Source organism: Hypomesus nipponensis, chromosome 13, assembly GCF_054491055.1.
Source record: "Hypomesus nipponensis isolate SF chromosome 13, ASM5449105v1, whole genome shotgun sequence".
Taxonomy (NCBI): domain Eukaryota; kingdom Metazoa; phylum Chordata; class Actinopteri; order Osmeriformes; family Osmeridae; genus Hypomesus; species Hypomesus nipponensis.
Genome location: NC_140373.1, coordinates 19,110,039 through 19,223,366, shown reverse-complemented (window position 1 = coordinate 19,223,366; position 113,328 = coordinate 19,110,039). Strand labels below are relative to the sequence as shown.

The 113,328-nt window shown below is 41.8% G+C and overlaps 2 protein-coding genes and 1 long non-coding RNA gene across 9 annotated transcripts; 2 read left to right on the top strand and 1 right to left on the bottom strand.

Annotated features, from left to right (window-relative positions):
• Positions 1-5,226: 5,226 nt before the first annotated feature.
• On the bottom strand, positions 5,227-14,047 carry acbd4 (acyl-CoA binding domain containing 4). 6 transcript variants are annotated; one of them, XM_084670339.1, is made up of 11 exons: positions 13,674-14,047; positions 13,356-13,553; positions 10,565-10,685; positions 10,010-10,094; positions 9,793-9,913; positions 9,550-9,693; positions 9,310-9,392; positions 7,584-7,791; positions 7,165-7,385; positions 6,961-7,023; positions 5,227-6,866 (listed from the first exon to the last, which is right to left on the bottom strand). In XM_084670339.1, the coding sequence occupies exons 2-11, from the start codon at positions 13,426-13,428 to the stop codon at positions 6,813-6,815; spliced, it is 1,173 nt and encodes a 390-aa protein (XP_084526465.1). In that variant the 5' UTR covers positions 13,429-13,553; positions 13,674-14,047; the 3' UTR covers positions 5,227-6,812. The 6 variants fall into 6 exon arrangements, with proteins under 6 accessions (XP_084526465.1, XP_084526462.1, XP_084526464.1 ...); XM_084670336.1 differs by having other exon boundaries at positions 5,227-6,855; positions 13,674-14,041; XM_084670338.1 differs by having other exon boundaries at positions 5,227-6,855; positions 9,550-9,654; positions 13,674-14,041.
• Positions 14,048-37,562: 23,515 nt separating this feature from the next.
• On the top strand, positions 37,563-47,397 carry LOC146260552 (uncharacterized). 2 transcript variants are annotated; one of them, XR_014729535.1, is made up of 3 exons: positions 37,563-42,479; positions 43,506-43,633; positions 46,413-47,397. It is a non-coding gene; the product is annotated as an uncharacterized LOC146260552 (long non-coding RNA). The 2 variants fall into 2 exon arrangements; XR_014729536.1 differs by lacking the exon at positions 37,563-42,479 and adding an exon at positions 42,674-43,384.
• Positions 47,398-48,345: 948 nt separating this feature from the next.
• Positions 48,346-107,054, top strand: LOC146260551 (1-phosphatidylinositol 4,5-bisphosphate phosphodiesterase delta-3-A-like). Its single transcript, XM_084669373.1, has 15 exons — positions 48,346-48,569; positions 56,506-56,673; positions 62,902-63,130; positions 63,785-63,914; positions 64,481-64,706; positions 64,859-65,060; positions 65,167-65,311; positions 71,125-71,277; positions 80,053-80,199; positions 80,390-80,537; positions 83,624-83,740; positions 88,261-88,439; positions 89,116-89,251; positions 103,003-103,152; positions 103,630-107,054. Exons 1-15 carry the CDS (start codon positions 48,503-48,505, stop codon positions 103,794-103,796), a joined length of 2,364 nt encoding a protein of 787 aa, XP_084525499.1. The 5' UTR covers positions 48,346-48,502; the 3' UTR covers positions 103,797-107,054.
• The last annotated feature ends 6,274 nt before the right edge of the window (positions 107,055-113,328 follow it).

Here is a 113,328-nt window from a genome sequence, read left to right as displayed (position 1 = left end):
CCCCCTTCCGACAATCCTAAATTATGTCCCGACAATCCTAAGTAATGTCCCGATTATTGACAGATTATTTGATCAGATTTTCCCTTTGTGTGAGGTTTGTTAAGAGTGACCGAATTTGTTTGGAAGAACGTCGGAGCCGCCCCAAGTGCGAATCGTAAATATTCAATATTTATGATCAGAAATCCTGATGTGTGGGGGAAACTCCAAGGACAAACATCACACACTATAGGAGCAAAACGGTTTTATCTAGGATTTTTTTGTCCTCATGTTGGTGGTCTTTCACATTTTGAAAATCTTAAAAGTTAAAAAAAATATTCAGTGTACCCAGTAGGGGTGCAATAATTCAACAAGCGCACGGTTTCGGTTCGGTTTGTTTAGCAAATTAGGGGGAAGAAAAAAACATTACCATTTCAGTGTTCTCTCTGTGTTTTCTGTGTATTTTCTGTATATCCGGCGAAGTGGGAGGTCCCGGAGCGCAGAATTGGGGGGTGGATCCGGCAACTCAAAACAGAGGTTGGAGGAAACCGAAAAACAGAACACAAAAAAAATACACTGCCTAAACAGTCAAGGTATCTCTACTGACCCGTCCAAGGTGGAGGCAGTCACTAGTGTAACCAGAGCAGATCTTATGATAGCTGATGGGTTGACTCCTGATGCAAAAAAGAAACAGTCATTTTTAGGGCTAGTTATGTGGTATCTGCGCTTCATTTAAAATTGCTCCACCTTAGCTAAGCCACTTTTCAACCTTGTTGCTGGTCCCTTTTCAACCTTGTCCCTGTGTCAAGACAACTGACACCTGCTGACTGGACACCCGACTGTGAACAGGCCTTGCAGAAACTTAAAAGTGCCCTGTGCCTATGAGTTTGATGTGAAGTACGTCCCTGGATCAAAAAACGTAGTGGCTGATGGCCTGAGTCGGACCCCTTTTGTTGTCAGTAAAGTGAGTCATCGCCCTATTCACAAGCCTTACTCTGCCCTTCTGTCCGCCTCAGAACATCTGCCTGGCCCAGAACTGCAGGACCTATTCCGCCAGCCCACTGCTTGTCAGGCCAACATGCCAGTTGGTCCAAGGGGCCAGAAGATCAGCTGTCTGCCAGTATGTCAGCGCATGAAGTTGCTGCAGCCATCAGTCGACACACTGAATGGGATACGGCCACTAGAGTGAGAGCTGTTCCCCTGGCCTGTCATCTCCAGAGTCTAGCTGACATAGGCCTGAGTACTTTGCCTTCTTTTTCGGCCCGTGAGCTCCAGGACAGACAGCTTGATGATGCTGACCTTGCCCGTGTCATTTTTTATGTTGGGCGGAAACGACGGCCTTCCAGGCATGAGCGGGCGCAGGAGAACTGGAGCACACTGAAACTTTTAAAGCAGTGGGAGAAGTTGTCTTTAAGAGGAGAAATCTTATTCAGGGTGTCTAAAGATCTGGCTACTGGGAAGAAGAGATTTCAGTATGTTGCGCCTCAGTCTCTACTGTCAGATGTCTTGCGAGGCTGCCATGAGGATGCTGGTCACCAAGGTCAGCTTCGAACAATACACCTGGTCAAACAGAGGTTTTACTGGGCAAGCATGGAGCGTGATGTGGCCCACCACATGAAGTGCTGCACCAGATGTGTGATGAGCAAAACACCAGAGCCTGACGGCCGAGCTCCTCTAGAGAGCGTGAAAACAACTGCGCCCCTAGAACTGGTTTGCATCGATTTTTGGACTGCGGAGGATGCAAAGGGCAGGGCAATCGACGTCTTGGTGGTGACCGACCACTACACAAAGCTGTCCCACGCGTTCTAAACATGTTGCTCGGAAGTTATGGGACAATTTTTTTTGCTTCTATGGCTTTCCTGAGCGCATTCACTCTGACCAGGGTGCGAACTTTGAGAGTGATTTGATTGCCGCCCTCCTCCAGATCTCGGGTGTGAGGAAGTCCAACACAACTGCCTACCACCCTATGGGCAATGGTCTTGTCGAGCGGTTTAACTGTACCCTTGGTAACATGATCAGAGTGCTCCCGCCCAGATGTTGCACACTTTGACCTTTATGTACAACAGCACTATTCACGAAACAACCGGCTTTGCCCCATTCTACCTCATGTTTGGCCGCATCCCACGGCTTCCTGTAGATGTGATGTTCAAGTCTGTGCTGAAGGAAGATGGTGATGCTCCTTACCCGAAGTTTGTTGACTCTCTCCAGAAGGATCTTTGTGAGGCAATGCTGCTAGTTGAGAAGAATACAAGCAGAGAGCAGAGACACCAAGCTCGAGTCTACAACCGGCGAGTGAAGGGTGGCCAGATTGTGTGCGGTGACAGAGTGCTGCTTGCTAACAAGGGCGAGAGAGGCCGGAAGAGGTTTGCAGACAAATGGGAGAACGTCATTTATACTGTAACGGACTGTGACCCAAAGACTCAACCCAAGGACAGGACAGAGCAAAGTGGTCCACCGTAACATGCTCCTGTGTGTCAATTTTCTCCCTGTCATACCCGATGCTGAGGATGGGAGTGTCTCTTTGGTCTGTACCTGCAGTGTTGAACGTGATGATGACACTGATGAGTGCGTCGACAGGACTGTCCGCACTAGTGAATGGGTGTCCCAGATCTCCGTCGGGGAGCCGGATCGCTCCCTTGAAGGCCCTGACGATGATGCCCACTTGCAGGATGACGAGATGTCTGAGCTGACAGCCGACCATGAGTCTGTGCCCTACAGGGATGTAGTTACCGGTCCTGAGCAGGATCGGGATACCTGTGCTACTGCCCATGATGTTGACAGTCTGAGCCCTGGTGTACCACACGTACACACTGAGCCTTCAGGTCCTCTTGATCCTGTACAGGCCCAGCACCTTTCTAACACTTCTATATGTAGGTCCAGGGTAGGTCGTATCATCAGGCCTGTTAATAGGCTTATTTACAACATGTCAGCCCAGACCAATTCAAAAGCACAAAGGCTCAGGAAATGGGCCAGTTTGGTTCTTAGTGTCAGAACTATTGGTTAGGGTAGACTCTTCCTACTTCCTGTCCTTTGTTTTGTTTTTGTTTTCTTATATTGTGGCCTGTTATTTTGGTGGTTTTGATATGGTGCACTCTATGTGCATGTTGGTGAATTGGATGTGCGAAGTGTAAATGGCACTTTATAGGTCTTCATTGTAGAGTTTGTGAATAGCGCGACTCTAGTGAGTTCTTAAATGAACAGCCTTTTGGTTGACAGAGGTATGCAGGGGGATGCCTATTTCAATTCATGAATGTGTTGTATATGATGTGATGGCCTGAAGAGGTGGTGTTATGGGATGTGTTAATCCTACTGTTGGTACCTGCACTTGTTTTTCGTGTTACAAGCTTTGTTGTTATTGGGGATTGTCCTATGCAGGGGTGTGGATGATTTATTTTACTAATTTGTTATGTGCAAGTGGAATTAAGAGGGGGAGAATGTAACAGTAAAGATTTGGTTTTGTTCCACTTGCAAACTTTTTGTGCTATTAAACCACACTGAGCATGCACATGAGCCATAATGTATGTTGAACGGAGTGGCTCTCCTCAGAGTTCAGAGGATGAGTCACGGTGAATTGTGTGCAAAGAGAGCTCCTACACTATTGTTTTAAGATGCAAGTATTGAACGTCCTAAATTCATACTGATTATGAAAAGGTGTTCCACATTCTGTTCTTGTATAAATAGTGTTTGTTTTAGTAATTATGCACATCGTAATGTATAAATCATTGAAGTTCAACCTATCACGTGTGGATAGCTAACATTTAATCTCCCTCTTACATTAGCATAGAATGTTGTGATCCACGCTGCTGCGCTACGAAGTCCCAACATGTTGTAATTTGTGCCAAGCACATGTTTTGTATTGTCTTTCAACATTTCTGTTATATATTGTAATTTCTATTGATATTGTATTTTGTAATTCAACTTGAATTGACGCTCAGAGTTCAGAGGATGAGTCACGCATATAATGTTGTGATCCATGCTGCTGCGCTACGAAGTCTCAACATGTTGTAATTTGTGCCAGGTGAATAACATTGGCGAACTGGACGCACATCTCCTGACTTATTGAGAAAGAACCATACACAACGCAGACGAAATACAGTGGGTTACACCTACATAGCTTTTCTGACAAAAAAACTGATTGTACATCAGGGTAATGTATAATTTTATTTCCTTTTTGAGTACTTTCAACTCAAGGACTCAACCCTTGGTCACATAAAACAATTTATTTCCCGCTACTGTTGGTTTGACTAGGTACGATAAAACATAATTGTCTAAATTTGGTTCTCAGTTCCGAATAGCAGTACTTTGAATTAACAGGTGTCTGCTTAACTTTTTTTATGTTGAGGTGCACCTGACGATTACGTCTGCCTCCTCTTACCGGTGTATGATTCTCTCTCCCGATCTGTCGGTCGGGCCGGAACCCTCTGGACTCCCTCTTTTCAGCGTCCGGTTCACCATTTGATAGACTTAAATTTGTTGTCTATTCCAATATGTAATTATAGTATTCAATTACACAAATCTGTGTTCTAGAAAGAGTGGTCTGGGGTCGCTGAGGTCCGATAATATCAGGTTTAATACAGCAGTTGAAAATCAACAAGTACAGAGCTCTGGGGCTGTCTACGTTTCCCTACCTGGAACAGAGTTTGGGTTGGTTCACGAAGTCAAACTGACTATTTGTCCCTGCCCCAGCATATATTATACAGTGAAGTAAAACAATAAACACAAGAAGAGGGTTGAGCTTGTCCTGTATCAGGGAGTTGTTCTTGCCGGCGCATCCCACCTGCTCGGGTGCCGTCTCAGCCCGATGTCAAGGTTTCTTCTGAAATGGAGATTATTACACACAGTACAGCCTGTTCCCCACACCTTGTGTGAGACACAATGTTTAAGCTTAGGCAAACTTCTAAGTTCATAAAACATAACTTTAATAAGCACAATATATCATTTTAATAGACAATATATTCTTTAAGACATGCATCCTTTATAATGTTGTACGAAGATTGTTCCTGTCGCTATATCCACTAGTACACAGTGCCCATGATAAATTTGGTGATTAAGATGCCACAAATATTGATACTAGCCTATAGATAATGATAGCCCTTGATAGAATTGGTGGCACACAGATGTCTGGAATTATAGAAAGTGGCGTGCCCGTGATGCAGCTGGTGATGACAGTTCATGTATTGTACTGTAATGTATTATACATCCTTTAATAACTGAGTGAATGACTTTAGAAATAAATGGACATTTACCAGATTTATATCAGCAGTATCTTTTAATTGGAGGTCCAAAGTAATTTAACAAAGACTATTGTTATTTCAACATAAATATTGTAATTCCAAAGGAAAAAAACAGAAAACCAGCATGTGCATTAATATTGGCACACCCTTTGGCAGCGATGACAGCCTCCAAACGTTTCTTATATCCATCTATAAGCTTCTTGCATTTCTCAAGTGGTATTTTCTCCCACACTTCCTTTGCAATATGCTTAAGCTCTTTAACATTTGCAGGGTTCCTTTCTCCAATGGCAGATTTCAGCTCCCCCCAAAGATTTTAAATTGGATTGAGATCAGGACTCATTGCTGGCCATTTTAAAACAGTCAATCTTTTCCCTTTCAACCATTCCTGCGTGCTTTTGGAGGTGTGCTTTGGGTCTTAATCTTGCTGGAGGACCCATGATCTTCGCCTTAAACCAAGTTTCCTTACACTGGGAAAGACATTTCCCTCTAGAATTGCTTGATAATCTTCTGATTTCATGATGCCTGTGATACGGTCAAGGCCTCCAGTACCAGATGCAGCAAAGCAGCCCCACAGCATCATGGATCCTCCACCGTGCTTGACTGTTGGTATGGTGTTCTTTTCCTTAAAGGCTTCATTGTGCTGTGCTGTAAACATACTGTTTGTGTGCATTACCAAAAAGCTCCACTTTTGTTTCATCTGTCCATAAAACATTGTCCAAGAAGACTTGAGGTTTGTCTAGGTTGTCTTTCACGAAGATCAATCGTTCCTTGTTATGTCTTTTCTTCAGTAGACATTCCACAATATGTACATGAACTTCATGGGTGCCAATAATGGTGAGCAGGACTGTATAACACCATTGAACACTACACAAACAGTAATTAATTTTTTTCATTTCGGCAAACCATTTTCCATAGTGACAAAGGTGCCATATCCAATAAAAAAAGGTTCTGGAATAGCCCTGGTTAGCATACTTTACAAGTGCCTAGCTTTGTATAATTTGCCTCTCCAGCAGTGTCGCCAACTCCTCAGTAAGGAAAGTAGCAGTGCTGCGCGAGGCTATAGTGAGACTGAGCGCCTGTGAGTGATTTGGGACGGCGGAGGAGCACACGGCAGCACCCGCTGCTCGTTGAGGACAGTACTGCGATCCGTCCTTTCATGTCAGAGTCTCTAAAACACCAGCAAGTCTCCAACAACATAAGTTGCCAGGAGGGTTTGGAAAGATCGCCAGATAAAGCGAGAAAGTCGCTAAGTTGGCAACACTGCTCTGTGGGTGTTCGGTTGTGTTTGAATTTATTTATTTTTTTCTCACTAAGATCAAAATAACGCGGCTTACATGTGAAAACCGAACCGTGGGTAGTGTGTTGAACGGTTTGGTTTTTTTCGATTAGGTTTTGCACCCCTAGTACCCAGCATTAGACTAGTGCATCTGATGAGTTGATAATGTCAACATAACATGAAATGTGTAATGATGTCCAAACAAACAATGCATGCATTTATACAACTCTGAAGCTTCTGTCACATCGGGATGTGGAGTTTTCTTTGCCCTTTCCTCAGGAGAAACACCAAGCCCTGAGCCACGACGGGCCACAGCAACAATAGGATTAGCGTTCGACCTGACACGTCAAATGGCCACCAATTCTCACCCTGAGGAAAAACTAAATTATTTGTTTGGCAAAAAAAGGACCATCTATGAATTTATCATTATTTACAGACACATGTTTTAGTTAGGGGCCTGACTGTTTTAGTTACCTCTGACTCGGAGTTGGGGGCTGCTTTGTGCTGTATGCATGGTCTCCAATCAGTATTCTCAACCTGTTTTAGAGAACATTGATACAAAGACAAACATAACCAAATGGTTAAGAAACGCGTAAATGATCTGCAATGTTAACCATAGCTGTCCTGTAGCAATGTTGTGGGCTACTTTATAGACCTTGGGGGGAGTAATGAACATACATGTGCTGCAGCCAGTCTCTCCACCACCTCCAGTCTGTCCATGATGCTCCTCATATCCTCCCTGAGCCTCTGCAGGGCTTGCACAATCTGCTGCTGCAGTAGAACGTTCTGCAGCCTCTCAGCTCCTCCTTCTGACCCGTCTCCTCCCCCTCTGCCAGCTCCGCCCCCAAACTCTGCCCCCCCTCTACCTACCTGCCTTGAGCCTCCTGGGGTAACACCACCTAGAAAGACAGGGCAGGTATGTGAGTCCACATGTAGCATCCATGCACATTGTACCTGTACACAAACCTGTATGAAAATAATGATGGTCTCTTATAAGTCGTAGACATGTTAGATGTAGGTCCTCAGGTGCACATAAAAAAGACAAACTTGCTAACAAAATAAAAACAGTACTATATAACCATGTCCTTTAAATTTACGTTCAATCCATTCATGTTGCATTCCATTCCTTCCAGCATCACGACTTCTCCTGTTGGGCGGAGCCTTTCTATCGTCCGCTCCTTCTCCACCTTGCCCCGCCCCCATCCGAGTGGCCTGAGGAACAGCCGGCTCCTGATGTTCTCCGACTGAGAATGGCCCTGAAGAGGGATGGCCACTGTAAAGACCATTTGATTTGGGGATGTCAACCTGTTTATAAAAATGCACACACAATAAACACAAGACCTCAAACAAAGTATGTACCTGTTACGGTACCTTAACGTTAACCCTGTTACCGGTCTACATGTTTTGCTCGAGAAAGCAATATGGTTGTGGAATTGTTTAAAATTAGAAATGAAGATAGTTGTGAATTATGAGGAGTGACGGTAGTGTACAGCCGTGGCCAAAAGTATTGGGAGCGACATACATTGTGTTTGCAAAGCTTGCTGGGCCTTGGCATAAAATTACTGCTAACATAATTTCAGTAAGTCATATCATCAACACAAGGCAAAGTGTGAACTAGTTCTCGCCAGGTGAAATCACTATCATTCTGATTTGATTTTAAGAGCAGATTGACTGCTGTAAAAGAGGGGACTATTTACATATAAAAAATGTTCACCCCAAAAAAGCTTTAAAATTATTAAATGTGCCTTATTGTATTCCAGTATTCTATAGAAACATGTGAAAACATTTTCCTCAAATACTGAACTAGCAAACTTTGCAAAACGGGGTCAGCCCTATGTTCCCACAGTCCTATGTTCCCAAAGCCCTATGTTCCTAGATTTATTTAGGGTTAGGGTCAAGAGAGTTTGGAAGCTGGAGAACCCTTAATTTTGAAAAAGCTCTTAGAAATGTGGGAACATAGGGCTGTAGGAACATAAGTACGCTCCCTGCAAAACACAAGATTTGTCATTGCCAAAACTTATGGTCACGACTGTACTAGTAGGGATATTAGCTAGTGCTGTCAAACGATTAAAATATTTAATCGCGATTAATCGCATTAATGTCATAGTTAACTTTCGATTAATCACAATTAATCGCACATTTTTATCTATTCTAAATGTCCCTGAATTCTTTTTGTCCCAATCTTTTTTCAAATTTTAATGCTCTTATCAACATAGAAAAGTGGTTCGGATTGCTTTGTGCAAATATTTTTTTATTGAAAACAACATTGCAATCGCCTGGCTTTGACGAGGGGGCAGAGAATTCGCATCAGCTGTGTGCTTGGCCATCAAGTGGTATTTCAGACTGGACGTGCTGCGATGATAGCTCAGTTTACAACGACAAAACACACAGATCACTGGTCTTGTCAATAGAACCATTTGGCAACTTTTTAAAAGCAAACTTTCCATTCAGAATCTTATTGGCATCCATTTCGGCATCTCGCGCTCGTCATCCACTCAAAACGTAACGTTAGCCTACTACCAGAGAATGTCTAATATCCGTAAACGGGCTCTGCTACTACTCTTTAGCCAGCTCGCAAGCCAAACGAGTGTTTGGCGTGCCTGTTGTTTTGTTTCCGGTCTAGCTAGATCCGGTGTGGTGTTGTAGTTTTTCTAACGTCGGTAGTTGTTGCAACAGCATGTGAAAAAAACTACAAAGTTTGCTAGGCCAAAAAGAGCGTTAATCGCGCGATAAAATAATTGACGCCGTTAATTTGGGTTTGCGTTAACGCCGTTAATAACGCGTTAAACTGACAGCACTAATATTAGCACAATTCACCTTTACCTTGTCAAGCAGCTCCACAGAGTCGCAGAAGATCTCACTCTCCGAGTCACTGGTCAACACCATCCCCTCATACTGCAATGTATCTAGAAGGACAAAACAACAAACCGAAAAGGAATATCACAATTTTGTTTCTATCTACTGTTTGCAAATTAGCTTCAGGAGTTCACATGAACATGCTTTATCCATTTGTTGTATTATACTGTAGATGCCAGATTGACAGGTAGGTGCAGTGTCACCCACCCTGGGGCTGACAGGTGGAGGTGACCTCTGGTGTCTGACAGGTCACCTGGTCCACATCTGGACCCTGGAAGCTGAGGTCCTCTTTAGAGCCCTTGCCATCCCCAGCTTCTGTTTTAATAGCTGACTGATAAGTGTCCTTGATGTCTAAACAATTACATTTACTTATAGACAAAAATTTAGACACATGTCCTTGTTTAAATGTGATCTTATGATATACTCACACTAGTCTCACAGCTCACTGACCTTCAATCATACACAGCAGTGACACTGGTGGTCTGGGCATGTCATGGATAACAACGTATAGAGGCTCAAAATGGTGAAACAGCGATGCCGTCTTTTCATTCATAGGGATGGTATCAATAACCTAAGGAGGGGAGATATAGGACTGTGTGCCTGCAGTTGATACACAGGTCGTACGCATACATACATCATTAGTATCGATGACCAAGGCATATTTTACCTCTTGAGCTACTTTCTTCATCTCTTCCACATACTCAGCCATGGCCTTTTCACTCTTCATCTCTCCTAACCGGTTCCAAGCATCCCTGTGGAAGTAGTGTCAGCCAACATGTTTTCATCAACAAATATGCAGTGGTCCATGCACCAAATACACATTCAAACCCTAACTCACTGTGGCAGTTGTGGAAGAAATGGGATATCCTTTGTGGTTATGTTAACCACAATTAGTATACCAACTATTACCTTATCTGTTCATATGTTATGTCTTATCATTCATGTGTTCCTATGTTCTATTATGTAGAATCCGCATGCCTATAATAACAAACAGCTTTTGGCTGCATGTTATTATTTCTCCCTATTTACTACACCATTATCTGGCCTTTATAGCAGAGGGAGACAAGACTGAAACCTAAGTCTGTTATGTTGGGGTTTTTTTGTCAGACGTCTGGTTATCTCTTCCAATCTGCAGATAAATAATACTTTATAAATCCAGAACTAAAATTAATAACTTTTTTCTTAATTACAGTGCCTTTCAGAAACACATATGCAAACGCACCATTTGTAGCGCCCCACAGGGTCCCAGAAGCCTGGCCGGGGTATGTTACAGGGGCCACACATGGCCTGCTTGTAGAAGCTGTAGAAATTAAGCATCACCTTATAGGAGGGCCGATAGGAACCTGTGAGAGTTAGTAACACAGTTTTAATAACACTCACTGACTAACTGAGCCCATTTATACTTTACTTTGCAATGTAATAGTTGTAATGTACCCATTTAGCAAATGCTTTTATCCAAAGCGACATACAATACAGCAGGGTTCTACAATGTTGGTCCTTGAGGGCCGCTGTCCTGCATGTTTTAGACGTTTCCCTGCTCCAGCACACCTGATTCAAATGAATGGTCATTACCTGGCTTTCACAAAGCTTGATAACAACCCATTCATTTGAAACAGGTGTGCTGGAGCAGGGAAATATCTAAAGTGGCCCTCGAGGACCAGGATTGGGGAACCTTGCAATACAGGGTGAGATTTGAACCTGCAACCTCTTGATGCTTTATCACTGAGCTACATACATCCACCCTCTACTTCCATGTAAATTGCATTTTAATGATTAATTATTGACTCTGTTTCAGTTTTTGTATTTATGCAAATAAAACTAGTCAAATCAGAGAAGATGGCTTCTACTAGCAATTTTAGACTATCAATTAGGGATGGGACGTATGGCACTGACGCATCGATGCTTGTGTCGCAAAACCAATACGCACAGTTTCGAAAAAGTGGTTTGGAGCTTGTGTCAAATGACGATGTCACGTGATTCATGACGTTCAATGCTTCAGACGTCACAAACTGGTTCAAAGTTGTGGCGCACTTCTAAACCTTCTAAACCTGATTCACAATACATATCACAAATGTAAGGAATGAGACAGCTATATAAGCAGAGTGGTTGTGTAGGCTACCATTCTGTATCAGCAGTCATTTAATACTTCCATACACTTAAGCATTCTACCGCCCTTATACTGTTTGCAGAACATTACAAAGTGTGGTGTAGACCAGTACGTCACAGTAAAACATATTTATTGTATGAAAATTACAAAGTTCTCAAATACACATGTATGGTTTTAATACTTGAACACGAAAATTAGACCATCACATAGCCTTACAAAAATGAACGACATTGAACAATCACTGCCACCACCGCTACATCGCTCTGCTATTATGTGGATAACTAGGTCGATAAGGCACCTGATTATAACAATCTAGCCTCACCATTATGCCATGCATTACCATTTAGTGAGACGAGACCTGAAGTGAAGCCAGACCATTCCAGACATTACCCATACCTTTGGATTTACAGTAGGCTACTGCTTCAAATTGAAGTCAAGTTTCTTAACGCTTTGTTATTATTGGAAATTTAAAGTTGCAACTAACCAAGACGTGTCAAGACCAAGACCCATTCAACACGGTACACAATAACCAAACCCAGATATTAGGTACAGGTTTATGGAATTATTCAATATTAAATCAAACCACTACCACTGGACTCGTTTTAATGACCATTCAGTGACAAAACGGGTTTGGCTGTTCACATGTGCCAATACAGCACAACACTACTAGCTCTACAGTAGCTAGCTCTAGCTGAAATGGCCACACTGATGTCGTCCTTTTATTATTTTGTCAGCTAGCTAGCCGGATAGCCAGCCACTTGGCCTACAGTTGCCGACTTCGAGACCGGTGATAGCCAACATACCACCTAGGAAGACATAGTGTTGGCAGTGATTGTTAGCTTTGCAGACGAGTTCCACGTCACACGAGCGAAAGCCATGTTTATAAAGGTAACTTCAGCGCAACCTCATAGCTATCAAAGATCAAGTCCCCACACGTAGGTTACTAAGTCACCGCCATCACTCCCATACAAAGGCAGAGATGACACAGACATTATGGGCAAAGCTTGTCTACATTGTATGCTTTTCGGCAGTGCGATGCCACTGTCACCCCCATACAGGTAGCATAGCTATCTGCTGCGTTGGTCTGACGATAACCACGCCCCTCTCATTTGCATGTGAGATGTGAAATAAATACAGCACTGAAATAAATGTGGAGTGGAAATAAATGTGGTGTGGAAATACATGTGGAAAAAAATGTGGTGCCGTAAAAGTCTCAAAAAATAAATAAATGTGGCATTAGGAAATAAAAGTCCCATGAATTAAATACATGTTGTCTTTACAAAAACGTCATTTTTAAATAAATAAATGTATTTATTTATTGATGTTGGTAAATGGATTCAGCTATATAATTATATAATGTTATATTTATATATTTATTACCATCTTTTTTTATTTCAGAGTTTATTTCAGAGTTTATTTCATAGCCGTATTTATTTATGTATGTATTTATCTATTCATTTACCTATTTATTTATTTAATTTTGACTAACTCGGCGTTCCATACTAAGGTACCCTTTATAAACCTTGTATTAAGACAATTTCTTTAATTTAATTAGCCTAAGTGTATAGTTCATTATTCCAATGGCAAATTTTAAGTAACTTTAACAAAATTATATATATTTTCCAATTGATATAAACAACTAACTTGAATGACTCAATTTTAAATAATGAATACTACTTAAACCAGACTGACTTCTCTGTAATCCCTGTAACGACTGATTTGCGGTAGATGCAGTGCAGGGGCCAATGAACGCACATATGGAAAATCTATTTTTTCATTATCATCTGACAGAATGCACAATGAAAGTAAAAAACGTATATAGCCTAGGGACAATAACAGTACAGTTATTGTTCACAAAAGTAGCCGTGTTTACAAACAACCCGACTCTCCTACTTACCCTACTTACCATCTTTCGGCAAATTATGAATAACGTCGACAGCGGTCTGAAAGCGCTTTTGGTGGTCGAAAGCTTCTGACATTATAAACGGGACCAATATGGCAGTTTATGTAGGCCTATCTCAACTGAAAAGTTCTGTGCCATCAAACTGTCAATGGGACAGCAACTTGATTGCAATGTCAAAGTGGCAAATCATGTCACCGTAGACTGGAACGAAAAGAAACAGACAAACGACATGGACTATGTTAGGCTATTTGGTTGCGATACAGCCGTTCATCGTCACGTCAACAATGGCCAAACAACATGGAAGAGTTATGAAACGGTTACCTCACTTGTTCGCCCTTCTCTTGTCATGGCTGATAAGAAGCACACTTATTCGATAATCAAACTCGTTATTTCTGGTTGAGAAGATTGCAAGTTGAAAAATAACACTATTTAGGGAGAGCATTCATCCATTCTTGGATTTAATGTAGGCCTATCAGTTTGTTGGTTAAAAAACATGTGAGTTACTTGGTCAGACTTCCGCTAGTCTTCTTCTGGATTGCAACCAACGTAAAGTAGGTGCGTTACCGCTCCCTGCAGGATGAGTACTTTTAATTTTGCTTCTATTAATTTCTGTTTGTAATTAGATTTTAGTGATGTATTACTGCTTCTCACAAAACAGATTATTACGTCCACAGATGTCTCGGCGCAAATCCCAATGCTTTCCCTAAACCAAAACAGTGCGTTTACACTGCAGCGACGCGAATCGCTTGCCTTCCCACAGTTCACCACGTTCGGGGGTGTATCAAACAGATGTAGAATTGTAGTTCTCTAAAGTCACTGTTGTAGTTGTCATGGCCAAGTGTGCAGACTTGGGTTTACGTACTCGCAACATCGATCAAAATACTACTTCTATACAAAATACAAAACTATTTAATAGACATACACGTTGATATGTGCAAAAACGTTTTATGATATTACTCAAAGTCTCTGCTAATCTGTCGATACGACCAGGGAGTTTCAGCCGGGCCAGTACTGTAACTAGTAGTTATGTGTCGTTCTTGAACGATTCGTTCATCCTTACAAGGACTCGGGAGTAACGAGTCCTCTCAAATAATAGGTGAGTTCGACTTCATGCAGCGCCGGCGGCGCCCTTCAGCCGGGTGCAGTCGGCTGCCTTGAAACTGAGAATGGCATTGGCTGCTTAAAGTCAGCCGGGCTGCAGGCGACGCCGGCGCTGCATGAAGTCGCACACACCTAGTGATTCGTTCATTTTCTTGTGGCTGCGCATCGGGACTCTTGCATAGGCTCGTCCAAGTAAACAGAAATTATTCGTTCATTTACGAGTCTTTGGATCATTTTTCACGTGACCTGCATAGGCTCTGTACTGGTAGCTTGAGGAAACGAACGAATCGTTCATTTCCCGACTCGGTCTTTCTACGAGTCTTCGGATCATTTTTCACGTGACCTGCATAGGCTCTGTAGCTAGAGGAAACGAACAGTTCGTTCATTTTCCCAACTCGGTCTTTCTAAAAGTCTTTGGATTCTTTTTTCACGTGACCCGCATTGTATTTTTTAGAAGAGGAAACAGTTTCCGTTTCGCGTGGCCGCTGTTTTAGTAGGACGTGAATGATATTCGCTCAAGTCATCATACTGACTGGTTTTATTATTTTCACTTTACATTTACACTTACAGCTTAGTGCAGTGTAATTGTTTGCCGTGATAATTAAATGGTAGTGTGATAATAAATGACCAAATCATACAAACTGTCATGATACATTATTTGAATGCAGGAATGTCTTTTGAAATGAAGTTTATGTTGTAATGTGAACAGTTAAATGAAAAAATCCAGTTTGGTCACCCTATCAGAATTTTGCTGCCTCTGTTGTGAGGAAAATGCTATGTAGCTAGCTCTGGGATTGGTGGTCCAGCTAGGAATTTTACAGAGGGCCACTTGATAGAAATTCAATGAAAGACTTATTTCCAGACAGTCAAATTGACCAATCATATCTTAGCTCTAAATGGGTGGGCCTTGTTTTCGCTAACTTTATGACAAGTTCCGCCCGCTGTGGGAAACGCGATCACAAGCCTAACTAGAGAGGGTACAATTTCTGGGGAAATTGTAGGGTGTGCTGGCTTGCTTCAGTTGCAGGTGGGTCAGTTTTCCCTTCAAGTGATATTTTCAAGCATTTCGCCTACTCATATTGCATAATTTATTAAGAACACCCTTTGAAACAAGGAACCCCCTTTGAAACAAGCTACTGTAACAACGTTGTCACTGGCAGTATTTCAGATGGAATTGCGATTCAAATAGTGCCGTCTGCTAACTGAAAATAGGCCCCCCAAAACGTAAATAAGTTCCATATTAATTTAGGGGGACATGGCTAATTCAAAAGCAGTTTGCTAGAGGCAAGCTAGCTGCCATTGCTATCCACACTCCACTGATTATTTGAAAGCGCAGGAAATTAGAACGTTTGTTTTGTAAGGTATAATGTATAGTAGACCCGACAGGGCAAACAGCACCCCAACGCGAAGCGTCGCGTCAGGGTTTTGTTTTGCCCTGAAGGGGCTTATTTCCCCGATGCCAGTGGGCGAGCCGAGTCTGTGACTCTGAGGCTAACGTCAAAACAAGACGCGGTCTCACTCAAATTCCAAGTTTTACACAAATAACTAAAATATGCTGTCTTCGCAATTGTCATATCTTTAAAACACTGCTGTCCATTTGGATGTAGAATTGACCCTGGTACGAAATTAAGAAAATACTCACCAGACGCAGATCGACAACAGACGACTGTCAACACTCGTTGACAAACACTGTGGCTGCCGCAATCGTCAATGGAGGCTGACGGGGCTCTCACGTAGCAAACAAATCAAAGTTTTTACAGCAACCTACATTAAAATCTCACCACCTGGCTGTTTTCACAATAGTCATATTGTCATAACATTTCCCTCATTCTGTTTTTTTTGTGTAAAATTGAACTATAAAATTAGATACAAAAATACTACTATGCCGCTTTCTAGCATGACTGCCGCCTAAAATACTTGGCGGTCTCACGGGCGACCTGCACTCGCTCAAATTTCAAAGACTTTCACGACCTAAATAAAAAATCCAAGATCGCAGTTCTTTCTCTACAAAGCCAAATGGTAGTTTTTTTGGGGGGGTGGTATTTTTCACTTGTAATCCAAGCTCCAATTTGCAAGCTAGAAAGTCTCTATCACGTTGTATCCATGCGTCGTTGCTAACGTGTGTTGACGTGGTGACGTAGCTAGCACAGATTACCCTTCGTCGACAAAAGGCACTTTGTCGCCACAAAAACGTTGTAACCTCCTAAACTGTGCAACGGAACGTAAATCCCAATACAAGCAACGCATTCGAGACCAAGACAAACATTTTGACACAGGCGTTGTCTATGTAGTCCAAATATTGACTGATCCTTAGGGGGGCAAAAATAATAAATACAAATATATATGTGAGATAACAATGGTTTGTGCTGGCCGAAGGCTAGCCTGTTCGTTCACTTCACAAGTGAAGATGCAAGTAACGTTCCCGCTATTGAGGAGGACATTGTTTTACATTTGTTATGCGCCGTTTTCTAGGTTGACTTTTAATTGTTGGAGTTAATCGGCAAAGGAAGACCTACACCAGAACTTAATTTTTTGCAGAAAACCAAAGCTTTTAAGAGCTTATTTGTAATAGTGTTGTGCAGAATGACCGGTCAATCTGTAGGCTAACTATATGTACCAACTTAACGTCATTATGCACAATTACCTTATGCACAATTACCGTGAATAGTGCCGCAAGGGCTGGCTCAAATAGTGCTTAATGACACCACAATTTCAAGTAGGCCTTAATGCTGTGCGCGCTGTATCATGTTTTTTCCCGACGAGTAGTTTAGGTCAAACACTGCAAGCAGCCAAAACATGAAGCATACATTGTGAAAAACTAAACAAGTGCCAAAGGGAAGACCCATAAGAGCAAGCAGTTATACAAGTTACAAATTAAATCAACATGAACCCCAAAAAGTGCAAGACTGTACCTGTAGAAGAACAATCAACAGTAAAATATTTCACAGCGAGCACAAGAGTTCAAGAGTTAACTTAATTATAACTAACCTACAAGAGCAACAAGTCTCTCAATAAGAATCATTGTGTTCCTGGAGGAAACTAACATCAGGTCCAATCAAGCAAGCATTCCTAAGTGCCGTTGTACTCCCAGAACAAGTGCGTCTTGCGCCTTTTCTTGAAGGTGGGGAGCTGGTTCCACCATTGGGGGGCTAGGCAAGAGAAGAGTTTGTGTTGGGACCAGGCGGTCTTGAGCGGTGGGACCACCAGGCGGTTGTCTGAAAAAGACCGCAGGTGACGGGTGGGGGTGTAAGGCTGCAGGAGAGACTTGATGTAGTCGGGTGCAGTCCCGTTTACTGCTCGGAAGGTCAGTACCAGGGTCTTGAATCAGATACGGGCGTTGATGGGTAGCCAGTGGAGAGAGATGAGGAGCGGTGTAACATGGGAGCGTCTGGGTAGATTGTAGACCAGGCGGGCCGCTGCATTCTGAATCCTCTGAAGAGGGAATTAAGCGAAGAGGCATTTTTTTACGAGTTTGGTTGAAACACGCCCCATACTCACAGCACAACGGAGCGGTTTCAGACTCATATTCTGAGTAGAATTGAGTATGACAACGTCAGGCTAGCGATTGGCCATCGCTACCGAAAATTGCTCTTCATTTGCATAAAGTTGAGAAAATCTCAACTCGATCACGTTGCGTCGCTACCCACAATGCACCACATAAGCGATTCGCCTGTCTCCATTGAAAATTAATGGAAAACATGTTGACGCTTGCATTGCGTCGCTGCAGTGTAAACGCGCCGTATGCCCTGAACCCTCACACACTCACTTGACGTCACATAGGCTGTTTATCAATCCACGTTTTTTTCCATTCTTGTCTTCTTGCGAACTTGTTTGACGTCATCTTTCATTGCCCAAGTACGGTTCCAATCCAAAGAACAAAAGTCACCAAGAACGCCAAAAATACCCGGAAATGTTCCTGATCCGCCTCTTTTATCGAGGATGCATCGGATGGTGACTTGACCAGCGAGCCTTGCGGACTCTGTACTTGTACAATGTACTTGCGTTCTCAGCGTTCTTCAGATTGATTAACAGCCATAGTGTAGTAAAATGTTACCAGAGCCTGTCTAAAGAGAGCCGGTCCACTCCCTATTAAACCCTACGGTACCGAATTTCGTTGCAGTTTCACCAGAGTTCCACTGGGGGTGATCGCGGCCAAGTGCAAAATGAATGGGAGTCTATGGAGCTATAGACGGCTAAATTAGTCTGCCGTCTGCATCTTTCACCAGATTAGTCACAAATTCACAAACATATTACAAGTCGCATCTCATATTTGCTGCGGCGAATATGAAAGTAAGTGAGCACTACATTACAGCCATTCACGACGCCTGTATGGTCATTGTCACTGATTGTCCTCTTAGTTACTTACACACTGTCACTCTCAGCTGCGGGTGGCACTATCTGTAATTTTGCACTATTGTACTGTACTCCACCTAGGTTAGAATAGGGTATAGGGTTTGAACAGGTTTTATGTAACGTTAGGGTCATTACCACCATCTCTCTGACGCTTTCTTTGTCAGTGGTAGAGTACCGGGCCAGCTAGTTCAAGTCTTTTATTTGTCAGGTACACAGAACAACACAAGGTCAGACTGGGCACTGAAGTTCTTAAGACAAGATAATGCAAGCACCTGGCATAACATATAAATACACAGAACATAATTTACATCTATTCTAAGCTTAAATAAGTGAAACGTCCTAAATATACAGATAGCAATAAATAATCCATCATTCTAACCCTAATACTAAAACTTCCTAAATATATAAATAACAATAAATAATACACTATACTAACCCTAAATGCACATAAACTACACTACCCAGAGGGCACTAGCACTACCTGACTTACCTAAGATCTTGACGAATCACGTAAAGGCAAGCAGTCGGCCCACCCTATAAGAAGTTTGCTTCTTCACGGACGCTTGTTCGAAAAAGCTTTCAGATGCGTAAGTGCGAAGAACTGACCTAAGAACTAAGAACTGAAAAGTGTCGAGTTTCGGAGTTTGTTCGTCGTTATGTTTGTTTCAAAAATGTTTATTGGGAAACAGGTCATATAGCAGTGAAATTGGTAATTGACAGTCACATGATTCCTTTTTATTTCACAAACAAAACAACAAAAAAGACAAATGTAAACAAACATCACACACCATACAGAAAAATTAAAAAATAAACACTTAAAACAAACACCCTTCCACCACAACCCCCCTCCCTTTCCTTACCCACCCACCCCGCCCTAGGAGTGCATCTTACTAGGGTGTCATTTGGATTCTCTTTCAAGATGAGAGCCCAAAGGTTACCAAATATTCTGAGTCCCTCAACTTGTCTTTCAGAATGAATCAAATTCTCTCCAAATGTAGAGTATCTGTCAAGTCAGTCAGCCAATGTTAGAAGGAGGGCACCACTTTCTTTTTCCAGAGAAGTAAGATTAGTTTCTTTGCAGTTATAACACTATTTGCCAGAAGACGCTGTTGTGCTACATTTAGTTCCCTTAGCCCTTCAGATATTCCCAATAATCACAGAAAAAAAACAATATTTCACCCCAATAATCTTGAAGTTTGGGGCAAAGAGTATCACTATGTGATAAGGTAGCCTCCATGGACCCACACTTATCACACTAAGGTGAGACTTCTGGAAAGATTTTATGCAATTTTGTCTTAGAATAATGTAGCTTGTGCAGGATTTTAAATTGAATTAAACAATGTCGGGCATTAATGGAACAGTCATGGATGTACCCCTAACTTTCCTCCCACACATTAGAAAGTATAACGGCCCCAATCTCTTTTTCCCACTCCTCTTTACTTTTGGGAAGGCACATGCTTTGTTGTGTGTCATACAGTTGCGAAATTATGTGACGCAAGTTAGCAAACAGTTTAATAAAACTCTCTAACTTGTCTGCGTCTGCCTTCTCAAAGTTAGGAAGATGTGTTATGACAGTCTCTAATCTGAAGGTATCTAAAGAACTGTTTCTTTGGCAAGTTATACATCTCTTGGAGTTGTTGGACAAAAGCAAAAGTCCCCTCTATGTACAGGTCGCCAACATTACAAATCCCGACTCTCTTCCAGGTATTAAAGGTACCATCCAGAACAGAGGGTGTGAAAGTGGGGTTCGCTGCTATAGGAAGCAAAAAAGACACTGCATTAAGTTTGTTATGTTTTCTTAGTTGTTTCCATATCCTAATGGTATCGTGAATGATAGGGTTGTGTTTAAAACAGGCTCTTTTGACTGGCACAGGTGATAGCATACCTGCTCTAATAGAGAATGGTAGGCAATCCAACCGTTCCATCTCTAGCCCATCAAAGGGTGATGGGGTGTCATCCAACCAGTGTGCAATAGAGCGTATTCCGGTGGCCCAATAGTAGAAAATACAATTTGTCCAGTTTCCTAAAAAAAGATTTTGTAAGGTATACAGGCATGTTTTGTAAAAGATGAAGCAGCTGGGGGAGGAAGATCATCTTAACAGCATTTAATCTACCCAAAACAGTGATAGGGAGTGTTCTCCAGAATTGAATATTGCGCTCTAGCTTGTTTAACAGCCTAGGGAAGTTAGCCTTATAAAGAAGATAACAATTTATGGTAATTACTATCCCGAGGTAGGTTAAATTGTCTGATATCACCCAAAAGGGAAGCTGTTTGTCTTGATCCTCAAATTGTACTGGTAGTAGCTCACTTTTACTACAGTTAATCTTGTACCCAGAAAAAGTACCCAATAAATGAAACATTTTCAGTACTGATGGAATTGTAATCCTTGGTTGAGTCACATACAGCAAAATGTCATCTGCGTACAATTATATTGTATTCTTGGTATACTCTGTCATAGCCATGGATGGCGGGATGAGATCAAATGGCTTCGGCAAGTGGCTCTATGGCTCGCGCAAACAGTAATGGGCTAAGTGGGTAAGGAGTAGAAAGAGTCCGGTTAGTGAGTATCCTGGCGCAGGGGCCATTATAAAACAGCTTAGTCCAGACACAAACTTCTAACCGCAGTTGAATTTCTGCAAGACTTTAAATAAGTATGGCCATTCGACCCGGTCGAATGCCTTTCCAGCATCCAAAGTGAGGACAATAAGGTATTTTTGGGGAGGTCTGGGAGAATGCATGATATTTAGCAGACGTCTAAAGTTGTTGAAGGAGTTTCTATTTGGAATAAACCTAGTTTGGTCAGGGTGAACCAGTTTACCCATAAAGGCATTAAGTCTTCAGGCCAATGTCTTGGCCAGATTTTTTTTATCTGTATTTATTATGATATTGGCCTATATGAGCCCACCTCTTCTAAGTCTTTCCCCTTTTTTGGGGAGAAGAATGATGGTGGCTTCAGTCAGCATCTGGGGCAATACGCCATCATCATATGATTGGGTGTATAGTTTGCATAGGTAGGGAGCCAGTAATCCTCCAAACTTCTTGTATATCTCAATGCTGAACCCATCCGGGCCTGAGCTTTTACCATTTTTCATTGACCCTATGGTTGCTAGTAATTCCTCACATGTAATGTCTGCCGCCAAGGCATCGCGGTCCGTTTGACTCAGTGATGGGAGTTCACATTCGTCAAAAAATGTTTGATGTTTGCTTGTTTCAGGCAGATAACTTGATTCAGATGTATACAATGTTTCATAGAACTGCCTAAATCTGCCATTAATATCCTTGGGGGAGGTAAGGATATCACCTGAACTTGATTTAATTTTGTGGATAGTCTTGTCATTTTCATGTTTTCTTATGAGGGGCCGTCTAGGACATAAGTATTGAGACACTCTCACACTCAATACTGAGACACTCACACATACTAATGAAACACTCTTACATTCACTATTTAAACGCTCTCACTCACTAATGAAACACTCACACATACATACATACTCCATAAACCTATGCACGCTCATATATAAAACATTATACATACTTGTCTGAAACACACACGCATACATATATACCTTTGTGTCATATACACATACATATGAAATGCTACATGCATACAAGTGAAACATTTATACGTAACTATCTGAAACACTCATGCATGCACATATGAAAATGCATATATATATATATATATTGTTGAACACTTACACATTCATAACTGACTCTCTTGCATATAATTACAAAGATATAAAAGTTTAGATACAAAAAAACCCCAGCTGTCTCTCCATCAGGTCCTTCCCCAGAGCGAACCATAGACAGCATAGAATTCAGGGTAATGATGTGGTCCTCAAGCGCTCATCTCCTGGGTCTTGCTGTAGGCATTCAACGCAGCGCAGCACCCCATTGAAAAAATCTACGATGTCATCGCGATTGGCAATTACAAATAAGGCCTGCAGACTGATTAAAATATTTAGACGTTGCGCCTTCATATTCAATCACAAAAATGTAATGTCATGCTCTTACTCGCTGCCACACCACTGACCGTTGGCTAAGTTTGGCGCTTTGCCGCTGTTCAAAACCTGCACTCTTTGCTTCTGCCTTCCGGTGTAACTGAGACCTTGAAATTTCATTCATACATACTACGGAAACGCTCTTACATTCACTATTGAAACGCTTACGGTCACTACTGAAATTACTTGTATGAATACATGTGAAACGCTTGCACATCCTCATGTAAGAGCATACATACATATAACTGAAAATAGTGTACATACACATTTGAAACATTTATACAAATATATGTGAAACACTTGCACATGTATCTTAACTTTTATATCTTTGTAATCATATGCAAGAGATTCAGTTATGAATGTGTAAGTGTTCAACCAATGCTTGAACTGGAGAAAAAAAGGTGCCGGTACTTTCTTGCATTGGCAAATCATAATAAAATTTGAGATTTCTACAGTGAGAAACTAAACTAAAACTTGGATTGCTGGTACAACAACAATTTATTGTTAGCCTATTTATTAACAACATAAATGCATAGCCTCGGGAACATATTTCATCAGGGGGGTGGCTATAATAATGTGGGGCGGCAGGGACAGACTGGGAGTAATAGGCCCTGGACTTTTATCCAGACCAGCCCACCAGAACCCGCCCCCGTATAGCTACCCCACCACAGCTGCCTGCTAATGCATACAAAGTCTGTGTTTGATGTGATGCTAGTTCGGGAGTTCAATACTTTAAGGCCAACTTTTTTGGACTTTATTTGAGCGCAAAATCGTTTTTTGAGCCTTGTGTAAAATAAAAATGGCTGTTTTTTAATTGGTAAAACCTTGTCTAGTGAAAGTGATGTCTTTTTTGCTGTTTATTTTTCAGCCCCACCCTTACGTTTCTTATCCTCGTTTTCCATCGTTATCCTTCTCCCGGTGGTCCCGATGGCCAGTCCGCTACTGCGGGGCTATTCCGCAGTGGTGGATTTTAAAGTATCATTTTTAATTCTCGTGCTGTCAGGGGGTGCTGCAGCACCCCTAGTTCCCGCAGCCATACATATATGTATGTATTTAAACAAGTTTGAAGCTCATGATTCGTAGCCTACCCAATGTTTGGACTTGGACCTCTGTTGACGTGTCTGGCTCTGGCACACGCATAGTGCCTTTTCTGAAGCCAGGCTAACATAATTACTTACAAACGAAAGTCGTTTAGTTTCTAGTTTTGAAAGCAGCAGTGAAAAGTCTGTTTTACTCAGGCATCAGTTGACGGTGTCTAGATAACTTTTTTGAATCTAGCGTACCGGCACGCAAGAAAAGGTGCCGGTACGCAAGAAAAGGTGCCGGTACGCTTAAGAGTAAAATGTAGAGGTGCCGGTACTGCGTACCGGTGAGTACCGGCCCACTTCGAGCACTGCGTTCAACAATATATATATATATATATATATATATATATATATATTAGTGCTGTCAGTTTAACACGTTATTAACGGCGTTAACGCAAACCCAAATTAACGGCGTAATTTTTTTTATCGCACGATTAACGCTCTTTTTTTGGCCTAGCAAACTTTTTAGTTTTTTTCACATGCTGTTGCAACAACTACCGATATTAGAAAAACTACAACACCACACCGGATCTAGCTAGACCAGAAACAAAACAACAGGCACACCACACACTTGTTTGGCTTGCGAGCCGGCTAAAGAGTGGTAGCAGAGCCCTTTTACGGATATTAGACATTCTCTGGTAGTAGGCTAACGTTACGTTGTGAGTGGATGGTGAGCGCAAGATGCCGAAATGGATGCCAATAAGATTCTGAATGGAAAGTTTACTTTTAAAAAGTTGCCAAATGGTTCTATTGACAAGACCATTGATCTGTGTGTTTTGTCGTTGTAAACTGAGCTATCATCGCAGCACGTCCAGTCCGAAATACCACTTGATGGCCAAGCACACAGATGATGCGAATTCCCCGCCCCCTCGTCAAAGCCAGGCGATTGCAATGTTGTTTTCAATAAAAAAATATTTGCACGAAGCAACCCAAACCACTTTTCCATGTTGATAAGAGCATTAACATTTGAAAAAAGAATGGGACAAAAAGAAATCAAGCTACATTTAGAATAGATCAAATGTGCGATTAATTGTGATTAATCGCGATTAAATATTTTTATCGTTTGACAGCACTAATATATATCACGTCAGTTTGGGTGACTTGTGCAGATCCGAAGAGTTTTTTTTAATGGGGGGGTTAGGTACTTCTGGATTGCCTCCACCAAACAAGTAAATAGGAAATAAGCAAATCAGCAGTAGCCTACTCACCACTAGTGTTTCTTCTTGCTGCGCATCTTTTACTGTCTGCGGTGTGTAGGCCTACTCAATAAACGGACTCCGGTCCGGATCCGCACCGCAATACCTAGAGGCAAATCCTTGGTGCGTGATTTTGTGCTATAGCCTATTTTTTTCATACTAGATGTTTATATCTTCCGTGTTCAATATAAAGCTCCAATCATGAACTATAATAACTGTATCACCATGGCAACTCACTCACTCAACGTTGGCCGCAACATCTGTGGGTAACGCAAGTTGTGTGTGTCATTCGCAACAACGCGGGCTAATCGATTTGCTAACGGTAGCTAGCCTACCTGTTTCTTCCTTAGCAAAAATCATGGCGTGACAAAACCCAGCACAAAGTTGAATCCGAAAATCGCAAATTTCAGACAGAATGGACTGACAAGTAGGCCTACGCATTTGTGTTGCCGTTGGGGAGCACAAAACCCATGTGTTTAGTCTGCAATGAGACGGTTGCCCTAGTCAAAAGTGGTAGAGCTAATGTGAAATGTCACTATGACACAAAGCATAGACACTTAGAACAAAATTACCCCCAGAACTCTGGTCTATGGGAGAAAGATACCCAGGAGCACGGGCACGGGCACTGTGCCCACCTAAACCTTCAATTTTGTCCAGTCAATTTTGAATGGGAGTCAATGGGAGAGGTAAGGGACAGAAAAATAAACCCTGGACTGAATGGAAATTTGGTGAGTGTGTAACAGAGTTGAAAAATCAGTTAAACGCTATGATGAGTTTCGCCATAATTATACAGTTGTTAGTGGTGTTGGCGTTTTAGAGCCCCCTTTGGAGCTGTGGTGTACTGCAGGTCTGAAGCTTATGTGTGTGTGTACTGTAGCCGTAGTTAGACAGAAGAAAGTTGCCTGTCAATGGTAGGTCTACTGTGCAAAATGACCCTCATACTTTGATCGATTACCGATTGATACATTTAATGAATGTCGACAACTTTGACATATTACATGTATTTTGTGTGATTAGTATGATTTTGTTGGTTGTAAAGTAGTTTTGTCAATGTGCCAAAAGTATTTTTGTTTACCACAAGGTTCATACGTTGTGATTAGCTAGATAGTTAGTTGGGAATTTCCCATTCCTCACGTTCTGTTAGCTTGCTAACTGTGCTGCCATACTGAACCTGATGTATTTTGTCATTTTATTTATTTGTGCAGATGCTGCGTATACCAATTGTTTTATGGTTGTGCATGAACAGGTATGTTGCTCCAATAGTGTGTTATATGTGTGAAATATGTGCACTGACGTTTAAATTGGTTGTGCACTGTTTTATCTGTAGGCTATATGTGATTAATGTGATGTATGAAGTTAGACAGCAAAAAGTTGCCTGTCAATGATGCTGCGTATACCAATTGTTTTATGGTTGTACATGAACAGGAAATAAAGAAACATCTTCGTCAAGTGTTCGTCGGTCCCCTGTTTGACCACCGTTACAAGTGGACCTTTTGAGTTTCTAATCGAGTACCCCTGTTTTAGGGGAAGCCGAGCTTCCCTTGCAGTCTTAAAGAAATCTCCTACTGTCATGGATTTTATTAGGAAGGTGACCAAGGCAAACACAGCTTGTGGCAAGTAGAACAAACTACCTCTCAAAAGTAAGAACCTACAGGCATTGTCCTCCATTGATCTTGTGGTGAGGGGCCATTCTCAGGCTGTTACTCAGCTGAAGGAGTTGGCTAGGATCATCAACATTTAGTGCCCTTAGAGGTGGCCAGGAAGAAGAGGAAGAAGGAGTAAAACCAGAAGAAGTGATAGATAATTTAATAAGAGATTGTCTCGGAATAAAAAATGAAATTGAATATTACATATTAGTGTCGGTGTATTTTGATCTTCAGAATGTAATTTTACTCTGTGCATATAGGGGTGGGCCAGGGATGTCAGGGGGTTGGTGGCAATGTAAGTATATGGATATTTGCCACGGGTGAGGGCTTCAATTACCTCTCTCTTTTTTGACCATACATGTGTTTGCATCCCTGTGTTCTGTGTGATACAATGTTGGATGAAGATTGTATGTTTTAGTAATTAGGAATTAATTAGATCACAGTTATTAATATAGCAGAAGAGTTATTAATTCAACAGAACTGCTGAAGGCGGACCAAAGTAATGCCCACAACTGTATAGTTGATGATCCATTGTGCAGAAATAAAAACATCTTTGTCCATCCTGAGGGTTGCAGTCCTTGAAGAACAAACACAACGCAGGTTACACATGCACTACAGCAATCTGTCTGGAGGTATCTCAGGAGATACCCCGGAGACCCAGGGAACAGCATGCTGCTGACACACACACCTTGTTTCCTTCCCACTAGATAACATCCCTGTGTTCCAGCATAGCGTCTTTATTAGGGATGAGTATTGATAAGATTTTAACAATTCCGATTCCTTATCAATTCCTGCTTATCGATTCGATTCCTTATCGATTCATTATCAATTCTTATTGGGCAAGTGGGAGAAAAAAGAGCACAAACGTGTTTATTTATGTAACCTTGACCCTACTGGCTCTTCACTAAGAGCCAGCGGTAGCTAGAACTGTGTTTCCCATGATGGTTTGTTCAATTAAATGAATGGGGGAGGAGGCGGCGTACAAAAATAATGCACTTTATTGACAGTACCGTAAAGTGCTCCCTCGAGCCACTGGTACAACAAGCTGCACCAAGGCTGCGATTTCGTTACAATGCCTGTTACAAAATATCAAATCAAAGTAACAATTAAATCAACCCAAAAGAGGGCACTCTCACTGCAAAGAAAGAAAACGACAGAATAAGGCCCGTCCAACAAAATAAGTGACACACAAAACACTTGGAGGTGGTTTCACGTATAAAAAAAGGCACACAATGGCAAACCGCAAGCCCTGAACTGCTGTCCTATAGTATTAGGCTGGGGAACAGTGAATGCTTTAAATAGTTGCTTTTGTAAAAAAGTCTACGGTGGGGAAAAACAGTGGCTACTAATGATCCCTGTACATCTGTGCTGAGGTCAGACTGCAGACGTGAACCATGCATTTCTAGCACAGGACACCGCTTCACATTAATCACCGCCGGCCAGCTCTGATTGAAAAAAAAGACTAATTGTGGCATGCCAGCTACCTGTATTTAATTGAAATTAACCTGGTCACGTGACAGAACCAGTTGAGCCAGATGGCTCCCTGGTTTATCCCCATCCCACCTATCACATTTACATTAATCATCTTTTATATAATTTTCTATGATGCTGCACACCATGTACAGTATTTATACATAGGCTACACATTTACATTTTGTCGTTGCTCTTCTTCTACACTTCTATTTGACCTTAGCTTATAGAATCTTCCATTTTCAGCCATGTCAGTTATAGCTACGCTAGCTTTGCTATAGAATTCTCCATTTTCAGCCAAGGTCAAATCATATAATATGACAGTGTCGCTCAGTTCAATATTGGGTTAACACGACAATGCGAATGTTTGCCGATAACACACGCCCTTAATTAACGTGAAGTGATCAATAATGGGAGACGAATGTCGGAACAAAAATGTATGCTTCAAACAACGCAACAGAAGATAACTTGATTGACTACACACAATATATCAAATTGCTTCACACAGTGACAAGTGGTTGTGATCACTTATGAGGAGTTTAGCTCTACCTTGGATAGTTAGAGATGAAGCGCGAATGTTAGCTGCGCTGCTACATGCATTGAACACATGACGTTCCAGTAACTTCATTCCATGCTGTGTGTTCAAATGCTTCTTCATATTTGTTGCATTTCCTCCCTTCGACAAAATATACTTTTTACACTCGTTACAAGTGGCGTTGTTATCATTTTGTCGTGTGAAATACAACCAAACTTTACGCTTCTGCCTAGTGGCCATGTTTGCTGCAGTCTGAATAAACTATCTAAGTTTGAACATGCACAACGGTACGGAATCCAAGGAATCGGTTCACTGGGAACCGGTTCTAAACAAGAACCGGTTCTCTATACCCATCCCTAGTCTTTATGCTGCCTTTGTGTATATTGTGGGCACAAAGACGATGGGCCGCTAGAGCGTCAGCGCTGCTTTATAGGTAGCATCTGGCCGCCGTTGGATGAGAAGGGTACCGGAGAGGGGATCGGTGTATGGGGCATGGTTGCCTGTAGCGTGCATGCACGGCGCCCTTCCGACCTCCTCACTTATTTCGCGCGTGACCCACGCACTCGGCGCTCGGGGTCTCTCGAATTTTCATAGGCTGCGTGCGCGGAGAACGCACGTTTGGTTCTGAGTTGGTCAGAGGCTCCCTTTCGAGAATCCCTGCACCCAACCAACCACGGTGTTGCGCTGGGCTTTGAATACAACATCAAGAGATCTTTATTACAGAAAATGTTTTTGGCCTTCCATGGCAAACATCACTCTTTGTCAATCACATAATCCTTTGTTATATTTCTCTCCCAGTTAACAGTTCCTTACAGACAAAACGATCAAGAGCTCTCTTCTCGCTCTTATTCCACTCGTTATCTCTAGGACACAACACCGCACCTATTGGTTTTTGAGAGAGAGTGAACCTGAACGGCTGAATACTTCCCGGGGACTCACCACGGTTCCAGGCGTGTGGCGCTTTGCGAATCTCCCGGGTGCAGCGAGGGGCGCACAAGGGAGGACGGAGAACGACTTGTCTTTTACTTTTTAATTTTTTTTATTAGGGTTCCTCCGTAAGGGTTCCTCTGTGCTTCTCTTGAAGCAAAGGTCTAATTAACTTGAGATTTTGTACAGATATGTATCATTGACGTATTAAAAACATTACTTACAGCAATTGAATAAAATACAAAATGGCTGAAAGGGGTGTATTTATATAAATGGCCACATTGCCTCAATATGTTTGTGTCACTAAATCAAATGTCATTTTGAATGAAGGGTTTTCAAACCTAATAGACTTTAATGTGACACGCCCCTGAAATACCATAACAATTTCACCTTGATATGTCAAAATATGACTGAATTACAGCTGTTTGAACTTGGACCAAATCTGACAATGCTCACCATTTTTGTACAGTAACTGAACATGCCAACACTCAACACTGAGAATGGCGCAAAGTATAAGGTTGTAGGTTCGAATCCAGCCACACTGAGTCTGTCTTAAATTTGAATATATATTTAGTTAAACAGGATGACATCGTTCTGAAGTACCATGCGCAATTTCACCTTGATATGTCAAAAGATCATTGAATTACATCTGTTTAAGTTTTGGCCGAATCGAACAAGCCATGCTACAGGATATACAGTTTTTTTTTGTTGTTGACAGAAACTGACCAGAGTTTCTCAGCCTTGTGGGTAGCTCAATGGGTTGAAATGTTGTACTGCAAAGCATAAGGTCACAGGTTCGTATTCAGGCACAGTCTTTTGGCCTGTCATAATTTTGATTACTTGTTTAGTTAAACAGACAGACATCATTCTGAAATACCATGCACAATTTCATGCAATTTAACCTTGAAATGTCAACCGTTTCTTAACCTTTGTCCCAAAGCTGATAAAAAACTAATACTCATACCACGCAGTCGGAGCACTGCTAGATAATCAGCGTCAGATCCCTTGGGTACCCAGCATGCAGTGCGGCATGTCCAAAAATGCAAAGACTTGTGGAAAATAGTTTGGTTACAACAGCCTTGCGAGGGATTTCAGATGTTGTCTTCGTTCAATTAGATGTTTGTAATGTTATTGTTAGTTAGTTTGTTAGTTGTTGTTGTTCTTGTTGGTCACCCTGATTGTGCATGTCGTGTAGTTTAATCGCACCGGAGAGTCGGCTGCTAAACTGTCACAGGCTGTTTTGGCAAGGAGCTGAATATAAACGCTGCCCTAGTCCAGTTGGCCACATGATTAACGTTGTGCATTGACTGAGAGTCTGGAATTGTTTTTGACAAAACATGAAGTTGTTTTGCTCTCTTATTATCCTACTCTCGATCTTCTGCAGTGTACATGTTTATAATATATTACCATGTTGCGGAGGAACCCGCATCGCTGCTTGCAGCTATATATATTTTTTTATTGTCTGGATATATGAAAATAATTCACTGTTAAAGGAGTAAGACTTCGCGAGCTATATCCTGCCTATCGGACTGACTTCTTCTGTGAGCCCGCTTCTCTTGCTCTCGTCTCTGAAGTCTCGTGTTCTCCGTGTCTCACATAGGCATACAAATCATTTTATATGCTTCAAAACTGATGACAAATGTAACTTTTGACTGTGCTATGACACACGTATCCAGGTATCGTACACGTTTCCAAATAACCTGCACTCTCTAAAAGGTCAAGTGTGGCTTCCTCTATGCAGTTGTTGCCGGTGTGAATCGGTGAAACTCACTCTTCAGGTATGTAATGGGCCACCCGCGTCAATGAATAGCTAGCTTTTCTTTGGCGTAGCTGGTAGTGGTGTTGCTTGGGAAATCAGAGATGGCGTGTTCCACCCTCGGTGAAGGGTGGACACGGTCCGGAAAAGCCTGACGGAACTCGCAAAAAACAAGTCCGTTGCATACCCGTCACACAGTTCTCTAACCACATCCTATGCAGGCAGTTTCTAAGAAGTCATACGCAAACAGTGTTTAGCTGTCATACAGAGGCCTTGTTTTGGAAGAATTCGAGTGGCACTGTGTAGATCTGAATAGTCAAAGGATATGGTTTAAATACAATTTATTTAGACTATACAATTACATATGATTAAACAAAGCTTTGTTGATCAGTCATTGTTACGTACGCCACCCCGGAGCGTGGGGACCGACAGCCCGCTGCTCAGCGACAACCAGTGGACAGTGAAAAGGGCATGGAGTCATGGGTGCGAGCAAGGACACAGAGGCGAGGTGTACAGTGAAATCAAAGGGTTTTATTTACCCGGTCAATGCTGGACGGAACCAAATCAAAGAACTGAAAAGAAGACGCTCCTGCCGCCTACCCGCCCTAAGCTGGCACACGATCAAGGCGCCCTATCCAAACACAGAGGGTGGTCCGCCCAGACCTCGCCTAACGCGTCTAACAGGGTTTGTCCTACGGGAGTAAAAAGAGAAACAGTTAGACACCAAAACAGTACTGACAAATGTCCGACCCACCAAAAGTGAGAGAGCGCAAACTGAAAATTGGACGGCTTTTATATTGTCCCAAACCAGCCTCAGCTGGAAGCACGCTGATGATAGGGTGGGGCTTGAGGAGCACCAGATCGGAGACACAGGCTGGAATCAAGGCGTCCTCTCCGACCCGAATGGTTCCTGCTTGGTGACATACAAAACACAAACCAGCAACAAGCAGAACAAACAGTAATAGTAACCTGGGGGACGTAACACGCCCACCACAAAACGAGCAAACCACCACGGTTTGCGATTCGCAATAACCATACACAAGTCTTCAATAAAAAAGGATCACAAACCCCAGGGTTACGCTCGGGACAAAGCATCAGCAACCACGTTCGCAGACCCCTTGAGGTGCTGTATATTTAGGTTGTACTCCTGTGCCACCAGAGCCCACCGCATAAGCCGGCGGTTCTGATTGTACATCCTATTTAAGAAGATGAGTGGGTTGTGGTCAGTAAAGACCTGTACTGGCTGAGAGCTGCAACCCACGTAAACCTCAAAATGTTGTAGTGCCCACAACAAAACTAGGGTTTCCTGCTCTATTGTGGAATACCTCAACTGACAGGGGTTAAACTTCCGGGAGAAGAAGCTGATAGGCCTATTTACCCCCTCGACGTCCTCCTGCAATAGGGCAGCCCCCACGCCCACAGCACTGGCGTCCGCCTTCAGCTTGAAGGGTTTACAGAAGTTGGGGGCAGCTAACACAGGTGCACTACAGAGCAGTGCTTTGGCTGCCTCAAAGGAAGCGTTACACTCGAGGGACCATACAAAAGGTACTTTCGGACTTAGCAGAGACGTGAGTGGCACCACAACGGTGGAAAGGTTCTTAGCAAACGTGCAATAGTACCCAACCATACCCAGGAACCTACGCAACTCTCTGCGAGTGGTGGGAGCAGGGAACACAAGCATCGCTTCCACCTTACTAGCTAAGGGACGCACCTGACCCCGTCCCACCTGTGTACCAAGGTATGTTACAGTTGCCTGGCCGAACTCACATTTAGCGAGGTTGAGGGTAAGAGATGCTTCCTCCAACCGCTGTAACACCGTTCTAAAGGTGGATAGGTGGTCATGCCAAGTATGCGAATGGATGACTACGTCATCCAAGTATGCTGTACGGTTCTCCACTCCTGCGAATACAATATTAACAAGCCTTTGGAAAGTAGCTGGCGCATTGCGCATTCCGAACGGCATGACAGTATACTGTGCAAAACTGTCAGGCGTCACAAAGGCTGATATCTCCGAGGCACGAGATGTAAGAGGGACCTGCCAGTACCCCTTCAACAGATCCAGCTTACTCACAAAGGCCGCAGACCCAATAGTGTCATCGATCCTTGGCATAGGAAAAGAGTCAGGCACAGTCACAGAATTCACATGCCGGTAGTCCGTACAAAACCTAGAAGTACCGTCGGGTTTAGGTACAAGGATACACGGCGAACTCCAGGCGGTGCTGCTGGTTTTGGCTTTTCCGTTCTCATCACCTCTCTCTTCGCAGCGTTAGCCCGATAGGGGTGTTGGCGTATCTGGGCAGCACCTGCAACATTCACATCATGCTCCAAGACGGTTATCACGCTTGGGACATCGTTATACACATTGGGGAAGCATTCGATAAGGGCCACAAGGTCCTTAGTTTGACTGTCGTCTAAGTGCTCGGTGAGAGAACCCAACTGTGTAAGCCTAATGGAGTTACTCAACCTCTCACACTGCGGGAGTGAATTGCGGAGCTGTAACCCGTCCTCGTCTTGTTCCTCCTGGTCAGAAGAGCACAGTACCATCGTGGCCACACTGGACTTGGCAGGCTCAGAGCACCTGGACATGGAGAAGATTTACGGACATGATATGGCTTCAGCTTGTTGACGTGGCACAGTTGAGTCGTTCGCCTCCGCTCTGGGGTCCTAACCACGTAGTTGGTTTCACTGACTTTTCTGTCAACAGTCAGTGGTACAGTGTAACGAACCGACAGAGACGAGCCCTGAACTGGCAACAGTGCTAGAACCTGGTCTCCTGCTTTGAAACCACGGCTCACTGTTGATTTGTCATAGCGCTGCTTCATGCGTCTCTGAGCGGATAAAAGAGACCCCTGTGCTATGGCACACCAGTCATGAAGCCGGTTACGCATGTGGTGAACGTACTCAAACACGTTCTTCGGCACACTGGTAGGTGTGTCCACTGAAAGGATATTCTCCTTCATTACTTGTAACGGACCCCGCGGGGTCTGACCAAAAACGAAGTCAGCCGGACTGAAACCCAGTGACTCCTGCACCGTCTCCCTTACAGCGAACAACACGAATGGCACCCCCTCGTCCCAGTCAGCCTCGGTGTCCCTGCTATACTTGCGTAGCATGGCCTTTAGTGTCTGGTGCCACCGTTCCAGCGCCCTTTGGTTTTCCGGGTGGTACGGACTGGAGACCTGATGTTGGATAGACAGATCCGTAAGACGTGTCTAAAGAGCTTGGACATAAAGTTACTACCCTGGTCTGACTGGAAGACCTTTGGAAGGCCAAACGTGGTAAAGAACTTTATGAGTGCCTTTGTCACTGCCTTAACGGTGATAGTGCGCAACGGTATTGCTTCTGGGTAACGAGTAGCGCAACACATAATCGTTAGGAGAAACTGGTTCCCTGATCTGGTTTTAGGTAACGGGCCTATAACCCGGGCGATAACCCGCTCACCGGTTCCCCAATCACTGGAACCGGACACAGAGGAGCGCGGGGAATGACTTGGTTTGCTTTACCCACTACCTGACACACATGACACGTCTTACAAAACTGCACAACGTCCGACTTTAGCCCTGGCCAAAAGAAGTGCTGGAGAATGCGGTTGTACGTTTTAGTTATGCCAAGGTGGCCAGACCAAGCCTGGTCATGGGCCACAGACAGCACCTGCTGCCGAAACGAAGTGGGCACCACAACCTGGGAAACAACTCCCCAATCACCATCCGCCTCATGCGCTGTCGATTTTTGCATGAGCACCCCGTTCTCGGAGTAGTAGGCATTTCTCTTTGCCTTAGCCTCCTCTGGGGAAACCACTGCTTTAAAGCACTTAGTCAGACTGTCATCCGCTTTCTGGGCCTCACATACCTTGTCATAGGTAGCAGACAACAGTACTTCACTCAATTCGGCTTTGTCCTCCGCTCTAGCCTTGTCACGAGTTGTGACATCACATGGAACCTCGGCGCGCCCGAACACAGAGTCAGCCAACTCTACAACCTCACCCAGCTAACGAGCTTGTGCTATGGTTACCACACAAGCGGGGAATACATGGGGAAAAGCGTTGGACAGCTCATCACCCTCAGGATCACTTTTCCACTGGCGATGTCGTCAATTCAATGTCACAGTGACCAAAAATAATATCTCACCGGTTCTTTTGAAGATCCCGCGTCTGTCACAGAACGTCCAACGGGCACCCCCCCTGGCCCTGCTGTCTCACACAATGGAGGAAAAGGCGGCTCTGTACCGGAGGATCAATTCGCCGAGGGGAGCCGCCTGCTTAACGCCATAGACCGATCAAGGATACCCGTACTAGCCACCAAATGTAATGGAAGAATTCGAGTGGCACTGTGTAGATCTGAATAGTCAAAGGATATGGTTTTAATTTAAGCAATAAGCCCCAAGAGGCCGTGGTTTACGCTGATTTTAGAACAGGTAAGGGGAGTTGTTAGGCACGACGCGAAGCGGAGTTACCTGTAACCCCCTTACCTGTTCTAAAATCAGCGTAAACCACGGACTCGCGGGGCTTATTGCTTTTCTAAGATTGTTACTACAAATATTTGATATGGTTTCATCAATAAAAACAATTAGAAACAAAATAGTTTAGTCAAGTATAGTTCCAACATAAATCGTTGCCACGCAACAACCAGATAGACATCTTTGCCGTCTTTTTCAATTTGAAATATTCGATGCGCAGTAATATGGAATGTTAAAGAATGTTATGAGGACAACCTGTGAGGTTATGCTGGATTTTACAGCGGCATGGAATGCGATATAGCCAATCACAATCAAGGATGGGAACAACCAGTTTTAGAAACAATTTATTTAGACTATACAATTACATATGATTAAACAAAGCTTTGCTGATCAGTCATTACAAAGGAGGTGCTATCCACACAAATCGTTCGCAAGAGTGATAAAGAACAAAAAGGAGAGGCTCCCTTATATGAACAGATACCAGATGTTAATAATCAATCAATACAGCGGTCACCATGATTGGTCAGCACTGGTCAGTGACAGTTTAGGATAATAAAACCCCCCAGGCCAGTGTCCCATGTTGATGCAGTTTCTAGTTTCTACAAACAGGATGCCTGGCTTGGCCATCTCTTTGACCAAAAGATCAGGTCAGTTCTGCCCAACCCCCAAACCTAACTAATACCCTCTGGATCTTAGTTAGGCATCTTAAAACAACACCATAAATACTTTAAGACAATCTGAGTGTCCCTTATACAGAGTAAACCACATCACAGAACCTCAGTTTCTGTCTATAACAAAGGAACTTACTTTTTACCGCTTAAAGAAACATAGATATTGTAACTATGTCAAAAATTGCCATTACAGCCTCCTATCTGAAACTTTCCGCAAGACGGTTTAACACGTCTTATCTTAGATGCACATCAGCAAGCAGTTGCTAATTCATACCAAAATGGAAAAGAGTTCTAAAACATTTGCAAGCTTTTGCTAATCCATCCTGTCTCAATACACATATGGAAGCAAGTTCTAACACATCCTATGCAAATACACATGATCTAGTAAGCATTTTTATTCATTATTTCTCCAAGGTGCATTCAAACAAATGCTTCTCCATGTACATCCTTTCAGCCGATGTTAAACCTTTTCTCATGTATATGAATAAATGGTGAAATCAATCACGTGAGTGTCTTGACTGAAATGGAAATCAAATCCATAGGGCTAAACCTCTGTCAGTTTGTGTGGCCTAGCCTACATAGCGCTAACTGTTATTTTGCTCATTTGAGTATGTCTACGTGGACTCCTTAGCTTGAGACAATCTTTTGAAGAGTTATTTTGTTGCCTGCCTGTGCTTAAAGGTGACATGACATGAAAACTTCATTTTATGAGGTTATTTAACATTAATATGAGTTCCCCTAGCCTGCCTTTGGTCCCCCAGTGGCTAGAATTTTCGATAGGTCTAAACAAAGCCCTGGGTGTTCTCCTCCGCCTTTGACAAAATGAAGGCTCAAACGCTCTGTTTGAAAATCTCCTCCAAGTGACGTAGATACGAGAAAGGTTACCTCCCCTCTCTCTGCTTTGCCCGCCCAGATCATCTGGCCCGCCCATTAGAAACTGAGCTACAGTACCACCGTGCAAGGGCAAGTGCGATATCGGTTTTTCCTGGAGAGACATCATGGCGAGCAAACAAACGAAGCACAACAGTTGCTCAGTGCTTGGATGTACAAATGCAAGCTCAAATCTTTATTTAATTCCTTCATCCGAGCCTCTGCACAACCAATATCTCAATTTTATTTTCGCTGGAAATGCGCCGACACAACTTCCCAAAGTTTTGCATGTCTGCGTCAAACATTTCAGCCACTACTGTTTCCTCAATTTGAGCCAACACAAAGCTGGTCTTGCTGAAATTAATTTCTGGATCATTACTAAATCTCCTTGGTCAAGCTACAAAACTTGGACAAGTAAGTTAACTAACGCTATATAATTGTGTTGCTTTACTGAACATTGTTACCTACCCTTAGAATGTGGCTGTGACATTAGCTCTGCAGCTAACAGCTGAGTTACTGTTGCTAACGTACAAACGCTGTAACGCCAGTGTTGTACACTTCTTTGTTATTTGGATAACCGTTATGCTGTTGGTGTTATGGCGTGCGCGATATCCGCCTTTCCCCTCTTTGAAATTATTATGAGTGTGCACCTCTGCAAACCAGGGTGATCAGATGAGAAGGGGCAAATTCGAAGCATTTTACAGTAACGGGGCTACGAGCCAGCTGAGTTACTGTCGCTAATGTAAAGGTAGATGGCATCAAGTGTGTGTGTGAATACAAACGCTGTAACGCCAGTGTTGTACACTTCTTTGTTATTTGGATAACCGTTCTGCTGTTGGTGTTATTGCTCGCGATATCCGCCTTTCTCCACAAATGAAATGAATGAGTGTGCACCTCTGCAAACCAGGGTGATCAGAAGGCTAAATTTGAGGCATCTTACAGCAACGGGGGCTACGAGCCATTGCGATACATCCGTTGTAAACATTAGTGCATGTTGCCGCCCCTCTCCTCCTCATTAGCATTTAAAGCTACAGACACAGAAACAGCGCGTTCTGGGGAAAGCTGATTGTGGGACTACTTGTAGTGGCTATAATTCTGCACCATGGCTGAATTTCGGGATAGAGACTTCAGATACAGTATTAGGGGACCACTAAGGCCTATATAAAAGCATCCAAAAACAGCATGTCATGTCACCTTTAAGGCTATTGGACTGTTTGAATTGTGAAGAACACAAAACCGCTCATCCGAGCCATAGCTTAATCAAACTGTAAAAAGGTTTTACCCGTGCGCACAAACCCCAATTAGGCTAAGTCGATGTGAACTCTGTCCCGTCTCCAGTCAGCTGGCTGACATTCCACACAAAGATCAGTCATGTGAACGTGGTGACAAATACTGTCGCTGGATCTTACTAGGCCCTGTAACTCAGTAACGCCATTCTCTACTGCCAATCATCCAAAATTATTAAATATTACACAACATTGACATGAGATGGCATGTTCCCAAAAATAAAGGAACGTAACTTATAGGCAGGCCCAAACGGACTACGCTGATTAGTTTTCACATTTTCTTATTAGACTGAAAAACTGCGGAAATCTGCTGAGTTCCGCTAGCCTTCGTGTTCTTATGTCGGAGCGACTGAAGATGTTCCACAACAATTTGACGGCAAATATGGTTGATTGAATGTTGACAAACTTTGCAAAAAAGTATTGATCCATCCTCACAATAATCGGCTGAAAACTCCCTGGCCCTGTCTCTTGCTGTAATTTTGGTCGATGAGTGTTTCCTTTTCAATTCTTAGCATTTTTGGCTAACGTTTTAATAACAGAGACGTAATATGAGTTGAAAACCCTGTAAAAAAATGTAAAAACAGTGTATTTACATTTTGCCTCCGACCAATTCGTTCTACTTGAAAATCCTCGGGTTTTCGACGGAATTCTGCGCCCGCGTATTCCGTTTGGGCCTGCTTATAGGTTACCGTTACATTATAACACTGAATCAACTAACAGACATTTCATTCACCGTCTGCATTACTGATCTGGGTATCACTGCAGTGCACTAGTAGCATATGCTTAATTTAAGTTGAAAGGTCATTACATGGGACATTTACATTTATGCATTTAGCAGACGCTTTTCTCCGAAGCGACTTCCAAAAGAGAGCTTTACAAAAGTGCATAGGTCACTGATCATAACAATGAGATAGCCCCAAACATTGTGGAAAACCAAAACATGAAGCATACATAGTGAAAACTAAAAAAGTCCCAAAGAGAAGAACCATAAGCGCATGTAGTTATACAAGATACAATTAAACAACATGAACCTTGAAAAAGTCCAAGCAGGGCCGGCCCAAGCCTTTATGGGGCCTTAAGCAGAATGTATTTCGGGGCCCCTCAGTGTCGCCAATTATTATTATTATTTCTTAATTAACGTATTTATACTATTAAACTTAATTTTATTACACATTGTTCATTTTTGGTGCGCCGTTTTTTTGAGGTCGGCATTTATTTGAGGGTGACGTTTAATCAAACAAATACGGTATTCTAGGCTAGCTGCGCTAGCATGCTAACATGTTAGTTCGCTACATCAAATGTTCTTAGATAGTTTGAACAGTACTGTACGGTCTTCAAAATCACCGATTAAGCAACAAGCAAATATCAATGTTAGTTACAGTAGATAGCACTATCATCTGCTTTTTATTAATGCTGATTTGCAAGGAATGAAAGAACAGCTAGCTAGCGAAAACACCTAGACTACCTACGGTAGCCTGTAAACTAGTTTAGCTTGCTAATGCGAGAGCACCTGCTTCTCCAGTTCTTTCTATAGATAATCTAGATAGGCGTTAGCAAAAGGCTAGACTGCTATTCGTTTTCTGGCTATTTTTTGTAAGCTTCCCTTCTAATGCCGACTAACAGCTAGTCTCTAGCTAGCTAGAGTAATTTGCTAAGTAAGGTATGTTGATGTGATATTTGAAACGTATTTAGCTAACAGTGGATCCCTAGTGCAATACAAGAGAATGTTCATTAAAATTACATGCTACTGCTACCGTATTTCTGGGGCGGCGTTTATTACACAATGTTCATTTTTGGTGCGGCGTTTAAACAAGGGCAGTGTTTAACTGAAAAAACACTGTACATTAAACTGTAATGTGCTCTTGGGGGCCCTCTGGTGGCCACGGAGGCCCTAAGCAGCCACTTAATTTGCTTATGCCTTGAGCTGGTGTTGAGTGCAAGGGTGTACCTGCGGAAAAAAGCAAGCAACAAAAATATATTACACAGCAAGTACAATAGTTTTAAGTCAGTTACAACTAACCAACAAGAGCAAGTTTCTCAATAAGAGTCATTGTGATCCTGGAGGAAACATCAGGTCCAGACAATCATTCCTAAGTGCCGTTGTACTCCCGGAACAAGTGTGTCTTGAGCCTTTTCTTGAAGGTGGGGAGACAGTCAGTGTCTAACTGTGGGAGTTGATTCCACCATTGGGGGGCCAGACAAGAGAAGAGTTTGTTTTGGGACCGGGCACTCTTGAGCGGTGGGACCACCAGACGGTTGTCAGAAGAAGACCATAGGTGGTGGGTGGGGGTGTAAGGCTGGAGCATAGATCTGATGTAGTTGCGTGCAGTCCTGTTCACCGCTTGGAAGGTCAGCACCAGGGTCTTGAATCTGATACGGGCCGTAATGGGAAGCCAGTGGAGGGAGATGAGGAGCAGGGTAACATGGGCAGGGCTCTAGAAACTAATTTAGTCGCATAATTTGCGACCAAAATTTGAACGGGTGCGACTAAAAATGTTCCTAAGTCGCACCGGTGCACCAAACCTCCTCGCATCCGCTGCCTCCCCAGGAACGAAGCGTTTGTTTCTCCTTTGACGGAACACTCATGGTTGGATCGTATCGTGGTCTAAACTAATCATAGACAGAGATGGGGCGGGCCTTTGCTTCTGATTGGCTGTGGTCCAGATATTCCTGTAGGCCGACACTGCTCTGTGCTGTGTAATTGAAATTACGACCTGAGCACCAGAGAATCAGTTATGGCAGACCTGGGCATTGTGCGGCCCGCGGGCCACAACCGGCCCACAGGCTGTCCCAATCCAGCCCACGTGAGGTAAATCAAAAATTAAAAATAAATAAATGTGTCGAGCGCTAGTAAGCATGTAGTCCTGAAAGACTGAGTAGGGGGTATCTGCAGAGCCGGAGCCCCCGGAGCCCCTGGAGAGCTGGAGAGCTGCAGTTTCAGGACTGCAGTTTCCTGACCGCAGTTCTAGGACCCTCGTTTTATCTGACAGTGCCACGTAGCGAATGGGATAAACATGGACCGGAAGAAGATAATATTTTCTTGCAGTAGTAAATATTGTAGGATTACGGCTCAGAACAAGATGGACTAGAATCAGAGTGTAAGTAGCTAATGTGAATTGCGTATGGTTATGTATAAAACAATTCTGGTGTCTTGAATTGGACAACGTTAGCTAGCTAACTTCAACTTTGCTGTCGAAATCATTTTTAAGACACTGGAGTGGTTTTCAACGTCAAACAAACTACTTGATTAGCTAGAGCTAACATTCAGTAGTTATAGCACTAGTTAGCTAGCTCTACACACGTAGCTTCCTTAAAAACGAACTGAAAATTGTTACTCTGTTTATTTGTTTAATGAAACAGTAGCGCGACGTAGCTTATGTAAACCAAGTATTGTTCAACATATTTAAGTTAGCTAGTTAAACGTTCAAACAATTCTGGTACAATTATCTGTTCTCTTATGATAATTTTATGAAATATGAACTTTTAGACTATTAGTTTTTCTTTATTGAAACCATTTTGGCGATTTTGGCAAGCCCAACTACTGTAGGTGTCTTATGATAAAGCCAGAACATTAATAAAACTTCAAAAAAATGATAGGTTAAAAGCAAGTGGATTCGATCTGTCAGGTAAACAAAATCTGCAGCTTACTGTCTTAAAAATTAACCATATAATTGTTGTAGGCCATCATATAGGCTACGGCCTGAGTAGGCTGAGGAATCTGTCCCTGCAGGATGCAAAAAAGGTCTTCATCTCTGGACCAGTTAACCATCAGAGGTAAGTAGAGAATGTATATTTTCTGCACAATGCCATAAAACTTTATAATTTACTATTAATACTAGTGCTGTCAAACGACTAAAATATTTAATCGCGATTAATTGCATTAATGTCATAGTTAACTCGTTAACTAACATTTTTATCTATTCTAAATGTCGCTTGATTTCTTTTTGTCCCATTCTTTTTTTAAATTTTTATGCTCTTATCAACATGGAAAAGTGGAAAGGTGGACGAGGGGGCGGAAAATTCGCATCAGCTGTGTGCTTGGCCATCAAGTGGTATTTCAGACTGGACGTGCTGCGATGATAGCTCAGTTTACAACGACAAAACACACTGATCACTTTGGTCTTGTCAATGAAACCATTTGGCAACTTTTAAAAGTAAACTTTCCATTCAGAATCTTATTGGCATCCATTTCGGCGGCTCGCACTCGCCATCCACTCAAAACGTAACGTTACCAACTACCAGAGAATGTCTAATATCCGTATATGGGCTCTGCTACTACTCTTTAGCCGGCTCGCAAGCCAAACAAGTGTGTGGGGCGTGCCTGTTGTTTTGTTTCCGGTCTAGCTAGATCCGTTGTGGTGTTGAAGTTTTTCTACCGTCGGAAGTTGTTGCAACAGCATGTGAAAAAAACTACAAAGTTTAAAAAAGCGATAAAAAAATGTACGCCGTTAATTTGGGTTTGCGTTAACGCCGTTATTAACGCGTTAAACTGACAGCACTAATTAATACCTTTATTATCAACCACTTAAGTAATGCTAATTAATGTACATTACTTTGTTAGGGTAACTGATATTTATGCTTACCTAGAAGTAATATTGTCTGTACTATTTCAGTGAAGTGGAGGAGTTTGATAGGGGGATATCTAAACAATTGCGCACTGAAGAGAGACCATTCAACTAGTTAGTAGTGCTGTTACCGACTTCACAATATGGGGTTTGAATATTGAAAGGTCAGGAAAAGTCAAATATCCATAATGTTTTTTTTTATATTTGTTTTTCTTGCTTCTATCTCTCATTGAAGGATGAAGTTGTGTAGCCTGTGTATGGTGAAACTCACTCCTCAAGTATGTAACAGGCCACCCGCGTCAGCGAATTGGTTGCTTTTCGTTGGCGTACTTGGTAGTGGTGACGCTTAGGAAGTCTGAGGTGGTGAGTTCGACTCCTGGGGCCTGTACTACAAATCAAGATTTGGCGTTAGCGAGGTAACTTCAGGTTCAACCCAGGGTTTTCTGTACTACGACGGTGGATCACTTGTTACCGGGGTAGATCGCCATGGTAACACATGCTGAACGGCTAACCTGGTCGGGAGCAGGATAAGTTGGAGATCAGAGATCAACCGGTATGAAAACCCCGCCCATTAACTCATTCTTGACGATAATGTCGTCACCGTTCATAGTAGATCATGTGCAGCTTGGTGCGCGGATAGTGAGAGGTGCGCTCAGAAGAGCCAGAACATTTTGAGACCGACAAAACCCTTTCGCATTCCCTCATGAGTATCTTTCTGAAATATATAGATTCTTAGCAGAGGGAATTACGTATATTGCCAGCTTCTGTATGTTGCCAATGCGACGCATTGAAGTTGTGCACTCAGTCCCACAGACTGAATGAATAGTGTTTCGTTATTTCGCTATGGGTAGCTAGTTTTATTGTGTGGGTGATGCGGAGAACCTGAGCAAGAACACGGTCTGCCGCGCAATTTTGAACGGATTTTATTTAATGGCTGTTGCCACCATATTCTGATTAATGGAGTGATGAAAAAAAGATATCCAAAGTGCCCTTTGTAAAAACTTTGGACTCTGAAAGAAGGTTTTTCACTCAATGTTCTGATTTCTGTTCTGGAAATGTATGCAAAGAATATCATATTTTACAACGTCATCATTTGCTCATTTAAACATAGGCCTACATTTACAGGAAACTAGTAATGAAAACATTATTTGACCTACTATTAGTTATCAACTTGGGAGGTTTCATGTTGATATGTTATCCCTATTCACTGTGTCTCCCCTTAACCCTTTTGTCCTTGGGTTGCTTTGACCCATTTTCTAATCATTTCCATATCAGAAATTGGGGTTCCTTTCAACCAAAACCTTTCAAACCAAAAAGAACAATGGGTATCTGTACAAAGCTCTTCACAAGTGATACATACATGATTATTTCACTACTTTCATTGATTTTTGATGTTTCATTCACTTTTATAGCATTTTTCAAAAATAATAAATAGGACATTGAAAGAGAGAAGTGGTGAAAACCCCCACAAAAGATTCAAAAGGCACAACAAAAAAGCCACAAAAAGGTATAGAAATATCAAAACGTAGACAAAAGTTTAACAAATACATCCTCATGTGTTCTCCCCTAGGAATGGGAAAAATATGTCAGTGTAACTAAGTTTAGTGTCGTTCATTCAGTCATGAGTCATCTCTTCTCATATTCCAGTTTTTCTGTCTCCAGCCTTGTTTTTTTAATTAAAAGCCTCTTATTATCGAGCTCCAGGGTTCTTTAATACAGGGCCCTCACACTGTCTGCTCCAACCTGAAACAAATGAAGAACATTGTCCCTTTGCAAGGCACACTTGGAGAAAGTTGAAGGTGTCCATTTGAATACTGTGGTTTTTTGCTTATACCTTGTGTCTTTGTCTTGGCCTTGAAGTGGAGGCCCTAGGCTCAGGGGGAGGAAGAAGTTCCTCTTCCTGCTGAGTTCAACACCATAGAAATGTAATAAATTGAGTCATATTTGAAATGAGCACTTTAGGGACTTGTGTCTTATGTTGAGACCACCACAATTAGTAAGTCATTACAGACACTTCGATCACAGCCACACGTTCGCGCACTCTCACCATCTGTGTTGCTAGTGGTAAATAAAACTCAAAGGTGTACTCCCAAAATGAGCAGGCAGACAAAGTTTCCTGATCATCTACGACCTCCAGTGAGTGAAAAACCTTCTTTCATTTTGCCAACATATTAGGAGTCCAAAGTTTTTACAAAGGGCACTTTGGATATCTTTTTTTCATCACTCCTTTAATCAGAATATGGTGGCAACAGCCATTAAATAAAATCCGTTCAAAATTGCGCGGCAGACCGTGTTCTTGCTCAGGTTCTCCGCATCACCCACACAATAAAACTAGCTACCCATAGCGAAATAACGAAATGCTATGCATTCAGTCTGTGGGACTGAGTGCACAGCTTCAATGCGTCGCATTGGCAACATACAGAAGCTGGCAATATACGTAATTCCCTCTGCTAAGAATCTATATATTTCAGAAAGATACTCATGAGGGAAGGCGAAAGGGTTTTGTCGGTCTCAAAATTTTCTGGCTCTTCTGAGCGCACCTCTCACTATCCGCGCACCAAGCTGCACATGATCTACTATGAACGGTGACGACATTATCGTCAAGAATGAGTTAATGGGCGGGGTTTTCATACCGGTTGATCTCTGATCTCCAACTTATCCTGCTCCCGACCAGGTTAGCCGTTCAGCATGTGTTACCATGGCGATCTACCCCGGTAACAAGTGATCCACCGTCGTAGTACAGAAAACCCTGGGTTGAACCTGAAGTTACCTCGCTAACACCAAATCTGGTGACTCCAGGGCAGCGTCACACATCTGTCCACATTGATATAGTTTCCTCCTTTTCTTTAGGCTATTTTAGCTTCCTTAATTTGCTTACTTCATTTTATCAAAGTACACTGGATCTTGACATCGTATTGTATGTGATTTTAATTGCTTTAATTATCAATTTTTTATTATTCAAACATGTATTCAAATATTATACCTTTCCATATTATTAGAAAATATTTTTAAATATGATACCTTTCTATATAATTGTGTCATCAAACATCATCACATATGCCGGAGTTTTCCTTGTTTCTTGCCTCGCAAACCATTCAAACATTTTGTTGCGATCTAGTGACACTGCCTTTCAATTCGCTAGGTGGCGCTGCCAGGGTCCTACAACTGCGGTCCTGAAACTTCAGTCCTGAAACTTCAGCTCTCCGGGGCCTCCGGAGTCTCCGGCTCTGCAGGTTCATACTATTGGAAAGACAAGTGATCAAGCGATTTACACATGTGCGCTTGCGTAACCTCACCGACAGGAGAGTTAGCTGTTGGTTAGCCCTCGAAAATGAAAAACGAAAGGTTGATACAGAATGTAGAGTTTTTAACAAGACATGGACTTCTAAGTATCTGTTTACTGAGGTCAAAGTCAAATCTGTGTTCTTAGTTTGCTAAGGTCGCTGTGTTGAAGGATTATTATTTGAATCGGCACTAAGGGACTAAAAAAAAAAACTAACACGGACATAATAAGAACTTGACTGATTCAGTGGGCGCGGGCTGATGGCTTGCTAGTTAAACTGCAGACCTTGATCATCACCTGTCAGCTGTCCTTCGTAGCCTTGCTGCCAGCCCAACTTCTCCCCGCCCACAAAAAAATTTGGTCGGGAAGTTGGGTCTGGAGGGTCTCGTATTGGGGAACAACTACAGAAAACCAGAATCTGGGCGTACCAATGAAATTGCCAGGGCGGGCTTTATACGATGATGGACAGATGATCAACAGTAATGTAATCACCCACGTCACAAAAGAGCACTTAAGTTGAATTTGTTTTGAACAAACAACATATTACCTTGCTCTGATTGGTTGTAGGTCTATCCAATTGAGCGAAGAGGCATTTGTTTTCCAGGCTCGTTTGAAACACGCCCCGTAGTCAAAGCCCAACTGAGAGTTCTCAGACTCATATTCTGACTAGAATTATGAGTATGACAACGTCAGGCTATGTCCTTCGCACATCCACCTCAGACATTCAGCCAGATTTCGATGCACTTGTTCAAGTCCACTGGATTCCTCTCACTGAACAAAATTAACTGAAAAAAAGTATTGCTTTTTGTATAAAGTTGATCAATTGCATATCTTTAACTTACTGCAAAACAACTTTTCAGTGTTTGTGAAGATTAACAATTTACAAATAAAATGAAACACTGATGTAATGATTATTTTAGTTTTTACTGTACTTCGATAGTCTTTTACTAGTTGAACAGCATGTAAAATATTTACAGAATATCCTTATTCTTCTGAAAACCAGTAACAGCTAGGCTAATAAAGAATATACTTCACTGCTTTTTACAATGGGGGAAAATGAATAGTGAGCAGAATTAAGTTCAAGTTATTGTTGATGCGGCCCTCTAACACATTTCAAGTTTCTCATGTGGCACTTTGTCAAAATTAATTGTCCACCCCTGAGTTACGGAGCTGGGCCATAGAGCTAACCCATGGAGCTCGGATTTTGATGCTAGGGAGAGTGTGGCAACCTGGTTCAGCCAAGGCCAAAGGGCAAGAAAGCCAAATTACAGGTGTTGGCCATCTGAAGGGCATGCGGTTTGGGTTCACCTTTGGGTGCACCTAAATTTTGTGCTGGTGCACCTAAATAAAAAAGTTAGGCGCACCAGTGCAACCAAGGGAAAAAGTTAGTCTGGAGCCCTGATGGGAGGGTCTGGGTACATTGAAGATCAGGCGGGCTGCCGCGTTCAGAATCCTCTGGAGAGGGCGGGTTGCACATGCTGGGAGTCCGGCAAGTAGTGAGTTGCAGTAGTAAAATTTTGAGAGGACGTGCTTGGACTAACAGCTGGGTGAAATGCTCAGACAGGTGAATTATTTAGTTTAAGTATATATATATTAAAATATATATTTTTTTTTTACGGTCACTGCCATTCTGCTTAAGGGCTATTATTTGATGATGAGTTGCAATAAATGTTGCATGGCTGTGGAGCATACAGAATATCAAAATAATCTGTTTAGGTCGTTAGTGTGCGCTCGCCCATACTCATGACGTCATCAAATCTCTGTGTTGCCTTTTCTCCAAGGGAACATGATCATGGGTCGCTTCAGACTTAATCTTGAAGATATGCAACACACTTCCCACATTTTCTAGCAAACACTTCATCTTAAAACCTCCTCTGCGCTTGCTGTTGTAACACAGCGGTCATACAGACAAAAAGGATATAAAAAGAGCGAGCGCACTTCCTATTATAATGTTGGGTAGCGGTAAGAAAGCTGGGACGTCAGAATCAAAGCCACACCACCCTCTGAAGGATTTAGGTAAGCGTTTGTTGTTTGCCTTTTACTTGTATTATAATTTAATATACACTGTTCTGTTAAATGTACGATTAGTGGACTAAATGGCATATGGGCGGTAATATTAACGTAATATATCCCTCTGTGCGGCAAGGATTTACTTTACAAAGCCCATATGCTTGAAGGCTAGCCTACCACTGTATACACACATTATGCCACAGTTTTTGCTGCATAAGCCACTGAGATGTGTGCTAGTTGTATGCGTAACATCAGCGTCATATGGTAGGTTTAATGTTACACTAAAACTGTCTCCCAACTGTTTTATTAAGCAAATGATATTCAACGGCGCATCCTCTGTCATAAAAATATATTGCTAATTATAGAAAAAGGCTGTCCCACCGACATTTGAAAACAAACCGAGCGAGCTCATATATATTCGCCTACAATTTTATATTGCATATATTGCATTGCACATAGCTCAAGTGTCATTTCAATGTATTTGTATCAGTATGTTCAAACAATTCCTAAGCATTTTGGGACAGTTTCAGACCTTGTAAGACCCTATAGATTACACCAGGCACTGCACTATTTTCTTAATTGGACAAGTTCTCGAATAAAGACTAAAATGGTAAAAATGCAGAAGTTATCAAAACGTTTTACTTCTTCCTCCTTCTAGCTCTACCTGAGAGGCTAGAGCTAAGCCTAACCCTGGCTCTGTTGGATGTACACAATGCATGTGATAAATACATATATACTGTGATATATACAGTATATAAATATTCCAAATACCAATAAATGACACTAACACTACAGAATATTGACCCAAATTACCTACAGTTCTGTATCACCACCACTTGATTACAGGGCCAGTCCTAGGCAAAGGCAACATAGGCAGCCGCCTAGGGCGGCATGAAGAGGGGGGCAGCAAATTCCCAAGTGCATCCATTAATTCCCACAGACTCCCTGGAATGATGCTAACTGGCATGTCTTTAACACAATGTTGCTCACCTTCTTCACTGGGACAGGGAGGGGTACAGTTATGGGGAGACTGGGGTGCTGCTGACTCATCTGTTGTAAAATCTGCTAAAAGGGGCAGAGAGTCGGGACAATGATTTAATATGAAGATCTTGCTAAACGTTTCCCTGTACTGATTAGCTGTTGATGAAATGTAGGCTAACACTAGTCTGTAGCTAGCTAGCTTATTTTACCATGGACATTAAGCCAACAGGTTAATACCACAGACTACTGGCTACCCACCTTTCTTGGTGAAAAAAATGGGTTACAGATTGAAAATCTCTCATTTGTCTTTCCTCTTTCTATTTTTTCTCTGACCTTTGAAAACCTGATATGTGTTTACTAGGGCTAGGCAACATTGTGATCACTATTTCTGGTGACTAGCGCATCTACTGACTGCAACTAAACAGTCAGTAATAAGTGGCTAAGGCAGGAACAAACCATTTAATGCCGATACAGGGGGGTGATCGGTCAATAAGGATGTTTACTTTCTGGTAAATGGGGATATTTCACTTTTATTGCCAAACACAAGTAAAAACAAAGAGATCATTAATTGTATCATTATATTTGAAACTATTATATTCAACTCAGCTTCAGTTAGCTCTAGCTATCTTGCTGAAAAATAGATGTGGACAAACATGCATCTTGAATTGTAGATTTACATGACAACACAGGTTATTTATTTGAATGAAACACAGTCAGGAAAATGAAATAACGTTATCCTTATTGCCAATAAACTAGGCTAAATCATCACACATTCTAGGTATGCTCTTGCGTTAGCAAGGTAAACTAGTTTACATGCCTACAGTCTAGGTGTTTTCGCTATCTACCTGTTCTTGCATTACTTTCAAATCAGCATTAATAAAAAGCAGATGAGCTAGAGTCTAGGTAACATTGACTCGACGGGCATGGCTGATGTTTGTCTATACCAGTGGTTCCCGACCCTGGTCCTCAGGGCACCCCTGTCCTGCAAGTTTGAGATGTTTCCCTGCGCCAAAACACCTGATTCAGATGAATGGTCATAAGCAGGCCTACACACATTTTGAAAACAGTTGGAATTGGCGACGCAGATGACCGTACTGTAGTCAGACTGCAGAAATTGAATGTGGGAAGAACATTACTCGTAATATATTTTGTTTTCCTCAAACACGTTTTTTTCATTCAATTTCATGATTATCATAAAGATTACATTCAGCAGTGTTATTTGCACTTGTACTGAGTGATTCTTGTTCCATAAACACCTTGTACAATCCAACTCAAATTTTGAATCAAAATTCAGCGCTTCCTCACCATCAGATTGTCCACTACGGGAGTTCAGGAGGGGGAGATTCCCCGACTGCATGGAATACAGGATAACATCACATATCCTACCTTTAGATAGGCTAACTGCAGAACACAGTGTATTTACTAAATAAATGTATTTAATACTGTGCAAATATCCTCATATGCAAAAAACAATACAGTCGTCAAGCTCCCGTGCAATCGATCAAATTGTATCTCGACTCGCAGTATCACTGCCACAGTTGACGCCACTCGCACAGTTTTTTTAAATGGGTGATCCACCGGCCACCACATTTTCGGAGTTTTCAGGCTCCACCAACAGGCTAACAGTGTCTGAGAAGTTGTCATGCGCTATGATTCACCGTAAAGAACAATCGTATGCCAGGGTCATGATGAGATACTAGTTTAGCATTCATGAGGTGCTTTACATTGACCATATAAGGTTAAAAATGGGCGTGTTTAGGGCGGGGTACAATGCTGATTCTCGTATGCACACTTGTGGGTAGTCTGTGATTTATAAAGGGAACATTGCGTACAGGTGTCCGTACGCACGGTTTTATAAATCTGAATTTTTGTGTGCGTACGCCATTTTAGGCTTTTGGGCGTGTACACTTTTAGTAAGAATCAGAGAATGTCTAATATAGAGAGAACTGCCACTCTCGGGAAACTTCCTGGTTCTGAACTGGTTGAAGTTCCATGTGAGGGCGCTAACGAGCGAGTGCAGAATGAATGGAGGTCTATGGAGCGGTACCCCTCAATCCACTTTTCTCAGGATATAATTTTTTGTCTAGTAATTTGAATTCTGAATTCGAAAGGGGAGGCAAAAATAATAGATTGTTTTAAAGTTGCCTTTCTGTTTTAAAAAGCTTTTGAAAATGTCATTGACGTCATACACATCGTACGACCAGAGCTACTGCTTTACGGCAAGCTCTGGTCACTTACTTCTTTCTCTCAGGGCATCGACAACACAGCTGACAGGTTAGGCTCTCCCTGTCAATACACATGCTTGAAAGAGTTTTGGCTTGCTAATGTTGTTGCTAATGTTGCTAATGCTCCGACATTCTGATTCCGCTTCGGATGCCATCAAGCGGGAGCTCTGGTCGTATCAGTCCTTCACTAACCAATCAGCATTCATTAGCAGAATGCTAGCGTGTTATGGGCAACAACGACTCACCCTGTAAGAAATCAAAAGGACATAAGTACTCATTCATTCAATTTTTGACCTATAATCCATGTTGAACATGCACAAACTACAATCAAATCTGATATTTTTCAATGACAATCAGGCGAAAGAGACAAATTTAGCCGTTTAGCTCCATAGACTCCCATTCAACATGCACTCGCTCGCGATCACCCCCAGTGGAACTTTGGTGGAACTGCAGCCAAATTCGGTACAATGGGGTTTAATAGGGAGTGGCAAGGCTCTCCTTAAACAGGCTCTGCTGCCACTCTCGGGGAACTTCCGGGTTCTGAACTGGTTTAAGTTCCATGTGATGGTGCTAACGAGCGAGTGCAGAATGAATGGAGGTCTATGGAGCGGTACCCCTCAAAATCCACTTTTCTCAGGATATAGTTTTTTGTCTACTAATTTGAATTCGAAAGGGAAGGCAAAAAAAATACACACTGCTGGCTGTTACATTTTTTTTAAGTCGCCTTTCTGTTCTAAAAAGCTTTTGAAAATGTAATTGACGTCATACAAATTGTACGACCAGAGCTACTGCTTGATGGCAAGCTCTGGTCACTTTTTTCTCTCAGGGCATCGACAACACAGCTGACAGGTTAGGCTCTCCCTGTCAATACACATGCTAGAAAGAGTTTTGGCTTGCTAATGTTGTTGCTAATGTTGCTAATGCTCTGACATTCTGATTCCGCTTCGGATGCCATCAAGCAAGAGCTCTGGTCGTATCAGTCCTTCACTAACCAATCAGCATTCATTAGCAGAATGCTAGCGTGTTAAAGGGAACAACGACTCACCCTGTAAGAAATCAAAAGGACATAAGTACTCGTTCATTCAACTTTCGACCTATAATCCATGTTGAACATGCAAAAACTACAATCAAATCGGAGATTTCTCAACGACAATCAGGCAAAAGAGACTAATTTAGCCGTTAAGCTCCATAGACTCCCATTCAACATGCACTCGCTCGCCATCACCCCCAGTGGAACTCTGGTGGAACTGCAACCAAATTCGGTACAATGGGGCTTAATAGGGAGTTGCAAGGCTCTCCTTATACAGGCTCTGGTATAACCTTCAAATGCATAATGCAACCCTTTTGTCTGCTTCTATCTCAAATTGTTTTTTTGTTTTTTCCACTAGTACTCTAATACACATAATTGATAATTATTAGTATAGTATAGGATAAGAGTATAGGGCTTCAAAATGCATAGGCAGAAAGCCCAGGGGGACACGACCTCCCCATCCTGGGAAAAGTTGAATTTGTCCCCCCAATTAATCACTGGAAACAAAAGTAAATGTAAATAATATTAATAATATACATTTCACTTATTATAATGTTGGCTATGTGTTTGTTGGAACAATTGAAGATGTAACTTTTATCCTGTGTAAGAATTGTCCAGCATTCCTTTTGTGTAGAGAGAGGCCTACCCCTAAATCTGAACTTTGGGTAACACAAGGCCTGTGTAAACAAGGTGACCTGGGCTGACCACTCTCTCTTACTGGAGAGGCCATAAAAGATGTCTGGCCTTATCTGTGTTGGATGAATCATATGGTCAAGCTTGCAGGGGTTAAAGAACGCACACACTCAAACACGCACACACACGCGCCATGTCTATGCAAGGGAGCCAATGAAGAAGAGCCATGGGACATTTGCATACCTTTGTTTTAGCCAATAACAGTCAAGAGTGGTTCTGTTTAAATAGCTAGCTAGCACAACATGCTAGCAGACAAACTTTGTAGCACAATGGTGTGATGTTTTGTCTCCTTGCGGCCGCAAGCAATAAAGCTTTCTTAAACTTGTTCATCAACTGTGCAATGCTTGATAGATTAATATTCCTGACGGTGTTACAGCAGTAATTTTGGTGTCCCCCTCAAGAATTGCTCTTGAGAAAATGTCATATAATCCCCCCCCCCAAAATTGATAGAAGATTTTTGCCACTGTCAAAAAGTTTTGGCTGTAATTAAGGTTAGAGCTTCAGTAACAATAAAGATTCAATGTGCAATGCATAGTATAATTTCCTAGACATGAATAATTAGAATATACAAGATGGATCTAAAAAATGTAACTTGTAATGTACTTTAAAAGTATTTTGACTGTTTTTGCTGTATAAAAAAAGAAAACGTACATCAATCTCCAGAAGAAATATATACCTTTTTTTTTTTTTAAGTATACCTTAATAAGTATATCAAAAGTGAACTATTTTCAAAGCATACCTAGTGGTGTTGCAGTGTTGGGGTAGTTACTCAGAAAAAGTAACTAGTTACAAGTTACTAGTTACTTCTGAAAATTGTAACTAGATTACTTTACTAGTTACTGCATTTGAAGTAGTAACTTCACTACTAGTTACTTTACTTTCAAATGTTTTAAGCAAATGTCCAAATTTACCGCAAAGATACATGGACAAACATCATGGCTCTTTCATTACTTTATTTTTCAATAAAGGGCATCTCTTAGCCTTTCCACATAGTGTATTGTAATTGTAAACATGTAACACAAAATGGCATATAAAACTCAGCCATTCACTTGCACTTGAACGAACATTAACACTGTCCACACTGTCTGATCCTAGAAATATGCCTCACTTTAAAATCTCATTGAGTTGACAGCAGTTGACAGACACCTCTCGTCTGGACATTCAGTGCATTTTACTGTAATATTTGTGTCCTTTCGAGCAACAAAGTTAAAATAATGAGAATATCGCCACTGGCTGAACCCTCCTGTGTCAGTCTCATCCATTTTCCTGCTTCCCCTCCTTCTACGCCAACCTAATATCAATTATGTGATACTGGGTTGTCAATGTCTACGCACCAGCAGCTACGTCACTCAAATCGGTCTCTGCGGCAACGGTGCCCAGACAAGCAAGCACACAGGCAAGCATGCAAGCGCCACTTACAGTCAACTTTTCAGACTGGCAAAAATGGCTTGGGTAACGCAGGAAAGCGCTTTTCTGAGGTCTAGTAAAGTAGTGTGGTTACCAATATTTTGAGTGTAATGTAATACTTTACTTAGTTACCTACGATATTAATATCGTTACTGTAATCCATTACTTTGTAACTCGTTACCTCAACACTGGTTAAAAGTATATCAAAAGTGAACTATTTTCAAAGCATACTTAAAAGTATATCAAAAGTGAACTATTTTCTAAGTATCCTGCTTAGAAGTATATAAAAACTGAACTATTTTCAAAGCACACTTAAAAGTATATCAAAAGTGAACTATTTTCTAAGTATACTTCTTAAGTATATCAAAAGTGAACAAAAATTGTACTATCCATTTTTAGTACACTTATAGTATACTTTAATATACTTTTTTGTTAGGGAAGTGGGTTCCTCTTCGTTCTTTTAATGAGCAATCTCACGTGCCCTACTTATCGGCGTCATGGAGCCGACCAGCTAAATAGTTACGCTGGTAGCACTAGCGTTGCTACTTGCATATACCTACAGATGGCAGCTCAATTTTTCTCCTAGATTCAGACCTAGCCCCAGTAAATTGTAGAGATGGCTAACTACTACACTTTTGTAGTAGTGCAGTAACTACTACACCCCACATTTCCCCAGAAATATTTCAGGCTTCAACCAGTGCTGCTCAAGCAGAAAGACAGGGTCAGGGAGAGAAAGAGATAGATTTTTTAGGCATTGAAGAAAGAGTTGTAGAGGAGAACAGCATCCAACATGCTGCTGTGAGAGAGCCAGCTGAAGCTACTGGGGAGGTGGACAAACGGATGTAGAACCAGGCAGGTAAACAAACAGGTCTCAGAATAAGGGAACTCATTTCTATTCTTCCGTTTCTGGCAGATAGGACTAGCCTGACGTTGTCATACTCATAATTCTAGTCAGAATATGAGTCTGAAAACTCTCCATTGGGCTGTGGGGCGTGTTTCAACCAAACTCGTAAAACAAATGCCTCTTCGCTCAATTGGATAGACCAATCAGAGCAACGTAATATGTTGTTTGTTGAAAACAAATTCAACCCAAGGGCTCTTTCATGACGTTGTTGATTACGTTACTGTTGATCATCTGTCCATCATCGTATAAAGCCTGCACTGGCAATTTCATTGGTACGCCCAGATCCTGGTTTTATGTAGTAATTCCCAATACGAGACCTTCCAGACCCAACTTCCCAACCAAATTTTTTTTGTGGGTGGGGAGAAGTTGGGCTGGCAGCCAGGCTAAGATAGGACATGAATGGGGTGTGAAATGTGTGTATTGGGTTGGGCGTGTGATTAATTTTTTATTAATATTTTTTAATATAATAAAGTTCTGTGTAACGAATTATTAACAAAGGAATTATTTTGACCCCCCCCCCCCCCCCGGTCTGACATGGAACAACCCCCCCGTGCTGACACGGGGCGACCCCCCCCACACCACAAATTGCTTTGTAATCTGTGGGAAACACTGATATAACACATCCTCTATGCTCTCTATCTCTCTTGATCAACACTACTGGAGTTAAACGCCTTGTCTGTGTTCTTCCCTCTCTACCTCCAGGTGTTGAGAATGATGAAGATGTGAAGCGGATGCTGAAGGGTTCCAGCATGGTGAAGGTTCGATCACCTCGCTGGCAGAAAAGACGTACACTCAAGCTCCTCGATGATGGGGTCACTATCTGGTGCCAGTCCAACAAGACCTCCAGCAGGGCCAAGGAACTACAGTCCTGTGAGTGTGCAGTGTCCTGTCACACACCTACACCCCCACATCACCCCCCCACACACATATACACCAACACCCACATACTCACCTACACACACACAAACCCCCCCCACACACACACCTACACCCACATACACAACTACAAATCCACAACTCCCCCTCCACACACACACCTACACCCTCACACTCCCACAACCACCCCCACACATACACCTACACACACCTACTCACCTACAGCCCACACACCCATAACGCCACCCCACACACACACATACATGTACACACACACACCTACACATCTACACACACACCCACACCCCCACAACCACCCCCACACATATACACCTACACACACATACTCACCTACACCCCCACATCCCCTAACCCCACCCCCCACACACACATACATCTACACGCACACACACCTACACACATACACCAACCCACACATCTACACACACACACCTACACACACACAAACAGATCCACCCACACCTACACACACACACACCAACCTCCAGCACTGGGAGAAAACAGGGATTTCTGTACTTATGTTACTCACACTCAGTAGATCAGATATTACCTTGTGTTCATTTATCATGTCTTATCATCTATCTATATGTGTTCTTGCTGTGTTTTGGATGACAGTCACAGGTCTAAAAAACACAAATTAAAGCTGCAAGCAGCCAGTGTCTTAAGTGGTCTTACTTTTTAAACAGTGGTTTCCTAACTTTTGGTGTTGTGAGTAGTGACCATTTTGATCTTATTCTTTAAATCTACCAAATTACAAAGATAGGTATGATGAGTACCTGGATAAGACAATCTAAAACAAGGGCTACTGCTTACATATGGCTGTTATTCCTCACAGACTTGGATTTTGTGACGAGGACTGATATTTTGGATATACATTTCCAATGAGAAAACAGATATATTTGTGTATTTTCATTCACATAATATCAGAAAAAACACGTATGAATCAACATTAACATGTACTTATACTAATAATACAAAGAAATACAAAAATGACGACAAAATTAAAGATTTAGAAGTGAGCAATTTTAGAAAAAGAGCATCAAGGATAGGGAGGCCTTTAGCCTGGGGTGCAAAGAAGGGGAAAAAAGGATTAGGAAGTAAAGGAGTCAGATGGCTGAGCAGTGAGGGAGTCAGGCTAGTAATCAGAAGGTTGCCAGATTGATTCCCCGCCGTGCCAAATTATGTTGTGTCCTTGGGCAAGGCATTTCACCCTACTTTTCTCAGGGGGAATGTACTTACTGTAAGTCGCGCTGGACAAGAGCGTCTGCTAAATGACAAAAAAAAGACGGGTCTTCCTTTATACACCGAGCTTGATTTGTGTGTTTGCACATCCACCAAGGGAGAGGGATTTAAGTGGACCCAAGTAACAAAAGTACATGATAATGTAAGGAGTTAGATGGCTGAGCGGTTAGGGAATTGGGCTATCAATTAGAAGGTTGCCGGTTCCATTCTTGGCCGTGCAAAATGACGTTGTGTCCTTGGGCAAGGCACTTCACCCTACTTGCTTTGGGGAGAATGTCCCTGTACTTACTGTAAGTCGCTCTGGATAAGAGCGTCTGCTAAATGACAAAATGTAAATGTAAATATGTGTATACAGACTGAAAATGCAAGACAATTTTACAACCTTGCATAGCACAAAGTAAAAAATACAAATGTTACTCTAAACAAAGCAAACCCCCTTTAGGTAGGACTTTACATGCGGCACTGTATGGTGTGTTATAGTGAACTGGCTCAACCATTGTGCTTGTAATGACTTATGTAATTAACTACCGAATTTTCCGGACTCTAAGTCGCACTTTTTTTCATAGTTTGGCTGGTCCTGCGACTTAGTCAGGTGCGACCTACATATAAAAATAGATATAATTTAACATGTTTTTAAATGTTAATTCATACTGACTGACATGAACCAATGAGTTCAACGGATTCAGTGATGTGGAATGATATACATAATGATTTATAATGATATAAATCTCAGTCAGTGATTGAAGCCTATTAAAGGTCTTAAGAGCAATTTATACGTTATTAAGCTGTGTAATATGGAATAGTATGAGATGCTAGCAGTGGGTTGATATTTTGGACCATTCTAACCCCAACCCCAGTATCCCTGATGGACAGTCCGCCCCTGGTGTTACGTTAACATACCGGACACTTATTCAGCCTGTTGTTCTGTGTGCTATTGTGAAGTTGAATAACTTGCCTTTCCAGGTTAGATGTCTGTTCTTGGTCTTAGACTTTTGAAATAAATTTCTAAATAAATGCGACATAGCCCAATGCAACTTATATGATTTTTTCCTCCTTCATGACACTTTTTTTTTGACTGATGCGACTTATAGCCCGAAAAATGCGGTATATGTTTAGGTGTAGTTTGGGGGAAGATAATTTGACAGAGAACCAATATAATACATTTTGATCAACATAACATAAGCAATTGATAACGTAGTACAGCAGACAATTGTAGGCTACATAATCGTTTGCATGAAAGTACAAGCATTGGCAATTTGTTTAAAATAATGAGAAATTGTGATGTGGATGTTGAACAAGTACTTTTGAGAATTTCTATTGTGATCTGACAAATGTTAAGCCACTGAAAAAACCTGTCATCGCCAGCATCACTTTTACAGGCACCACACTATCTATAATTCCATAAATATGTGTGCTGCTAACATCTTGCAAACCGACTGCCTCATGGCCATTGTGCCCTATCTATAAATACAGGAATCTGGGTGTGCGTCATCTACTTCATCATGGGCACTGTGCACTATCTACAGTTCCAGAAATCTGTATTTGAGTGTTTCACTGACATCTTAATCACTGATTGCATCACAGGTACTTATCTTAAGGAGGCACATTCAGGAAGAGGTAGAGCACACACATACAAGAAGTATCCAAAAGACAAATTCCTTCTCTGCCTATGTCCAATTCCCCCCAGGACTGGTAGGAGCAGTGGCCAGCCACATTAGCAGCACCTGGGGGCCGAGTCCAAGTGCTCAGCCATTGTCCTGACCAGGGACATGTGCGGGAGAGCAATCCGTACTACATGTTCTAATTAGTAGGGCTGTCCCCACTCAGTCGACTAGTCGATTTTCTGGTCGATATGCTTTTGGTCGACTAAGATTTTTTTTGTCGAGCTGCCGTATGGCAATGTGAGATCTGATTCCCGCTTGTGTCACCATTGCTGAATTAAAGAAATGTTCTACAGAAATTGTAGACTATATTATTTAAGACAAATAAAGCAACTCAAAAAATATATATTTAAAAGAAAAGGTGTTATTGTTTTGCCTTTCGTTAATCTGCGCTTTGTTTTGTTCGTTTTTTTGCACACGGCACGAGCACAATTGTCAGCCAAACTACAAACTCTAGCATTTTGTATTATATCGGCATTCAGTAACAACAGGACTGGTGACATGAGGCTTATTATTAGTAATAGCTTATTTTGTAGCGGCTGAATCTGGAATGTCAAGCAGCTACATTAAGTCAGATCGGGAACATTTTGTACATTTCAGGGCTCCAGACTAACTTTTTCCCTTGGTTGCAATGGTGCGCCTAACCTTTTTATTTAGGTGCACCAGCACAAAATTTAGGTGCACCCACATTTTTCCTTGCGTCGCCACAATTTTAAGGTCACCTTTTTATCACGCTCCATATACATTCATATATATGATGTAAATGATCTTAAACAAGAATCAGGTGTAGGTAAATAATGGTTTTATTTGAGCACAATTAAACTGTATATAAAAATATAAATCTTTTAAGTGCTTCACTGAGCTGCCAAACACAAGGTTTCAGAGTTTACATTTATGTAACTGTTAGATTGGTCGGTTGTTTCAAAACATTTTTGCACCTAAATAGTAAAGACTATCTCCGTAAGTGTGCCTGAATGTGAGGATAAATGTAATGTAATTCTTCCCTTCCGCTGTTGGCCTCCTCAACAAGGCCAAAGCTCACACTGACTGAATGTCCTTAAAAACTATTTACATTTTGCACTACACTCAATTCCTGTAATTATTTGTATTTTATATTGTAAATTGGCAACTTATATTTTACTTTTATTGTATATTTTATTTTAATTATATTCCACTTAGTATTGCTAGTTTATGTATCCTTAGTATAGTTAGACCACATATTTAAATTTAAGATTCCTATATGTTTACTGTATGCACCTTCCTGCCAAAGCAAATTCCTTGTCTGTGCAAACTTTCATGGCGAATAAATCCCATTCTGATTCTGATGTATTGCTGTATAGAGACAGGTTCTATAATTGAACTGTGGGGTGGATGTTTTCAGTGTTTCTTTATTGGCATCAACTCAAATTTCAACCATTACCATTTATTCTGTATGCACCCATTTATCCATTTGTCCAACAACTAATAAGAGTAGCCCAGGCCTTCAAATGAACCTTTTTACTTCTTGGCACTGGTGTTCCCAACTTTGAAAAGTTAGGAGCACTCATCGAATATTAAGGAGCACCACAACTACAATGTTTATGTTTAGAGGGTTTTCAAGTTCTGTCCAAAGTTTGTCATGAGATGACCATACCTGTCAACATTTGGGAGTTTTTTTTCTTTTTCTGATTGGCTGTATGACTTCAGACACTCAACTCGGCAGGAAAATGTCCTCTCTATGCCTGTGCCGCGTCCACAGGGCTCTCGTTGTGAGACTCGCACATTTCAGCCATTTGTCACGCTCTCACGCAACACCTTGTATTTCTCACATATTTCAACCAATTCTCATGCTGAGAAATAACGGATAACTTGTCCCTCTATATACAATTAATGGGCGCAGGCATACTGAGATGCTAGTTATCTCGAGTTATATAGTAGTAAAAAGCCAATCAGAAAAATCCTGGCATGGATTACTTTGGATTTCATTAAAGGTCACATGGCATGAACATTTCACTTTATGAGGTTATTTAACATTAATATGAGTTCACCTAGCCAGCCTTTGGTCCCCCAGTGGCTAGAAATTTGATAAGTGTAAAACAAGCCCTGGGTATTTTTCTCCGCCTTTGAGAAAATGAAAGCTCAAATGCTCCGTTCTGAAAATCTTCCCCTTATGTCGTCATAAGAGGAAAGTTTACCTCCCCTTTCTCTACTTTACCCGCACAGAGAATTTGGCCCACCAATGAGAAAATGAGCTACGACCGTAGAAGCGCAATATCGTTTTTTCCTTCAATAGACATCATGGCTTGCAAACGACTGAAGCATGGCAGTTAGCCCCTCCTCATAGCATTTAAAACTACAGACACAGAAATGGCACGTCCTACGGAAAGCTCATTGCGGGACTGCTCGTAGTGGCCGTAATTCTGCACCGAGGCTGAATTTCGGGCACTAAGGCCAAACTTCAGTATTAGTGCTGTTTGCTCGGTGTCAAACATGATGACGATGAAGCAGTATCCTATCTAACCCCCTAATGGATTTTGTTTTGCCAGACTATGCTAATCCACTTTAATCAGCATTTCAGAAAATTATTATTTTTTTATGATAAGTCAGCTAATCAGAACTTAATTTCCCACAATGCATAATTGTATGACATTAGGAACATAGCATTTAGTCTAACCAGCTCACTCAAGGTTTTGTGCAGTCCCTTACTTAAATGAACTGTAGCTGCAGTATGATTTTGTAAATAAACAGGCAGAGGCGATGAAAAACAACACGGTTTGAGTTATGTGGTATCATGTACAGTATGCAGAACGATAGGCTTGTGTATAAAATAATGGACAGTGATCTGAGACATGTTATTGGTTCTAAAAGAGCTGTGTTCTTGTGTTCCTCTTTCAGTATTCTGATTTTCTTGATGTAGTTCTTAGAATTTACTCAGCAATATTTCATAATTAATTTGGTGAGTATAGTTTGAGAGGCATGTATAAATTGGCAGCACTACAGAACTTAAGTGCAACTGTGTCTATATCATGTACACTTTAGATAAGTGAGATAAGTAATGAAGGCCTGTGATAAAATATCCTTCATGAATTACTGGAAGCATCTGTGTATGTGTGCACATCTATTTATGAGAGATGTATGTGTATTGCATAATAGAATACAATATTACCGTAAAAGTACAAAGATTTATTTTCAGAGTTTTCACTGATAACACAGCTTCTTCATTGTCCACCATGTCCACTGTTCTGTCCAGTGTTCTGTCCAGTGTTCTGTCCACTGTTCTGTCCAGTGTCTCTCCCTCTCATGTCTCCCTGTTCTTCAGTCTCAGTAACAGATGTGGAGTGTGTGCGTGAGGGCTGCCAGTCGGAGACCTTACGACGTGCAGCAGACTCGATCCCCGAGGGCCAGTGTCTGACAGTGGTCTTCAAGGGCGGCAGGAAGAGCCTAGATTTGTGTTGCCAGAGCGATGAAGAAGCAAGGCAGTGGGTCCGTGGCATTCGCACCCTCCAGGAACGTGCAGAAAACATGACCCAGAAGGAAAAGCTTGACCAATATCTTTACCCACAAAACGTGGAAAAAATAAATAAATAATGTTTTATTCTTAGAGTGATAAGGTTAAGCAACTAACTTAGGCTGGCTCAACTTGTATAGCATTCTGTCCTTCATCTTGTGCAGGAATGAGTTTGATGACTTGTCATTTGAAGCATTTAAATCACACAATCTGGTAAGCTGTTTAATAGTGATTTGTCCTTACAGTTGAATAACATTATGCGGTATTTGGCTGATTACGTCAACATTTTCCTTGTGAGGGTTTGTCATTATTCACTAGTTCAAGAAAAGACATGCCTGATGAATCCATAGTTTAGAGCTGGATTTGATTGATCTGACTTCGCTCGATTGTTGTTCTATCTATGGTCCATTGTGGACCTTTAATATTATTTTGTGACATGGCTGCTGTGAAATGTTGTGTTTATTGATAACACACATTTAAAGAATGTGTGAGGTTTCTTGCAAGGACAAATTGTGTGATTAACAATATTAGTTTGTCCTGAGTGTTTGTGTAGTGGTGTGAACTGAACTGACAGATGAGACCAAAGACCAAATAAATAGCCATCTTTACCCTGGTAGGTCCTATCTACCTAGCACCCCACTTTTAACTCAGGCTGTACATTGTGTCGCATTATTGTCCTTGACTGTGTTGTCACTTGGATTCATGGTTACCTGAGACGGGCCGACCAGAACCACGATGGGAAGATGAGCTACGAGGAGGTTAAGACCTTGCTGCAGATGATCAACATTGACCTCAGTGAGCAGTACGCGTCCACCCTGTTCAAGGTTGGTACAAAGGGATTAGTATTGTTTGTATGGCCCTTTAACTACCATCCAGGTGTTGGGTTCATTAACAAATCTTTTTATCATTGCCATCAGACACAACAATATTATTTCAATTTGACATTAGGACAAAGGCACAGTCACTCATAATGACAAGTTCAGTTAGCTAGCAACTACAGTACTGACTAGTTTCCTCTTCATATTGCAAATCAGAACAGAATCAAAACCGGAATTAACACAGTATTTTGTAGCCCAATTGAGATTTTTGAGGAAATCCCCCAAAATAATTTGGCTGTATTACTTCAGTTTAGTCTGTCTTGGTACTCACCTCCAGGTCCGGGCATGATTCTACCCTGACTAAATGTAGGTATCTATTATTTTATTTTTTTTGTGCTGTTTGACCTATGATGTGCTGTTTGACAAATTTGTTAAACCTTGATTTTAGAGTGGTCAGACAAAGGTAAAGTGAAGAAGCACCTTCCTGGATGTACCTACACCCAAACCCCAGACAGGACTTTACCATGCTTCTTCCAGGTGAGACAGCGTCTCTTCCTCTTTTGCTGTCATAGAAGTGTGATCGCTCCCTGGACAACCGCCTGGACCACAATGAGATAGAAATGTTCTGCCGGGAGATGCTACGACGACCTGAACTAGATGCCGTGTTCCAGGGCTACTCATCTAACGGATGTGTTCTCTCTACCATGGACCTGAGTGGATTCCTGAAGGACCAAGGAGAGGATGCCTCTGTAGCCCATGCTCAGAGTCTAATCCTCACTTATGAGCTCAACGAGTGGGGTACGCTAACTGTCAACTGCAGCGCTAAATGCTACAAAATGGTCCAGTATTATACTCTAAGATTTCTAATACAGTAACCATTTAAATCACTGAAAAGTAGCATACAAATAAAAGCCAGTTTTTTGAATGTTTGTGTATTTTGCCCAGTACAGCTCAGAAGAACCACTTCATGACACCTAATGGTTTCACCATGTACATGCTGTCCCACGAGAATGCTGTGTTTAACCCTGACCATGCAAGGATCTACCAGGATATGACCCGGCCCTTGGCCCATTACTTCATTTCCTCCTCGCATAACACCTACCTCACTAAAGACCAGCTGACCGGAGACAGCAGCACAGAACCTTATATCAGGTACTCAACACATCAATACAACGACCTGTACACAGACAGGGTATGCATAAAAACCCACAGACATGAACACAACAGTGCATTAGTCTGTGTGTGTTCTTCCTCTCAGGGCCCTGAACCATGGCTGTCGTTGTGTAGAGCTAGACTGTTGGGATGGTGATAAAGGAGAACCAGTTATCTTCCATGGTCACACACTAACCTCCAAAGTGTTGTTCACAGACGTCATTGAGACTATAGCAGAGTACGCCTTTAAGGTGAGCTATTCTCAATATTCAATAACAATGACACTAAATGGGCCTCATTCACCAATATCTTCCTAAGTTATTTCTTAAATTTGTTCTTAAGAAAGTTCCTAAGAAATATATCAAGTCGTTATAAATTAGCCGTTTCATTAATAAAATACGCACATTTTCAGCAACTACACTGCCCATTTCTCGTCACATTTTAAATCAGATGCTGATTTACATGTACTGTTTAGCTGAAAAATTGAATTGTAAAAACTTAAAGCAATGGCGGTCAAAGGATTCTGTCCTGTTTATCACGGCAACCCCGCCCCTGACGCAAGCAGTTCTTAATACTGACCAATCACAGCAGAGGGGGTATCCGTAACTATCCGAAATTACGACAGATAGTTAGAAAATTCAGGAGGTGCATGTCAAGCTCTTGGAGAGCTCAGAGGGCGTTCCCCGTAGAGGAGGGTGTTCCCATGTGTCTGTTTTTTAGAAAACTGAGAAGCATTTATTGGCCTTAACTTGTTGCAGCAGTACCTCCACTTCAGAATTACTAACTTTTTTTACTATCTTTTGGAGTTGAGGCCTCTACAATTTTTACCACGTCTTTTTTACATTTCTCTGAGTATGCACCTGCCATCTCATGCTCTTTTATGGGAATTAACGGAGCGTTTACTAGGGGTGCAACAAGTCAACAAGCCCAGGGTTCGGTTTGGTTTTATGGGTCACGGTTTCGGTTCGGTTTGTTTAGCACATTAGGGGGAAGAAAAAAACGTTACCTCTGTTTTGTTATTTCGGTGTATTTTCTGTGTATCCGGCGTAGATGCCCCATCATGTTAGATGTATTACTTTACAAGTGCCTAGCTTCGTATTATTTGCCTCTCTTCAGCAGTGTCGCCAACTCCTCAGTAAGGAAAGTAGCAGTGCTGCGCGAGGCTATAGTGAGACTGACCGCATGTGAGTGATTTGGGACGGCGGAGGAGCACACGGCAGCACCCGCTGCTCGTTGAGGACAGTACTGCAAAAAAATCAGTGCTTTCACATCAGAGTGCTGCTACTTTTTTACCTGTGTTGGACTATGGTGATCTTCTTTATATGCATGCCTCTGCTAACTCTCTTCGTAGGGTGGACGCAGCTGACTCATCATTGGGAGTTATACTCTCGGGTAGAATGGCCTGCTTTGGCCACCCATAGGCTCTCTCATTGGTACACCCTTATTTATAAGGCAATCCTTGGTCTGCTCCCTAACTACCTGTGTGTTTGCATCAACCAGAGAAGTGTCGGACAATATTCTTTGCGATCTCTGGACTTTTTTATGCTCACTGTTCCAAATGCCAGAAAGGAAATGGGAAAAAGGACTTTTGGGTACTCTGCCCCCTCATCATGGTATGGAAGCAAATTGTGACGAAAATTCAAATGAAAATGCATTTCTAGAAATACATTTTCATTTTAAGAATGTGGCTGCATTATTTGACTCACAAATGAAATTAGTAATCAATCATTCTGTCTGCGTTTTTGTGTTGTGTGCCAGTCCGGGGTGCAGGAGGAGAGCGCAACACGCATATCAGGCACAGCATCCAGTCCGTTTCTGTGCTTTGTCTTCATTTTTGTGAGCACAGGAAATCCCAGTTTGCACAGGAAATCCCAGTTCGCACATGTACGTGGTAGTAAAAGGAATAAGCATAGAAATACTTGCCCTACTGAGGACAGGATATTCTGACGAAATGCTTATCCAGAATGACGATAGGGTCACAGATCCATAGGGTCAGTGCGATCGCAGCTGAGCTGCAACAACTCGGTTTCTTCTGCAGGACTAAGGCTATTGTAGCCTGATCCTAACTAGACTGTCGTACATTTCATTTGTACAGAGAGTCTGGCCTCGCTCCATTGATAAGCGTTGACTTCCTTGTAGGCGGGTACTCTGTTGAAGTTTAAAACTATTGGATCTTCCCAGAGCTACTCTGATCTGCCATAACCAATCGCTAGCGTTCGCCTTAGAGCTAGCTGCCCTAGCTGGAAAATCAAACTGTTCCCGAACCACGGGGGAAGGAGGGCCACAACATCATGGCCACCAACAAAACTCTAAAACTACAACACAAACTAGCGCATGACATCAACGTCATCGTTCTCAGCCACTCCCTCTGTTCGCTGATTTGCCGGTAGAAAATCAACCTTCATAATCTGATTTACGTACTGAATGGCCAGACCGAGTACAGAAGCAAAATCCGAATTGAGCGGAAGTACGTAGGAGGGCAGAGCCAGACTAAGGTAAATGCACACTGAGTCTGAAATTTGTGTCCGAAAAGTTCGCACGTAAAAAAAAAAAAAAAGTTCACTCCTTCGACACTAGGCTATCCTACTGTATGTATGTATGAATGAAGGAACGATCAACGAAACTATATTAAACTCGAAGAAAATTTAGGAATTAGGTTAATCTGAAACAAGGCATGTGGTGTACCTATAATTGTATGAAATGTATGATAAAAATTTGCTAGCAACTTTGCCAAGCAATACCAAGAAATAGGTTGCAGCAGTTTATCTTTCGATAAACCCCTAGAGACGCTGAGCGTCCGTGGGCAGGACATAATCACAGCATTTATCCAACGAACGTATAGTTTCGAAGCACTGAAAAAAACTGTATAAAGCAGCCCCGTTGAAGTCCATGGAAGCTGAGCTTCAACAGGGAAATGCACTGTGGAGCTACGGGAATGTATGAAAGGAAATCAGTCAGTCGACCTGCTAATATATCTAGCTGATTCAGAATGAACTTGTCTTCGATATGAACGTGTTTTAACGCATTTAAAATGTTAACGCAATAATAAATATTTGACCTTTAATTTGTTTAAGAAATCGCCACTGGCAGAGATACAGATTGTGACAAGGCGACCCCCCAAAAAAATCTCTTGCGACCCACCTGAGGGTTGCGACCCAGTCTTTGGGAAACAATGCTCTAAAACACCAGCAAGTCTCCAACAACACTGGAAAAAGGTGGCTAGATTTGTCGGTTGTCGCTTTTGACAATAAAAGTCGCTAGGAGGGTTTGGAAAGTCGCCAGATATAGTGAGAGAGTCGCTAAGTTGGCAACCCTGCTCCAGTTCCTTCCAGTACGTGACTCGTCATTGATATACATTCATGCATTTAGCAAACGCTTTTATCCAAAGCGACTTCCAAGAGAGAGCTTTACAAAAGAGCATAGGTCACTGATCATAACAACAAGGTAGTCCCAAACATTACAAGCAGCCAAAACATGAAGCATACATTGTGAAAACTAAACAAGTGCCAAAGGGAAGACCCATAAGAGCATGCAGTTATTCAAGTTACAAATTAAAACAACATGAACCTCAAAAAAGTGCAAGACTGTACCTGTGGAAGAACAACCAACAGTAAAATATTTCACAGCGAGTACAAGAGTTAACTTTGTTATAAGTAACCTACAAGAGCAAAAAGTCTCTCAATAAGAGTCATTGTGATCCTGGAGGAAACTAACATCAGGTCCAGGCAAGCATTCCTAAGTGCCGTTGTACTCCCGGAACAAGTGCGTCTTGAGCCTTTTCTTGAAGGTGGGGAGACAGTCAGTGGCCCTGATGGAGGTGGGGAGTTGGTTCCACCACTGGGGGGCCAGACAGGAGAAGAGCTTGTTTTGGGATTGGGCAGTCTTGAGTGGTGGGACCACCAGGCGGTTGTCTGAAGAAGACCGTAGGTGGCGGGTGGGGGTGTATGGCTGCAGGAGAGACTTAATGTAGTCGGGTGCAGTCCCGTTCACTGCTCGGAAGGTCAGTACCAGGGTCTTGAATCTGATACGGGCGTTGATGGGTAGCCAGTGGAGAGAGATGAGGAGCGGGGTAACATGGGAGCGTCTGGGTAGATTGTAGACCAGGCGGGCCGCTGCGTTCTGAATCCTCTGAAGAGGGCGGATTGCACATGCTGGGAGAGCAGCGAGTTGCAGTAGTCCAACTTGGAGAGGACCAGTGCTTGGACTAGCAGCTGGGTGGAGTGCTCAGACAGGTATCTCCTGATCTTCCGGATGTTGTAGAGGGTAAATCTACAAGACCGGGAGACTGCGGCGATGTGGGCCGTGAGGGAGAGCTCATCATCCACGGTAACCCCAAGGTTCCTGGCAGAGGATGAAAGGGTCACATCGCAGATCCCAGGGTGATTGCGAGATCGTGGGAGATGGAAGGTTTAGCCAGGATGATGAGAAGTTCTGTTTTGGCGAGGTTCAGCTGGAGGTGGTGCTCGGTCATCCAGGTGGAGATGCCTGCCAGGCAGGCCTCAATCCTAGCTGAGATCCCCGGATCAGTCTGGGGGAACGACAGGTACAGCTGCGTGTTGTCAGCGTAGCAGTGGTAGGAGAAGCCATGGGAGGTGATGATTGGTCCAAGTGAGGTGGTGTAGAGAGAGAATACTGACAGTTAATTTGACAGGTACTCTCCGGGAAAGGTTACGGGACAGTGGAAGGACAAAGGGTGTTAAGGCCAATTTATATTTCTGCGTTTTAACAGAGACGGAGACAGGGAACGCCCTCTCCGAGCCCCTCGTGCACCTCCTGATTTTTCTGACTATCCGTCCGTCAGTCATTTTATGGATGCCCCTTGGCTGTGATTGGTCCGTATTAAGAACCGCTTGTGTCAGGGGTGGGTGGGGTTGCCGTGACCAACAAGAATCCTTTGACCGCCATTGCTTTAAGTTTACAATTCATATTTCAGCTAAACAGTACATGTAAATCAGCATCTGAATTAAAATGTGACGAGAAATGGGCACTGTAGTTGCTGAAAATGTGCTTATTTTATTGAAGAAACAGCTAATTTGTAAATTTGCTCCGACTTTTCGATAACCTAGCTAGCATCGCAGTGCAGTGCCACCTACTCTTCTGGCAGTGAATTGTTTTCAGCACTCACAGCCTTCGGAGTAATATAAATTCAACCAATCCGTCCGACTCTGTCCGTCCGTCTGTCCGTAACAGAGTCGGAGAAGTATAATTCGGCCTTTAGGTTGTGTTTTCTCGTAGATCTGAAAAACCGCAGTTTACATGTAAAAACTGAACTGTGGTTTGTGTGTTAAACAATTATTTTTTTCTCAGTTCGGTTTGCACCCCCAGCGTTTGCCTATGCTAAATAGGAGCAACGGGGCACAAGCTTTCAATTTACGACATATTGGGATTCATCATTCTAAGACCACACCTGCGAATAATTCTGCAGTTTAGGAACATGTCATGAATCACACATACACTTTTCTTAGAAACTTTATTAAGAACAAATGTTAGTTTCCTCCAGGATCACTACGACTCTTATTGAGTGACTTGTTGCTATTGTAGGTTAGATATAACGAAGTTAAGTCTTGTACTTGCTGTGTAATATTTTACTGTTGATTGTTCTTTTACAGGTACAGTCCTGCACTTTTGTGGTTCATGTTGTTTTATTTGTAACTTGTATAACTACATGCTCTTATGGGTCTTCCCTTTTGGCACTTGTTTAGCTTTTTCACAATGTATGCTTCATGTTTTGGCTGCTTGCAATGTTTGGGACTATCTCGTTGTTATGTTCAGTGACCTATGCTCTTTTGTAAAGCTCTCTCTTGGAAGTCGCTTTGGATAAAAGCGTCTGCTAAATGAATAAATGTAAATGTAAATGTAAGAAATAAGTTAGGAAGATATTGGTGAATGAGGCCTAATGTTCTCGGGTATTTTTCGTACAAGTGTCTGTATATATCCCACAACAATTAGCATCTTCCAAAACATCACTGTTTGAGTCCTAATATACAGTTAAACAATTATCAGCTTTTTGAATGTATTTAGAAAATGTTGTTAATCATTATGTAAATGACCCATTTGACTCCAGAGCTCTCCCTATCCTCTGATCCTTTCCCTGGAGAACCACTGCTCAGTGGAGCAGCAGACAGTGATGGCCCGACATCTGCGCTCCATCCTTGGAGTCAAGCTGCTCACCAAGCCCCTCAACGAAGAGCAGCTCCAGACTTTACCCTCACCAGAGGTGAGTGAACTACTGGGACAGTTCCTTTACTGTAGATGTGTTCATTGGTTTATAACAGGTTCTGTGGGTGGTTGCCATCCATTTTGTATTCTGCTTCTGGCACAATTTCCTATAACTATTGAGAGGGTTCAGGTGGAATACGGGGACCGTGGACACCCTCTCCTAGGAGATAGGGCCAAGGACACCTAAATTACCTGATTAAGTAACCAGGGGGGTATTCCAAGTAGCGGTTTTAGTGAAAACTTTGAGTTGTTTAACCCTGAAAAGAGGCATACTCCGAGTTCCACGTTCCAGAAAGAGAAGTAACGAAACCTTTTGGTAAGTTTCCATGGTAATTTACTCCGTGAAACTAACCTGCTCGCTAGCAGGTATTCCATGCCAAACTCGCGTTTCTACCGATCCCCTCCCATTTTATGAGCCCGATGCGCTTTGGCAGACGCGACATATCATTTCCTGGTTCAGCCGAGCAATCTCGAACAAAATTTAATTTGCTTAGTTATATGCTGGGAGATGATTTTAAGATTGCGAGATTTTATGTGCTTTAATTCCCTGATGAATACCTAAGTTAACGTTACTGTTTCCCGTCAAAATCTGTAATTTATTTTAGCAATATTCTCAGCCCTTGGGCCTTCGTCGCTAGTGTTACATGCCGTGGACATGCACTCAGAATTAATTGACCAAATGCTTTTGGGCACTGAAATGGTCCTCTTGATTGCCTACAAATAGAAATCACAATGAGTAGCCTAGCCTATTTCTCTCGGCTACTCCTACAATTTACATGATTCATATGATTCCTACAAATACCATCCTGAAACTGGTGTTTCAGCAAATCTATTTCAACATTATAAGGGGTCAATATTGGCCAAACAACCAAAACTAATTCCCCTATGGTTTGAAGGAAGATGGGAAACTGAACAGTGTATTAACATTAACCAATTAATGCCAATACCAATGGAATTACAGTTATTTGACTGTTTTGGGTTAAATCAGACCAAGAATGGTTAAATTAAGGTGTCCCACAGGGCTCCGTCCTTGGACCCCTCCTCTTCTCTCTGTACACCACCTCACTTGGACCAATCATCACCTCCCATGGCTTCTCCTACCACTGCTACGCCGACGACACCCAGCTGTACCTGTCATTCCCCCCGACCGATCCGGGGATCTCAGCTAGGATTGAAGCCTGCCTCGCAGACATCTCCGCCTGGATGACTGAGCACCACCTCCAGCTAAACCTCGCCAAAACTGAACTTCTCATCATCCCGGCTAAACCCTCCATCTCCCACGATCTGTCAATCACCCTGGGATCTGCGACGGTGACCCCCTCATCCTCTGCCAGGAACCTTGGGGTTACCATAGATGACGAGCTCTCCCTCACGGCCCACATCGCCGTAGTCTCCCGGTCTTTTAGATTTACCCTCTACAACATCCGGAAGTCAGGAGATACCTGTCTGAGCACTCCACCCAGCTGCTAGTCCAAGCACTGGTCCTCTCCAAGTTGGACTACTGCAACTCGCTGCTCACTGGTCTCCCAGCATGTGCAATCCGCCCTCTTCAGAGGATTCAGAACGCAGCAGCCCGCCTGGTCTACAATCTACCCAGACGCTCCCATGTTACCCCGCTCCTCATCTCCCTCCACTGGCTACCCATCAACGCCCGTATCAGATTCAAGACCCTGGTACTGACCTTCCGAGCAGTGAACGTGACTGCACCCGTCTACATCAAGTCTCTCCTGCAACCTTACACCCCCACCCGTCACCTACGGTCTTCTTCAGATAACCGCCTGGTGGTCTCACCGCTCAAGACTGCCCGGTCCCAACACAAGCTCTTCTCCTGCCTGGCCCCCCAATGGTGGAACCAGCTCCCCACCTCCATCAGGGACACTGACTGTCTCCCCACCTTCAAGAAAAGGCTCAAGACGCACTTGTTCCGGGAGTACAACGGCACTTAAAAAGGCTTGGCTGGACTTGTTAGTTTCCTCCAGGATCACAAGGACTCTTATTAAGTGACTCATTGCTCTTTTAGGTTAGATATAACGAAGCTAAGTCTTGTACTCGCTGTGAAATATTTTACTGTTGATTCTTCTTCTACAGGTACAGTCCTGCACTTTTGTGGTTCATGTTGTTTTAATTTGTAACTTGTATAACTGCATGCTCTTATGGGTCTTCCCTTTTGGCACTTGTTAACTTTTTCACAATGTATGCTTCATGTTTTGGCTACTTGCAATGTTTGGGACAATCTCGTTGTTATGATCAGTGACCTACGCTCTTTTGTAAAGCTCTCTCTTGGAAGTCGCTTTGGAAAAAGCGTCTGCTAAATGAATAAATGTAAATGCAAATGTAAATAATTGGGGTGTGCTTGCCTTCGGCGAGCACAAACCATTGTTATCTCACATATATATTATTATTATAATTATTTCTTTTTGCCCCCCTAAAACTTTGTTAATATTTGGACTACATAGACAACCTCGGTGTCAAACGTTTCGTTTTGGTAGCCATTGAGTTGCTTGTATTGGGATTTACGTTCCGTTGCACGGTGTATGTAGTAATTACGTTTTTGTGGTGAAAAGTGAAGCTAACGGTGGCTAACTTGCTAGCCACAGTCACGTACGTTGCTAACGTCACTAACGTCACGAAAACACGCATGACTACCTGTTGCAGAACATTAGTTTAGCAGCTTGTTAACTTCTGGGAGATGATAGGCTAACTAGAAACGCTACAAGCAAAGAGGCCAGGGTGAACTATTTACTCATTTAACATTGTCATGAAACAAAATTATGAAATGTAGTTTATAATATGATGTACGCATTGTCATTAAGCTAGTACATCTATTTTCGGAAAGAGTGGTCTGCGGCTGATGCGTTAGCATCATGAGTCATCATGACATAGCCTCTGTTGCCTGGGTGACACAGGGCATACATACAACATAATGCTACATCTGTTTTCAATCGTTAATTAAACATTCCTCACAAATACATTTTAGTTTTTGGATTTATTATTTTATTAGATTACAAGAAAACGATTTGACTAGCCATGGTGATAACCATTTACTCATTTAAAATTGTGATACGAAACACTTGTGAAATATGTATACTGATGATTATAGCTACTGTAGAGCTAGCTAGCTAGTTTAGCTCTACTTTCGTAAACGGTGTAAACGGTCTCCTATTTTCACAGAGAAGTTAGCTCTAGCTGTTACACCGGCACATCTCTGCTACTATCTGTTACCAAAGGTGTTGGACCGTAAGTTAGAGCTAGAGCTAACTTGCGACCTTGTAGTCTTCCGTTCCAGATTGCTTTGGCCTGGGGAGGTAGCCTACAGTACTGTACAATGTACGAGTGGCAGGTAGCTACAGTATAACGACTAATTAGTTAGCCTAGCTGTTAATCCTACAGCTAATTTTCTACCTTTCGTCGTCCGTTCCAGACCGCTTTCGGGGGGTTACTTTACAATTCGTCCAGCCACCAGATAGTGCCGTACTGTAGTAGCCAGATATATATAGCACTATATATCTTCGTCAGTTTTGTTGTCTTTGCGCTGTTGGTCAGCTAGAATACAAAGTCATTCTTTACAGTCAAGTAAGTTAAATGTTCCATTTACATAGTTATAGGCCTACACATTACAACAGATCAGAGTGGTTTACAAAGATGCCTTTTACATTCATACGTTTCTGAGCTTACTTTTAAATAACATAAAACATGTGGTAAGATGCTTTTATTAATCAGAATGACCTACACCAGCTTGCGATCGACTTTTGGGTCGGGACCCACCACTTGAGAAACACTGTCCTACACATAGACAAATGCAATAGACGTCCCATAGCTTACACGGGACCCTTTCAATACAGCAAAGATGGGTGTTAATTTTTGAATCATTTATGTGTTGTGTAAAATTGCATTAAATTCGATGTGTTTCTAACCAGGTGCAACTAAATGTATCTTCCAGACCTGCCGTAAAAAAAAATCCACTTTTCCCGGACAATCCTAAGCTACATGGCTAGACTGTTGATACAGATCAGAATCCATCATATCTTGGACACTCAAAATCAGCGAATCTTGCAGCCAAATCAAGTAGCCTATATATATAGGCCTTTATATGGCTACAAACTTTTGCTCGGTTTCTAGCTGACTACTTGTTACCAAGTTACAACTTTGTTACACGAGCATTCTTTGATAGCTACAAACTTCTGCTGGGCGTCTAGCATATGGTCTAGCTGGCTATTTAAGTAACAACTTTGTTGCAGGAGCATTCTTTGTCTACATTGCGAGCTAACAGTGTCCGGTAATGATGTCGCTATAAATAATGATGTTAAACCGAGACCACTAAGCCCTCAAAGAAAATGTAAGGTCAAATAAACAAAAGAAAGGTTTGAGGTTACTCTGAAAATTATTAATAAAATAGGCTTGTAATAATAAAACTGCTAAATCCTTCTCTAACTAGGCTCCTCTATCATGCATAATGAAACACGTTTTTAAAGTAATCAATAAGTCTGTGCTTGCCCTCATTACTCAAATGATGCCATTCAGGGCGTTAAAATTACATAATAGGACGAGTGTCTCCGAAATAATATAGAGCTATATTTGTCTTGAAGGCCAACCAATGAGAATATTGTGAATAAAAACAACACAGACACAGGCGGCAAATAAACAGGCAGATGTTAGCCTTGCATTGTTTGAAAAAGAAGTGGGAAGCCAGCTAGTATATAAGAGGTAGATGTTGGATCATATCACACCATGGAAAACCAAAGTCGTCCCCACGTCTGGATCGTTGGCAGCTCGTTGGTCTACTGGTTTGCGCGGCACGCGGAGGTCGGACTGTACCCCAACCTTGCACTGGAGTGCCATATTGAATGGGTAGGGGTGAGGGGCATGAGGTGGGCAGACCTTGTGCCTAAGCTCCGTGAGAAGTGTGGCATGCTTCCCAGCCCGGACATAATGGTGCTCCATGCAGGGGAAACGACCTCGGCCAACTGACCGGGGTAGACCTGACGAGGCAGATGAAGCGAGACCTGGGGGCCATTATGGAGATGTTCCCAAACACTCTGCTGGTGTTTTCGGATATCCTGGAACGCTGCGTCTGGAGGTATCAGAGGAGCACCAGCGCTTCTGGTATCGACAGGGCAAGACGTCGAGTCAACGCAGCCGTGTCTAGCTTCCTGGCCGACCGTGGGATGGGGAGCATTCAACACCCCCAAATAAGACACGGTTTCGTGTGGATGTACCGACCCGACAGTGTCCACCTTGATCACATTGGAAACAATGTGTTCTTGGGAAACATCCAAGACGGTCTCCGACGACTCCTGTGCTAGCCACAGCACACACAACAACAGGTCTTTTAAGAGCCACCCAAAATGTAAAAAAAGAGCCATTAGACCGTTCAAAGTGCTGTTGTAATTTTACAACCATGGGCCAGGGACGGACTGGGAGTAAAAATAGGCCCTGGACTTTGATCCAGTCCAGCCTACCAGAACCGGTCCCGTATACGCCACCACAGCGAGCCCCCTGCTGATGCATGCAAATTCTGTGCCTGATGTGATGCTTTGGGACTTCCACGCTTAATGCGAGCGAATTATTTTGGCTGATTTGAGCGAAAAGTAGTTTTTTGTGCTTGATGTAAAACAAACAAACATAGCCTTTTGTCCAATTGGTAAAACATTGTGTAGTGAAGGTAATTACGTTTACGTTTCTTAACCTGGTTTTCCATCTTTATATTTTCTCTATAGCTAACTTTCGATCTGTCAGTGTCGCTGTTGTGTATATAAGCGGCACAAATGGCTGCATAGACGTTCATTTGGAATAGACCGACCGGCCTGGGGGAAAGGGGGGCCGGCAAACCGTGTTGCTCAATCTTATTCCAACATTTTTATTAGTAGCAAAAAATTATGGGTCGGAGGGCCGGAGGGCCGCCGGGAGGGCCGCCGGCCCTCCGACCCATAATTTTTTGCTACTAATAAAAATGTTTTTATTAGTAGCAAAAAATTATGGGTCGGAGGGCCGGCGGCCCTCCCGGCGGCCCTCCGGCCCAAAAGTGCTTCAGCCCATCGGGTATTCTCCCGATGGCCAGTCCGCTACTGCCATAGGGTCTTACAGGGTTAAATCAAACCATCTTTACATCTTTGAAGTGTGTCATAAAAAGCGGCGTCACGTAGGCTACGGCTAGGCATTGCGAGCTCAGCTCACGGTGTCCGGTAGGCTACTCTAGGCCTATATAGCGAGCAACTCTACATTCATACGTCTCTGAGCTTACTTTAAAATAACAGAAAACATTAATATATTGACGTTGATAGGCTACATTTAGATGCTTTTATGAATCAATATGTCCTACCACTTGAGAAACAAGGTCCTACACATAGACAAATGCAATATTAGACGTCCCATAGCCTACAACCTCATAACCAGGTGCAACAGTTGCCTTGAGAGGATTAAGGAGTTGAAGAAGCAGATACTGTGTCTTCCTCTTGTTGGGCAACCAACAAGTTGTTTATATCTGATTACAATTTAATAAGTTACCTAGCGTGAGCTACATTTGGCCTCCTTCTCTTCCAACCAACCAGTATCACCTCTCCTCCATCTGAGTGATGCATGTAATTTTTACAAACTTATTATCAAGGGAACACAATGGTCAGAACTGCAGTCGTACATTTAAATGCTTTTTGAAATATGTAAACACCAGGAGAGTATGGGCAGCTGGGGCAGTCGCAAGCACACCCTCACAATTTCCCCAGAAATTGTATGCTCTCTAGTTGTTATCATATTGCAAATGAATGATATCAATGAAGGTTAACTGTTATGCCTACTCTACCATGATTATTGTAAACCAGAGATAGAAAGCAAGAGGTGAGGAAGAAGGAGTAGGACAAGCTAGAGCTGAAGAGAACGTCTCAGGAGATCAATAATCCACAGAACAATACTTTACTACACACAATTCCTTTAGAACAACTACAATCACACCAGAATCTTGACCCTTACTTATCAACATGACAAGCAATGCTACAGTAAGTTACACAATGAGATGTGAGAGCCATTAAGTTGAGACTCCATCCAGTAACTCCATATTTTACCATATGAGAAGTGGGGGCAGGTTGATAGCCTTACAAGATCTGCCTTTATTCTTCTGCCCTAAGTACACTATCTCTTGGTCAAAATAGAAATTCAGGTGAGGTGATGCATGATCACCTGTGACCATGCATCCTCTCATAACTGGTGTTCCAGTAAATATTTTTCGAGATTAGCCTTTATTCTTCTACCTTAAGTAGGCCTATACCATCTTTTGGTCAGTTTTTGGCACTTTCTTTGCGAGGTGCAGTTTGTACAACTAATTTACTTGTAACTGGGTATACATGAGATTACATTAGCTACATTTTACTGTTCCACATGCAAAATTCACCTGCCATTAAATGAACATCTTACTGTATACAGCATGCCCTGTTGTCAGAATGTGCAAATCATTTTTATATTCATTATTCTCATAATGTCAGTGTAACTGACAATTACAAAAAAAGCCTGTAAATAAAAGTACTTGGAGAGAGAACTAACAGTAGGCTAGCTACCATACATAATTCTCTGCATCCATTTCTGCGGCAGCAGTCATTAATGTCTCTTTGTCATCTTAATCATCATCATCATCCTTTGATAAAAAGCATTCTGTTGAGGGAAACTGCTACTTCAAGTTGAAATAGGCCCTAGTTGATATTTAAACTTTGTATCATGTCGAATATAATTAAAACCATGGTGACTTCGAGGCTACAGTCACAAGCGTAGCCTATAAGCAAAATATGCATTACCTGTTCGTAGTATGTTTTTATATGTAATATAACATTGAACATGCTATTTTATTAAGTCCACCACTTTTTCTCCTGTAATATTAAAGGACAGTGGGGTTAAATGTTCAATGTATGGACTGGCTATTGCATTCAAATAGTAAATGCATTGACTCTGCAGCAATTGTCTCCCACGCCAATTGTAGCTATAGGCTACGCTGCTACAGCCGTGTTACTTTTTTTCCAGAATATGTGCTCAGATTGACCATGAACACAAAATAAAACTTACATCTAAAGTGTGGTAAAGTATGACAACGTTTTTTTGTCGTCGGTTGTCATGGTGAATCCTAGTATCGGAGGTCCATAGATGTTGGCTTTTGGTTGGCCTAGTATTCATGCACGCGCTAAACTCAGAGTTGCCGTACTCCGAGTTGAGTCAACAAATTCATATCAGCTTTTCTGGAACCGAATTTTCGGTGTTTCCCATGTTAGAGTAACTCAACTCAGAGTTCAGGGTTAATCTCAGAGTTTGTTAAACCCGCTACCTGGAATACCCCCCAGGTGAAATGCATGAACTTGATTGTGTTTTCTTTAAAAGGACCCGATTAGATGAACACGGGAGAAATGTGACGGAGAACAGCAGAGTACAGAGTGGAGCCAGAATACTCGTGCAAACGGTGTTGTGGTTTCTTGGTTTTGTGTTATGAATTTGCTTTGATGTAAACAGTGTTTATTTAACCTTTTGATCTCCTAGTACGGCAGTGTGCCTTCTAGGTTCTGGCTTCCCTGAAAACGAAATACAACCGAAGCGTTACCGGCAATTTACCGTCTCCGCGTCTAATTTTTGCTGCCCTGCACCCGAATGGCATTTTAGGTGTCGGCTCCAGTATGACCAACTAGTGAACCGTCACACTATTTAAGACTATAGTGATTGAATTGCTACTTAATAAACTTGCTTGGGGAATGAGCACCCATATATTTCATATTTCCCATGTACTGTTTTATCACATTGTGTTTAGGCTCTTAAGGGAAAGATTTTAGTGAAAGGGAAGAAGAAAAGTGTGACAGAGCTGCAGAGTTCCTCCAGTTCCTCAGATGTCAGTTCGTCAGAAGAAGAGAGCTCCCGGGCAGACAGGAAACACAAGAGGAGCGCAGAGGAGAAGAAGGTGAGAAAGCTACTAGGAAACTACCTGTAGACTGGATGTTTTTTGTTTTTTGTATTGGGAAGTGTGTTTCACAGTTTTCTCCTCGGTGTGGGACTGTTTGTCCATGCAACAAAAGTCCCACATCTATATGTCTATTAATGTCCATACTGTTCGATGAAGATCTGCTTTTTGTGTGTACATTCCTCCCTAGCCACGTGTCTCAAAGCTGAGTGCAGAACTGTCAGAGCTGGTGGTATATACTCGCAGTGTTTCCTTTAAAGGATTTGAGGTCAAGAAACTACCAAATGAGATGTCCTCCTTCTCAGAGAGTGAGGCCCTCAAACATATCAAAGACTCAGGTATTGTCTGTCTGTCTGTCTGTGTGTGAGAATGTCTGTCTTCTGTGGAGGAATAGTGTTTTTGCATGTTAAGCAACACCTACTCAAAAAAGTTCACTGTTTTCCAATTTTATCAAATCACCTTGTCTCACTCAGCAAATACATGTCAGGAGGTAATGTTATGTCAGATGGGTTGTATACAGGGATGGCCAAAAATACATCAAAATGTATTTTGATACAAAATACCTCTCAAATAAATATATTAAAATAAAATACAAACTACTGGTGCCAGAAAATGTAACACAATACAATACATGTATTTTGATTTTAAAATATAGGAAATACTTTTTCTGGATTTTCCGTTTTCTAACAATTTGGTACAGCAGAGCATTCAGGTTTGGCCTATATAATGTACACAAAGTTCGGGTGAACCCCACAAAAAGAAAGAACAGTCACAGAATGTCAGTGTAACTAAGCCAAGCTATAAAAAGACAACAACTTGATTGATTATGTTACATAATCAATACATACACATAGTTTGTGTATATATATTGTTTTATTTATGGTACTTTACAGCCCATAAACGTACAAACAGTGATATATTTATTCATTCAATATTGTCTCAAAATGATCTGATAATGTTCTTGTGTTGTTTTTTTAAAGCTTATAATAAAGAGCTGTTGAAAATTCAAAATTCTCTCAAGCTTTTGTGACACTTTGACAAATCCATGTGTGTTTTCCCATAGGCATAGGGGAGTGTGTGTGTGTGTGTGTACTCCACACTACCTGCCCCTCCACAGGGATGCTAACACAATAGCAGTGTTGCATAAGTCCTTGATAAAGTCCACTACTGTACCTGGAGAGAGGACCCTCCACTTGACGAGTCACATAGACTCTCCCTCACACACATACACACACACACACACACTGAGGTATCAGAGGATGAGTAGGCACTCACTCACAGTCACACACTCACTCACTCAGTGAACAGGTAACTTAACAAGTGAGTTGAGACCCAACCACTGAGTAGCCAGTTTAGTTGCCTTTAAGAACAACTAACTTTTCCAATATTTCTGGGGTTATCCGCCTCCTGTGTGGATTGAATATTATTCCTGCAAACGAGAACAGTCTCTCAACCGGAGCTGAAGAGGGGAGGGTTGTGTTAAATCGAACAAAAGTCTTGAAATGTGTATTTCAAATACAAGTAATTGAAATACTGCCCATCTCTGGTTGTATATTTGAAAAAAGTGTGTTAGTTTAATTTACTAGCTGTTTGTTGAGTCAGTGAAAGTTGAGGTAAAATGAAGATCTTTCCAGCATACTAGATAGTCCTTATATGAGCACCGTACAGCCTCTATTCCCAATCCTGCTCAACAATCCACACAAACCTCTTACAAAAGGCAAGAGACAAATACCACGGGCATTGTCTAAAGGGTGGTTCTTTATTTAACTCCATTCAGTAAAAATATTTCACTAGGGTTTTTTTGTTAGTTGAATGCAATGTTATATGTATCTAATATAATATCTTATAGTCACTCAATTCACTGTGATATTTACTTGAATTAATCTGAGTACATTTATCTGATAATGCCAGGAATCTATGTGTGTGTACTTATTAGAATGGGTTTAGTTTCCCACTATCAGCTCAAGAACTGGGCACTCTGCAAAGTTCATATTCTGTGAGTGTCCTCTTTATAATCCAACGGAGTTAGTGCTGTGATTGATGTTGTTTGGCATTTCGACTTCAAATAATGAAACAGAATGAATATTAGGGAAAATAAGGAAATTCTGTTTGTTTTTTTAGGAGCAAATTCACTTTTACAACTGATATTTAGCCGCTTTCAAAGTCAATATAAAGACAATATAAAAAATATGGATATACTTTCAGTATAGATCAGTCAATTTTGTTACATAAATGAATGTGTTTACAAAACTGCCTAATTAGTGTTACGCAAATGAAGAAATGCAATTAACAAAGGCATTTGCAATGATAATAGGGAAAATCTGCTTTGTTATTTAGAATTTATGATTTAGTCATTTTCTACATTTTATATTTTCCACATTTTATATTTAAAACTCCTATATGTTTACTGTATGCACCTTCCTGCCATAGAACATTTATTTGGGCTTTTACAACCGAAAATCAGCTGCTTTCATAGGGGCTGGCTAGCTAACAGGACAACAATATAAAACGGTATACTTTCAGTATAGATCAGTGAGTTTTGTTACCTAAATTAATGTGTTTACAGATGTACAAATGTGCAAAGGTACAAGCGCTGTATGGTGAATTAGGCCTACAATTATGATAACTGGCTCAACCATTGTGCATGTAATGACTTCTGTTATGAACTAAATGTTTGTGGTGATAAGACAATTTAACATACAACCAATTTAGAACATTGGTCAACGTAAACAATTTATAACGTGGGAAACAGAAGACCAATGAAGGCTGTGTAATCATTTGCATGAATGTTGGCTACCACAGCATTGGCAATTTGACTAGAATTACCTGTTCGTAGTTGTACTTCAGAGATTACAGATCATTTCATTTGTGATCTGAGAAATAAAGGTACCAAAACCACTAAGAAGAACTGTCATCACCAGCTGTATCACAGGCACTGCTCTCTCTATCTACAATTACAGAAATCTGTGTTTGTCACCAACATCATCGCGGGCACTGTGCCCTATCTATAATTCAAGGAATCTGTGTGTGTATGCCACCAGTTTTATCACAGGCACTATGCACTATTTATAGTTCAAGGAATCTGTATTTGTTTATTTCACTGACAATCACAGACTGCATCACTGGCACTGTGCAATAGTATTATTAAACCAAGTTTCTTTTAAATTTCTCAACACAGCTGCATGAAACCCTTGACATAACGTTTAAAATATTCATAATTTCAAAATCCAGATGTTTTTGTGTACATTACATTAACACACATAACCAAGGCTGCAGGCTTTTATTCCTGGTGTCTGGAAGACCTTGATGAAATGGCGTTCAGATGCCTCACATACATTCACAAATGTATGTGAGGTTATGCATAAGTATTATGTGTTGTGTGTCTCAACATCCCTTAACTTCTCTATTGCTCTCATTCCTACAGGGAAGTATTTTGTACGTCACAACAGTCATCAGCTGAGCCGGATCTACCCCTCAGGCCAGCGCCTCCAGTCTTCCAACTATGACCCACAAGAAATGTGGAATGGAGGTTGCCAGATTGGTAGGTACACAGTCACCTTGATCTGGAATGACCAGAATTGTTAGTGTACAATATGTGACACGCTCTGGTGAAAAGGAGCCATTGTCGGCCAAGGATCTTTTGTCCGTTTTTTTACAGATTGTGAAAGTGCCGATTGTAAGATTTCAAATGATGTGTCAAACATTGAAATCAGAAAATAGTTGAAGATTTGCGTATCTGAATGTTAATAAACCTGTAATGTTCTAGTAGAGAAAATCCCCCTTTAAAGATTCTAGACCTTTTCAGGCCTTCAGATGGTGTGATTGATTTGTATTAATCATAACCAGCGCCGAGCGCCGGTCATTTCACCGCAGTGAAAATAAAAATTATTATATCTTTACACTCGATCAAATTCCAAGATCCTGCTTTCTTGACTTACCCTAGATATGTGTTTCATCACCCAGTATTATTTTGAAAATTACACCAGGAACAGCTAGTTCAAAGCTATTTTCCTCCTGTTAGTTTTTATTGTTGCCGGCTGTGCTTTCAGCCATTTCTTTCCTGTCTTTCAAAGCTGTGATTCGCTTTTTTATCAACAGATATCGCAAATATATATTAAGATGGTTATATCGTAAATAAGATTTATATTTACACCTAAATATGTATAGTCTATGCAAAATTATTGTTTGAACAATTGTATTAAATTCTATGAAGTTCACTACATAGCCATATAGACAGGTAAGCACAATTTGTTTGTTATGATATCAGCGGCAACAATAATTGTAGCATATGTTTTTAAATCGGATACACATAACAAATAAATTAATTTCTGAAATACCAAGAGGTATAAATGAGTCAATGAGTTACAATAAATGAGTACATGTCTACAACATCTTAGAAAGCTAAAGGAAATGTAGGTCTATTCTTGAGGTGATTAAAAAGCTTTGTAAGCATGGGAATGCTTGGAATGCTGATGGTGCCTTGACTTGAGTAGACTATACGTTGAAGGGAACTTGAGGGACAGATTGACCAAGGCCACTTCAGTTTCCAACCTTGCCTTGGTTGTGTGCAGGAAGCTTCATCTCACGATCATTAGGGGACCATTGACCCCCTATTTGCGCTAAAAGTAGCCTAGGGCAAACTGGCCGCACCATGATGCAAATCACATAACAGCAGCTTCAGGGGACTGTAGCAGGGTGTTGTCGTTTAAGAATAGATATACTTGATCTATAATCAAGTATTAAGTCATCGGGGCACCACCTTGATATTGGTTTACGGAGATTGAGGTTTAATATGAAATGATCAGTATTCTCCAGAAATTAATTTGTTCTACTTGTAGAGCAGATCATAATATGAGGGAACAAATGACGCAAGTAAAAAATATACACAATGATTTATTGAAGTAAATGGAAATATAATGAATAGTACTGTAAATGTTATTGTTTTAGTATTAGAGTTTGATAACAAATTTAACAATGGAAAGGTGAAAAGAGCAGGAAGAGGCAAATATATATATTTTTTAATTATTGAAAAAAAAAAACTTTCTGGAAAATAATAATTTGGTAGATGTATGGAATATACATATTTTAATGTCATTTAATCTCTCCCTCAGTCCGGACAGCATGTGAAGTATACTTGACACTAAACATCTTTAGCTAGCAGTGACAGCAACTTTGCCAATAGAAAATATCTGAACCCAGCAGAAAGCGCAGAAAACATGACTAGGTATATCTAAAGTTGGGATTTTCTTGGATAGGGCCATCCGATGTTCAAAAGCCATAATGTGTGGTCTGCAAAGAGGCTAACCCTAATTGAGGCATCATATCTTGTTGCATTACGTAGGCCTATTGCAAAGGCGGGTAAGCCCCACAGCATTGGCGAAACGGGCAGCGCTAGGGAGGGGCTAGAAGGCGCTTCAGCACCCCCAAGAAAGACCAAAGCACCCCGATAGCACTCCCTAAAATATTACCCGTTTAATAATAGTTTTCAGGCCATCGGGAGAATCAGGAGAATTCACAGTGGGCCGCTCTGCCCGCTTATAAAATTGCCTGCTTTCTCTTTGTTTTTTTCACTCACCTAATGAAAGGATATTTGTTAAATTTGTTAAGTTACTGTGTGACTGATAAGTAAGCTAATGGGCTACACTAGGTTTTAATCTAAATAAGCATATTATCACACCATGCATTAAAAAGTACCGTTTTCAGTTGTCGCGCATGCTCTCTTTCTCAAACACAAGTGGAGAAGCGGTTAGAAACAAAACTGTACTGTCCTGTAGCTAGTGGTACGTGCCAGTGGAGCGAGTGGTACGTGTCAGTGCCTCCACTGGCACATGACAGTAGCTAGTGGTACGTGACAGTGCCTCTACTGGCACCTAGTGGTACGTGCCAGTGGAGCTAGTGGTACGTGAGTGTAGCTAGTGGTACATGCTAGTGCCTCCGCTGGCACATAACAGTAGCTAGTGGTACATGCCAGTGCCTCCGTTGGTACATGACAGTAGCTGGTGGTACGTGACAGCGCCTCCACTGGTACATGACAGTCACTGTTCTGTTGATAGTGGTATGCAAGTGTCTCGTGGCAGTTGCATTGGGTGTCTTGCAGCTTTTGTTTACTGTCATGTCAACTAACTGCCCCGCGGCCATTTTAGAATAGGAGTTAAAAAAAATAAGTTAAACTGTTCGTGCTAACAGATTCCATACCATACTTTTGATGTCTCACTACAAGCTCACCATACAAAGTAATCAATTTAGACATTATATTGCATATAGTGTAATGGTGTGACTGTAAAGCAGACTTGTACACACGAAATGAATGAGTAACACATTATTTTATTCAGAGAAACTGAATTTAAGCGTACACATGAGCCACCGTTGTAGACTCTCCTACGTCTCTAATGCACATCGTTGTGTTGTTATCAGCGCCTCCTAGTGCCGTATATAATGAATTTTAATAACTGAAGTCAAGTATGTACATTACTACATTTGCATTTAGATACTTTTGAGTAAATATAGTTGTTAATAATAGTTCATTATTTTCATATGAAGAACCATGTCAATAAATGACACCCTATGATTGCAAATGTACTTTCTGGGTTTTATACATATTGGAAACTACAAACTCTCCTGGATACAAATCTGTTTAAATCACTCACTCATTAAATCACTTAAGATATCTTTATTACAACTGAAGTTATATTTTAAAGTTGACCTGTGTCAAAAAATGATATGGGAGAAAATAATTTTGTTCGTAATGACGTTGTGAATGTAAATGTCAGTTTAAGTATAGGGTTAATAACTTCTCAGCAAGTTATTTCATTGATCAGTTGTTATGGGCTGCTGCAGCACTCAAAAGAGCAGGTAAACTAAGCATTTGATTTGACATGGCTTGAAAATCTTGCAAGCTCACATGTCCAAGTAATCATATACTTTTTGTACATTACAATGAAGTTTAGGGTGTTAACAATACAAAACATCAAAAATCTCAATTTTGACAGAAAACGATTTTCAATCTTTTATGGCTACAATGAGCGGCCGCGACATCCACGGGTTTCCGCAGGCCGCCACACATATTAGAAAAATACACGTTTATAGCCTGTTCTCCTATTCTAAAATGGCCGCGGGGCAGTTAGTCTACATGACAGTAAACAAAAGCTGCAAGACACCCAATGCAACTGCCATGAGAAACTTGCGTACCACCAGAGCCTGTTTAAGGAGAGCCTTGCCACTCCCTAAGCCCCATTGTACCGAATTTGGTTGCAGTTCCACCAGAATTCCACTGGGGGTGATCGCGAGCGAGTGCATGTTGAATGGGAGTCTATGGAGCTAAACGGCTAAATTAGTCTCTTTTGCCTGATTGTCGTTGAGAAATCTCCGATTTGATTGTAGTTTTTGCATGTTTAACATGGATTATAGATCAAAAGTTGAATGAACGAGTACTTATGTCCTTTTGATTTCTTACAGGGTAAGTCGTTATTGCCTTTAACACGCTAGCATTCTGCTAATGAATGCTGATTGGTTAGTGAAGGACTGATACGACCAGAGCTCTTGCTTGATGGCATCCGAAGCGGAATCAGAATGTCAGAGCATTAGCAACATTGGCAACAACATTAGCAAGCCAAAACTCTTTCTAGCATGTGTACTGACAGGGAGAGCCTAACCTGTCAGCTGTGTTGTCGATGCCCTGAGAGAAAAAAGTTAGTGACCAGAGCTTGCCGTAAAGCAGTAGCTCTGGTCGTACGATGTGTATGACGTCAATTACATTTTCAAAAGCTTTTTAGAACAGAAAGGCGACTTTGAAAAAATCTTATTTTATGTGTGCGTGCCGTTATAACCTAACCCCAATTAACCTAAGAATTAGGAACCTGGACCTGGTCATTAAGCAATTTACTGACAAATATTCTTTACATTTTTGCACACATTATTAGACTATTAAATACCCCAATTCAATGTAAAAGAAACTAAAATACATAAGTTGGCCATCGGGTTTAATATTCATTATATTTTTGTATTTACCTTTATTTTGAAGCTCAAAAAAGACATACTGTATGTATCTCTTTATTCTTCCAGTGGCATTAAACTTCCAGACTCCAGGTGAACAGATGGACTTGAACCAGGGGAGATTCACACCCAACGGCCTTTGTGGCTATGTCCTCAAACCGTCCTTCATGTGCCAGCCTGACTGTAACTTCAACCCATACAATACTGGGGGTGGGCCTGGCCACAACCCCATCCATCTCACCATACAGGTAAATGGAAATTATACACACACACACTTATAGTTTATTCATTCAGCAGTTGTTTTTCTCCACAGCAAAGAAGCAGAGGTACATAAATGTACAGGATATCAGTGGCTAATGTCAAAGTATGGTCCTACTTTTGCCAGTACAACAATAGCATCATCTCAACTAAAACATTACTTAACTCTGATTATAGCACAGTACAACAATAACATCTCAACATCTCAAATGAAAACATGTTAAAACATTTGAATGATTTTTAAAACATTTGAACGATTTTGTGAACAATCTGTGTTCACAAGTGCTGTAACAGGATCTCAAATACAACATTCAGGTCAGTCTACAAACAAAGGCCAGTTTATCAGGTACCACAACAACAAACACAATGTAGGTAGAGAAAGTGATCTTCAAATCAAATGTTCTTTCTTTTGGTTTATCCAAAAGTCCCTCTGGGATAGCTCTACGACTGCAAATATTGAACGTTGATTACATGTAAATAAAGATTGTATCTGAACTTGATAGAAACAGAAGTTTGAATATACATACAGATAGAATTGTCAATCAAAATGTTTGATTGCAGTCTTGTGTTGGTCGCCAGACATAATCATTGGGATTATTTGAGCATTACATGAAACAACGTAGTTGTTTAACAGTAACCCCAAATCCCTGTCCCACTCCCTTCAAGGTGATCTCGGCCCAGCAGCTTCCTAAGCCAGAGTGGGACAAGCCCAGCTCAATAGTGGACCCTTGGGTGTGGGTGGAAACACATGGTGTTCCTATAGACAACAACAAGGAGAAAACCCACCGCATTGATAACAACGGTAAACACAGGCCAAATGTACGAAGGCACATACACAATGGTTGATGGTTGGAAAATGGTTGCAGAAACGTGTATGGGTGTTTCTTCACAGAATTTCAGATTTATGAAAGAACGTGGCGAGAGAATCTGCATTCCTTCTGCACACTTTAGAACCTATGCGTACGCTATGTTTTTAGCTGTGATACGGCGACACAGAGTGACAGAAAGACAGAAAGTATGTGCATGCTTAACAATTGACAGTTTTACTTGATTTACAATGGGAGTAAATTGTATAGGTTATCTACAAATTATGCCAATGTAACGCTTGTTCCGCTTAACTGATTATGAACAGCGCCCAAGTTTGTTTACTTACACTCTACTACGTAGACTACGCTAATAAACCCCAGTATGAGTGTGTAAATAATGTGTAACAATGTACGAGGTCTACAATAAGTGTAGAGTGCGTGACAGGCTACTTCCATTGAACATACATATGAAAGAATGGTGCAAGCTCTACTCTAAATAGGAACATTGAATTGGATTAAATTGAAAAGGATGACCCCTTTAATGATTTGGTGGGTCATAAAACTATTACCCAAGGTAAATAGTTACAAGATGATTAAATATATTAATACTGTTCTAGTATCAAACACAAAAAGAACAATAACCATCCATAAGTGTTAGTTATACAAACAGTAGGTTATCACATGAACATCATTTACAACGTAATAAACAGTTAGGGGCCCCAATAAACAAACACATCAAATATGCAATACTAAAGCCGGCAATACTATTAATCAATAAATGTCCCTACTCGGTACCGAGTGATAATAAAGGTCTCTGACGGTGCAGGCCTGATGTGGAGAGTCGGTGTAGCCCAAGCTGCTGTACGATAGTGGCTACTGCTACACGCCCCAAGAGCATGTACTGACTCACCCCGAAGGTTGTAATGGTGCCCCGAAAGAATATCTCCGGTGCAGAAAGAAAGTGGCGCGAAACCACACTCCGTGGAACAAAAGCTCTGCCAAACTTCCAGCGTTGACCCCGCCGGGTGAATTGAGCAGGCTGGAACAATCCAGCTCGATCCTAGTAGGTGCTAGGGCACACGGGTCCAGAGTTGTCCTCCATCTGTAGGAAATCTTCTGCTCTAGGTTAAACCGAATCACTAGCCACAGTAACAACTACCGGGGGACTATGGCAGGAACACGGTACCCGCCGAACAGTTCATGTAACTTCGACGGGGGTCAGTCCGTTAACCGCTCCTAATAGAGGCTAGCCTAACACCAATATAGAAGCTAGGTGTAGCTAGCTTATACAATAGGCATCGAAACTACGTTTATCTAGCTTATGCTGGTTCTTCCAGTTGACGCACCACGAGAGCTAACCGTCCAGCTTCTCTTGTGAGCGGTCGCGTCCCAAGAGACAGAAAATAACAAAAAACATAACATATGTACAGTGCCAGTCAACCAGGGTGTAACTTCCGCCCTAACAAAAAACACAATAAGGGCGCTAATACGGATTGTAAAACCTGTAAGGAATGTGGATATGACTCACTAAAGGTGAACATATGTTTTACAGTAAATGTTAAGGGTTATTAATATTTGTGCACACATAAAATAACCCAGGGGGTTATATCCTCCCCCTTTTGAAAAGTCCAGATGACCCAGTGTTTCCCCTAGGATTTTTTTTGCAGGTCTGTCCGACCCCCCCCCCCCCCTCCCCCTCGGCCGAAATAAAGTTCTAACCCTATATTTTGGAGTAGGTTAATGTAATAGTCTAATAACAAATGTAATATTGCCTATATTTTTGTCCTATTTTCCTTAAAGCAATACAGTTAGGCTACTTAAAGTATGTTCTAAATGGCAGAAATATGCGGCCAATTAATAATTGACGTAACAACTTATTGTAAATGGTCAGTAGGCTAGCCTATCGAGGTACTCGAAAGCATGTACACAGTCGGCTTCATTTGATCTTGAAAGGCTAAACATTCTGTAGCAAATAATAACAATATACCAACTATTAATTAAAACTACTTCAGCATAATAATGCACCTAAAACACAAACGTGAGCAAGGGCAGCAATAGCTATCGAATCAACAGGCATGCAATTATGCTAGCGGGGGAAGAATACAAACAACGAAAATCACCAGTTGACTTAAATTTGCAATAACTGTAGACTAATACAATAACAGGCTTTAATGAACTGAAAACATAAGTTATGACTTACAGTTCTCAAGGACGCACACACGCAATCTCAACTGCGCTGTGAAGCGCGTGTCCTTGCTATTCTCCGACATGCACTCTAACAGTCACTCCTGATAGACGGCCTAAAATCTTGTACAGCCCTATTTCTGTTACCGTGGCGGCAGAAATTTAGCCGTGGCGGGCCGCCACAACAAAATCAACATAGGGGAAACACTGGATGACCTCATCGGACTAAATCTAAGTCTGAGAAAAGATTACATTTACCCATAACGCTTAAATGGTAGTGTTAGTCCCACCCATGTAGTCCTATCTGTCCAGGCAAGATGAGGCACGCTATGGCAGCAGGCAGGTCAGTCTCTGCAGATGGTTATCCTCAAACCATGGTGGACCATCACAATTGGCTTGTCAGTGGAGTGCCCAGGCATGTCATAGCTTAGACGGATGACGGGCTTGATCTCTCGTCGAGACTGGCGTTCACAGACGGGCTCTGCACCACTTTCAGACTAACTAGCAGAAGGGAGCTCACCCTCTTCCAGACCTGTGTCCACCACAGGGTCTTCAGGCAGTTGCAGCAAAACATCTGGGTCCCTTTCAAATTCTGATAGACTGAGAGCACGTACTGGCTCAGCAGGACAAGCTTGTGAAGGTAGGCTCAGGTCTTCACACTGAGGCGGCAGGTTTTGACCAAAATGATCTGCGAGAAGGTCAAGGGCCTGAGAGATGGACTCTCTTTGAGCAGCGGATAGATACCACACATCATCATCCTCTGGCTCTGACATTTCTCCAGTTTCTTCTTCTGGGTCTGTTTCTAGACTATCTTGTTGTTTCGTCTTCATCTTGTCTTGAGAAGACCTAGTTGCATGTCTCTGAGGAGTCTTGCTTATCGGGACTTGCAGGTAACCGAACCAGATGACCTATGGGCAGAAGGCGGTCTCTGTGGAGAGTCTTGACAATGACACAACCTTTTTCAGGCTTTACTCTGTACACTGGCAGGTTGGACAGTTTTTTGACCACCACACAGGGACTTGACAACCACTTGTCTCCCAACTTGTTCTTCCCCAGCACACCTGTAGCTCTGATAAGGATGCGGTCTCCTGGTTGTAGGGCTTGGTTTCTTACTCTTGTGTCGTAGTATCTTTTGTTTTGTTGATGTACTGTGTCTGCAACCTCTTGTGCCAACTGGTAAGCTTGCTGCAACTCTGCTTTGAGATTGTCGACATACTGCAGGTAAATCTTGTCATCTTGACCATCTGGAGACGTTCCGAAGCAGAGGTCAACGGGCAAACGAGCTTCACGGCCAAACATTAAGCGGTATGGTGAGTAGCCGGTTGCATCGTTGCGTGTACAGTTGTAAGCGTGCACAAGCAGACTGATGTATTGACTCCACTTCTGCTTTTCAGTGGGGTTAAGCGTTCCCAGCATAGACAAGAGTGTGCGGTTGAAACACTCTGGTTGTGGGTCACCTTGAGGGTGATAGGGATTTGTCCTTGATTTCTTTATGCCAAGCAAATGCAGGAGTTCTTTGATTAGATGGCTTTCAAAATCACGCCCCTGATCAGAGTTAACTCTTGCTGGTAGGCCGTAGTGCACGAAAAACCTTTCTGGCTCAATAGACAAAAAGTCTAAACAGACTAGGTCGAGTGGGCCTGTACTTGTTATTTGGTTCAGCGGTGCTGCTTGGTGAGGCAGAGTCTTACGAGCAATACATCGGCCACAGTTCTTGATGTAGTCTGTGATGTCAGGGACCATCTTGGGCCAGTAGAACCGGTCCTTAAGGAGGTCCACGGTGCGTTCGACCCCAAGATGCCCAGACTCGTCATGCAAGGCTTGGAGTACTTGTGGCTTGAACTGACTTGGGAGCACGAGTTGGAGAACTGTGTGACCGCCAGGTCTGCTAATCCTTTGGTGCAACACGCCATCTTTGATGAGGAGCTTGGTGCTTTCTCTTTGAAGGAGCACCATATCTGGGTGACTGTTAGTTTGCTGGGGCCAGGAACCAACTGACACTGCTTTCTTGGCAACAGAGATCACAGGGTCGCGGTCTTGAGCTTTGCTTAGGTCACCTTTGCTAAGCCTTTCGAGACGGGTCAGCTGCAGATGAGAGAAACAGGCAAAGACATCAGGAACTGCACTTGGCGAGGGCCCTAGTTGGTCAATGAGCCGACTGGAAGAATCGGAAGCCTGAGAGCCACAGACAAGATGGCATAGGGATTTGACACCAGAGGTCGAGATGCGTCTCCATCCATTGTCATCCGTGGCGTTTCTGGACAACCAGTCTGCATTCACGTTCTCTATGCCTGGCTTGTACTGAATGTCGAAGTCATAGGTGGTGAGGGCTGCTAACCATCGGTGACCCGTAGCGTTTAACTTAGCAGTGGTAAGTACATAAGTGAGGGGATTGTTGTCGGTCCTCACAGTAAAGCGAGCCCCGTAAAGGTGATCGTGAAACTTGCCGACAACAGCCCACTTCAAGGCCAGGAATTCTAGCTGGTGAACTGGGTAGTTCTTCTCGGGCTGGCTCAACTTACGACTGGCGAATGCAACAGGGCGCAGGACATTAGTGTTCTTGGTTAAGGACTGCCCCTAGTCCGTCCAGACTGGCTTCGACGTTGAGGACATACGGCTTGGTGGTGTCAGCAAATGCCAGGACAGGCGCATGTGTGAAGCAATTAACTATTTTATTGAATGCCTCTGAGCACTCAAGGGTCCATCGTTCTCCAAACGGCACAGATGGACGAAAGAAGGTTATTTCAATATCTTTTGAAGCCTTTCTTTTCTTTTGAGTTGGCGGGTACCCCTTAGTTAGGTCTGTGGGAGGACAGACAATTGCTGAGTAGTTGGCAATGAACTTCATATAATAGCCACAGAAACCAAGGAAGGACTGGAGTGACTTGAGGTTGGAGAGAGCATTCCACTGACCTAGACGATATGACCGACATACTTGACTTGAGGCTGGCTAAACTGACATTTATCAATGGAGAGTTTCAAACCTTGCTCTGCAAGACGGTCGAGGACTTTCATAAGGCGCTCTACATGCTCTTCTAAAGTGCGGCCAAAGACAATGAGATCGTCCAGATACACGAGACACTGAAGCAGGTTCATATCTCCCACAGCCTTCTCCATTAATCTCTGGAACGTGGCAGGGGCTCCTGTGATGCCTTGGGGCATGCGCTCGAACTGGTAGAACCCCAGAGGACAGATGAATGTCGTCTTCTCTTTATCTTCTTCTGCCATGGCAAGTTGGTAATAACCACTGCGAAGATCAAGCACAGAGAACCAGCAACTTACTGTGAGACTGGTTATACATTGTCGATTCTGCGGACCGTGTATTGGTCTGGTATGGTTCTGGTGTTTAGGGTGCGATAGTCAATGCACATTCTTATCTTGCCGTTCTTCTTTCTCGCCACGACAATTGGCGAGGCGTAGGGAGAGCGAGATTCTTTAATTATACCAGCTGCCAACAGTTCTTGCAGATGACGACGGACATCGTCTATATCTGCTTGGGCCAACCGTCTTACTCTCTCTCTGTAGGGTCTTTCATCTTTTAGTCTGATGCGATGCTCCACCCCTTGTGCTAGCCCCACGTCCCACTCTGATAGTGAGAATACTTGTGGACGCTCTGCCAGTTTCTGCGACAGTCTTGTTTTCCAGTGTTCTGGAATAGGGGAATCACCAAAACTGAAAAGTGTTTGATCAAGTCTTGAACTGGGCACTTGACTTGGCTGAACTTGTGTGACGATGTCTGCTTTGTGGACCTGAGCGAGAACAGTACCTTTGGGAATCGACTAGGCCTTGACTGACTCAATTTTTAGGAACAGTAAAAATCTGTTCTTGTCCAGTTCGGTAGAGAGGAGAAAACAAGGGGGTATCAGAACTCCAGTAGGGAGTGCGCCTGTAGAAGGAGTCTCAATCATAAGGATGCTGTCTTCCAGTTGCTCTGAATTTGACACTTTACAGATAGCTGAGAGTTCACCACCTGGCATATTAGTCAGCGGACCAGGGCCTGCCCATCTCACTTTAGCCACGACGTCATTGTTGTTCAGCACTGACTTGGCGGGTGGACTAGACTGAGTGAAAACACACATGGATTGGGATTTGTTATTCTTGGAGTGGCTTTTTGGCTGAGGCTTGTGATCAAAAGCCGGGGCATTTGTGTCAATAATGATGAGTAGCTGCTGTGGGCCATTAGGTTCTGGGCAGACAAGGGCCAAAACGGTCTTGGGCTCACTCTGGGTGTCGTCGTCAGGAAACTGTATTTGAGCAGTGATGAAACCTTTGTAGGGATAGCTGTTCTGGCCAAGGCCCCAGAGGTTGAGACTGGAGATTGGGTGCAATGGCAGGTGAGACAGATGCTTGGAGTACCACTCTTCAAATATGATGGAGACGGTAGAACCACTGTCCATTAAAGCTTCACAGATCTTGCCTTCAATGATTATGCGGCCAACTGTGGGTGCCCCGATTAAGCCAGTAGGAATATGGCTGGACTCAGAAGGACCAACTTGACTTGCAGTGACTTGGCCGCCTGGTCTTTTAGAGTGGGAGGTGCCTGCAGTGGCCTCTTTTTGGCTGTTCTGAAGCTTGTGCATGGACTGGATGAGCTTCCTGATGACTTCGGAGGGATTTTCAGAGCTGGCACAGTTAGTGGCGATGTGCCCGTCTTTACCACAGCGATAACAGAACACCTCTGAGCTGTCTTTAGGCATCTTGGCAGGCTCCTTGATACTGTTTGGCTTTTGGGAAAAGTTTCGTTTAGGTCTCTCTTGAGCCGGAGGGACTTTGGATGGCTGATCCCTCCAACTGAGCTGGTGTTGCAGGCTGAGAACTTGCTCTTGGAGGGCCTGCACCTCAGGATCTGAGTGAGCCGCGGAGGTGGCGAGAGCTCTTGTCTGCGGAGATGCGCCTCTGACTGTTAACTGCTGTACTTGACTTTGCAGAGTTTGAATCTGGTGCTTAAGATTGTCTATTTCAGATGGCTTCATCTTTATGTCTGCAGCAGCTAGATGACGCACACTTGAACTTAGGGTAGGCTAAACCGAATCAATAGCCACAGTAACAACTACCGCGGGACTATGGCAGGAACACGGTACCCGCTGAACAGTTCACGTAACTTCAACGGCGGTCAGTCGTTAACCGCTCCTAATATAGGCTAGCCTAACACCAATATAGAAGCTAGGTGTAGCTAGCTTATACAATAGGCATCAAACCTACGTTTATCTAGCTTATGCTGGTTCTTCCTGTTGACGCGCCACGAGAGCTAACCATCCAGCTTCTCTCGTGAGCGGTCATGTCCCAAGAGACAGAAAAGAACAAAAAACATAACATATGTACAGTGCCAGTCAACCAGGGTGTAACTTCCGCCCTAACAAAAATCAACAGGAAACCGATTACAACAGTGCAATTTTGCTATTGCCCTTGATTGACACATTCATTGACCAAACACATAATACAATTTTACTGGTAGTAGTAAATAATAGATGTTTTAGAATACACAATAAGGGCGCTAATACGGATTGTAAAACCTGTAAGGAATGTGGATATGACTCACTAAAGGTGAACATATGTTTTACAGTAAATGTTAAGAGTTATTAATATTTGTGCACACATAAAATAACCCAGGGGGTTACTCCAGTATCGCATAATCGCTTTAGCCTATTTAGCCAGAAAGAAAGTGTGTGAATTTGGGCCACAAGTGATGGTGGTTTAGTGCTTTTGGAGCATATTGCAAATGGGAGATTAAGGCGAGCGGGAGTTCAGGGAATCTGCCGATTTATTGGCCCACAATGATGACTGGTTGATAAATCGTTATAATTATCCGAAAAGCCATTCTTTTGGGTGTCTGTACTGAGTGACCTGAGCCCTGTGTTGGAATGCCCATCAAAAATAAAGGAAAAGTCAAGCACATCGACCTGAAAAAGTACTCTGCAACTGGGACTTTTCAAGGTACAATAGAAATGAGTCGGCCACAATCTCCCTCGCACACCTCAGAGTGCGACTCCTCCCACCCTGGACACACTCTGTTTCAGCCACTCCCCTCCGGCAGAAGGCTGCGGTTCATCAGGACTAAAACCATTAGATCCGTTAGAACAGTTTATTTCCTTCCGCAACTAGCCTTATTAACAAGGCCCCAAACTGACACTTAACGTCATACACCCTGTCACTTTACCACATTCAGTATTATTTTTTATTCTACCGTATTTCTTTGATTAAACGCTACAGCATTCATTACACGACACAATGTTTATTACACCAGTCCGTAACTGTGACGGTAATTAAGTAACCTATATTTCTCAATTCTACTTATTATATTGGGGCGGTTCATATGCAGACCTCATTTGCCCAAAATGCTACTTGTTCTTGTATAATAGGCTACATGGTAACCAACTTTAGGAGGACTATGTTTGTGTGATGTGTAGCCTAACTCAAGATAATCATAAACAAGGCAGCATTACCATGTAACATTCAGTCATTTTATTTCAAAAAGTGCCAAACAGTGAATTAAAATCGTCTGCCAGTCCCTACAGTCGCTACAGGTCTTGTCTGTTGGCTCTGACAATGAAGCACAAAATAAGTTAGTGTTCTATCAACAAAATTGCACATGTGAAAGGGGATATACAAGTCATAAAAAAATCACATCTCAAATAATATACACCATCAAAAAATATTAAAGGATTCTAGTTTTTTGTCACATAGCCATGTGAAAAGGTTGGATATGGAAGCTGCAATCATGATTCATTCACCTGGCTTGTTTTGAATGGGCTGCCGGGGCGTGTTTGAGTGTCTCCGCTATGAGGAGCTCCACAGCCTGTTCTCCCCGTCCCGTCTTCCACTTTATCACAGCATCTGCAATAGAAGTCATTAACTTATTGTTAGCACCAATTTGAACGTTATATGCTGAGTGTAATCCATACTGCCGTGCAAAGGAAAACACTGTAACTTCAATTTTGTCGAAAATGATATTTTTTCATTTTCAGAACAGTTAAGATCTGCTTTATCATGTGGCCAAATATCTTAAATTAACTTGTCTGTTTTTCAGAGAAAATAGGTTTTTGTCTTCACCGTAACTTCGAAAAGCCTGCTTTGGCTTTAGAAAGCCAATGCAGAACGCCGTAACATCAGTTGCGGTTCTTTGCCTTTGTTTTGCGGCACTCAAAAACGTTCAAATTGAGTTACGGTTTCACTTTAACTAATAGACAACCTAGCAACAACAAACACATCTAGCATTAGCCTAGCCTACTCGCTGGCATTCAACACAAAACATCCCAAACATGAGTCGTTTATAAGTATCCTTTCCTGGCAGTTAATTCAAAAACACTCTCGCTTGTGACTGGTAACCACGTGTATGTTACCTTGGCTTATAATATACAGAGTTTATATCATGATAAGCAACTAAGTGAGCGAAGAAACGAAAGTTACTGTATTTTGCCTTGGCATGACCACTTACTACCGGCTAAACCCTCCATCTCCCACGATCTGTCAATCACCCTGGGATCTGCGACGATGACCCCTTCATCCTCTGCCAGGAACCTCGGGGTTTCCATGGATGACGAGCTCTCCCTCACGGCCCACACTGCTGCAGTCTCCTGGTCGTGAAGATTCACTCTCTACAACATCCGGAAGATCAGGAGATACCTGTCTGAGCACTCCACCTAGCTGCTGGTCCAAGCACTGGTCCTCTCCAAGTTGGACTACTCCAACTCGCTGCTTGCTGGTCTCTTACCATGTGCAACCCGCCCTCATCAGAGGATTCAGAACGCAGCGGCCCGCCTGGTCTACAATCTACCCAGACGCTCCCATGTTACCCCGCTCCTCATCTCCCTCTACTGGCTACCCATCACTGCCCGTATCAGATTCAAGACCCTGGTACTGACCTTCCGAGCAGTAAATGGGACTGCACCCGACTACATCAAGTCTCTTCTGCAGCCTTACACCCCCACCCGTCACCTGCGGTCTTCTTCAGACAACCGCCTGGTGGTCCCACTGCTCAAGACCGCCCGGTCTCAACACAAGCTCTTCTCCTGCCTAGCCCCCCAATGGTGGAACCAGCTCCCCACCTCCATTAGGGACACTGACCGTCTCCCCACCTTCAAGAAAAGGCTCAAGACGCACTTGTTCCGGGAGTACAACGGCACTTAGAAATGCTTGCTTGATTGGACCTGATGTTAGTTTCTTCCAGGATCACAATGACTCTTATTCGATGCTTCATGTTTTGGCTGCTTGCAGTGGTTGAGACTACCTCGTTGTTATGATCAGTGACCTATGCTCTTTTGTAAAGCTCTCTCTTGGAAGTCGCTTTGGATAAAAGCGTCTGCTAAATGCATAAATTAAAATTTACTCTAGACTATAGTATACTACCGTACCTTCAAAATAGGGGTCAAAAGTGCAGTTTAAGATCGACATAAAAAAAAAATCAAATTTACACAATGTGTAATCACTAAAACATTAAACTGATAGATTTCCAGTGTCCTACCTAAAATACATTTAGCAGGACAACTACTTTGAAAGTGCAAAAACTTTGAAGTCGTTTTTCTCTGTTCTACACTTCGGCGAGTGACGGTCTTTTGCTTTTGTAGGGCAGCATAGTTCACAGCATCTCAAAACACCTACCACTCTCTTTCGGAACTCCAGCACCTTAAGGCGCTCCTCAAGGTCTTGGAGTTCAGCCTGTGTTTGGGCCACCTGTAGGTCCATCATTGGCACCTCTTCAGTGTCTACCCTGTAGTCGCCTGAATAGGAGAGCCTCTCGCTTGTTTTCCTCCAATGTCTCCATCTTCCGGAGCATAACCTGTAATGTGTCTGTAATAAAAGACAAGTAAAACGAGTTTACAAGAGTTTGCATGATTGGTACACTGTGGTTCTTCTAGATTAGCTGTAACATAATAACAAATGTTACCTTGAATGGTCTCTGCCCAAAATTGGTACAGCTGAATGGGGTATAGAAAGCATTAGTATGAAAACATTTGTTGTTTTGACAAATATGTTTTCCCCCCACGATCAGAACAACTTATGTATGCCTTACAATGAGTTGGCAATGGTATTTTTTTGAGTGTCATATATTTGCGCTGCCGGCTGTTTTCCCGGGACCCCAATTGGTTCTCCTCCACCAGACCAGAGTTGACACCTAGGAGTATGGCATTTGGTGATGCAAAAGTTTCAAGTCATCCTTTTGCTTCAAAACATAGCCTTCAGGGTTGCCATGGCTCATACAATTACTGCAACTGTTATAAACAGTCATTCATCACTTTACCATAATTTGGAATGTAGTTCATGTACATAGTATGAACATATTGATATTGATATTAAAACAAATAAACTTAATCCAAAAACAGATGTTGTGTACAACTTGGAAGAATTAGTGACATGATACTCTTATAAATTTAAAGTGTACTTACCCCATTACTTACCCCCATTGCACCTCTGTGCTAGCTATAATACTTAAGGGTAATATAGATAGTAAAGCATTTTGTAACTTAGTCAATTAATTTAAGGTGATTTTGAATTAGAAGGCTCAAACGTATAAGGTCCTTGCTAAGGAACGACAAAGCAGTTTTTTATATCGCCATATTGCTGTGCATACCATGACCGACTGTGATCAAAATGTGATCAGCCACGCGCTAGCTCCACAGTCATTGAAAATTCAGGGCTGAATAATAGGGCTAATTTAACTATTTTGGAACAAGGTTTTCTAACCGTTCTGAACGTTTATTTTAACTTATTCTTTTGTGGATCATTTGTGCGACGCTAAACTTTTATATCATTTCTGCATTTTCACTATTTCAACATAACTTTCTGGAGGGTTTAACCTATTAGCCTACCGCTAGCTAGCAAAATCCCAAAGTAAACAATGTGATAGCAGATATACAGGCTAAATATCCTACATTTAACAGTCACGTATTTTATTTATCAAAGCTATGTTTCTGCATATGAGAAAATTGATGACCAATGACATGCTGGGGCTGAGCTGTACATGAATTACATGCATTGTCTACATTTATATGTGCTGGGTTGCATGCTGGGAACATTTAATATTGTGTGTGATTGAAATTCATGTAGACTATGGCTACATTACAAAAGTGTCAGAACTGAGAGCAGTCCAGTGTGATCTCTCCATCTCTGGATAAACCACTTAGAGGGCCAATCCCAATACTCCCCCTTACCCCTAGCCCTTAGTTTACCCCTAGCCATTGGCCCTCGAAACTGAGGGGTAAGGGCCCTAAGAAATGGGACGCCATTTGGTTACGGGTACGTCATCTAGCACGTATCGATATCTCCAAAGCAAGTAGTGTCATGCACTGATATAAAACTAAATTAACTGCTAATGGAGTTTGCTTAAAACTGTAGACATGCTAGTCAGAGAAATGCGGGACTGTTGTGCAAATCGGCACTGTAACATTATCGTACTAAACTAGCGATTTTTTGAAACGTTTCAATTAGGAAAATGGTTGCAAATATATATTTACAGGACTGTGTATACCACAAAACAAGATGGTGGTATCACATGTTATCATGTGTTAGACACAGGAACTCCCAAGATATCACAAGACAAACGATAAAGATAAAGGCAACCAAAACAACAGTTATTGGCCAACACACATTTTTGCTTCCTGCGGCCACTCTATGGTCCCATGACACAATTTTTTTTTTTTACATCCTGTGGCCCAAGTATGCAGATTCTCTAACTACATGTATTTTCATAAATCTGAAACTCCCATACACGTTTCTGCGCCCATTTTCATGCATACGCGCCTTTGTACATTTGACCCCAGGTTTTTCTTCTGATCTATTAGAGAAAAATACATATTCTGCATTAATAGCACATCTTGAATTTCTACATGGGTTGTTGTGAATCACTAGCCTGGTCCTAACCAGACTCTCGTACATTTCATTTGTACAGAGAGTCTGGGCTCGCTCCATTGACAAGCGTTGACTTCCTTGTAGGCGAGTACTCTGTTGAAATTTAAAACTATTGGATCTGCCTCGAACCACTCTGATCTGCCATAACCAATTGCTAGTGTTCGCCTTAGCCAATTCCTTCACCACTACTGTAACAGAGGTAGCTGTCGTAGCTGAAAAATCAACTGTTCCTAAACCCCGTGGGGAGGAGGGCCACAACATCATGGCCACCAATAAAACTCAGCAAAACTTGTTCTTGCTCCGGCTTAAGCTTATGGATATTCGGCAGCGTTGCCACAACGGACCGAATGGCTTCGCTCGCATCTTTCTCCGCTGCCATTACGGAACTACAACACAAACTAGCGCACAACATCAACGTGATCGTTCTCAGCCACTCCCTCTGTTCGCTGATTGGACAGGTAGAAAGTTAACCTGAGACATCTGACTTACGTACCTCAATCCTAGACGCAGTACAGAAGCAAAATCAAAATTGAGCGGAAGTACGTAGGAGGGCAGAGCCAGGCTAGTGAATCCCTTTAATAACAAAACAATTATTTTCCACCCCTGCAAATTTAAAGATGTATGTAAGATGGATCTAAAGATACTTTTCATAGTGGTACACTATGGAAGTAACACAGTGCTTTTGAAATAATACATTTTAAAAATCTCTGTGTTGCAGGGTTTAACCCTCGGTGGGACTGTACTTTCAACTTCACTCTGCACGTGCCTGAGCTCACTTTGGTACGCTTTCTGGTAGAAGACCATGACTACACTTCCAGAAATGACTTCCTGGGGCAATTTTGCCTGCCCTTTTCCAGCATGCGCACAGGTGTGTATGTACAATCTGTGGACATTGTAGTGGTCACATTTAATTTAATTCTTGTGTTATACAATACGCAAGTAACTTTCAATGTAAAATAGAATTTGAGCTGAAACAAACACAGATCTTGATTAATTAGAAGATAATTTAGAAGTGGACAAAGGTAATGATTTTGAAGATTGTTACAGTGCCTTTATAGAGGAACGGTAGTGTACCCCATTAGGTCCCACTTTCTGACCAACAAAAAGTTTAACAGCCTTTCCTCAAGTACGGCAAAGGTACGGGGAAAGTGTTTTGAGTCGTCAAATACAGTACCTTATAAACCATAACCTAAACAATTAGTTAAATGTGTGAAACATTTAATTACATTTAGCCTATACAGATAGTCTTCTTTTACTTGGCTAGCAAGGAAAAACCTAGTTAACGTATTTTGTTAATCAACCTTGTTGAGGAATGTTAAAGAGCTGTCCTTCCATGCACTCCCAGGTTACCGACATGTTCCCCTGAGGAAGGTTGATGGCTCCAGCCTGTCCCCCAGCTCTCTCTTCATTCACATCAAGGTCACGCCCTGCCACAGCAGCCCCACCAAGAGCCCTACCAAGAGCACCACTGCAGAGAAGTCACCATCTAAATTACCAACCAAAAAGAGTTAGTTGTACACCCTGATTGTGTCTGACTGTTGTGAAAAAATCAGAATTGTACTAATATGTGACACACTCTGGTGAAAAGGGGCCATTGTCAGCCAAGTTCATAGGTTATAACCTAAAAAAGATTTATATTTATAGCAAAAATATGTATAGACTATGCAAAATTATTGTTTCAACAATTTTATTGAATTCTATGAAGTTCACTACATAGCCATTTGTGTGTAGACAGGTAATCGCAATTTGTATTGCTATGACATTGGCGGCAACACGATTATGACATTGGCGGCATGACATTGGCGGCAACAATAATTGTAATGGTAAAAGGAAATAGCCTATGTTTTGGAAATTGCATACACATAACAAATAAATTAATCTCTGAAATATCAAGGGGTATAAATGAGTCGAGTAATAATCGAGTAACAATAAATGAGTGAATTAGTATTTTACAATATATTGTAAAGCTAAAGAAAATGTAGGCCTGTTATTAAGGTGGTGAAAGAACTGTGTAAGCATTGGAATTCTTGGAATGTTGATGGTATCTTGATTTGAGTAGACTATTCATAGTTTTCACTTGACTTCACGTTCCAAGGGGCACGCCCCACAACTTAACTGGAAGCTTAAGTAAACAAGAACAAATTGAGTATTTAGTGATCTTAAACATGTTTATTATGTTGAGTGAATTCTCCAACATTAAAACTTATGTAATATGCAAGAAAAGGAAACTGTAAAAAAACAAAACTGAATGACAACAGCACCCTTTACACCAGAGCAAGTCAAATATGGTTGCCTGATTCTTCATGATTTTTTTTCTCCTAAATTCGAGGAAAGTTATGTTCCAGGATTACTATACCTCATTAAAGTAGGGATAGTTTGATTCAAACTCATTATGTCACCTCATAATAGATCTTAGAGAGCATGATTGTGGCTCATTTTAGCACTTACCTATGTACTGTATCTATTGTTCTTTATGCAATAATTTGAAGTATTGATACTGTCCTTGTGTCAGACTGATTTGCTTGAAATCTTGAAACCAAACCATTCGCCTGAAAGTTTCCTGGGTGAATGGGCCTGTTGCCTGTGCACCTTATCTATCCCAGTATGGATTTCATGTTACCATGCATGTAAAAAGATGTCTGGTACCCCTTTTCCACCAATGCATTTTGGGTGCCGGTTTGGGAGCCGGTGCTTAATCGCGAACCAGTTCTTTTTTGACAGACTGAGAACCGGAAAAGTGGTTCATATATGGTTCGCAAATAGCGAACTGGGTTAGATTGGGAACCAAATAAGAACTGCTTGGGGCGGGGTTACCGTGACCAACAAGACGAACAGAATCCTTTGACCGCCATTGCAAGTTTTTACAATTCATATTTCAGCTAAGCCGTACTTGTGAATCAGCATCTGAATTCAAATGTAACGAGAAGTGGCCAGTGTGGTTGCTGAAAATGTTTTTATTTTATTGATGAAACTGCTAATTTGTAAATTTGCTCAGACTTTTCGATAACCTAGCTAGCATCGCAGTGCAGGGCAGACATTAGTTGCTGCGTTTTATCATAATGCTATCAAATGAGTGAAATGACAAACACAAATGTAATACATAAGCACTATACAGCAAAAGTTTATATAAAGTTGCGCTGATAATGAGTGTTGTCATACTGCTGCGAGTACCCTGGGGTTTCGTTACCTTTCTTTCTGGAACGTGGAACTCAGAGTATGCCTCTTTTCAGGGTTAAACAACTCAAAGTTTTCACTTAACCCGCTACCTGGAATACCCCCCAGGGTATTGCGCAATAGCCAAGAAAACCATGCGTTCTTCGAATTGATAAACAGCCTTTGTGTTTGGCGCTGCCACGCTAGTGTTGCTGGGAAAGATGAGATGTATACAGTGACGTATTGACGTGGCTCTGTGGTGGCTCTCTAACCCGTGGAAAAGCAAACCGGTTCTTAGAACGCTCCTTTCTTGAACCAGCTCCGAACTGGCTTTAGCACCATTTCTGAACTAGTTCACTTTGGTGGAAAGGGGGTATTGTTTGTCAATATGAAGAATGCTTTTTGCTCGTCATACAAACTTTGAAAATACATGTTATCTGATGATATTACAATAGGACGAAGGACAATTTTAATGATATTCCGTTGTACAAATTACAGGTCAATCAACAATGATCAAACATCAGGTTCTTGAAAGATTGCTTTCTGTCATTCACTGAGTGTAAACTGTCCATATTTATATACATTTTTGAGTCGTTAAGGTTACATATGCACTACATTGTATGTTTAGGTAATGGCAGTAATGGTTACCAATATAAACCAGGGTCCAAGCTTTTTTATTATATATAAACAGAATAATATAATTGCTTAATATACACTACAATACGTCCTATGCTGTGCTGAAGTTAGTAAAGTTATGTGAGCCCAGAGTTTTTTGTCTATTTTTAAGATTGAAAATTAAGTTTTTAATTTGATTAGAAGCTATGTTTTTTTACAGTAAAAATGTTGGTGTTAGCTTACTTTTGTCTAGATCATATGCAGTTTTTGTACTGTGGTAGAATTGTCAGTTTTTGTTGTTTAGTTTTATTTTGTCGGTAGACTAGTTTCATGTAACCTGACTTGCCAGATGGTTTGTTATGCAAATCCATTTAGAAAGTTGTCCTTGAAAATTATTATCACAGGCAAATCTCAACCATGGCCCATTCTGCCAGTAGTTCTTTATAGTTTTAGTTTTCAAAGCAAAGCACTTCACAGCCAAGACCCAGACTGAAAATCTCAATTGATCTTTTATCAATCATTTTCATGTTGTGAACCATATCTGAATGGAGACCTGTTGAAAAGGATGATGGTGGCTCATGGTGCATTTCAGCTATTTTATTGATTCAAGAAACATGTCTCTGCTTCTGCTGAATATGACATTGCACTTGTGCAGTTGGGTTATTTCTAATTGAGAGAAGCCCCTGAAACAATCTCCAGCAGTATGGCTGGTGGATTTGGATAGCTGGTGGATACTGCCCTAAATCCTAAATCTTTCTACCAATGAATTCTGTTAAAATGTGTTTGAGGGCATTCCATTATCTGTGCAATAACACTATTTTAGTCACATGGTGGAAAGCAAGAGACATGCAGTCAATCAGACCTCCTTGTGTGAGTATACATATGTAGAATAGATGCCACATTGTTTGATCATTATACTGTAATTTTAACCAAATGCTGTATTTTCTGTTTTCATCTGTTTGGGGTTTCTGTTTTCTTGCCCTAACCCATCCAAATAAAAAAATATGATAATCATTTAAATGGCCTTTTCAGTAATAAAACTATAGACTTTAGTACTGATATGTTAAGATTAGTTATAACTATATTTAAGAAAATGTGTTAGGGTTAGACCTTTTATGTTTAGTTTTTTTCCCAAACAAATCCACCGTCATCAGATTTTCTTTCTCCAAAGTATATATTGTGGGTTTAGAGTTATTTCTCAATACATTTGAAGACAAAAATCCTGTATCTACAGTATATAAGCCAGTACAGTTGTATCTGTTCCATGGGCTTCTATACCCTTCCTGACGTCTTCCAGTTAACTTTTAAGGCGTGTACTTCTGAACTTTTCAAGAATTTATGTCCTAATTCATTCATTTTTTTATAAACACACGCCAGCATTGCATGTCAAGTTAACCTGGCTGTGCTGTTAACAAGTTGTTACAGTTATGTTTGATCTATTTTACACATGAATTCCTTGTGCCTAGGAATAGCAACTAACCACAGTACAACAAAACATCTCAAACACGATGCAGCTACAACTCTGAATGAAATTACGATATTAGTACAATACCACAAGCACAGCAATATATCTTAAACAGATATATTTCTTCAAATGTTTTTTACCACTATGGATTAAAAGTGAGGATTTTTCACCTAAAAATACAAAACTAGAGAGGGTAAAATTTCTGGGAAAATTGTAGGGTGTGCTTGCTTGCGTCGGTTGCAGATGGGTCTGTTTATTAACTGTAATTTTTACAACTGATATTTCAGTATATTTTATATAAAAATGCTTACTTATTATTTATGAAGATTGCCTAGATTTAAAAGTATACATTTGTTGCTGCTCTTTTACAATTCAAAATATAGAAAGTGAAGTGAAAAATGAAATGGTTGTCTTCTCATTTCCCCTACAAGAGGGAATAGTGAGTGATAAGCTATACTAGCAGCTTTAGACAGTTTAAAAGTTGGATCAAACGAAGATATTGGGCAATCCAATGTAAAATGGTCCTAACCTCTACTACTTAAATGTCACCTTAAGTTTTTCCTTTCTAGTGATATTTTCAAGCATTTAGCCTACTCATATTGCATTCATTCAAGAACCCCCTTTGAAACAAGCTGAAGCTTAATTGCGAACCAGTTATTTCTCTTTCGACAGACTGAGAACCGGAAAAGTGGTTCGTAAGCAGGGCCGCCCATAGAAAATGCTGGGCCCCTGAAAATGTCCAGTGAATGGGCCCCCCTAATTTGTCTTTACTTATTAACGCATGCGAGTGTGTGCTCTCTCTCTCTTACATAAAACATATGTAAACTTAGAGAGACTTACTCAGCTATGGGAGGTACATTATAGCAAAACAAACACATCTTTATACATAAAACGTAAACAAAGTTTAATAAATATAACTGAGAGGCCTTAACAACTTGTGTTGCGCCGGGTTAATTGTACAAAATGCAATTAACTTGCCTTCATCTTTGCCTATTATACAGCCATGTATAAAGGATTCCTTGTCTTTCTGTATACAAAGTCTTTTATAATGTATTTGAATCAGTTTGTTTAGCCATTTCACACTCAATGGAGAGTATTGTGATTGAGCCTCTCCTGGCTCATTGTAGAGCACAAGTCATTTTTATTATTTTGAGTTTACTGAAAGACCTTTCTCCTCCTGCCAAGTTACAGGTAAAGTGCAGAATGTCCCCAGAGCAATGCAGAACATGGAAAAAAATATGTATTACTTTTATTTGGGGGTCGAATGCTCCTGCTAGCTCTCTCCTTTTTTTTCTGTTTTCTTTTCTGATATCCCAATTTCTGAACAGGTCCTGGCATAGCAACGAAATGTAGCCTACTCTGACATTATTAGCTTAACCTTAGATAAATAGACCAATTATCACCCTACGTCACACAACTGTCAAGCAGGCTCAACTGCGCATGTCGGTTGCAAAAGACAAACTTCTCCCCGGTCTATTACACTTGGAGTGTCGATCAGGTCATCATATATCTCTGGCCACTGGATTGCAGGGCGTGATATTAACCCTTTGAGACTCTTGGCCTTTGGACAAATACATACGTTTCACTTTTCTATGCACAAAAGTCACTTGACCCCGATACCTTTAAATAGCCTGACCTAGTGATCGGGCAAAACTAGCCTGGCTAACGGAGGTTGCTTTCTCAGGCAAATGACAAATGGAACAGGCTCAGTTAAAGAAATCTGAGAAGCTGTCTATCTTCATCAGGCTTGTATCTACATAAGGCAGTCCTCCCTGATGTTTCTGGTGTAGTATGGAGTGAAATACAACATTGTGCACACTGCCAGTGAGCGAGTCTGACTGAGGCTAACGTCAAAACTGTGTAACGGGGATGCAGTCTTACTCAGATTGCCAGTTTAATCAATCAATCTTTATTTATAAAGCACAACTAAACACAACTTTCGTTGACCAATGTGCTATACAGAGTGCTAAAATCAACATGACAACAGATACATACAGACATGATATGGCAACAGATACATACAGACAAAACAACTGCATCAACACTCTTCCCTATAGGACACATCAAATAAAAAGGTCTTTAACCTCACTTTAAAAACGGACAAGGAAGGCGCTGTTCTAATGTCCAGAGGAAGACTAAACAAATCACAAAAATAATAGGACCAGCTGAATTAAAAGCAGAATTCCCATATCTCTTGAAAGCTGCCCTGGTCAACTTTTTAGATGTAAAATTGACTGTAAAACTGTAAAATTATCATGTGACATAAGTCACATGACGTGAAGACATGGTTGCCGCTCGACTATGCGGTCTGTACCGGGCAACATTCTCACTCAAATTTCAAGACTTTCGTGACCCGTATCAAAATTCTGATGCAACAGATCAATGGGTAATCGCTTTCTCTCAAAGGCTATCCTCCTTGACCTTTTTGGTCTTTTTTTTGGTCTATTTGTATTATCCGTGTGGTCCTTTTGCCATTTAAAATGCTATCCTTTTCCAGTTTTCTACAACCACATTGCGCGCGCATCCCGAATGTTTACAAACAAATAATTGGTCTATGAATGACATCGCTAAACAAAAAACAACTCATACCATTTTTAGGAGGGGGGAGGGGGGGTTCATTATGAAACATGCTATATTTTACTAAAGCAACAATACAATCTTTATGTTTGCTTTTTTAAGTAATGGTGAGTATTTCAGTTCAAAATAAATTGGTTATAATTTCTTAAAATATTTAAGACGAACATAATTATTGCTGGCATTGCGGCTGGGCCCCCTCTTACGGGCGGCCCTGTTCGTAAGTGGTGAATGCGCCCGGAATTCAAAAACGTTTCTTTTGACAAAGTTTAGGCTGTGGCATTGAAGACAGCGACGCACCACACAAGCCTGAGTTTAAATACATTATTTAATGTGACATTACTTACTGACTTGCTACATGCATAGCTCGGCCCGTCGGATATTTTTGCTAAGTTTGAAAATTACAGAAAGACATAAATTGCATTTCTATTAAAAAGTAACTGCTATTCTGAATCCGAATGTCTCTTAAGAATATGGAGGTTTATGAGTACAAACATTTTGTATTTTTTTTAATTGATCCAGTTATTGCTTCAAAAATTGCGTAAATGGGATCTCTGCTCCGGAAGCAGAAGCGCTCGCTCCTCGCTTTGTGATTTGTTTGACGTCAAACGAGTCACAAAGCAAGGGAATCAACAGAGGAGAGCCCAGACAGATACACACAGTGGGCTGATGTCTGAGTTTTTGGTCTTTATTTTTCTAGTTTATTGAAGAAATACCTTAAAATAGGGTCAAAGGATCAAAAAACCTTCACCAATGATTTAAACATCGAGAAATATTGTTGTTATGTATGCGTTATTATGCTATGATTTTACTGGTCTGGTAATAGTATGTAGTAGGTATGTGGCCTCTTAACTAAAATGATTTTGACACCCAAGGTCTAAAACCTAATTCACACCAGACACGGAAATCCTTATGCGTTCCGGCGGAAGTCCATTCATTTCAATAGAAAGCAATCCGCACAGCTGCGTCTAATCTCCCGTACTCGGGACAGATTTGGTTGCGGTACAGCAAGTGTGCCGCATGAGTTGAAATTTTTCAACTTGTGCAGTGCTTTTCCGTACGGTATCAGAAATGGAAGTTGATGTACCACCGAAGAAATTATAAAATGTAGCTTTCAGCCATGTGTTTATGGGATCCATCATTGCCAAAATAGATTTGACAGCTCATTAAATATTTGTAGTAGGCCTTGGCCTAGCCTACCATATCAAAGTTTGAGAGGTTAAATGTTTTACCGGGACATATCCTATATCCAATTGGTTAAAAATATTAAGTTAATATTAAATTCACTCTACAAACCTGGCACCTTTGCTGGCATGGCTACACTTTTCCACGCCGCATTTTTAACATTTAGGTCTCAGTAAAAGTCCGAGGTAGTGTCATATAAACAAGGGTGGCTAGACACTAGCAAAACGAGGCTCTCCTCCTTTGCAATACTAGTTATGAAAGTGCGGAAGATGAATTGCGGTTTTTGCGCCGATTGATAGCGATGTTTGCGTTAAATTACCGTGCGGTAATTTTATGCCGTGTTTGGTGTGACCGAGGCTTTACTAGCACATCTATGCACGTCGTATGTAGGCCTATGCGTTGTTGCTAACGTGTGCTGACGTTGTGAGGCACTTTTTGCCACAAAAAAGGTTTTAAGCTCCTAAACCGTGCAACGGAATGTAATATTCCAATACAAGCAATGGCTCGCCGAAGGCTTGAGCACACCCAATAATGCTTTGGCAAAGATTTGTCAGAATCCAGACTAGGATTAATTAATTTATTCATAACTGAGAATTAAAACTAGGGATTATGATTTTAAACCTTGTTTTAATGATCATAAACAAGGCAACCCTGTTTAATTAACACTTTCATTAACCATTATTAGTGCTGTCAAACGATTAAAATATTTAATCGCGATTAATCGCATTAATGTCATAGTTAACTCGCGATTAATCACAATTAATCGCACATTTTTATCTATTCTAAATGTCCCTGATTTCTTTTTGTCCCAATCTTTTTTCAAATTGTAATGCTCTTATCAACATAGAAAAGTGGTTCGGATTGCTTTGTGCAAATATTTTTTTTATTGAAAACAACATTGCAATCGCCTGGCTTTGACGAGAGGGCAGAGAATTCGCATCAGCTGTGTGCTTGGCCATCAAGTGGTATTTCAGACTGGACGTGCTGCGATGATAGCTCAGTTTACAACGACAAAACACACAGATCACTGGTCTTGTCAATAGAACCATCTGGCAACTTTTTAAAAGCAAACTTTCCATTCAGAATCTTATTGGCATCCATTTCGGCATCTCGCGCTCGTCATCCACTCAAAACGTAACGTTAGCCTACTTCCAGAGAATGTCTAATATCCGTAAACGGGCTCTGCTACTACTCTTTAGCCAGCTCGCAAGCCAAACGAGTGTTTGGCGTGCCTGTTGTTTTGTTTCCGGTCTAGCTAGATCCGGTGTGGTGTTGTAGTTTTTCTAACGTCGGTAGTTGTTGCAACAGCATGTGAAAAAAACTACAAAGTTTGCTAGGCCAAAAAGAGCGTTAATCGCGCGATAAAATAATTGACGCCGTTAATTTGGGTTTGCGTTAACGCCGTTAATAACGCGTTAAACTGACAGCACTAACCATTATATAACTTTATAACAATATAGTAAAAACATTGTAGGTCCATAGCAATTTCTTTTTTAGGTGGAATAATATGGGGGAAGAGGGGATGGGTGTGAGGGGTAAATGGATGTTGTAAAGGGGCAGTTGAAGTTTGTGTCAACAAAATGCAGGATTTCCATGAACAAAATAGGCTTTATTGTCAGTGGCGGCTGGTGCATTTATTTCCAGGGAGGGCTATATTGTGCTCCGAGATCCTAGCCTTGCTAGGGGGGTCCGGAGCACAATATGCCCACCCCGGGAAAAAAACGCTATCTCAACACCAGAAAGCAGTATTTTTGTGCATTCCTAAATGTATTTACTAATTTGTGTGGGTGCAAACTCGACACCTTTTGGCAAAATTCGCAGTTTTTGATCCAAAATAGGTCATTTGTGTGATTTGTGTAGATCTGAAATAAAAATATTTGTGTGTGTGTGTGTGTGGGGGGGGGGGGTCCTCCAAGTATACAGTTCATAGGCCTACTAGTCTGCGATAGCAAGCTGTCATGAATATTTTCAAACTTGTTGTTTGTCAACAATGTTAATGTGACACTTAAGTTTTTTATTTCGAGTCTTCGGGTCTGTAACTCTCAGAGCCCC

What these genes read in the sequence shown, in the direction of transcription:
- LOC146260551 (XM_084669373.1), top strand. Translation starts at nt 48,503, where the DNA reads ATGTTGGGTAGCGGTAAGAAAGCTGGGACGTCAGAATCAAAGCCACAC. An exon ending in CAGAAGGAAAAGCTTGACCA is followed by an intron (nt 63,131 to 63,784) that starts ATATCTTTACCC and finishes CTGTGTTGTCAC; the next exon opens with TTGGATTCATGGTTACCTGA. An exon ending in GGAGCGCAGAGGAGAAGAAG is followed by an intron (nt 80,200 to 80,389) that starts GTGAGAAAGCTA and finishes ATTCCTCCCTAG; the next exon opens with CCACGTGTCTCAAAGCTGAG.
- acbd4 (XM_084670336.1), bottom strand. Translation starts at nt 13,428, where the DNA reads ATGTCAGAAGCTTTCGACCACCAAAAGCGCTTTCAGACCGCTGTCGAC. An exon ending in TGAAGAAAGTAGCTCAAGAG is followed by an intron (nt 9,914 to 10,009) that starts GTAAAATATGCC and finishes TCCCCTCCTTAG; the next exon opens with GTTATTGATACCATCCCTAT. An exon ending in ACTGCTGTGTATGATTGAAG is followed by an intron (nt 9,694 to 9,792) that starts GTCAGTGAGCTG and finishes GTAATTGTTTAG; the next exon opens with ACATCAAGGACACTTATCAG.